General features: G+C 43.9%; 2 protein-coding genes and 1 long non-coding RNA gene across 4 annotated transcripts; 1 reads left to right on the top strand and 2 right to left on the bottom strand.

Annotated features, from left to right (window-relative positions):
• Positions 1-89,793: 89,793 nt before the first annotated feature.
• Sod2 (superoxide dismutase 2) lies at positions 89,794-101,635 on the bottom strand. The gene is made up of 5 exons (XM_085832536.1): positions 101,481-101,635; positions 101,163-101,365; positions 98,807-98,923; positions 92,516-92,695; positions 89,794-91,105 (listed from the first exon to the last, which is right to left on the bottom strand). The coding sequence occupies exons 1-5, from the start codon at positions 101,501-101,503 to the stop codon at positions 90,960-90,962; spliced, it is 669 nt and encodes a 222-aa protein (XP_085688662.1). The 5' UTR covers positions 101,504-101,635; the 3' UTR covers positions 89,794-90,959.
• A 13,381-nt stretch (positions 101,636-115,016) lies between these two features.
• On the bottom strand, positions 115,017-119,074 carry LOC147000562 (uncharacterized). The gene is made up of 2 exons (XR_015045987.1): positions 118,905-119,074; positions 115,017-115,240 (listed from the first exon to the last, which is right to left on the bottom strand). It is a non-coding gene; the product is annotated as an uncharacterized LOC147000562 (long non-coding RNA).
• Positions 119,075-119,227: 153 nt separating this feature from the next.
• Positions 119,228-143,938, top strand: Wtap (WT1 associated protein). 2 transcript variants are annotated; one of them, XM_021186287.3, is made up of 8 exons: positions 119,228-119,458; positions 124,497-124,534; positions 127,190-127,245; positions 128,872-128,930; positions 129,543-129,670; positions 134,512-134,690; positions 141,023-141,177; positions 142,698-143,938. In XM_021186287.3, the coding sequence occupies exons 2-8, from the start codon at positions 124,505-124,507 to the stop codon at positions 143,279-143,281; spliced, it is 1,191 nt and encodes a 396-aa protein (XP_021041946.2). In that variant the 5' UTR covers positions 119,228-119,458; positions 124,497-124,504; the 3' UTR covers positions 143,282-143,938. The 2 variants fall into 2 exon arrangements, with proteins under 2 accessions (XP_021041946.2, XP_021041945.2); XM_021186286.3 differs by lacking the exon at positions 119,228-119,458 and adding an exon at positions 119,532-119,690.
• The last annotated feature ends 241 nt before the right edge of the window (positions 143,939-144,179 follow it).

Genomic DNA, 144,179 nt, shown 5'->3' with positions numbered 1-144,179 from the left:
CAAGCTCCAGGTTGAGTGAAGAAGCCTGTCTCAAAAACTTAAGGTGAAGAGTGATTGAGGAAGGCATCTGTCATGAGCATCTGGCCACCACGTGCACACAAATACACATACAAACGTATCTACACACACATAGACAAGAACACACACACATATATATATATATATATTCCAATGTCATACTGCTACTAAGTGTGGGGAACCATATTTGAATTCCAAAAGTCTGATTCCAAATCTCATGCTAATCACACCAATCAACCCTCGCAGCCCAGGAATGAACTAGTCACATCACAGGTTCAACGCTGCATTCGATGACAGGATTGAGATAGACACAGGGAACCACAGGGCACACACAGGTGCCAACCTCTCCTGCACTGAGCAAACAATGTCCTCAATTTGTCTCCTGACCTTGAAGTCCCCTACACCATCAAGGCTACATCTCCCAAGTGCCGAGAGCTTAAGATCCACCTTGAACTCACCACAGTGAATGAAAGAAAACCAGTTCCCATTCTGATCTACATGGACACAAGAGTTTAGAACTTGCCATGCAGTTGTGAGTTTGTGCCTGGTGGGAAGAAGGGATTGGCAATACTAATGGAAACCATTGAAGGCAGCAATCTGGGATCCTAAAGGCCTCTAAGATTTCCTCCTCCATCTATCACTGAAGTCTCGCCATAGGTCTTTCTTTTACTCCTGCCTGTGCTCTATATGTAACTATGACCTCACAGTATCAGCTCTGCAGGCAGCCAGGAGCATCTCCATGGACCCATGTCCTGGTGCAGGCTCTGGGGGACCACCCATGGTAATGTTGACACTGCATTAAGCCATTAAAAAGGAAACAACCTGCTCCCATGAAGACAATGCAGAAATACACCTAAATAAAGGAAATAAGCCACTAGATGCTCAAATTTAAACCCCTTTCTTAGGTTCAGAGATGGTACTGAGAAAGGCCCATGTCCCAGGTGACAGTGTCAATTACACATAGATACCAAGTAGAGAGGAATAAGGGCCAGGCAGGCTGCAGTAGGGGCTGTGATCCAAAGCAATCCACAGATGCATCACTAAGAAGGTGAAGGAAATAGGAGAGAAGGCAGAAGGAACAGCCTGAGGCAGGAGTATACATGACATGCCATATGCCCCAAGTGTGATGTTGGAACTACCCCTCCCTCTGTGCACACAATGCTCTGGAATTGAGATAACAAACAGCTGGGGCGTTATGCAGTCGGGCCAAGCTACATCTGAAACCTTGTTCTTCCACATGCATGCAAAATCCTTCATCTGTCTTGAGTTTCCCCAGCCCTCTAAACAGGAAGCTATGATACATGCAGTCTATAGCGAAGCTGAACAGAGGAAATGGAATTTACCTACAGCACTTAGATGAGAAGAGACTCAGTTTCTCCAGTATCCTGTAACCTAAGCAGAAGAGCCCCTGGCTTTCTGTGGCCATACACATGGGCACACTTTCTTCCAGAGTTAATAATATGACAGCAACATCACCTGACACCAGAGGAAAAACATTGCCAGCTGTCTCATTGAGACATCTAGGATCTGATGAGATTGGACTCAGTTCCTGCCCTACTCACCACAGAAAGCCATGGGCAAGGCAGAGAACCCAAGTGAGTTAGCTCACAGTAATGGTGTGGGATTCGAGAGAGAAGGTCCCTGCAGAGCAGACCCATCTGCCTGCCCTGGCTGCTTTTATATTCTTCCTGCCCTGGAAACCTGTGAACAAGCTGTGCAAAAAGCAGCCACCACCAAGGCCAGCGTCCTACCCAGAACCTACGGAGAAGAACCTGAGGTTCTTTAGCTATAGGAGATGAGGAGGGGGAGTGGATGGTGTGCAAAGGGCTGACTGACAGCTGAATGCAGGCCTGGACCAGCTTACCGTGCCTGTGGTGGGGATGCTCAGAAAGACAGAGCTCTGAATGAAAAGGGTGGAGAGGAGACAAAATAAAACACAATAAAGTAAAAATAAAACGACCTCATTACCAGCTCAGCTAAAGGCCAACCCCATTTGTGGCCAACTAAGACTCTTCTAATTTGGTCGGCATGTCTTATTTTAAACTCATTGAACAGTTTATTTCCAGACTAGCCCAGGGCTGTGTCTACACAGTCAGAGATTCACAGAAATTCTGAGGTGGAGGAACATTTGAGGTCACTCTGACCAACTCCCTATTTTCTGGGACTTTCTGAGGCCTGGAGGTTGGAGGACAGTTGAAGACCACTCTTCTGCCAGTGTAGAGATGGAATTAACACACCTTTGCTGCCTTGTAATCTAAGTTTCTCCTGCTTCCCAGAGATACAAGAATCTACGCCTGAGTCAGGCGGGCCAGACAGCTGAGTGCGGTGAGGAGCTTGACACCAGGCCTGATGGCCTGAGTTGGATCCCCAGAACCCACAGGATAGAAGAATGAACCAACTCTCACAAGTTATCCTCTGACCTCCACACACATGTCCATTCACATATACATGCATGAAAAAATAAATAAATAATAGATATATAGATGATAGATGCATAGATAGATAGATACATACATATATAGATACATAGATATACAGATACATAGATACATATATAAATACATATATAGATACATAGATACATAGACACATAGATAGATACATACATATATACATAGATATATAGATACATAGATACGTATATAGATACAAAGATACATAGACACATAGATAGGTACATACAGACATACATAAATACATGATAGGTAGATAGATAGATAGATAGATAGATAGATAGATAGATAGATAGATAGATGCAGTAAAAAAGGGAAAGTGTCTATGACTAAATACCACTGGTATGTTTGTGCTAAATACAGTGTGCCATGGGGACAAATGTCTGTAAATATCTCACTCTCCTCTGCTTTCCTAATAATGGCTTCTTTATCTGTTTCCACGGTCATACCCTTGGATATTCTTTTTACGGTCTTTTATTCTCCTCTCATAAAAGAATCCCATTTATTTGTAGATGCCTCTTCCGCCTCGGAAAGTGTCTACTGCCAATCAATCTCTGACCTTAGAGTACATGGTAACACCCAGGACAGCAGCTGGCAAGCTAGTGACCATGTGATGTGACGTCCATTTTATGCTGAACACAAGGGAGAGCTGATTTGAAAGAACAATTATGGCTACACACTCTTTGTTAGTCTCCATCGCTCATTCTTTAAGAATGGTGTTGGGCAATGTCTTCTGGGTAAGTGGCCTGTGACTGGACTCTTGGAGTCCTCCTCCCAGCGTTGCCACATGTATTCAAGTTCCCGCTCTGGTAACTAACCTTATGCAATATGGTAAAGCAAGCATCATCCATCCAAAGAGAGACTGGAGGACTCAACGTTCTACAAGAGCTCCCAAGACGCACCCAATCACCGGGTCTCCATCCCGCGGAAGGAGGCTGTGAGCACTACCCCAAAGCAGGCACAGCACAAGTCCCTAGGAACCTGAATCTGTGCCATTCCATTTATTCTGAAGACCCAGAGAAAGCTCAGTGAACTCAGCAAAGACAGGGAACAGAGAAGGAAAGGGGATCCACAGAGGCTCTCTAGAGGGATGCTGGAAGAGGTATTTGCCAAGCAAGGAGTAGGGAGTGGGCATGCAGACAGGAGTAACCCTAAAGGCAGCAGTGTAAGCAAGAGTCAGCATACGGCGTGTATGGACATGTGCAGGCTTTAGTAGAAACAGAACATAAAACCCTAAGATATGAAGATGAAGGAGATGAAGCTGAATGGGCAGACACAGGCTGGACTGGACAGATGATCGTCATCTACCAAACAGAGCAACTTGAACCTGGAGGACAGGTCTTAACTAACCTCACCCTGAGTTCTGGAAAAGAAATTCTCTGAATCCCCTGAGTCCACTTCAGAATCTATGTATTTTTTCCTGAATAAATGTTTCAAAGACACCCATGACTCCCAAAAGTTTCAGATCAACCTCCAGAGGGTATGAGAATCCACTGGGTTTTCACTTCCTTCCCATGATTTAAGCTTTAAGACCCATGGTATTTATGTTTTCTTGTTTTAAAAAATGGTAAGAAATATTTTTAAAACGTGCTCGGGCTTGTGGGGTAGATCAAGGATATATAGAAATAGATACCAACGAGGCCTGGTGGTATAGATACCTTTAATTCCAGCCCTTGGGAGGCAGAGACAGGTGGATCTCTGTAAGTTCTGAGCCAACCATGGCTACACAGTAAGACCCTGTCACAAAAGATGGGGGAGGGTAAAAATAGCTACTCACAATTACTCAGATGAATACGAAGACAGAAATAAGATCACTGAAGGAAAAAATGCAGCCAGAACCTGTGGCCCCTCACCCCGAGACCAGCATCTAGAGGTAGAAGAAGAGTGAGCATATGAAGATGATGAAGGAGGAAGTGGTCCGGGGAGTTGAAGGGATTAAAAGTCCAAATTAGATGCTGAGAAGGATGGGGTCACAGACCAAATGCTGTCAAGAAAGAAACCCAGGGAGACCTTAGAACCACTAATTGGGCTTTGTGTCATTGAGATTACTGGCCACCTTGGCTGGAATAGCAGTGTCTAGGCCAGCAGGAAGAACGGTTATGGGTCTATTTGCAAAGTGTTGAAGAAAAGCTAATGAGTGTGATAGGCAAGAAATCGTCATGGATACAGCAGAAACATGAAGGATGCTTTTTGTCTTGCTTCAGCACAGAAAAGCCTTGAGCTTATTGATAGGCAGAGAACAGACAAGCAAGTGGGGGCTGCAGGTCACAGAAAGAAGAGATGATGGGGAAAACTATACCTGTGAGGAGATAGTGCATGTGGTACAGAGGTTAGCTGTCCCTGGGGACTGATGTGTTTCTGAACCACATAGGGTTCTACCATGATGCTGCCAATACTAACAACTGATGGAGCTGGGAGGAAGAGGTGAAGCTGCAACTGCCCTACATTTCAGAGTGAGGCATGGTGGCACTGAGGGCTCATCCTCCCCCAGAAGAGGACCTCTAGCCACTTCTTTCTGTGGTTTTGAAAGCAAGCACCTCTGTTGCTCATGGTAGGCTCTAAGGGGCTGCAGTTGGCTGATAACAGCACACTCTTGCATCCAATGCTGAGTTATTTGAGGCTCAGGGCTGATGCCCAGAGAACATATCCAGCTGTGTCTGCCAAAGGTCATCCTGAGAGTTAATGTTTCATTTCTTCATCATTGGTCAGGAGTAAAGAGCAGACACACCCATTGGCTTGGTACATGACGTTGGGTGGAGCAGAGGAGCTCACATTTTGGAAAGGAAAGGCATAACTGAGTGACTTGAATGAATTAGACAAGTGGATCAAAGGGAGAGGGAAGAAAAGAAGATAAAATTTGCCAGGAATGAGGTCAAAAATGAGAATTACATAGGCATAGAGGCTGAAGATTCAAGATCTCGCTCAACCTTGAGAAATGCAACCATGAAAACAGCTTCTCTCCAAAGCCAGGGGAGTGTGTGTCCATTGCCACACTCCCAGATGTGTCACTTGTCACATTAGATCTGAAGGAAGTCTTTGTGTATTTAAAATAAAAGTCAGGAAAGATAAAATAGAGAAAGTGGACAGAAAATGTTGCCTATTTAAAAAGGACAAGAACAGGAAAACAAAGGCCCCTGGGAGATTCGATGGGTATCCCAGAACTTTTTAAGGAGCAACAGTGTCCAAAAGTGTCCAAAAAGTGAAGAAATTGAAGAAGATATTAGAAGATGGAAAGATCTCCAATGTTCCTAGATCAATAAGATTAATAGAGTAAAAATGTCCATCCTACCAAAAGCAATCTACAGATTTAAAACAATTTTCATAAGAATTCTAATACAATTCTTCACAGAATTTAGGACAACTTTTTTATTATTATATTTTTATTAGGTATTTCTTCATTTACATTTCAAATGCTCTACCAAAAGTCCCCTATACCCTCCCCCTGCGCTGCTCCCCTACCCACCCACTCCCACTTCTTGGCCCTGGATTTCCCCTGTACTGGGGCATATAAACTTTGCTAGACCAAGGGGCCTCTCTTCCCAATGATAGCCAACTAGGCCATCTTCTGATACATATGCAGCTAGAGTCAAGAGCTCTGAGGTACTGGTTAGTTCATAATGTTGTTGCACCTACAGGGTTGCAGATCTCTATAGCTCCTTGGATACTTTCTCTAGCTCCTCCATTGGGGGCCCTGTGATCCATCCAATAGCTGACTGTGAGCATCCACTTCTGTGTTTGCCAGGCCCCGGCCTAGCCTCACAAGAGACAGCTATATCAGGGTCCTTTCAGCAAAATCTTGCTGGCGTATGAGATGGTGTCTGCGTTTGGTGGCTGATTATGGGGTGGATCCTGGGGTGCGGCAGTCTCTAGATGGTTAGGACAACTTTTAACTTCATATGGAAAAACACAAATACCCAAGATAGCTAAAACAATTCTGCATGATTAAAAAATGACTGGAGGTATTCCCATTGCTGATCTTAAATTACAGTGAGTGATAGCCTCCCTCTAACCCCGTGGCTAATTCACTCAAGGATAAAAAGTAATTTTAAGAGAAAGCATAGTATTGGCACAAAAGCAGGCATGTTGATCAGTGGAACAGAACTGAACACTCAGAAATAAGTCCACGCACCTGATTCTTTTTTAATGAAGAAGTCAGAAATACACATTGGAAAAAAGACAGCATTTTCAACAAATGGTGCTGCTCAAACGGGATGTCTGCATATAGAAGAACAAAAACAGACCCATACTTACCACCCTGAACAAAACTCAACTCCAAAGGGATCAAAGACCTTAACATAAGACCATATATACTGAATCTGATAGAAGTAAGGAATAGTCTCGAACTCAGCACAGGAAAAGACTTTCTGAACAGAACATAACACAGGCAGTAAGATCAATAAATAATAAACAGGACCTCATAAAACTGAAAAGCTTCTGTGTAGCAAAGGGCAGGCTCACTTGGACAAAACAGCAGGCTACAGGATGGGGTGTTTACCAACTACACATTCAATAGAGAGTTAATATCCAAAATACGTAAAGAACTCAAAAACCTGGGCATCAGGGTGACAAATAATCCAGTTTTAAAATGGGGTGCAAATCTAAACAGAGAATTCTCAAAAGAGGAAATTTCAATATCCTGAGAAGCACTTAAAGAAATGTTCAACATCCTTAGTCATTACGGAATTCAAATCAAGAGATTTGAGATTCCATCTTACATCAGTCAGATGCCAAAAATCGATAAAAACAAGTGACAGCTTATGATGTCGAGGATGTAGAGGAAGGGGACACTCATCCATTGCTGGAGTGTGAACTTGTACGGACACCATGGAAATCAGTGCGGTGGTCCCCCTATGGGGATCCACCTATTTAAAGATCCAGCTATTCTACTCTTGGGCATTAACCCAAGGGACACTTTGTCCTACCACAGAGACACTTGTTCAACCATGCTCATTGCTGCTCTCTATATAGTAGCCAGATATCAGAAACAACCTAGATGTCTGTCAATAGATGAATGGATAAAGAAAATATGGTGCATTTACACAATGGAATATTATTTAGGAATTAAGAAATGAAATTATGAAATTTTCAGAATGAAAATGAATAGAACTAAAAAAAAAATTCATCCTAAGTGACATAACTCAGACCTAGAAAGATAAATACAATATGTGCTGACTTATATGCGTGTGTGATAGTTTGAATAAAAATGACACATGTAGGCCCTTATGGAGTGGCACTATTAGGAGGTATGGCCTTATTGGAGGACCTGTAGCTTTGTTGGAAGAAGTGTGTCACTAGGGGATGGACTTTTGGGTCTCAGAAGCTCAAGCCTAGCCAGGCTGTCACTGTCCTTTCCTGCTGCCCTCACAGGCAGGTCATTCTCTAGCACCATCTCTGCCTGGCCTGCAGGCTGCCGTGCGTCCCGCCGTGATGATAAACCTCTGAAACTGTACGCCTGCCCCAGTTAAATGCTTTTCTTCATAGAGTTACCGTGGTCACGGTGTCTCGTCACAGCAATAGAACCCTAAGATAATGTGGGTGCTCGCTGTTAAGTCACTGATAAGCAGACTACAATCCATAGAACCACAGAGTCTGGGTAGAGAGGAAGGGACTAGTGGTAAGTGATAGATCTCCCTAGAAGGGGAAGTAGAAGAGGTAGTTATGGACGGACAGAGGTGGGGGTGGACACTGGAACAGGAGGATGAAACAAGGAAGAGGAAGGAAAGGGGGTGACGGAGGGAACTCAGGGAACAGCTAAAACTAAGGCCCATTGCGGAAGGGCGTGTCATATGGAAACCTAACACCGTAGAAGCTTCCTAAAATGTATACATCTTGAAGGAAATCTAAATGAAATTGCCAAATAAGAGAGACAGCCCCAACTAGACATCTTTCATTACCAACTAAAGTTTCCAGTACCAGAGTAGGTTACATTTAATCAAGTTCTTGACCAAAGGGGTTCCATAGTAACCCCTAAACAACCAAAGTCACCGTCAAAGTTATTGGTGCCTCTCCATAAACTGACGGTAAGGCCCTATTGCTGAAAATAACACTCAAGTTCAAGGCCAGCCTGAACTCTAGTCTAAAGGAATGTGTTTCTGACAAATACATTAGAGATTAATATTTAAGATGATTAAAAAATACAGTCCTTTTCATTTTACTCTAGATTTGTGGAATCAAAGCAGTAAAAGAGACGCTTTATCTAATCTGAACGCACGAAAGAGGAGCTCTTCCAGTGTGATTCTTTCTTATCTGAAGTTTCTCAAGAGACGAGCATACCAAATTTTAGGACCAGATAAGAAAGCTTAATTTCATTTTAAAAGAATGAAGAATCAAAAATAGAGCTAAAGGAGAGGTCTAGAGTTTAACGGTCTTGAATTTTAGACAACAGCAATATAACCAAAATGAGTGAGCAAAGGCTGGTGCGCCCGGGAAGCATGCAGTGAAGCCCCAGGCTCAAATCTCAGTACCCGGAAAGAATAGAGGCTTGACTGTGAAAGAGGTAGAGAGGATCTGATTGGTCAAAGGCCTTCTCCATAGGCTGGAACTTATCCTGATATTGCAAAGCCAGACAAAAGCCCATGGCTGAGGAGGCCATAGAGGGGAACCTCCTGTTGTTTGCTAAGTAGTCAAGTAGTCAAACTGCCTTCCGAATATTTATGTTCGCACCTTTAGATTTGTGCTGTTCTCGACCTCGGCCAGAGAGGTTTCTTTCTGCAGTGGGCAGCAGTGAAGGCAGACTCATGACGGGTCAAAAACTCTGAAACTCATTGATCAGACTTAGCTATAGATGGAACAACCATGTCGGTCTCTACTAAGCACTACCCAGGGAATACTGGGGAAGAAAGGGTGACAAGGCCAGAGCGAGAGAACGGAGAGCTGTGAGGCACTGTCCTCTGAACACAAATGGCTGATGCACACATGAACACACAACAACTGTGGTTACCTGCACAGAACCTTCATAAGATCAAGTCTGTAAAATTTCTAGCAGGGGTGGAGAAGGGGCTCCTAAGGCACCCACGCCCAAGAAGCCATCAGCATCTGATGGATGCTAACAGGGAGAGAGCAACTTTCTTTAGGAATGTGGCCACTGATAGGTTTCTCAGGCCTCAATGGAATGACCCAACACCAAGGTGCTTATGGGTAGCACCGACGGGACTCAGCATGTTTAAAGGGGGATGAGAGGCATGAACTTGTGAGTTCAGAGCCGGAGGGAAGCAGAGAGGGAATATGACCAAGATTTATTTGTACATATATGGAATAAATAAATATTTTTTAATTAAAATGTTTTATAAGATAACGTTTTGCCATATAAAGTCCTCACTTTCTATTTACCATGTTAGCATAGCCTTGCTGTTATTTTTTGTTTTATTGGTTTCTACTTCCTCCTTTTCCCTCCCCCTTTTCTCCTCCTCCCCCTCCCCCACCAAAGGAAAATGAATTTACAGTTTGGTTAAATCGACCTGGCATTACGCTGTAGTCTTGACTTTAATCAGATTTTTTTTCTTCCTTCTCCTTTTTTGTTTTGTTGGTTTCTTCCTTTCCTTTTATTGTTTTATTTTATTTTGAAATGGGATATCACTGTGTAGCCCAGGCTGGCCTGGTACTTTCTATGACGCGCAAGCTAACCTCAAACTTGAAGCAATCCTCCTGCCTTAGTCTGAGTGTTGAGGTGGCAAGTGTAAACCTGCCCCAACACAAGCAGCTTCATCAACATGAGCTCATACCTCTGTGCAAAACAATTTTCTTGAATAGTTAAAAGAGGGAGGGAAAGAAACGTTTGCTTTCTAATGCATGCCTTAATTAAAAGAAGTTGGGGAAGGAAGGTTAATCAGAAATGAACCCATCTAAAATTCTCATCATCTGAAAATGGCCAAAATTGCCAAGCAGCCAATTTATGTAAAACTGGGGGGTCTCTGGCAAGAATGACTGGCTAGTCTTAGCTTTGAAGTCACGGGTTTATCTTTTTATATGAATTCCTCATCTTTGGCTTTCAGCGCTGTTGCCAGATTCCACGAGAAGGTAAGTTACTAAGAACAGCTAGCAGTTCTGGGGTTTAGCAACAACCTCCCAGCTTCCTTCCCACCCTGAGATCCTGGGGCCCCCAACAGACATTAAAATGTCCTAACTGTCCTTCCCCGTGCAGCCTGTTATCACCACACCCACCTGACTACATGGACATCACTCTTCTACAGTGAAGATGGCTGGCTCCCCAGGAAACTCGAGGAACCCAAGCCTTGGTCTTTTGTGTCTCCATTCCTGCATCCTGTGCTGCTTTGAGTCAAAGTCAGTGAAGAAAGATCTCTTTGTGTTATGAAGCTTGCAGAATGGTGGCCACCACACCCCAAGGAGTAGACATGGATTTACCACAGAGGAACACCTCACCTCCTTGAAGCTTGTATATCAGAAGGAGGAAAGGGAAAAAAGGGTGGGCGGGGAGAGCCTATTTGGAATGTGCAGGGCTCCCTGTCACTGATCCTGACACTCCAAAACACTCGGTTCAACTCAGCCTGCCTCCTGAGCAACAAATGTCCTCAGCTACTTAAAAATACTGGCGTGTTCATCCTTTCGTTTCATCACTAGATAAAGAACTACAACTGCTTTCATCATCAAGTATCTTAAATATACTCATACCTGGAATGACTAATAACACAGACACATACAGACCTATCATCTGGATGTTTTAAGCACAGAGGACACAAAAGCATATGGGCTGGTAATGTCCCCAATCAGCTCTGAATCCAATGGCCTCTGACTCACTCCCATACCTACACCATTCGGTCATGAGTCTGCAACATGGATATTGGCTGATGTATAACAGAGGCTGTGAAATACTGTGCTGTCCTCAATGAGAGTTTTTCATACTCAAAATGCATGGTGGAACATGGGTCCGGAGGAAGTGCCTTCTGTTGGTAGACGTATATCATACATCTTACCATGTTCTCAGCCACCATTATCCTTCCTTAGAACTGGAAGAAACACAAAGGATCCATCAAACTCAACCTTCTCACCTTACAGGTAGGAAAAGTTGTCTCTAAAGGACTAAGCAATGTGCCCAGAGTCCTACAATTCTCCCTCAAAGCAGGACTGCAAGCTACTTCTCTAGCAACACACAGCTAAGGCTTTTTCTATCATGACGTATTGCTTTCATGAGAAATGAAATGAAACCCGTGTGTCCTCACTTCGCCCATCAGCTGGAGCTAATGGAAGAGCCGACGTGGTTTTTGGTACCTGCTTATCAAGTTCACTTCCTTTGACTGGGTTTCCAGGATGCCTGCTCTCTCCTCTGTAGCTTCTCTCCCACTCCAGTATTTGTCCCAATCTCCCATCCACTGCCACACTGAGCCTCATTCTCTCCCCACTTAGCTGTATCTGGCTCATCTCATCAAAGCACTGGGCTGTCTAGTACCCCTTTAATGGCCTCAAATCCCACCATATGAACAGAACTGCCTGCCCATGCCTCCCACACCTGCCCCACATCACTGACCAAGATTCCTCCAGCAGATCTTCTCTTACACACATGCACACGCTCCCTCCATCATCGCATGGCATTGTACAAGCTAGAAGGAACACAGAAAGAAGATAGGGGCCACCTGCATGGCTTGGCAGGCAAAGGTGCTTGCTGCCAAGACTGATGATCTGAGTTTGATTCCTGGAACCCTCGTGGTGGAAGGAGAGTTCTAACTCCTAAAAGTTGTTCTCTGACCTCCACAGGTATGCCATGGCGTGTGTGTGTGTGTGTGTGTGTGTGTGTGTGTACGCAATACACACACAAGTGCCTGGACACACATATAAATAAAGAACTGTATTTAAAGGTTTTAAAAGAAAGGGGGACTAAAGAAAGAACAAAAACATACATAATCCTCAAACAACAATCTAAGCCTGAAAAGCGACAATCGAGCTACAATTAACAATCTTCCTTTGAACGAGCTGCCAAGCGACTAAATCTTCCGTCAAGGCAGCGGAATCAAATCCAGAGACGTTGAGAAGGCTGCCACACCCACATTTTTTATGTCAGGGGGAAAGCAAGGCATCTGGACTTCTAATTACTCACAGCCTCAAGACTCCACATGAATCTAACTCCTACTTCCCAGACGCCTCCCTGAGAGGCCGGGCTCTGGTTTCACAGGCACCATGCCACCTCAGAATGGCGTCTGCGCCTAGACTCCGTGAAACTGGGGAGTCTTTGAATGGTTTCTGCCTGTGGCCTTCGGGTCTTCACGATCAGACCTTCTGGGAGTGCTCCAGGGAGACCTAGTCCTTACAATTTTGGAAACTGCCTAGTTGGACCCTAGGTCCAGAAGAAATTACTGCACTAGAATTAAGCATTTTTTCTTTAAAAATTCTAAGGTGTGATAATTTCTGAATCACTTTCCTGTAGAGCTGGGCCTGCGATCATTCCCAGCAGGGTTTTCATACAGAATTCCTCAGCAGGAGGCTTCTTTTCTTCCCTTTGTCTTGGTTCTTGACCCCTGGGATTTGGAGATAGATGATAGGTAGATAGATAGATAGATAGATAGATAGATAGATAGATAGATAGATAGATAGATAGATGGATGGATGGATGGATGGATGGATGGATGGATGGATAGATAGATAGATAGATAGATAGATAGATAGATAGATAGATAGATAGATAGATCCACCTGAATGTTGAGTCCTGGAATAATATTAGGAATGTGCTTGTGTGCAACTCCTTCTGATACATAAGACAGATACCCAGAGAGATTAATTAACAAATTAACTAATGGGATAGGTACCCATTTGTTCTGTCCACAATCTAAGACGCTTATGCCCCACTGAGTTCTGAAGGCAATTTTTTTTCTCAGCTCAACCCCGTTCCTAGAGACCACAAAACCATCTTTAAAATAGACTTGCTGTTCTCTGCTATGTAAACCGCCCGCAGCTCACATGAACCGGGTACTCCTGAAAGGCAGGCTGGACTGAAAGAGACTAGATAGAGAAAAGAATGAGGCCAAAACAAATTTTTCTCTGATCAAGGCCACTTAAAGTTTACTTAGAGTCTAAGCTTATATCATGGGTAGGCCCATTCCTACCCAAATTGTTGCTCAGCTTCTCCAGTGACAGCTCTGACACTTGTCAGAAAGCGCGTCTTCAGAATCTATTCCTGAGCAAGTGAGTGAAATCCAAGGCTACCCAAAATGAGTTTGTTGAGCTCTGGTATGAAAAGTGTACACTTAGAAGAAGTGACAGGATTCACAAAAGAGAAATTTTGTTTTCAAAGTCACTAAAAACCTGCTATACACAAACTTTTCTGTAAGTTATAAGGCTTTATAACTACCTGGTACATAAATTTCATCCAGTAATGATAGTTTTTATAATGATTAAGTGGGATGGGCTGATGAGATGGCTCAGCGGGTAAGAGCACTGACTGCTCTTCCGAAGGTCCTGAGTTCAAATCCCAGCAACCACATAGTGGCTCATAACCACCTGTAATGAGATCTGGCGCATCTGAAGATAGCTACAGTGTACTTATGTATAATAATAAATCTTTTTTTAAAAAGGGGGGGGTGGGATGGGGATGGTGGGACAGCCCAGAGTTAGAAGCAAGGAAGATGCCTTCATCATCAGTTGAGGGCATCGGTCACACACTTCCCTGCTTGTGTGATCTGTAAAATAAGTGTCACATTCATTAAATTAATATTCTATAAAGTTCCACAGGAGGGAGGTTAGTTAAGATGACTTTCTTTATTCTGAGCAGATGGCAAAGGAACAGCAAACTTGTAGATGCTGTAGTCACTGCATTATCCCTAAGAAAGCAAGGTGCACGGCTGAAGCTTGGAGGGTTTCCAGTGGTGTGCCCAAGGTTTTTGGATTTGGAGTTTGCTCCAAGTAACTGGCACACAAGGTTCCAGGAGGGGTCTTACTAAAGGAGATGTTAGATATGACTAAAGGCAGACCACACGCAAACACTCCCATGTCTCCAACAAGTCTGTATGGCTGTGTCCCTGGGGTGACAGTCTCAAGTGGGGACACTTGGTTGTAAATCCTCCCTTGCAATAGCAGTGCCTTTCAGATGAATTCAGCATCTGGCTTACAATTAGAAACAGCCCGAGCAGATCATTCTCCTTGCTGATGGACATCCAAACACTCTCTCAGATCTGCCCTGGGACCCACATGCTCTGAGACCTCATGAATTGGCATGAAATCCTCAGCTACAATTGAAGAACCATCTATTTTGGTGTTTCTAGGAGCCCCCCACCCCGCAGCCCTGAGGCCTCCCTTTTGTCCAGTTGGTTTCTGGTCTGGCCCTGTCAAAGCTAGAAGGTGATCCTCAGGCCTTGCTGTGGCAGAAACAAACTCATTTAGCACCTTGACACTGGGTAACTCATCAGTGTAAGGTGCAACTCTGGTGGGCTCAGTTTCCATGGACACTGGCTCTAGACTGCCCCTAACCAACTCAATCATTTGTTACTTTTCTCTTGTATTGACCTTATGTGTCTTTGTGTCGTGTACATTATTTTTTTAAGATCTATTTTGTGTGTGTAGGAGTGTTCGTCTGCACATATGTATGTGCACCACATGCGAGCAATGCTCACTGAATCCAGAAGAGGGTGTCAGATTCCCTGAAACTGGGGCAACAGGAGGTGTCTGAGCTGCTATGTGGGTGCTAGAAACTGAACCCAGGTTCACTGCAAGAGCACCCAGTGCCTTTGTGTAGAGAGTGGTTCCGATGCTTGGATCAGGAATCTGTATGTACGCGCTGAAGGTCCTGCTCCCCAACTGGTTCTTGATTGATGAATAATGATGCTAGTGGCCAGTGGCTCAAGGGAAGAGGTGAGACTTCCAGGTTCTCACAGGCAGGCTAGGAGATGCGGAGGAGGAAAATGTTTCAGAGGGCGAGAGAGGCACCAGCAGTGTGAGATCTCGGGTGGAGTGACCATCGGCCACTTCCCTGACTGGGCCTGGGATAGCAGGCAGGAGATTAGAAAGGCAACTAAAATGAGGGCAGACTTAGAGGTATTGAGCTGGGAGTAAAGGTAAGGGCACATTAACAGCAGGAAGATTAGAAGCACCTGGCCATTGATCTAAACATTATTAAAAATAAGTTAGTGTGTGTGTGTGTGTGTGTGTGTGTGTGTGTGTGTGTGTGTGTCTTTCATCCATGCACAGATCCAAGGGAAACAGAGTGGTGGTTGGTAGTGCGGTCCCGATCCACCATGGAGCTTAAAGTGGGATAGTAGACACTACATGCTACACCTTTAACTACTGAGGTGTTTCCCCAGCCTCAATAATACATGTGAATTTTTGAAACAAAAAAAAAAGTATAAAGCATAAAAAAGAAGATAAGCCGGGTGTGGTGGCACTCGCCTTTAATCTCAGCACTCTGGAGGCAGAGGCAGGTGGATTTCTGAGTTCAAGGCCAGCTTGGTCTACAAAGTGAGTTCCAGGACAGCCAGGGCTATACAGAGAAACCCTGTCTCGAAAATAAATAAATAAATAAATAAATAAATAAATAAATAAATAAATAAACCTCATGTAAAATATACCAAAATAAAGTTGATGTCAAAGTCTCCTGTGAAGATTCTTCTGGGGCCAACAGAGTGCCTGGTGTGGCTCAGACAGCCAGTTGCTGAACAGCCCAGCCCTGGGATTGGCTTCAAAGCCCAACACTCCAGGAGAGGGCTACCCTCATTACCTGCCTTATCTGGCCCTTTATGGCCCACTCTCATATATATTCTTGGTGTCAAGTCCTGAGTCGGCCTGAAACACTCACTCACCTACCCTGTAGTAGCTCTGCCCAACCCACCAGCTATCAGGAGACACTCATCAGGATGCTCTCTCCTCCCCACATCTCTATACATTATACGATCCTCCTTCTTACAGATTCTATTCAGTTCCATCAGTACCAGTCTTTATGAAATCAACTTTAGGAACATCAACGTGTCCCTAAGCTACCTAGACCACACTATGTGACACTCATAAGTGATCAGTAAAGACATTCGTTTAATCAACTTCACATGAAATTAAATCTTATTAGCTTGGTAAGATGTAGGAGGAAGCATGTGGGGGGGTTACTGAAATTAAACCAATGATATGGATAGAATTGACTGGAAGATAATGCATAAGCATGAGCTGTGTGCTTCACTGTGCTTCACTGTGATAGGCCCAAGGGCTGTGAATCACTCGGGGCCACCTAGGCTCTGTCTCATGCTGCCCACTCTTCTGGCTCTTTTGCCTTTGACACAGGATGAATTAGACCAGCTAAGGATGCTACCATCTGATGACAGAGCATTTTCAAAAAGAATTAACAACATAACAAACTAAAATCTTAAAAGCTGAGGGGAGAGGTGTATATAATAGCCAGGAAAGAAAAATCGTGCCAATTCTATGTGATTCCTAGAGGCGAGAGGTTTCGGTGAGTCTCAGAAGGAAGGCAGGGTGGAAGGATAAGTCAAGTAGATATACTAGCATCTCAAAGAGGACTGGAGAGAGCTAACAGACCACAGTAAAGCAAGTGGCATTGGTTTGTTAAGAAGAGCTGAGTATGTAAGGCAGGTGATAGGAAGGAGGAGGGAAGTATAGCAGCCAATGAGGTGAGCCCAACATGCTTGGCAGCCAATAAGGAGAATTCAACATGATTAGCAGCCAATGAGGAGAACCCATCATGCTGAATACTTTAAGGAAGTGATAGAGGACAATGGAAATAGAGTTGCTGGGCCAGGCGGTCAGGCCTAGCTCTTCCTCTGAGAAGCACACGCCAACATGAGGATTCAGAGGCCCAAGTGAGTTTCCTCTGTTAAGTGGGAACCACCAAGGTCATTGCCAAGGATGAGCAAGTTATGGGATTGGTTAGGAGCTGAGAAGAGTGGAGAAGATGTATGATAAACACTGAAAAGTGTGATGACTTGTTAAATAAAGACAAGTCAGCCAGGAGGTGGTGGCGCACGCCTTTACTCCCAGCGCTCAGGAGGCAGAGGCAGGCGAATCTCTGATTTTGAGACCAGCCTAAACTACAAAGCAAGTTCCAGGACAGCCAGGGATATACAATGAAACCCTGTCTTGAAAACAAAAATGAGCAAAACCAAAAGGACAAATGAAGGGGCATAGAGTGTTGGTGAGGAGAACAGGGAACTTTTCCTCCGATGTTCTGTCTTAGGGTTCACTGCTGCGAGCAGACGCCATCACCAAGGCAAGTCTTAGAAGGACAACATTGAGTCGGGGCTGCCTTACAGGTTCAGAGGGTCAGTCTCTTATTATCAAGGTGGGAGCATGGCAGCATCTAAGCAGGCATGGTACAGGAAGAGCTGAGAGCTCTACTCATCTTCATCTGAAGGCTGCTAGAGGAAGACTGACTTCCAGATAGCTAGACCAAGAGACCTCTCTTCCCATGCCCACAGTGACACATCTACTCCAACAAGGCCACATCTCCTAATAGTGCCACTCCCTGGGTCGAGCATATACAAACCATCACATGCTCCCACACACCTGGAAAAGGCTGAAGGAGGGGCACACAGGAACATTGTGATGTGGGTATGGACAAGAGGACAAAGCCAGGATAGCACTGAGTGACCACAGCCTAAGGGCTACAGGACCCCATTCTAGCCGACTTAAGCAATGTCTTCATTCGTGTCTGCTCTGCATCATTAGCGATAGGGTGGAGTGAGCAGGAAAATCATTCAGCTTGGGCTGGGATGCCTTTGAAGTCTGCTTTAGGATCTGGGTGCTGGCATGCCTGATTCAATTTTGCCCTGCGCTGCCAACACCATGGGATAAAATAGGAGAACATGCTTGTCATGCAAAGAGCCATTAGCACAAGTTTTGTTCTGTCAGTTGTGTGGCAGCATTCAAGTTTCCACGGCCTAGTTCATGATCAGTTAAGGAGGCACAAGACCAAATTACATAGTTCTAAAGGAGATATAAACATACACACATAAACAGTATCTCCGTGAGGCATAGCATTTGGCAAGTTCGTTCTAAACAATTCACACTTGTCTCCCACCAGAACACAACCCTTAAGCAGCTCAGTCCAAATGCGTGTGCCTAAGCTTTGTGTGTGTCGCCGCCGACAGCAGCATAGTCTAATCTTTGCATTTTGGTGTTTGGGTTTCCTCAGACTGTGTTTATTATATAAAATATTTTAGGGTTCCCAGAAGTGATGAAATTGAAGTGATTCATTTATGTATTAAAAATAGATGGCTTTCTGTGTAGTTCAGCAAAGGAGGCATGCTGACCAATATGTCATTGAAATGGCTGTCAAAGTTAGCCTGGCTGCGTGGTACGGAAAAGGCAGTCGTAAGCAGAATTGTGGACCATCAAGACTGGGAGAGTAGGGTACCAGGCAGGGATGGGGATGGGGAGGAGGGATAATTCTCATAGAGGGAAGCATGAAGGAAGAGGGCAGACATAAAGGGGGTTAGAGGTATGCACAGGGAGACAGGGAGGACAGCCAAGTACACACACAGTGGGTCCTAAGAACAGAGAATTCAGTGTGCTTGGGGTTGCTGGCCCCATAACCTAGAATGAGAAGAGTGAGTCGAATAGTCACAGTGTGGTTTTCCTCTCCAAATTCCACATCCTACAATCACTCATTTCCCCAATACCCAGTCTGTACTCAACTGTTCCACAAGAAACCAACTCAGAGGCCACTTATTCCACCTGATAAAGGCTGGCTGCTTGTCTCTGATCATATTATGCTTCTTGAAGACAACTTCCTGAGCCCTTAGATTCTTACTACCCCACTGTGGGGAAGTGATGAAGACCTCTTGTCTTAGGGTTTTACTGCTGTGAATAGACACCATAACCAAGGCAACTCTTTTTTTTTTATTATTAGATATTTTCTTCATTTACATTTCACTAAACCCATCTGGTCCTGGGCTTTTTTTGGTTGGGAGACAATTAATGACTGCTTATATTTCTTTAGGGGAAATGGGACTATTAAGATTGTTAATCTGATTCTGATTTAACTTTATTACCTGGTATCTGTCTAGGAAGTTGTCCATTTCATCCAGGTTTTCCAGTTTTGTTGAGTATAGTCTTTTGTAGTAGGATCTGATGATGTTTTGGATTTCCTCAGGATCTGTTGTTATGTCTCCTTTTTCATTTCTGATTTTGTTAATTAAGATACTGTCCCTGTGCCCTCTAGTGAGTCCTTTTGTTTCCACTTGGTTGATTTCTGCCATAAGTTTGATTATTTCCTGCTGTCGACTCCTCTTGGGTGAATTTGCTTCCTTTCGTCCTAGAGCTTCTAGGTGTGCTGTCAGACAGCGAGTGTATGTTCTCTCTAGTTTCTTTTTGGAGGCCCTCAGAGCTATGAGTTTTCCTCTTAAGACTGCCTTCATTGTGTCCCATAAGTTTGGGTATGTTGTGGCTTCATTTTCATTAAACTCTAAAAAGTCTTTAATCTCTTTCTTTATTTCTTCCTTAACCAAGGTATCATTGAGTAGAGTGTTGTTCAGTTTCCACGTGAATGTTGGCTTTCTATTATTTATGCTGTTATTGAAGATCAGCCTTAGTCCGTGGTGATCTGATAGGATGCATGGGATAATTTCAATATTTTTGTATCTGTTAAGGCTGGTTTTGTGACCGATTATATGGTCGGTTTTGGAGAAGGTACCATGAGGTGCTGAGAAGACGGTATATCTTTTTGTTTTAGAATAAAATGTTCTGTAGATATCTGTTAAATACATTTGTTTCATAACTTCTATTAGTGTCCATGTGTCTCTGTTTAGTTTCTGTTTCCAGGATCTGTCTATTTGTGAGAGTGGGGTGTTGAAGTCTCCCACTATTATTGTGTAAGGTGTAATGTGTGCTTTGAGCTTTACTAAAGTGTCTTTAATGAATGTGGCTGCCCTTGCATTTGGAGCATAGATATTTAGAACTGAGAGTTCATCTTGGTAGATTTTACCTTTGATGAGTATGAAGTGCCCTTCCTTGTCTTTTTTGATAACTTTGGATTGGAAGTCGATTTTATTAGATATTAGAATGGCTACTCCAGCTTGTTTCTTCAGACCATTTGCTTGGAAAATTGTTTTCCAGCCTTTTACTCTGAGGTAGTGTCTGTCTTTATCCCTGAGGTGGGTTTCCTGTAAGCAGCAAAATGTTGGGGCCTGTTTGTGTAGCCACTCTGTTAGTCTATGTCTTTTTATTGGGGAATTGAGTCCATTGATGTTAAGAGAAATCAAAGAAAAGTAATTGTTGCTTCCTGTCATTTTTGTTGTTAAAGTTGGGAATCTGTTCTTGTGGCTGCCTTTTTTTTTTAAGATTTATTTATTTATTATATGTAAGTACAGCTGTCTTCAGACACTCCAGAAGAGGGAGTCGGATCTCATTACAGATGGTTGTGAGCCACCATGTGGTTGCTGGGATTTGAACTCAGGAATTTCAGAAGAGCAGTCAGGTGCTCTTACCTACTGAGCCATCTCACCAGCCCCTTCTTTTAGTTTTGTTAAAGGATTACTTTCTTGCTTTTTCTAAAGTGTAGTTTCTATCTTTGTGTTGATGTTTTCCCTTTATTATCCTTTGAAGGGCTGGATTCATGTAAAGATATTGTGTGAATTTGGTTTTGTTATGGAATACTTTGGTTTCTCCATCTATGGTAATTGAGAGTTTTGCTGGGTATAGTAGCCTGGGCTGGCATTTGTGTTCTCTTAGTGTCTGTATAACATCTGTTCAGGATCTTCTGGCTTTAATATTCTCTGGTGAGAAGTCTGGAGCAATTCTAATAGGCCTGCCTTTATATGTTACTTGACCTTTTTCCCTTACTGCTTTTAATATTCTGTCTTTATTTACTGCATTTGTTGTTCTGATTATTATGTGTAGGGAGGAATTTCTTTTCTGGTCCAGTCTATTTGGAGTTCTGTAGGCTTCTTGTATGTTCATGGGCATCTCTTTCTTTAGGTTTGGGGAGTTTTCTTCTATAATTTTGTTGAAGATATTTGCTGGCCCTTTAAGTTGAAAATCTTCATTCTCATCTACTCCCTATTATCCATAGGTTTGGTCTTCTCATTGTGTCCTGGATTTCCTGGATGTTTTGAGTTAGGATCTTTTTGCATTTTGCATTTTCTTTGATAGTTGTGTTCATGTCCCCTATAGAATCTTCTGCACCTGAGATTCTCTCTTCCATCTCTTATATTCTGTTGCTGATGCTCACATCTATGGTTCCTGATTTCTTTCCTAGGGTTTCTATCTCCAGAGTTGTCTCCCTTTGGGTTTTCTTCATTGTTTCTACTTCCATTTTTAGATCTTGGATGGTTTTGTTCCATTCCATTGCCTGTTTGGTTGTTTTCCTATAATTCTTTAAGGGATTATTGTGTTTTTTCTACCTGTTTAGCAGTGTTTGCCTGTAGTTCTTTATGGACTTCTACCTGTTTTTCAGTGTTCTCCTGTAATCCCTTGAGGGATTTTTGTGTTTCCTCTTTAAGGGCTTCTACTTGTTTAGCATTATTCTCCTGTAATTCCTCAAGGGATTTTTGTGCTTCCTCTTTAAGGGTTTCTACCTCTTTAGCACTGTTCTCCTGTATTTCTTTAAGTGAGTTATTAATGCCCTTCTTTAAATCTTCTACCACCACCATGAGATATGATTTTAAATCCTCATCCTGCTTTTCAGGTGTGCTGGGGTATCTTGGTTTCTCTTAGTAAGATTTTTTTTCCCTTTTTTCTTTTTTTTTTTCTTTTGTGTGTGTGTGTGTGTGTGTGTGTTTGGTTTTGGTTTTGGTTTTGGTTTTTCGAGACAGGGTTTCTCTGTGTAGCGCTGGCTGTTCTGGAACTCACTTTGTAGACCAGGCTGGCCTCAAACTCAGAAATCCGCCTGTCTCTGCCTCCCAAGTGCTGAGATTAAAGGCATGCGCCACCACCACCCAGCTTGTTAGTAAGATTCTTTTTTTAGGTATTTTCTTCATTTACATTTCACATGCTATCCCAAAAGTCCCCCATACCCTCCCCCACCCACTCCCCTACCCACCCACTCCCACTTCTTGACCATGGTGTTCCCCTGTACTGGGGCATATAAAGTTTGCAATACCAAGGGGCCTCTCTTCCCAATGATGGCCAACTAGGCCATCTTCTGCTTTGGAGTTAGTAAGATTCTTATGTTTGTCTTTTGCCATCTGGAAATCTCTGGTGTTAATATTCTGGCTGTCTCTGGTTGGAGCTTGATCCTCCTGTGATTCTGTTAGCCTCTGTCAGCACTCCTGGAAGTCCAACTCTCACCTGAGTTCCAGTCTCAGAGCACTCTCTGCAGGCAAGCTCTCCTCTTGCAGGGCAGGTGTCCAGCAGTCTGGGGCTCTGATCCACCTCCTGAATTCTGGGGTCAGAACCCTCCCTGTAGGCGACTCTCCTCTGGCAAGGAAGGTGCCCAGGGGTCTGGGTCTCAGCTCTGCCTCCTGGTTGAGGATGAAGACCTGAGGGAACCCTGACCAAGAAGCTCTGTGGCTTCTATCATCCACGTGCTCTCAAGTAATCACGAGGTCCTGGGTGTGCTAGGGGGCCTGTGGCGTGGAGAGTCCTCTGGTGCCCTAGATGCCTTCAGCCGGGTTCATGCAGAAGATGGCGGGGCTGGGTCCGACCTGAATGGATCCCAGCCTCTGGTCGGGCAGGGTTCCTTTGTCCCTGTTCCTGCACAAGACCCTCCAAGATTCTTTGGAGCTGATGTTGTGTTCCACTCACCTATGATCCCGAGGTGATCCTGAGGTCCTGCAGCGTGGAGAGCACTCTGGAGCCCTTAGCGGCCTCTGCTGGGCTCCCCAAGGCAACTCTTATAAGGACAACATTTAATTGGGGCTGGCTTACAGATTCAGAGGTTCTGTCCATTATCATCAAGGCAGGGGCCTGGCAGTGTCCAAGCAGGCATGGTGCAGGAGGAGCCCAGAGTTCTACATCTTGATCCAAAGGCAAACAGGAGAAGACTGGCTTCCAGGAAGCTAGATAACGGTCTTAAAGCCCACACCCACAGTGACACACCTACTCCAACAGCTAAGCATGGAGTTAAGCAGGTCTTGTCTGGCATTTTCTTCAGCGAAATTCACTACTGGTTTATCAGACTCTGGGGAATTAATTTCCTCATGTAAGGAAGGCATTATTTCAAAGGGTGGGGCTGAGGGTACTACTTCCTCAGGTGGGGCAAACCCTTGAGAATCTGGAGATTCAAAATTCTCAGCTTCAACAGGGTCCTTCCACACATCCCCATCCTGAGGTATAGGAGCCCATTCTTTGCCAATTAGTGCCCTTACTTTAACTGCTGACACCCTCTGAGGCTGAGACTTGAATTTTTGCTGTAATTCAGCCAACCTTATAATGAGGGCTTCAGTTTGATTTTCTGCAACTTGAGCTCTATGGCTGCTGAAGAGAAGATTCTCTTCAAGGACACACTTAGCAACTTTTAGATTATTTACTTGTGTCTGGAGCCATTCAATTTTATCGTACAACTCCTTTTCCTTCATCGTTTTTTCCCGATATGCTAAGAACAACCAGGCAACAAAATCATTTTCCGATTTTTCCCCCATCTCGTAGTACACCGAATCACCTAATTCATCAAGATAATCAAAGTCATTAGCTTCTTTAAGCTTGAAATATCATTTCAACTATAGGTCTTCAAAATTCTCTGAGCTCCCAGGAGGGAGAGAATCTGGAGAAGTTTCAGTAGTTAAAGGTGCTGGTCAATTATCAAACCAACTCCAGATTCTTAAAAGATCCATCCTTATACTTCCGCTCCTCTAAAGTCACTCCCGGTACCAACCATCACACCCATACACTGGTGTCACTGGCCTTTATTGCTCCATGTGGCAAATGAAGACGTAACTCATCTACTCCTTTCTAAACTATAAGATCTTAGAAGGTAAGAGTTATCGTTATGAATGTCCGTATGTCAGGCTAACATATGGGTTTCATTTAACTAGTTAATATTTAAGAGTAGACATTTGGGGCTGGGAGCCGGCTCAGTGGGAAAAGGGCTTGCTATGCAAGCCTGACAGGCTGAGTTCAAGTCCCTAGAACCCAGTAACATTCATATCTGTAAACCAGCAGGATCTCATAGAGAGAGAGGAGGCAGAGACAAGAGAATTCCCCAAAACGCAAAGCCCAGCTAACCTGGAGCAAGCTGCAATGAGCAAGAGACTCTGTGTTGAGCCATTTGGAAGATGAAGATCAACACCCAAAGTTATCTTCTGATCACAACATGTGCATTGTGACATGAAACACACACACACACATATACACACACACACAGCATAGAAACACCACAATAAAAAATTTGTTTAGAGTAGAAGGGCTTTTGTAAAATAATTTTTTATTCATTCTACATCCCGATGGCAGCCCCCTCCCTCCTCCCCTCCCAGCCCCACCCTTATAAATCCCTCCCCCCACTATGCTCTCCCCTTCTCCTTAGAGAAATGGAAAGCTCCCTTGGATATCACCCAACCCCAGAACATATAGTCCCAACAGGACTAAACACATCCTCTCCCACTGAGGCCCAACCAGGCAGTCCAAGTAGGGGGGGAGAAGATCCAAAGGCAGGGAACAGAGACTGAGACAGCCCTCAATTCAATTATTAGGGGACCCACATGAAGACCAAGCTGCACATCTGCTACAAATGTGTGGGGGCCTAGGTGCAGCCCGACATGCTCCCTGGTTGGTGGCCCAGACTCTGTGAGGACCCATGGGCCCAAGGTAGTTGACTCTGTAGGACTTCTTGTGGTGTCCTTGGCCCCTCAGGCTCAGTCAACTCTATCCCCGACTCTTCCACAAGGCTCCCTGAGCTCTGTCTGATATTTTCCTGTGGGTCTCTGCATCTGTTTCCATCCACTGTAGGATGAATCTTCTCAGGAGATAGTTATACCAGATTCCCATCTGCAGGCATAGTAGAGTATCATTAATAGTGTCTGGGGTTGGCTCTCTTTGGGGCGGTTACTGGTCATCTATTCCCTCAGTCTCTGCTCCATCTTCATCCCTGGGCTCCTGTCTGCAAGCATAGCAGAGTATCATTAATAATGTCAAGTGTTGGCTCTCTCATATGGGTTGGGTCTCAAGTTGGGGCAGTCACTGGATGTCTGTTCCCTCAGCCTCTGTTCCATCTTCATCCCTGGGCATCTTGTTGGCAGGAAAACTTTTGGGTTGAAGATTTTGTGAGTGAGTTGATGTCCCTCTCTCTCCACTGGAAGTCCTGCCTGGCTACAGGAGGTGGCCATTTCAGTAGAGTAGAAGTTTTTGACCAGAGACGATCTATTATCTTCTGGGTCACTTCTCAGAACACAGCACCCTCTCAGGTCCTAAAGGCTCTCTCTGATCACCAGGCTGCTTTTGGGCCACTGAGCTCTGTAGCTGCTTCTTCAAAGCTGCTGTCTGTGGCCTTGAATCTTTTGCTGTAGAGATGCTAGACTACATATCCTGAGCTGGCTCCTGCTGTCACTCGTGGAACTTTGAAGCGGCAGGGCTCTGCCAGGAAGCCAGGTTTCTATGCCAGATGGGCCCACAGTCAAGTCCTAGCCCCAGTAAATAATACATGGCTAAGGAACTATAGGAACTTAGGCAAGTCTCTGCACTTCCCTGAACCTTGATGTAACAATTAAATAACTTCCTACAGCAGAGTGGACACTCAAGCTGGTCATGACGATGTATCTAATAGAGGACATTCTCTCACCATTTACTCCTGGTGATTGTAATAAGAAGAAAGAATAGCTTGGTTATTGACCTCATTGAAACTTCATACTAACTCCCCAAAACCTAAGCAGAGAGTAACTGTATTTCTTCACATCATAGATGAGGGAATTCCACTGGAGGCAAGTGTCACAGCCAAGCACCTGAATGTTCAAGCAGGAGCAATCACCTTCCTGCTCTGACTCCGCCCACCAGCTCATCAATGCATATCTACCATCTCTCAGGGGAACAGGAAGATGCCCCCACCCCCACCCCCCAGTTGGCAGGGATAGTCTCAGGTACTCTGCAGAGAACAGCATGCTCTCATCCAGGATGAAATTTAAAACAAAAAGAACCCTGTGAACTCAAGTAGAAACCAGACAGAGGTGTCTGGAGAATGAGCAAAAGAATGTACTGGAAGGCAGCAGTGTGGGAGGATCACAGAGGCCCTGTGACATTTATACACTGAAGACTGTTAACTAGACAACCAATGGATTTAACACTCCATGTTTCTGACTGAGGATGAGAGCAACAACTGGGGCTAAGCAGATGCGCATCACTGCCCAAACTGCCTTGTAAGAATTAATTCATCAAAACTTAAATCTGTCTTCTGGGTTGTTCCCATTGCTTTCCTCACTCTGTAGATGAAGGAACAAAGATGAGAATATCTTGAGGGGTGAGTCGGAGCCTGTAAATACCAGAACTGGAGTCTGCTGACATCTGGCTCAAGGGCAGTGTTCCCAATCGCTGCATGAGTGATACCTTCCAAAGAGCTGAAAAGCAGACAGCGCCATTAGCAGGTGGCAGAACTGAGGACAAAGCAAGAGAGCTTTGTCTTAAAGCAAACAAATACAGAGCCTGTGTGATCACAAGTTCAAAGCTAACCTGGTCTGCTCTGCAAGAGCTGACTCAGATAGATAGATGGATGGATGGATAGATAGATAGATAGATAGATAGATAGATAGATAGATAGATAGATAGATTGCTAATAATAGCCCCAAGGTTATTCTTTTGTATTTGTAGAAATTTAATCTGTTGCTCAAAAAAAAAAAAAAATCATCTCTCCTGAGGCTGGAGAGATGGCTCAGTGGTTAAAAGTACTGGCTGCTCTTCCAGAGGACCTAGGTTCAATCCCAGCACCCATATGGCCAGGATCTTCTGGCTTCCTTGAACACTACACATAAATGAGGCCCAGACATACATGTAACACACACACACAAATAAAATACTATTTTTAAAAATCTGTCCTTAAATATTTTTGTAGGATGACTATTAAGAATAGTTTGTTTTGCCGGGCAGTGGTGGTGCATGCCTTTAATCCCAGCACTTGGGAGGCAGAGGCAGGCGGACTTCTGAGTTCGAGGCTGGCCTGGTCTAACAAAGTGAGTTCCAGGACAGCCAGGGCTACACAGAGAGAAACCCTGTCTCAAAAAAAACACAAACAAACAAACAAACAAAAAAAAAAAAAACACTAGTTTGTTTTAATCTGTTTGGCAGGTAAGGGAATATACACAGATATTACGAGTTTCCCAACTCCTCAGGCCTGTAATTTGTCCGGAGGGAGCAACCCTCTGCACCTCACGGTAACTGAGGAGCAAATGACAGGAACACAAAGACGGGCTGTGTTTGTACTCAGCTGTCTCTGTCTTCTCAGACATCTGTCAAAAGAGAGAAGCAAGAATCAGTGTAGGGGAAGGTAAAGAGAAGGCTCGTGGTAAATAGACAGTACAGACATCTTTGAAAATGGTATCCAGATATCTAGAAGCATAAAAATGTTTTCAAACTTGGAACTGGACCAGGGGGGAAGGGAGTGCTGATATATGAAAGCCCACCCAGGGCACTACTTGAACCTGTCCCAGCACCTCATGCAGGCGTGCTGAAGGCCCTGTGCTGAGGGTCCCATCTAGACACTTTGGAGATGTAACTAGATGATCTCGTGCCTGACCCCTGAGCTCATTTTGAAGTGTTCCATGGATCAGCAAATTATCTTCTGCTGATTTTAATGTCTGACCTTCTTTTCTTCCCTTGGCATGATCTCTTAATAATAAATTCCATCACAGACTTCCCTGGTCTCTCTCCTGGCCACCCTGGTTGTTTATCATTAGACTCTGATAAAGTCACTCACGTGGGCAGCTTGCACCATGCAATGCTCCTTTTAGGTAGCCATGGTAGAGTCTGGTTGCCTAGCATCCACCGTTCCTACTTCCTTCTGGACACACAGGCAGCTTCCCTGAGGTCTATAGTGTGATTGGATACACTCTGTGTTCAGGCTGGACCCTAATGCTACCTCATGCAGTGCTGGGTTCTGCTTCACCTGTGTTGTTTGAGCTGCCTGTTAAGTACTCAGCTATGTAGTTTGAGGTGAGTGTGAACTTGAGATAGAATCAATGACAGAGAGCAAACATGGTGGCCCACGTCTACAATGCCAGCACCCACAAGGCCAAGGCAGGAAGATCTCCAGCTCAATGCTACCCTGGGACACACAGTGAGCTCAAGGTCTGCCTGCCTTGAGTGTCTTCCTGCAAGACTATCATTGAAAACAGAAAAACGAGGAAAAGGAGGGGGCAGGAAGAAAAGGAGGGGGAGAAGGAAGTGTGTAATCGTGTGGCTGCACAGAGATTTCAAAATAAGAATATCGAGGGTATTTTCATGAAGAGCTAGCACTTCATAAATATTGAAATCACCTGAAAATTAAAAGAGGCACTTCCAGGAGGCAGCACCCAGATGTGATGACTGTCACAGCATGTTTTATGAGATTGAGGAATGGGGAACAGCTGCAGACTTTGATGGTGCTAATTTCAGTGACAGAACAGGGCTCAGGGTGCAGAGTATATAGTCTTCAAGACTCTGGGGGGTAAAGGAAGGTAGAAGTACAGACAGGGAATAGAGACATCTAGCATTTGTGAGGGAAGGAAAGACGCTAGAGAGCCAGAAGAACTTCAGCACAGAGCAAGGAGTTCACGTAGGATGACAAAGCAAAGCAGAAATTAGGTCTATGGGGCTGGACAGATGGCTCAGCATTTAAGAGTGCTTTCTGTTCTTCCAGAGGAGCCAAATTCAGTTCCCAACCACCCACATCCAACAACTCACAACTACCTCAAATTCCAGGTCGAAGGGATCTGAGACCCTCTTCTGGTCCTCCTGGGTACCTGCATGTTCACTGCTCTAGAGGTGGGGGTACCTGAATCAGACTGAAGTCTCACACAACAGCCAACTTTATCCAGAGCATCAGACAACTCACACTCTAAGAGTGTACCAGACTGGCCGGGGCAAAGTTGACCAGTCCTCTGAGGGGGAGTGTGGAGCTGATTATAGTAAAATTAGAAAAAAAAAATGCAAGAGACAGGTATGGCAGGGCTGCTGTTCATTACCACACCAGACGAAAGTGTATTTCTCATAGCCTTCTTATACTACAGTACAATGGGAAGCAAAGCCACAAGCTAACAGACACAAGTGGCAAGAAAAGATCAACTTTCAGCTTCTGGGACCATTGTGAGAAGATGATTCCAGGCTAGTGGAGGAGGCTCCCACCCAACACCTTCCTTCTGTCACACAGGAGACAAGGACAGCAGTTCAGGAAGGGCAGGCGAGTTTAGAGTGAGAAGTTCAGAGCCAAGATGCTGAGGAAACTTTAGGAGTGTGGAGCACCACTCACACCCCACCCACCCAGCACCGCCCCTGCCTCCAGCACGCCTCGGCTGCATTGCCATCTCTTCATCCAGTCAGGCTTCCTGCTCAGAATCTGGCCAATTGCCTTCATCCTATGAAAAGCAATTTTCCAAAAAGAGACTAAGTTCCCTATTGGTTCCCTATGTGACCCCGCTCCTAACTGCCATCATTGTCTAGCCTGAGGAGGGGAAAAAAACATGAATTCACTCACCGGTGTTAGTAACAATGCATAATGATGCTGCTACTTCCTGGTAGCAGCATTGCATGGTGGGATTTCTAGAGCAATATATTTGAAGCCAACACTGGACATTTCCAGCTCTGCCTTGGATGAGAAAGACAGTTTGCAAAAGAAGAAACTTGCAGATGTTGGGCCAACCTTGCATGCATGACATGAACAGAACTCGGTCACAGTGTATGATCCTGTTAATGAGTTCTTGAATACACGTACAAGCATTTTTTTTTGAGAATTTTTATATCCATATTGATCAGAAAAATCAGTCTAGTTTCTGTTGTCCTTAGCCGGTTAGGACTGGCTTTGTCAAGTGAGCTTTCCAGACTTCCTTCCTTCTGCTCTGTGAACAATTTGAGGAGGATTTGGTAGAGTCTTTTAAAGATTTAGAATAATCAAAACAAGCGCCTGAAGGTACTTCATTAATTTCAGTGTTGGATATGAAGTGGCTTAGTCTGGGGCTGGAAAGATGGCATGGCAGTTACAAGTATGCAGTGCTCTTGAAGAAGAAGGACCCAAGAATAATTCCCAGCACCCACACCAGGTGATTCAAGACCATCTCTAAGTAACTCCAGCCCCTGGGATAACTTCCTGCACCCTCTCCTGCTTCCTTGGGTACCAGTGTGCACAAAACCTCACACAGGCACACATACATATGCACAACTAAAGATTAAAAGTAAATTTTAGGGGCTAGAAAGATGGCTGCAACGGTTAAAAGCATTGACTGCTTTTCCAATGGACCCGAGTTCAATTCCTTGCACCCACATGGCAGCTCACAACTGTCTGTAACTCCAGTTCCAGGGGATCTGCCACCCTAGCAAAGACATGCAGGCAGGACATCAGTGCACATAAAAATAAGTGAATGTGTTTTGAAAAAATAAAATAAAAATATAAATTTGAAATGGCTTAGTCTTTCTTAACTAAACTTCAGTGTTTACAATAGGTAAAGTGCACAGAGCCCTTGTGAGTGGGTTCATCAGCTAAAGAACAGTCTCTACGAAGTAGAAGTTGTCTGTGTCTGTGCACCACCTCAAGAAGGCTTCGTGTTGGTGCATTTTCCTCTAAACTGCTCTGCTCTAAGGCACTGTGTTCCCCTGCCTGAAACATATGACCTCATATGTGGGTAGAGCTTGATTTAAATAATTGTACCAAGTGGCAACTATGTAGGAAGCAGAGATCAATTGCAAAACTTCTTATGGAACAACTGAGTGAGTTTTTGTCTACTGTCTCCTCTCTGCAGTGATTTTGACCAGGATCTGCTAGTGAGCACTAGTCTTCTCATTCCAGGGTGTGCAGTGGCCACACGACCACTTTGCTTTTTAGTACCATATTTGGGACATAGCAATTTTTTTTAAAAACAAGCCTCAGAATTTTTGACCCATTGCATAAGAGCTTTCATGGAATCTTCCATCTTCCCAGCTGTCGGGGACTCAGATTTCCCTCTCATTTGTTCCAGGATAACGTCTACTGTTGTTTAGCCAAAAGAAACTGCTTCTTGCTCCAAACCTTTTCTTCCCTCTTGTTCTTGCTACAGATTAACAAACTGTTATTATATCTGGAATCACATGTCATATCTACTTGGGAAATAGTTGCCTTATCTTCAGGGGCAAAGAGGGTTTCATAGAAGGATAATCTGCATTCTGTCCTTCTAGTGACTCAAAGAAGGAGCCACTGTTTCCTAGTAAGCAATTTGAGGATTCATGTGTCATCACCAGTCTGTATCAAAGAGCCATGGTTAGGGCAGCAGGTCACTGTCTGCCCTAACTGGGTAACCTGGGGAAGGGGTATGGTGACTCAGTGCCTGAGACACAAACTCCTCCATCCCACAGGGAGATTCCTGTGATGATCATAAGAAGGATTTTTAGAACCTTTTTGTACTTAAATTATAATCTTCACATTTCCCATGATGGAATAATCCTCAGCTACTATATATGTACATATACATACACATGCACATATACTATACATATACATATATATACATATACCTATCTTTATTGACTAACAAAAGGTTCCCTATTGTCCAATACTTTCATTGATTTTTATTTCTGGCTACTGTGTGTTATCTGTGTCTGTTTTCTGTTGTAATAATGGAATATCACAAACTGAAATTTTTATAAGAAATAGAAGCACATTTAACTCGGGAGTTCTGGAGGTTGGGAAACCCAAGAACATGATGCTGGTGAAGGACTGTTTGCTGCACCACAGCCTGGCACAGGGCCAACACGGTGAGACAGCAAGTGTGTTAGTGTCATCTCCCTTCCCTCTTATAAAGCCACCAGCATCAACACGGTTGTCCCACCTTGATGAATGCATCTAACCTTAACTAGCTTCCAAAGGTCCCACTTCCACACCACTGTGATGTGTACTTAGAATTAGCTTTCCACTACACAAACTTTTGGAGACACACACATCATAGCAGAGAGATAGCGCCTGCCTCGAAGACGCCTGCCTTGAAGATGATCCTTGCAAATGTGGATTTTGAAAGATCCTGAGAGAGCATGAAAAATTATTTATGCCAGGTGTTTGCGTTTTTTGCCAGGTGTTTGTGGTTTTTGCCTTTCTATAGCCCAATGCCAGGTGTTTGCGGTTTTTGCCTTTATAAACTCCTTACCCCTTGAGCTCGTGGTTGACTCCTCTACCCCTGCGTGGAATACAGTTGTCCCCAGTACACTGGTCTTTCCCAAATAAACCTCTTACAGTTTGCATCAAGACCATTTCTCGTGAATGATTTGGGGTGTCATCTCTCCTGAGTCAGAATGTGGGGGAGTCCTCACGTTGTGGGTCTTTCAATTTCATCCTGACTATTTTGTTTGAATGCATCTTAAGAAATTTCAGGTCAAATGATATTGTGGGAAGCAGGTGCGGCCACATGGGCAGTGAGGCTGCATGCCACCGACCTGAGCGTGTGTAAATTCTGATTGGATGAGGTAGGGTGGAGCTAAAAGAGGTCAGTCAGCATGAGTATAGGAGGCTTGTAGGAGTTGCCACGAGATAGGAGCTTAGCCCTTGCCCTAAGTAGAAGCTAGTTGTAGTAAGAGAAGCTGTTGTAAGTAGTAGAAGCTGCGGTTGTAAGAAAAGCTGCAAGAGGGAGAACAAGAAGCTGTTGCGTGAACCCGCCTTGGTGTCCGTGTAGTTCTTGTCTCCACGGGTCAGAGACTGCGGAAACCGGGACATGATATAAGCTTTCAAAGGAAACAAAACAAAACAGCCAGTTTATGGGGCTGGAGATACAGCTCAGCAGGTAAGAACACTTGTTGCTCTTGCACAGGACCTGAGTTCAGTTCCCAGCACCCATGTCAAGGAACTCATAATTACCTGTATCCCCAGGTCCATGGGATCGCTGCCCTCTTCTGGTCTCCATAAGCACCTGCATACTCATGCTTACGTGTGTGCGTGTGTGTGTGTGTGTGTGTGTGTGTGTGCACACGTGCGCGCGCACACACGCACTAACATAATATTTGTAAATTTAAATAAATATAAAAAGTAAATCTTTCTTTTAAAACAGCTGGTAAACATTACCAAACCACCCTTCTCCAATGAGTGGGTATCCACATACACTTCCCTACTCCACAGCGAACACCAGACTGTCAGAAAGCAGTGTCTCTTTATTCATAAACCCCTTCCTTGGGTTAACAGGGTCTTCTGTCTTAGCGTCCCTGGTTGGCTTTGGCTACAGGATACTTATGCTTTAAAAGTTCTTAGTTTCTTCTTTTTCAAATTGAAAGTCCTCTACTTATACAATCTGTGACTTTATTACATACTAATAAAAGACATATTATGTTTCTAGCTCCAATAAATAGTGAGACTAGCCTGTCAGTGTCAAACATTTCAAGCCAGGTCTTATCCTCAACATTATATATGCCAAGTGCTCACAACGAATCAGGCAGGTGGGCTTGCTTTTTATAGATGATGAATCGGAATCAGAAGAACTAAAAAGGCTGAGCCTAGAATCCAAGCACATCACTCCCAGAATTCACAAACCTAACCATGACATCAGACCTCACTCATGAATTCACAAACCTAACCATGACATCAGACCTCACTCATGAATTCACAAACCTAACCATGACATCAGACCTCACTCATGAATTCACAAACCTAACCATGACATCAGACCTCACTCATGAATTCACAAACCTAACCATGACATCAGACCTCACTCATGAATTCACAAACCTAACCATGACATCAGACCTCACTCATGAATTCACAAACCTAACCATGACATCAGACCTCACTCATGAATTCACAAACCTAACCATGACATCAGACCTCACTCATGAATTCACAAACCTAACCATGACATCAGACCTCACTCATGAATTCACAAACCTAACCATGACATCAGACCTCACTCATGAATTCACAAACCTAACCATGACATCAGACCTCACTCATGAATTCACAAACCTAACCATGACATCAGACCTCACTCATGAATTCACAAACCTAACCATGACATCAGACCTCACTCATGAATTCACAAACCTAACCATGACATCAGACCTCACTCATGAATTCACAAACCTAACCATGACATCAGACCTCACTCATGAATTCAGCTGAAACTTGTCCCTTAGAAATAGTACCAATAACCTTTTTTATTTGTTTTTTTTATTTTATGTGTGTGTGTTGCCTGCATGTTATATCTAAGTACCACGTGTGTGCAATACCTATGGAGACCAGAAGAGAATGACAGATCTTTTGGAGCTGAAGTTAAAGGTGGTTGTGAGCGAAGGTCTGGGTACTGTGAACCGACCCCACAAACTCTGCAAGAACAGTTAGAGTTCACTAACTATCCTCCCTCCAGCCCTCACAAATAGCCTTTTTTTAGTGTTTTCTAGATATCAGAGATATAAAACTTTATCTTAATTGGCTTAAATAAATTAAGCAAAGTACTAATGTGTATTACCAGGTTTCGTGTTACTGTAACAAAAAACTAATAATGAAGCTTATAAAGAAAAATATTTATTTTAGCTCCTGGAAATCTCAGTTCATGGCCATGTGGCTCCATTATGTTTGGGCTTGTTGTGAGAGTGAACTTTCTGAGGGGACAAAGAACAGAGAGAAAGAGGATAACGAAGCCAGTTCCCAATATCCCTTCTAAAGAAACCTTCCAATGACTTAATGTGTCACTAGGCTCCACCCACTATCTCCACCTATAGCTCCTGTAGCTTCAGACCAATTCTCCACTGTATGGGTCTTAGGATATTTCACTTCCAAAACTGCCCATCATCCAGCTACTCTAACCCATAAAGGTCCAATGGCTTCTATCCATCTATATTTTAATTTGTTTCTCTAAGTCTTCAAGTTTGATATAAATGTATGTATACTCTATCCAAATGTCTCTAAATCTCTGATAATTAGGCAAAGCTTTTTCCTCTCCTCAGATGCAGCAACAATGACATCTGGCATGATTTATGCATGTCATATAAGCCAAGGATGGTCCCGGGTGCTCTAGTGGATGCTTTGCCCTGTCTCCACTACATCCATGGGGTTCTTTCCTTTTGTACCTGAGACAAGACCACTGCTGGTAAAGGCAGAAGTAGTTCTCACTGGGATTTATTCTAAGTGAAGTATAAATAAACACACATTAATCAGGATCCAGCAGATTCAGAGAGCAGCAGATAACTGTATCTAACAGGAGATGGGACTAAGAGTATCTAACATAGAGACTGTGAATTCAACACAGATACATATGTCTGCAAAGCAATTATGACTTGAGAGACTGCTGGAGCATTTATCATCTGGCCCACACCCAAGCTATGAGATTTGAGAGGAAACAGACAGGAGTGTCACTCACGGCTTCATCCCACTCCTGATTACATATTGCTGGCCTCTTCACCCTTCCTTCCTCATTACGTTTACCTGATCCCTCAAAGCCCCCTCGCTGGCACTGCCTCCTTTGAAATCAGGCTTCCCAGCAGACAGCTTTCTTCAATACTAACCCTTCTGCAGCCAGTCTCCAGTCTGTCACTGAGGTGCCACTATTCATGCTTGTTCTCAGTGAAGCGAGGCTCTCCTGGGTCATAGAGGAAAACAAATGACTTTTGATAGCATCCTGGGTTCTTTGAAGATCATATCACAGGGATCGTGTGATCATGGAAACACTCAAAGGCACCGTGTAGCATCCATGGCCCATACACTTGGAAAGAGCTCTGGGGTGGACCTCTGTTTACTAATGGCTCCCATGGAGACAGACCAATCAGTCCCATAGGCTCTTCCAAGTGAGAAAGGCATAGATCTGTGTGACTTGTTCATCTCTAAACACTGTCAAATACAACAATAAGGAAAAGTTTAAAAATAAATAAGAAAAATATTTTAAGCTGCTCCAAATTGTTTCTTGTTTCTATACATGGATTTCTCTAAAACATAGGACACTGGGTTCTGTCTGGTAGGTCCTTTGCCAACAAGTTATTTATCATGGCAAAGTCAGTTGTCACATGAAGTGACATGTGACCACATGAAGTCCCCTGGGCCTGAGTGTGGGAAGCCCTGGCTAAGGAATACAATGTCATTCCTTGAGCTATAGATTATTGTTCTGGCAAAAAGAAAGTGGCTGTATGTTCTCATTCCTAGGAAAGCATCCAAGACCTCCCTTCTTCCAGTTTGTCCTAAGCATGCTATTCCTTAGACTGGCTTCCTTCTCCTTGGACATGCCCTGTGGGCAGGCTCTACTGCTGCTAAAGGGCTGTCATGTTTCTGCCATTTGTGCACACACAGGAAGGGCCACAGCCTCCACTCAAGTCCTCAGAGAGAGAATGGGAAAAATGATACATCAGGGTGTTCTCAGAAAGAGCCTAGGATTCCAAGCACAAGAGTCCAAAAGCAGCCTGCAGCTCCTACTTCTTCAGTTCAGAGCTAGTTTGCCAGGGAAGAGGGAAAGCACATATTAGAAACGAATCAGCGCCCCTCCCCCACCCCAGTCTCAAGTTTCTGTTTCAATTGTTTTAGTGCACTGTCTGCCCTTGCTTGTGATTCTGTTGTGAGGGCCTGCTGCTGCATGCTCCCAGAGGTGAGCTGTATTCCCACCGTTTACTTTCACCTGTGTGGTCTGTTGTAAAGCAGGTCTGTCTGTAGAGTCACGGGATATTAGAGCTGGAAGGGAGTGTAGACTTCAACTACTCTACACTCTATCTTTGTGCTACCTAAGATGAAACTTAGGTAGCAATCAGGTGCAGAGCCTGGGGCGGCAGGCAAGTGTACAGAATACGGAGGGAATTTTTCCACCTTAGTCGCCATTGTACAGTCACCATTATTTTTTGTTAAGTTTGACTTCAACATTGATTCTGGGGCTGGAGAGATGGCTCAGCAATTGAAAGCACTTGTTGCTCTTGAAGAGGATCCAGTTTCAGTTCCCAGCACCCACAAAGTGGCTCACTACCATTCACAGGTCTAGTTCCAGGGGATCTGACGCCTTCTTCTGACCTCTGCAGGCACCAAGGACATACATGATGTACATGCATGCACACATATAGGCAAAATACACACATAAATTCAAAAACAGTTATTCTGAATAATTTCATTTTTTAAAATAATTTAAACCTTTTTAATTATTAAGAAAATAGAATTTTCTATTGATAATGGGGCTAGCAACCAGTCCCACCACTGTGGAAATCAGTATGGAGGCTCCTCAAAAGACTAAAATCATACCCGATGGTGTCATGTGACCCACATACACCACCCTTGGGTATATAGAGCCCAAAGGACTCTACGCTAACACAGCACAGAGATGCTTGCATATCTGAGTTTACAGCTTCACTGGTCACAAAGGCCAAGACCTCGATGCAGCCCCAGAGCCCAACGACACCCAAGTGCATAATGGAAATGTGGTATCGGTACACAATGGAGCTTTAGTCAGTCATAAACAAGAATGGCTCTAAGCTGTTTGCAGGGATAAACATAACTAATGGGGCATCATCAAATTAAACGGAATAACAAAAATCATGTTTTCTCTCACTTGTGAATCCTAGGCGTTACATGGATATATCAAATCACATATGTACATGAAACTTGAAAGAAAGTGCAGCTACAGGGGAATGGATTGGAATAATGATAGAAGGCAAGGGAGAAAAGGAAGAGGTGGGAACAGTCAACACACATGATGCCCTTTTATGGAAACATGGCTATAAAACCCATGGTTCTATCCAATGACATACACACCATAAAATTAATATTTAAAATTCTGTTGTTTTCTAAATGCCCCTACTTCTTTAGAGAAATTAATGCATTATTTTGGGTTTGAGTTATCAAAATTTTAAAGAGCCGTAATATAGTTCTACTCAACTAAACAACAAGTCATCAGGCTTTGAGGTAGTTAGAATGGCATTTAAGTCAACACTGGGCCTGTGTTCAATTTCATAAGTAAACATGTCATATCTGTCATCTTCTTTTATTTATGTGGAGCCTGGGGTTAGTGACAATCTATTAAGCTAGCACCAAATCCTCTGAAGGGAAATTAATCAAATCATCATGGCAGAATGGCATGTCAGACACTGTTGACATTCCAGACAATAACACAAAGTCAAGACAGCAATGAGCAGATAGGACGTATGTTCAGCCTGATGTTGAATCAACACAAACAATTCCCAGGCAGGCATAGACCTTGTATTTTCTATAAGCACCAACTGATCAGTCCCTGTACTCACAGGAAGGTAGATTCCACATTTCCTACAGAAAATGTTGTTTCGATAACAATTGTTCATAAGATAATTTTTTTAACTGAACCTGCATTTTGGAGATATCACCGACCCTAGTCTGGCTATCAGTCTTTGGTGTCTGTAATGGATTAGGAAGACCCTCAACGGAAATGTCTACGCAGACACTGAGTGTGATCTTAACTGGAAAGGTGATAACGAGATCATGCTTGACTCTCTGCATAGAGCCAATATACCCTGACGGTTAATACTGGTAAGGGTTAATATAGGATCTAGAGTCACCTGGGAGGCAAGCCTCTAGGCACGCCATCCCATGGGCTGGGGTCCTCAGCTGAGTAAAAAGGAGAAACTGAGTTGAGCATGCGCATCCATAACTCTCTGCTTCCTGACTTGGGTGGCAGTGAACTGAGCCACTTTACAAGCCTGCCACTGATTCCCTACTGTTATGGACTGGAACACCAAACTGTGCGACAAAATATGCTCTTCCTTCTTGAGTTGGCTTCTTGTCGGGGATTTTGTCAAAGCAATGAGAAAAAAAAAAAAAAAAACTAATGTAAGCCCTAAATCCAGTCATTTGTTCTCATATGAAGAGACAAAAGCCTTCGTGGAAGAAAGATGTAGGGAAAGGAGGACTGGGAAGAATGGGAGGAGCTGGAGGAGTGGGAGGAGGTGATGGAGTGGGAGGAGCTGGAGGAGTGGGAGGAGGTGATGGAGTGGGAGGAGGTGATGGAGTGGGAGGAGCTGGAGGAGTGGGAGGAGCTGATGGAGTGGGAGGAGCTGGAGGAATGGGAGGAGCTCCACTTTCTATTTTCCTTCCTTTTTAAATCTAAACGTTATAATGATGCTTCCTGGTGGCTGTTAGGGTTCACTCAGGTAACCCAAAAGACACTCAAGGTTCTCACAGTCATTACACCTACAAAGACCTTTTCCCCACGAAGGTCATACTTACAGGTTACAGAGCTGTCTTTGGGGACCAGCTATGAGCCCATTACAACTTCCAGACCTAGCTGACTTTACTATGGTAAAGATCTCATGTCTGGGTGACCTCTCTCTGACCTTATGGTACACCGTATGAACACAAGGCCAAGAGCACATCAGCAAGAGAGAGGTGGAAGAGAACCCTGCTTCTCAGTACCATCACTTGAAACCGGCTCTCATCCCGTTCTGTTCCAATCCGTCAGCCAGCACTAGCCATAGGGACACAAGTTAAAGGAACAGACAGATGTAAACGGCATGCGTATGTTTGTGGACACTGCAGCATGCAGGTCAGATAAGGATCCGAGTCCACCATGAGAGGCACTTTCCACATTCTCTCAGTGCAGCCTGCCCCTCCCCCACAGAGCTGCCCCTCCTCCAACCGAGGAGGAAACTGGTTCAAGTTTCAAAGGTGACAGCATTATTCAGTCTCTCCAAAGTCCTGTGTGAAAGGTTTTGGGGTTTTGGGGTTTTGTTTGTTTGTTCATTTGTTTTTGTTTTTGGATGCTAAGGGGAAGAAAAAAAAAAAAGACATCTACCTCTTCTTTTGCCAAGTGGTTAGCATGCAGTTCTCTCCTGGGCTAGCCCCTTGTCACACACAGGTTAGAACAATCCCCATAGCCTGCCCTCACTTCCTACTTCAGCTGCAACTCAGGGGTGGCCTGTCCCAACCTCACACCACACACTTCTAACCAACTACTAAAACTCCAAAGGTCTGGGAGCTAGAGAAGTGGCTCAGTGGTTAAGAGCTCTTGCTCTTCTTACAGAGAACCAGGGTTCAGTTCCCAGCACCCACATAGTGGCTCACAACCATTTCCAACCCCAATTCTAGAAAATAAATCAAGACCAAAGGGAGAGCTGTGTGGGGTGATGCCTGACCTACATGGGCATCAGGCATGCATGCACTGCACATACACACATGCACACACAAAACACTCACACACAAAATAAAATAAAAGTAAAGTTTAAAAAATTAACTTAGAGGTTTCTGTGACCTTCTTGGCTTTCATAGTCCCCTAGAACCACTCATAGACCTCAGGAAAACAGTTTTAATATCACAAGACGGAATAAATCCAGACCAAAGTGGGAGACTCATGGGGTGATGTCTAGAAGGGTTCCAAACCTAGCAATCCACAACCTTAGAGCAGCTCAGCCTCCCAGGACATTGGCATCTAAGAATCAACTTTTCATGGGGTTCTTTATGTAATTAGGCTTGTGGGAGCCACTGGGCTCTCCCCTCCCAGGAGGTCCAGTTAGCATCACAGCCTACACTGGCCTCACAGGTGGCATTAGCTCTCCAACAAGACCAGCCCCATCCTGAACTGTGATCTAAAGGCCAAGCATGAGTCACCTCTTTGCTATAAACTCAGGTGTGGTCCAGCAGCCCACAACGAATAACAAAGACACTCCTCTTTTGCTCAGGAAATTCCAAGGGTTTTAGAAGCTTCCTCCAGAGAACCAGGGACAAAGGGCAGCCAAGTTCATTAGACAATTGCTGGGATGAATGAGCCTAAAGAAGGGTGCAGCCAGGTGTACCTGCCCCCACATTACCTACCACACAGGGACGCCCACCTGTACTAAGAGGATAAAGCCAACAAAGAGAGGTGGGGTGAGGAGGGCGACAAGAACAAGCCCTGACAACACAGGTTCCTCTGTGGTCCCACCTTTCCCCGCTTACCAAGTCTGTACATCTCACCACCTGCTTCAGCAGCACGGAGCTGAATTCTCATCACTGAAAAAACGAAGAAGCTGGTAACCAACGGGGAGATGCAAAAAAGAAATTAGTTACCAGGCAATAATCTAAGAATAATAACAAATGAGGAAGATAACACTATTATTCCAGAGGAAATTAATAGCTGTGAAACCTACTTTTGTTCCAGATTTTTAAACAATATAGCAAAGTGTGGAATAACAGGAAAGAGTTTCCAGGGAAAACAGCTAAGAGGGGGCTAGACTCACAGTGGTTCTCAACCTGTGGGTTGTGACCCCTTTGTAGGGTTAAATGAGCCTTTCGCAGGGGTTGCCTAACACCATTGGAAAACACAGGTATTCACTGTGTGATTCATAACAGTAGCAAAATTGCAGTTACAAAGTAGCAAGCAGCCTTACCGTAAACCCTCTAGCTGCAGAGCCAGAAAAAAACTCACCAAAGCATTCACTCACTCATGTAGCACTGTGCCTGCCTTCCCTGGTTCTCCCTGAAAGCCCGTCCCCCACCAAGCTGGCAATCATCTCCCCAGGAGAGACTAGAGACAGAATGTAGATGAAGGAACTTTGTTAGTCAGAGAACATGGGGGCCTAGAGTCCTGCCTAAGCTCTAAGCTGAATCGAGGTGTAAGAAAGAGGCACCAACCTGAGACCATCCTAAGCCTCCTGGCAGAACACACTGTTCTCTCTTGCAGCTGATCGAAGGCCTGAGAAAACTTGAGCCACTGAAACCTTAAAGGCTCAGGAAGGGAGAACAATCAGGCACACTGAAAGGAATGCCTGGAGACACAGATGGTCTTTACAGCAACCCTCAGGAAATAACTCCCTTGGTTAGAAGTCAAGTTGGATTAATACCCAGCTCATCTTCCCAGAAGGCCTGATTCACAAACTCACTATGCTTAAAGGCCGCTAAGAGCCCCTATTTCCCAAATAGGATATTACCCAGACCACCAAAATTAACATATACTTACTCAAATCTGAGCTTTTAATAAAATACATGTGCTTTATAAGTTTCCTCATTGTTAATTTCAGGATAAATCTTGTCTAATAATCTACTGAGGGGACTGGAGAAATGGCTCAGTGGTTAAGAGCATTGGCTGTGTTGCACAGGACCTGGTTCAGTTCCCAGCACCCACATGGCTACAATCATCCACAACTCCAGTTTCAGGGGAATCTAGCACCTTTTTCTGACCCCCATGGGCACTGCATGCACATGGCACACATACATTTATACAGACAAAACACTCATACACATAGAATAAAAAAATACATCCTTTTTTTTTTCAGTAATCTAATGGAGATCTTAAACTGCCAATGTTTTCAACAAATAGGATATTATTTGTGGGGTTTATTATTAAAGAATTTAATAATGTCCAATTGGCCCTGGTTTGTTGTTTCACTAATTTTCAAAAATGAATGAATGAATGAATGAATGAATAAAACAATGCCAACTAAAGCAGTAGTAAAAGCAACCAACTTCCCCAGTAAAGGGTGCCAGGCCACACCTAACCATAGAATGCCAGCCCGCAGTCCCTGGCTTTGACACACCCAGCCTGATTGTTCATCACCCCAAGATACAAAAAGACAGACTTCAATGTCCTTGGATGGCAAAGAAGTCAGTAGATCCACACCCCTGAACCCAAAGATCCCCATGCAGGCTTTATCTTCAAAGTGCCTGTCCCACCCCCACCCTCTTCTCTCCTCACCTCCACATCTACCACCGTGGCTGGCACCACCATCGGTACATATCTCACGGCCTGCACTGGCTTCTTAACATTTCGCTTGTTCATTCTCTCTGTATGCCTTCTGGTCCCTTGACTGAAAAATCACAACAGCTTCCCATTGTCCTGCAAAGGCAAGAATTCAGACACAGCCAACAAGAGCCTGCTTAGCTCCTTCCCACCAATGGGGCCCAGTCTTCCCACACCAACTCCACTATGCTTCAACTGCTCTAACCTGATTGTGTTTGTTTGTTTGCGAGTGCTCATTTATTTTTGTTTTGCTTTGAAGCAAGGTCTTTCTAAGAGGCTCAGGCTGGCCTGGAATTCACTGTGTAGTTCAAGCTGCCCTCAGACTCACAGCAATCCTTTTGCCAATGTCTCCCTGATGCTGGGATTGTGGACATGAGCCACTGTGCTAGCTTGCCCTTCCTTCTCTCTTTATACAACACTCTATTTTCTCTGTGTTTGGGACACTTCTCCCACTATTCTGCCTCTTGATCTTTGCTTGAACCTTATTTTCCAAAAGGAACTAGGACCTTCCCGTTACCCATGGGTGCATTGCAGCCAGCCCACCCATCATACTCTGCTGGCAGAAGGTTCCTCTCCTGCCCAGGGAACACTGATCTGGGTCTTTACTGTGCTAATGTCCATGAGAGAGTGCATTCATTCCAAGTGCATGTTAATTCCTCTACTAGCAGGAGAGAGAGAGAGAGAGAGAGAGAGAGAGAGAGAGAGAGAGAGAGAGAGAATAGTGTTTGTACAGACTCAAGAGGCACTAGGAAAAAGAAATAATACAGCAGACACCTAAGGGAGAGCAATTATGTTAAGGAACCACAGAAATTCACCACAGACTTTCTGGCAACTTCAGCCAAAAGCTGGGCAGGGGTATACTAAAGTAAATTCTGTAATGTAAAAATAACAGAAAAGAATGCAAACTTGTTTGATATGAGATTTTTTTCCCCATGGATGTCTGAAATCTCTCTAGCATAGAGTTTATAGTATAGCTCAAAGAAAATGCTATTGTTGCATCTCATTTGTTTAGGCTGGCTCATCGTGTTCACCTAGTATAGATAGTCAGCCATCCCAAGTGGAAGCAATCGTTAGATTTACTGATCACTAAGCAACTCAAAGAAAAACAACTCCGAACCTCTAACTTATACTCTAGGATAAAAAGCTGCAGTTGGAAAGAGCTGGGGTGGTTATGAATAGGAAATACATCTGAGGAGGTTCCCATAAAGCCTGGTGAACTGTTAGCACCCGGTAACCTATGCTTTCTCGGGAACAGAGGATGTGCATTCAGCTTCCCTGTGCCGTAAGAGCCACCTCAAGCCACCCAGCCATGGATGGGCATGCTCTGAGCCTACACATCCTGGACACTCCAGCTAGCACTGCCTTGAACCGGATGTGTGCCTTTGTATGTATTCTTTAACCTTTCTGGTCCTAAATTCTGTCACATATAAAATGAGGATAATATTGGCACCCATCTTCACAGGACTGTTGAGACTGAATAAATGAATATATGAGCACTTAGGACGATGCCCTTTGCATTATGAGGCTGTGTGACTATTTGTTGCTAGCTGTAGAGGAGAAACTGAGTCAAGGCATAAAATATTTGTCTACTGTACATTTTGGGAGAGTACTTTCCCAAGGGAAGGGGAGCCAAGAATTGAGGTAGGAAGTTAAATAATATTTATCTTTTTTACTGGCATTTTGCAGTAGACCACACATGATACCTATATCCCAATGTTGAAAGTTTGCACTTTGTAGCTTAAACTGTTTCCATATTTTTAATGTGTACATATGTGTGTTTGTATGTGTATGTTTAATGTGTACATATGTGTGTATGTGTATGTTTGGGGGGTGCATATGTCTGCAGTGCATGCATGTGTTAACTGGTTTCCCTTTTCTGTTTCCTAAGTGGCCTTGGCCAGGTTGTGAGCCTGGAAGGGGGCCACTGTTCTTAACAAGGAGGGCATGGTGGCCTAAGGATGATGAGCTCAGAGACCCCACACACTGACACAGAGCCTTTCCTGTGAGTGTGTGGCTTCTGGAAAGTCCCAAGTTGACAGAAGCAATTTGAGCAATTGTCTGAGCAGAAGGATAAAGGTCAGATGGAGGGTAGCAGCAGTTGCCTCCATGGAATTAGGTGGGTGTGAGGTAGAAGATCTCTGGGGGTATTCTGAAATCTTGTCTGGAGACTAAAAATGCTATATCCCATTGTATCAGGATGTGGGTGCGCCAGGGTCAGACAAGAGGAAGTCCTAGAGTGGAGGGAAGCCTTTCTCTCTCGGGCAGTGGGATGACTAATACCTAATAAAGAATCCTGTTTAGTGTTCTGCACAGGAGGCTGCGAGCATTTTCAAAAAGAATAGAGAGCTTTCATCCAAGCGGAAGCCTCTGTCTTTAAACACCTCAGGAGGTCTTGGGAGGAAAGCACCTGCCCAGCCGTACTGGGAAGAAGAATAACATCCAGATACTTTGTGTTCAATCAACTGCCATTTTATTATTAATTCTTTAAGTTAGCATACAAGATAATGGGCTTTGGTGTGTCATTTTCATAATACATTATACATTCATTATATGTATTATACATTGTCCTTTATTCCCTCTCCTCCATTTCCCTCTCCTTCCTTCCTTTCCACAGCCCCTGCCTCCTTCCCTCCAAATAGGCCTCCTCTTTGTTTTGTTTAAAGATTTATTTATTATTGTATCTAAGTACACTGCAGCTGTCTTCAGATGCACCAGAAGAGGGTGTCAGATCTCATTACGGATGGTTGTGAGCCACACCATGTGGTTGCTGGGATTTGAACTCAGGACCTTCAGAAGAGCAGTCGGTAATAGGCCTCCTCTTAACTTTCCTATCACAAGCATTCCTTAGCCTCTTCACCCTTAAGACGTCTCCTTCCACTCTCATAAGTCTCTCCCTCTTGTCCTGCACACACACACAATTTAATCTTGACTTTTTAAATTATTACTATTATTATTATTATTATTATTATTATTATTATTATTATTATTATTGGGGGGCATGTGCACACACTCATGGCTCAGGGGAGGATCCCAGCGCGCACCTGTGGAGGTCAGAGGGCAACTTAAAGAGGCTGATACTCGCCTCCCACCCCGTGAGTTCTTAGGATCAGAACTCAGGTCATCAGGCTTAACGATGGTTGGCTTTATCTGCTGGGCCATCTCACTGGCACCTACAGATAAATTTTTAAAGGATGATCAGGAAATTCTTCAAAACCAAAGCAAAAGGCCCTTGTGTTTATCCCCAATGGAAGGAAGAAAAAAAAGCAGCTTTCTTTTTTTTTTTTTCATTTACCTATTTTGTTTTTATTTTTTTTCCCATTGGCTATTTTCTTTATTTGCATTTCAAATGTTATCCCCTTTCCTGTCCCCCACCCCCACTGAAACCCCCCCTCCCCTGTTTCTACGAGGGTGTTCTCCCACCCACCCACTCCCACCTCCCTGCCCTGGCATTCCCCTACACTGGGACATTGAGCCTTCACAGGAAAGGAAGACCAAAGTGTGGATGCTTCTGTCCTTCTTAGAAGGAGGAACAAAATACGGGAGGAAATAAAAAGAAGCCATCTTTAAGGAGACAAACTCCTATGGGTTGAGATGTTTCCCAGTACTTGGAGGCCCCCCTGTGGTGGGAGCCACAGAGAGATCTACAGGGAAGGCCAGCAAGGAAGGGCGAGAATGTAGGAAGTCAGCAAAGAACAAATCTAACCAATTAAAAAATAATAATAACATCCAAATGATCACGGGGCAGGTACAAGGCCCTTCTAGGCAGGCCCTAGGTGACATTGCAGGGGCATCCCAGGTATCTCCAGAGCATGTCACTTTGTCTAACCCTGGGAAGTTAAAACGTAAGAGATCAAGAGATCATGGAAACAAGGTTTGTTACGTTGTTACCCCTACAATGGGAGAACCAATCTTGGCCTAGTTTCCAAAGCCACCAACAGCCTTGATAGATCAGAGAAACCACAGTATTCTATAGTGAAGCTCTGAGGAGATGTAAGTACATGGGCAGTTTACATTGAACATCTACAGATTAGAGGGGTGAGACATTGTGAGTCAGGCAGTCTTCTTATCCTTGAAAAGGTATGTCAAGGGCAGCTCATGCCTTTTGGTGGTTGGTTTTATGGCAGGGGGCAATGGCTGACCTCAATTTAGAGAGTCAGGGATTCAACACTGGGCAAGGAGCATGGGGCTGGCTCGTTGCTTTTGATTTTGTTCCCCCTCGGCCCCTTGTCCATCTTCTCATTGGAGAGCTATTTACTAAAATAATCCAGAGCTATTTACTAAAATAATGTCTCTCTTCTCTCCTCCAGCCTTAGCCTATGGTTAAACTTAGGCCGTCTTGGGATTTTCATCAAACTCCTATGCAAATCTGTGTGAACTCAGATGAGACAGGATGACGAGTGCTTCCAACTAAGCTCTTGGGGGCCACAGGATCAGTAAGTGAAAGGCCCCACGTTGACAAGCTGTGTTCATATAGAAATAAAGTGTAACAGCAATGCTGAAGACAGGGTTGAGGGCAGCGAGCTGTGGAGATGAGGTCAGAGAGAGCTGGGCTTAGCTCGGGAGGGCTTGACACAACCGAAAGGTATGTCTGCACTGCTGGACGTTAGAAACCCAGGATCACGCATGAGTTTATGGGCAACACAAGTTAGACTCCGTGGGATAAATTGAGAGAGACAGAGACAGAAGACAGAGAGAAACAGAGAAAGAGACAGAGAGGGAAGAGACAGAGAAAGAGAGGCAGAGAGACAGAAACAGAAGTAATGAAGTTAAGAGAGTTGGGGATGGAACTGAGGGGAATTATGGGGAGGACTTTTAGGGAGGGAATGGAATCAGAATACATTGTAAGCATGTGTGAAATTCTTAGAGTTAATAAAAATCATATTTTATTTTATAATAAAGAAGCCTGGGATTGGAAGGATCATGCTGCCTCCGGTGCCCCGAGAAGCAGAATCCTTCCTTGCCTCTCCCCAGTTTCAGGTAATTTAGGCACTCATTGCTTGTGGCACCATCTCCTTATAGAAGTGCCTCATTTGCTGTCCCACCCCGTACTGCCTGTGCACCTCTGTGTCTTCTCTACTCTTGTTATAAATCTAATCAGACTGAAACAGAGGCCAGCCTTACAACAGAGTAGCTTTACACTCTGACTGCATCTGCAAAGACCTGATTTCTAGATAAGATGGAGCTAAAAATCACTGAAAGAGGCCAGGTAAGATGGCTAAGCTCAATAAGCCACCAAACCTGAAGGCCTGAGTTCGATTCCCCAGGACCCACGTGGTGGAAGAACCAACTCCTACAGGTTGTCCTTCGACCTTTCCCATTAACTATGGCACATGTACACACAATAAATAAATAAATAAACATATATATATATATATATATATGTATATATATATACACATACATACATATGTACATACATAAATGAATGTAAAAATTATTTTTTAAAGTCACCAGAGGGCAGTGTAAGAAAGTGGCATCATCTCCGGTGGGGGGTGCCAAGTCAGCCCATCCTGGGGCTGTAAGAGCAGAGTAAGGGGCCATTAGGAGTATCACACAGAGCATAGTAGTTTCCATGTTTTATAGTTCTTATAGAAGGGTTTATGGAGACTGTGAATGTAAGCAGCTGAGAGACCTCTAGAGTTTTGAATAATTCACCACGGAAGATAGTGATGCCAAGCACTGAGGTGTGTGTTAGGAGGAAAATCAAATTTGCAGCATAGCAAATTCAAGATGGCTACTACAGATCCAAACCTACCAAGAAAGCAAATAGCACATGCATAAAACACCTCAGCTGGGTGATGGGGTGTGGGGACAGAATCTAAGTATGAGCTTAAGATTTTGCGGTTATTAAAATTTCTAATTGAGAACCCATTAGACCCACACAGTTCTGCAGTCTTGAGTTCAACTTTTTAAAAGGAAATAGACCAAAGTCCAGAGTGAACAGCAAAAGCTAGGTATAACAGTCAAACACTGTCAGTTAATCTCTAACTAAGGACACCCTACTTCCGCTAGAGAGACTTTCCTTGTGTTGCTTCCAAAGCATCTAAGAAGATTTCTTTCTCCCTTTTCCTGCCTGGCAGTGGTGGCGCACACCTTTAATCCCAGCACTTGGGAAGCAGAGGCAGGCAGATCTCTGCGTTTGAGGCCAGCCTGGTCTACAGAGTGAGTTCCAGGACAGCCAAGGCTACACAGAGAAACCCTGTCTCAAAAAAAAAAAAAAAAAAAAAAACAGCTGAATTTCCTTTTGTCCTTCTGACTCATAGGAACACAGGGGGAAAAAGTGTGACCTTATGTCTGACTCACAAGTCATTTCTTGGGCTCCTTATTATACTCATTTGAGTCTATTAGCAAATATGTCCTGTACCATCCAGGAAAATCACATTCCAAGGAACTACACAATTCTAAAAGTTATAATTGATAGAGTTGTCAGTTTGCTCACAATTGATGGCTTTTAAAGATTTATTTATTTTATGTATATGAGTACAACATCACTGTCTTCAGACATACCAGAAGAGGACATCATATCTCATTACAGATGGTTGTGAGCCACCATGTGGTTTCTGGGATTTGAACTCAGGGCCTCCAGAAGAGCAGCCAGTGCTCTTAACCACTGAGCCATCTCTTCAGCAATTGATGGCTTTTAAACGTTTATTCTAGAAATTAAAGTTAGTAAAGAGTTAAGCGTGCTAATGGCTACATGATATTTAAAACCAGAAATCACAGGAGAAATAACTATCAAAGTAAAGAGAATCAAACGCACTCTTGCCAAGTGAAGCTAGGGAGTGTAGATGAAGCTGTTTCTCTCAAATGAAGAGAGTGCAGCTCTTGTCCTAAGCTCGAATTGCAGTTCCACGTGGGAAGGAGGGTAAGCATCCAGCAAAGGGACCAGATTGAAGACGTTTCTGTTGCAAGGCTGGGGAAAGAGGGATCTGCCTCAGAAACTAAGGTGTTGTCTTTGTTGGATTTTTGAACCTCTTCAGTAAAGGCGAAGTTTTTTTTCTAAAATCTTCATGTTTGTTTACACTTAAAATCTTGTAGGGCTGGCAAAACTGCTCACGTGGTGAAGGAACACAGGCCTAATGACCTGAGTTCAGTCCCCAGGAATAAAGATGGTGGGCGTCTTGCCAGCTCTCTTTGTGGACTTTTACTTAAAGGCAATCAAAAGTTAAATTGGGGGGCTGATGAGATGGCTCAGCAGGTAAGAGCACTGGCTGCTCTTCCAGAGGTCCTGAGTTCAAATCCCAGCAACCACATGGTGGCTCACAACCACCGGTAATGAGATCTGACGCCCTCTTCTGGTGTGTCTGAAGACAGATACAGTGTACTTATGTATAATAATAAATAAATCTTTGGAGCAGAACGAGCAGGGTCTACCGGAGCGAGCAGGGTTGACCAGAGTGGGCAGAGGTCCTAAATTCAATTCCCAACAACCAGATGAAGGCTCACACCCATCTGTACAGCAACAGTGTGTACTCATATACAGAAAATAAATAAATAAATCTTTAAAAAAAAAAGTTAAGTTGGAAAGAGAAGTGTTGATGAAATATAAAATGTCACCTCTCTTGTGAGGGTGCCAGAGGTGGTGTCTTAGTTACCTTTCTATTGCTGTGAAAAGACTGGGTGAGGAGGGCAACTTGCAAGCTAAAGTATTTGACTGGGGGGCTTGCTTACAGTTTCAGAGTATGAACACCATGAACACCATGGCGAGGAGCAACGGGCAGGCTGCCAGGGACCAAGCATTCAAACAGTGAGCCCATGGAGGCCATTCTAGTTCAAACTGCCACTCGTGGGAAAGGGAGGACACACGCTGGAGGAACAGCAGGGAGGCGTTGGCTGGAGGGAAGAGCATAAGACAGCACCCATGGATTCTCAGAATAGGACAAAGGCTTCTATGACCTGGGAAGCTTGTGCCCCTTTGGTGTGAATTCCCATCCCTGTAAATCAACCTTTTGAGAGTTAGTAAACTGAACCCGTAAGTGAAGTGTTGTGTCTTATGTGGAGGTCACAGTGTCATAGGCTGTTTGACCAGGACAGAGGAGGGTGGGTCTGAGAGAGGACAGCGTGCATAGAACCATGATGGCAGCAAAGAGCCTGACCAAGCCCGTCCAAGCCCTGCACCCTGTGCACTCCAGGAGGCAGGGGACAGGACACTTCAGAACTTGGGACAGTATAGAGAGGAAGATGCTACTCTTGGCTCCATAAACTAGGTCAGGAATGTCTAATGTTTAATTTCTCTCTGCCATGATCCTCCATCAAAGTGTAAGATCAAACTAGGCGCTCTCTAAGGCATGATGTCCTGCTTGTTTGTCCTAGAAAAAAAATCTCTGACTCAGGAGCACCAAGCTGTGGACTAAAATTCCTGGAGAAGGATTTCAGTCCACACCTGAGTTAAAGGTCCTACAAGCTGATTGGTTGGTTGGTTGGTTGGTTGGTTGGTTGGTTGGTTTATTGATCGATCAATCAATCAATCAGTTGATTGATTGGAACTTCCAAGATTGTGGAGAACTGGAATATTGCACATCAAGAGCTGAATTATTTTGGGCAGTCTTCATCCCCTACGCTGCTTTGTTTTTGTCATCTTGACACAAACTACAGAAAGACACCTAAGAACGAACCTCAGTGGAAGAATTGTCTCCATCACATTGGCCTATGACAACTCTGCAGAGCATTTTCTTGATGAATGATTAATGTTGGAGGGCCCCGCTCACTGTGGGCAGTATCACTCCTGGGCAGGTAGACCTAGCTTATATAAGAAAGCAAGCTGAACAATCCATGAAGAACAAGCCACTGTGCAGAGCGCCTTCATTGTCTCTGCTTCAGTTCCTGTCTCCAGGTTCCTGCTTAGAGTTCCTGCCCTGACTTCCCTCAAGGATAGACTGTGACGTGGACGTATCAGCCAAACAAATCCATTCCTTCCCCCTAGTTGCTTTTGGTCAGAATGTTCTATCACAGTGACATAGACACAAACTAATACACCTCCTTAATACCCCTATCATCCAAGTCTGTGTGATCTAAGATCCAACCTGGTGTGTATTAGGCAAATCTCTCTGAAATGTACTAACAGAATCCTGGCTTCCACCAAGCCAGAGACTAGAATGTCACTAGATGATGTCTTAGGCCAGTAGCAGAGAAGCATCCATACTGTAGCCTGCCTAACTGATGTTTCTACCAATGGATTTGAAATTTGGCTTGGTTTATGTCTTTCTCTTGTTTTGTAACCATAAAAACTTAATAAGATTGTTACCACATTGGAACAAGGTCTCTAGGTTGGATTGAATCACTGTCACTGGGCCATAACTATTTATATGTCTTATATCCCCTTTGCAATGGGAGCCATGTTTTAACCGTGACAAAGAATTTTAAAAGGCAACAGGAACAGTGTGTGGGCATACACAAGTTCCCTCAGGATATCTCCCTCTCCCTCTCCTTTCTTCCCTCCCCCTTTCTCAGTCCTTTCTTGTATTTTTTCTTCTATGGATCCACCCAGACACTATCCTAAGCATTAGCTTCTAGAATACTGGGCAGCTACCGATAATCCAGAACTTGGGAGTTGAATGCCAACTTGAGACCTCTGCCACTCACCTCTGCCTATGCTACTCTAGTCATGGGCCAGCTGGGAACTCAAACCCTTTGGCTCCCATGGACAAGTTATAGAATTTCTCCACTGGAGCTGCCAAAATTCTCCCAGCCCCTTCCCACAAATGCACGGCTGCACTACAAAAGAGAAAGACTGAATGGAAGCTCAGAAGAGAGCCAGCCTCACCCTGCCTCAGGAAGCCACCGGACCAACGTTGATTTAAGGCCTCAAAATGCAGAACAGGAAAGGGCTGGTTTCCTCTCTGTTTTTTAAGGCATGTGAGAAGCTGCTGTGAGCCGAGACCCAGAGCTGGGAATGCCTTGAACGCTGTACACCGCGGTTTTCTTTATATTCTGACGTTGGCCAGCACGCCAGCAGAACATCTGTTTCTAGCTAGGAAAACTGCTAGTAGGAAACACTCCGACAAAGGCTAAACTCTTATTTCTCCACTTCATCCTTCAAGATCCATGCCCTGCAGGACCCCGGGAAAGTCAGGAGGGAGGAACAATGTATGTGGCCCATGATGCCCAACCTGCTTCAGCTCATGCCTGGCTGACCAGCAGTGATGATATTTCCAGGGAAAGACTAGCCAGAGACACAGCCTGTGCCTTGCTGAAGCAGCATCCCAGCCACTCTGCTGTAGATGAGACCAAGTGACCCCCAACAGCAGCCTCAGTGCAGGGATGTCCTTACTGTCTGTGTCTCATGCCACGGTGGATGTCTGAAGCCTATGCACCTGTCTGCTGGCTTTGGGGACATCAAAAGGGAAGATACAAGAATCACTGGAAAATGGTCCTACTTGACGACTTCAGATGTTATCACTAATTCAAACTAAGTCTAAACTGCAGTAAAGTAATCCAGGAGATTAAAGGGTAGAGTTGGGCTTTGCCATTTTAGCATTATGGGACTTTTTTCACACTGATTTTTATATGATAGTTACTCAGGATCTTTGGAAGAGCAGTCAGTGCTCTTAACCGCTGAGCCATCTCTCCAGCCCCTACTTGTATCTTTTGAAATGTGTGGTTGTTCCTTTATGCAGATAACCACACTGAGCTCCAGCTCTGACCTCATGCATCCTGAGTACATTATGGAACCAACTTCTCCTCCTCTGCCTCTGCTCACTAACATCCCTCCCAACTCCATATCCTTTAACCCTCCATCCTGACTAGTTTTATTGTCAACCTGACACAAACTAAAGTCACCTAGGAAGAGAGAACCTCAGCTAAAGAATTTCCTCAATCAAGTTGGCTGGTGCCCATGTCTGTGAGAGATTGATGGATGGTTGGTGTGGGAGGGCCCAGCCCATTGCACCATCCCTAGGCAAGTTTCCTGGGCTGTAAGAGATGAGGTGTGAACCATGGAGTAAGCCAGTAAGCAGCACCTTCCATAATTCCTGCTTCAGCTCCTGCCTGAGTTCCTTCCCTGACTTCCCTCCAGAAATGACTGTGATCTGGATCAATTAATGATCTGGGGGAGTAAGATAAAATAAATTCCTCCCCTCCCCCAAGTCACTTTCAGTCTTGATGTTTAACAAAGCAACAAAAGAGCTAAGACACCCTCTTCTTGCCTCTCAAAGTCTTCACTCACATAGGTGAGGACAGCAAACCCAGGAGACTGGAGGCCATCATTCCTGACCAAAAGACAGAACATTTGAACCGAAATTGAGAAATGCACCAAGGGAGTCACGTTGCCCTCTTGCCAGTTATGTGATCCTACATAATAGTCACAGGGAAGGATCCCTCAGTCTTGAGACCTGAGAAGCCAGAGAAAGAGAGAGATACTCTTTGGCTATGGGAGCCCAGGGACAGCAGACTCCCACCACCACCCTCCAACCCCCACCCCCAGAAGTGTATTCTGCTTTCAAATTTAATCTCTCTAATGTTATTAGCATCTTGTTCCAGAGCCATCTTCAGGTACATTCTTCTTTAGTGTTTATTGTTTTGTATGCATCAATGTGTGAGCATACGGTGTAAGTACACATGTGTAATGTGTGTGCCCATTCACACACACAGGCGAGAGAAAGATGTTGGTTGCCCTACCATATCACTCTCTGCCATAGTCCCTTGAGACAGTCTCTTACTGAACCTTGACATGGCTTGATACTGTATGTATGGTATACATACGTGTGTGTGTGTGTGTGTGTGTGTGTGTGTGTGTGTGTATGTGTGTGTGTATGTGTCTGTGTGTGTGTCTGTGTGTGTGTGTGTGTGTGTGTGTGTGTGTGTGTGTGTGAAGCTCCTTCTGAATATCACACCTGCCATGTTGATATTCATTACCATGTAGCCTGTCCTGGGATCCCTGGGATCCAGCTTCTGCCAGGCTTTTCAAGGTGTTCGATACTCTGGCATGTATCATGAAACCTCATGTTTGACAAAAGGCTTGTAAGTGGTCAAGAACTCTGCTGTTCCTGGTCGCCAAGTTACCCCTGCTTTCCTGCGGCCGTCAAGTCACCTTGGTGGCCTTCCATCACTTCAGAATTCTTAAGGAACATGTTTCTGGCAAGTAACAATTAAACATGAGCCTCAGACACACACTGTGACTATCTCCTGACTGCTAAGTACAATATCCCACCCTTCTCTGGGGGCTGAGACACCACATAAAACCAGCTCTCACCTCAAAGGGAACAAGAGTTTGCTCTGAAGACAGAAGTGCATGACCGTGGTTCAGGACAGAGATTCATGTTACCCTGACGCCATCTTCCAATGTGCTAACAGTTTGTTTTTTGAGGTTTTATAATTACAAGATAAAAGGAAGTCACAAATCAAATCAATGTTTAAATGCATCGATTGACACACCGGGTAGGTGGGTTAAAGTAACGGAGGGAAATCCTATTAGAGGGCCCAGGTGCTACCTGATGACATTGTTGGCTTTTAGTTGGTGAAAGTTAGTGGTCTATAAATACATTATAGAATGATTCAGTTAGTAGTCACAAAGAAGTTGGGTCACACACAGAGGTGGATAATGCATGGCCATTAAGGGGTTAAGATAGTCTGGGGTTAGTTGATTCCAGATGAGAAATAATTCTCCACAATCATGGAAATGCTGATCAATCAGCCTGATAGGCTTTTAATGTGGATATGGATATTCTTCCCCCTGGGGTCTCGAGTTCACAATGACAGCCAGTCTCAGTATGGCTGTGACCTTTGCGGCTAAACTCTAAAGTACAACCCGAGCTTTCTTTATGTCTGAACACTAGAAGCGTGGAACTTTTGCTCACTGAGTTGTGGATTGCTGTCTCAAGGATTAGTGCCCGGTATGCTCCATACTGAAATATAATCTTCGTAGGAAGTCTTAGCTCAGATACTTACCAAAGCCTTCCTGGAGTTTTCCAAGAAGAATCGTTTGGAGATTAAAGATGCCGTCTTCCTCTGGTTGGTAGACGGCCTCCTCCCTATTCCCTTTCTTCAAATCCTTCCAAAAGTGAGAAACACAGACTCTCCTAACCCACAGAAGCAGTTCTGCCCATATTTCTGTAGTAAATATGTGTGGCTGGCTGGTAGGCACAGAAAACTGCTACACCAGACAGACCTATTCTCAGTGGAATGACGTGAGTACAAAGGGGACAGGCATTGACTTTAATATGTTCAAGGACTGCAGCTGTGGCGTGGGATCTTTGGTTTGTGACACAGAACATAACCTGAATGCGGAACTGGGACCTGGATGGAAATTTAATCTGCATATCAGGTGACTCGGTTATGTCTGATGAAGTTTTTAATCTATTATGGTTTGAATCTCTGGTATTTTTTTAATATAAGAACAAAACAAAACAAAACTGTCTTAAGCATTTCTCTTAAGTGGACAGACACTGTCCTGGATAGTTTTATGTCAACTTGACACACAAATTAGAGTCATCTGAAAGGGGAGAACCGCAACTGAGAACACGCCTCCATGAGATCAGGCTGCAGAGCATTTTCTTCTTTCTTTTTATTGATTCTTCATGAGTTTCACACCATGCACCCAATCCCACTTATCTCCCTGTCCCCTCAGATCTGCCCTTTGCCCTTGCAACCTTCCCCTAAAAGAAAACTGAAAACACACAAAGAAATAAACAAAATAAAAAGCATAGAAAACATCTTGTCATGGAAGCTGTAGTATGTTACAGTGTGTTCCACAGTCTACCACTCTGTCCAAACATCTTCACTTGTAAATGTTCATTGCACTGAGTCATTGGCCCAATTCAAGGACTCACTGGGACTCCTCTCAGTTATCCTGTTGTTGCCCCGTGTCATGAAGATCCTGCAACTTTGGATCAGCAGATTGGCCCTTTCACATGCTCCAACAGTTCACAGAGGATATAAACTTTAAGGTGGGCCAACTCAGAGCCCTGGATTTAGGCCTGAGTGGTAGCTGACCTGAGCAGCCTGCCAGTTCTCCTGAATCTACACAACCAGGGCAAGCTCTCCAGCCCTGCTCCGGCTAAGCCACCCAGTGCTGCCATCAGCAGGAGGCAGGGTCGGCTCTCCTGCTCTCATGTACTAGGGACCAGCTCACCAGCACCCACCCCTCTAAAGCTGTGGGACAATGGGCTATGCACAGACAGCCTAGTCTCCAGTTGAGCTGAGGTCTTGAACCCCAGTGGTATCCGATTGGTGGGAATTCCCACCTACATGGGATGGAAGGTGTTCAGTCATGTCTCCTGAACCCCTGGCTCCTGTCAAAGCTAAAACCCCCACAGCGCCCACAAGAGAGGCATGTGGCTAGCAGTCACTAGACAATGGCATTCTGGCTAGACTCCTCCGCACAGTTACCTAGCAACAGCAAGATAACAAAGCCCACTATAAGAGGGGCTGTTTGGCCCCTCCTCACTCTCTTTAAGCTTTCTTACTCTCTAGCCCTCCTTCTCTCTCTTTCCCTTCCCACCTCTCTCTAAGCTTTTGCCTCTCTTACTCTCTAGCCTTTCCTCCCTCTCTCTCTCTCTTTCTCTCTCTCTCCCTTCTCTCCTCATGGCCAAGGCCAGCCTCTCCCTCTCTCTTTCTACCTTCTCTTCTTTCCCCCTGCCTTTCTACAATAAAGCTCTAAAACTATAGACTGTCTCTGTTTATCAAGGCCCTCCGTGCTTGAACGATGGGATAGGCTTTCTCTCTCTCTTTTTTTTTTCTTTTGGTTTTTTCAAGACAGGGTTTCTCTGTGTAGCCCTGACTATCCTGGAACTCACTCTGTAGTCCAGGCTGGCCTCGAACTCAGAAATCAGCCTGCCTCTGCCTCCAAAGTGCTGGGATTAAAGGCATGTGCCACCACTGCCCAGCAGGATAGGCTTTCTCTTAACGAGCAGTGTCTAACCTCCTGCCAGGAGGCCTTCCTATTGCGGCCATGGACCAGACTAAGGACTCTCACCTGTATGGGAACCACCCAGCGCCCCCTCTCCCTCTGCCTTCTCCTCCTTTCCCCTCTGGGGCCGAGTGCTGCTCCAGGGCCCCTATTCTGTTCTCAGCTGCCATATCCAGGTTGGGATGCCGGAGACTGAGAACCTGGTACCTGGGGCTGCCCCTTGTCCACCACTTGCCGTGTGGGGCCAGTGGCCTAACACACCCGGGGCCGCATGGAAAGCGTCCAACTGTCCTCCCACATCTGGTGAGACATGGGCACTCTCTTACTCCCCTCTTCCCACACACCCACGGCCCTGCAGAGAGCCAGCTCCACTGTGCTGCCCATTTGAGGTTTGGAGCCCACTCTCCCAAGTGCTGCGGCCAGGAAGGGGCTAGGCCAGCTCTCCACTCACACACACTCAGGGCTGGCTCACCTGTGCCTTTGGCATCAGGGCCAGCTCCACTGTGTTACCCCATGAGACACAGGGCCCACTCTCCTAGGTGCTAGCTCTCTCCTTCCCAAGACCTCAGGGCCAGCTCTCCTAACCACAGGTGGAGGAGCAGATGGAAGGGTATCGCCCCCACTCCCACTCCATCCCACAGTAAAGGAGTGGTAGGGAAGAGACAAGAAGTGTATTTTTTTAGTTTCCAAGATATGGCGATGCTGTAGAGCTCTTTCTGTTATTGATGTCAAATTCAATTCCACTGGGTCAGAAAACATGTGTAACTAGAATCCTCTTTGATGTATGGAGGCTTCTTTTCTAGGCTTGTGCATGGGTTGTCTTAATAAATGTTGTCTGTGACAAGAATGTGTACGATCCTGTTGCTGGGCGGATCATTCTGTAGATGTCAAAACCAAGTTGCTTCTTGGTGTCGCTCAGCTCTTCTCCATGTCTGTGCCAGCTTTTCCCTCGGCTACATCTGTTCATTTCTGAGAAGAGTACATTGAGGTCTCTGACAGGACCATGGTGAGTCTGTTCTTCCTTCCACATCTGTCAGTTTTTAGGTTATGTGTTCCAAAGCTCCCTCTTCTGGATGCTTTAATGGTCATGATTAAACAGACCTTTTGATAAATTGGTCCCTTTATGATTATGACGTTATGTATTTCAGTTCACTGACTTCATTCTGAAATGTACTTTGATATCTATGCAGCCATTTTGATGAGTATGATAAATAGTTTGCAAACATTTTACTCCTATTTGGTCAAATCTAGAAGTCTTCTGATCTTCCCTCCCTCCCTCCATTCCTCCCTCTTTCTTCCTTAATCTTGATCTAGAAGACAGATTGACATTGGCCTCCTGTGGTTCAGCTACATGAGACACAGTGGCAGCAAGACAGACTTTTCCAGTCATGGAGCTACATCTCTGCTGCATATCAACTAGAGGAAGTGGAGATGGCATGTGTGCCTTTAGCTCCACTGAACCCCAAATTATCTTCAAGGGCAGCGAGACTCTGCAGCTATATAAATGTTCACCCCAATGACCCACCCATGATTCTGACTATCCCCTAGCCAGGCTGGATCTTTATAGGTATTTTTGGACCATGGTATATTTACATCCTTAATTTACAAATTTTAAATATGACCGTGAAAACATGAAATTGCAGCATATACTGGGAAATCAGAACCTCTGTCAACACTGGATCAGCTTATCTCATGGCAACTGGCTGTTGTATGGCTGGGATCTATCTGTCAACTGCCTTCACATATCTCCTCTGATCATTTCCATAGTCATGAAGTACAGACCATGAGGACAGCCCTCATGATTGGGCAGTGAGAAGTCCCACACTAAGCTGTCTGCTTTAGGCTCCTCACCTGCCTTAACTCTGAAAACCATGATGCAACTTACTGCTTGCTCCTCATAATGGTTTAACTTTTTTTTTTTTTTTTTTTTTTTTTTTTTTTTTTTTGGTTTTTTGAGACAGGGTTTCTCTGTGTAGTCCTGGCTGTCCTGGAACTCACTCTGTAGACCAGGCTGGCCTCGAACTCAGAAATCCGCCTGCCTCTGCCTCCCGAGTGCTGGGATTTAAGGCGTGCGCCACCACGCCCGGCATGGTTTAACTTTTAAAATATTTGTTTAGGACATTTGTATACTGACAAATTAAGAGATTTGAGCCGTAGGATTATAAATCAAAATGGTATGGGGAAAAAAAAAACTCTCGAGGTAAATTTGAATCTTAAGAAGAATTCCATTTCGACACGTGTTTCCCATTAGTTTGGAATGAATTGGAAGCTATGGAGACCAGGTTTGGCATTGTGAGGACTTGGCCTGGTGACCTTCTCCACAGCTTTATATCAACCACACAAGCCAACCTCCTGAGCAGCGTTCTAAGGTCAGCTTCCACGTGTCATGTGGCCCAACCCAGACTCTTTTCAAAGAGAGGAAAGTATGTATTATGAGCCCGGCCTCCTGCTCAGACCCCAGGGATAAATCAGGATATGAGCTGCAGATGCTTTCTTTGTTCCAGACATTTCATCCCCCAGGTGCCAGCTGCCTGTCTACCATCTTCTGGCTTCCATTCTTCATTGGAAACAAAATGGCAGATTTGAACAAACTTTCCCTTGTTCTGTACATGTTGCCTCTGAGAGATGGTTTACTTTGAACACCTGCCTAGATGAATAGCCACATTTCCTAAGCCGAAGGTGCATTGCTGTTTGCTAGTCAGATATAGTGTGTATTTCAACTGAGTAGCAGGAGAGATACAGGAAGGAGTTGAATTGGTGTGTTCCAGAGAGATTCCAAAGTCAACTTTTTAAATGAATAGACTCCAGACCATGTCTCAAGAGCCCTGACAATGGCACACAAATATTCAGGGACTGGGTCAAGAAGGACTCACAAGCCCCTCCATTCAGGTCCCAACAGCTTCTTTTATCCAGTTTGATATGCACTTATACAGAAATGCTAAAAGGAAAACAAACTGGCACAGTCCGGCATAGCTCAGTGGGAGGGCATTTGCCTAACAGACACAAAGTCCTGGCTTCCATCCCCAACATCTCAGAGAATAAAAAGAAGTGGGAGACAATGGGGGTTGGGCAAAAAGGAGAAGTGGAGGGAGGAAGAAGGTGGGAAGGTAAGAGGAAGAGGAAAAGGAAAGATGGGGGGACTGGGTTCTCTAGAGGAACAGAACTTGTAGAATGAGTGTGCGGTGTGTGTGTGTGTGTGTGTGTGTGTGTGTGTGTGTGTGTGTAATTTATTAGACTGACTTACAGGCTGTGGTCCAGCTAATCCAACAGTGGCTTTCTACCAATGGAACATCCAAGAATGAATTCATTGTTCGGTCCACAAGGCTGGATGTCTCAGCTGCTTTCAGTATATTCTGAAATCATGAAGGTGTTAGCTCTAATGCCAGTGAAAGAATCAAAGGCAAGCAGTCAAAGAGAGGGCCAACATCCTTCTTTCATGTTTTCACCTAGACTTCCAGCGGAAAGTATGGCCCAGATGAGAGGTGGGTCTTCCCACCTCAAAAGATCTGGGTTAAAAGTGTATCTCCCCACCTTAAAGATCTGGACTAGAAATAGAACTTCCCACTTCAAATTAAGTAAAAATCCCTCACAGGTGTGTTCCTCCATTTTGGGGGTTTTTAGTTAATTCCAGATGTACATAGATTTGACAACCATGAATAGCCATCACAGTTGGTGTAAGCCCCCGTGACTACAACTCTAATGCTCTCTGTGCTTGCAAAGGTAACACCCCACGGACACGTCCACTGTCAGCTAAAGATAGCAGAATATTTGTGGAGTCCGGAACACTTGTACCACAGATGTAGTGACTGAACTGATTAAATAAATAAATAAATAAATAAATAAATAAATAAATAAATAAATCAAGCCTTTACCGGGCAGCCCCGCTAAATCAGAACAGCGCTGCGACTCTCTTCAAGTGGAAAGTCTTTCTCATGGGTTTGCATTTTTACTCCTGGGAAGGTTCCACGTGGCTCTGTGACCTTGCCTATGGTCATAGTTCAGAGCATACAGCTTCTGTCTAATAATGTTCTCACAGTTGCAACCACTTTGCTTTGTCTGTGTTAAACACACTTTTCCTATACAAACATCTTTTTTCTTCTTCTTACTGCTCGTTGTTTCATAATTCTTAGTATATACCTGGCTCAAAGCAGTCAGAAATAGCCTGTTAAGCTGTCTTGAAATTCTCACTGACAATTTCTAGTCTGTTACTTTTTAATTCAGAATGACTCCATTTTCAGGGCATGGTCCAGAGGCAGGCTGATAGTGATGGAGTTAAAATGACCTCCAGTTTAGTTCCTGGTAGTCATTGTTCCTGTGTGATACCTCAAGAGATGTCTCTCCTGTCTACACTTCCATCCTAGTTTGTTTACTGTTGCAGGTTACAGTCCGTCAAGGGAAGCCAAGGCAGAAACACACGGCAGAAGCCTGGAGATAGGAACTGAAGCAGAGACCATGGATGAATGCTGTTTACTAGCTTGCTCCAGACTCACATTCGGCTCAGGCCCACCTTCATAGGGATGGAAACGCCCTCAGTGAGCTGGACACTCATGTGGCATACCCGCGGAGCATCAGACAAGAAAACGTCCCACAGATAGGTCACAGGCCAATCTAATAGTGACAATTCTTCACCTGAGGTTCTCTTTTCCTAGGAGGGTCAGGTTGACAGTCAAGATCAGCCATCATAACCTCCATCAGCATTCCAGTCTGAACTCCCACCAGAATGGCTCATTAAGCTCAGCTTACAGCATTCTCAAGCTTCTCTGGCTCAAATCTCTAAACTCTTCAACATTCATCTAAAAGCGGCTTCCAAAGTCCTAAGAAGCAGATAGCTGGGTTTGTGAGCATGGCCCTACCTCTGTCAAACCAACTTTCTGTGTTATTTTTGTTTGCGTCGCTGTGACCAAAATACCTGAGAGAAACAACCTTAGAGAGAAAGAACTTATTTGGGCTCATGGTTTCAGAGGGACTTCAGTCCCTCACAGTAAGGATCCCTCGGGACACCAACAAAGGTAGTAGGTCTTCACGTGGCTGGAGGAGAGAGCTAGGTCCCTCCAGTCAGGTCCTACCTCCTAAAAACCCCACAGCCTTCACATTAGCACCAAGTGATCAAGAACTCAAGACACAAATAAGCCTACAAGGGACTTTTATTCAAATCCCAGCATTGCCCTTTCAAGCTTGGGGTACAGACACAAGGGGGGGTGCTTTCTCTCGCACCTATGAAAGAAAATTCAAGGGGAAGGAAGAAAAAAGGAGAGAGAGAGGAAAGAGGAAAGAGGAGAGGAGCAAGGGAGAGAGAGGAACAAAGGGAAGGAGGAAGAAGAAAGGGAGAGAGAAGGGAAGAGAGGGAGAGAGGAAGGCAGACAGGGAAATGGAGTTGGCTTATGAGGCTTCTTTTAGAAGAAGCTTATTTCAAATTTGTCTATTTATATGTAGCTTGGAATATATGTACATATTCTGAAGGGATAAGCAGATGTTGGTTTGGCAAATTTGCCATTTTAAAAACCTTAGTCCTGTATGGAGTTCTTTTTAAAGATACAAACATATAAGTAGTACATGGTATTCAGATTCTATAATCCTGGCACCCAAGACGTGAAGGAGTCCAAAGCTAGCCTGGGCTACAAAAGACTGTCTCCAAAGGAAAAAAATAAAATAAAATAAAATAAAATACATGCACATGAACTAGGACCTAATTTGGAATGCATTGGCCAGAACATTAAAATAAAGGTAGAACTTTTTTCTGAACACAAAAAAAATATTTAGAATAATAAAATTATACTTAGAACAGACAAAAAGAGGCCAGCTGTTACAAATTCAAATTTGAAACACATTACTACTTTAGGATTTTGTTCTTATTGAAGTTCGTAAATTATTTAAAAACCCACAACTAATTACCATTCTCTTTGACAGTGACTTTCTTGCTGGATTAAAATACAAGTTTGGGGTCATTAAGATGTCTGCAGCAGAGCAGCCAACTCCTGAGAGTTGGGTCTCCCCGCACTGGCTCCTAGTAGCAGAGGGATCAGCATGCAGTTAGCTAACAAAGCAACCATTGTCCAAACTCCTTCCCCAGTGCTGAGTGAGACAGAGAAAAGCAGCCTGTGTTTCCTACTAGGGCTGCCCTGAGAAGCCCAGGGGTTAGCCTTCTTTGTCAGGCACACAGCGCCTGACTGTACTGGTTGGTACTATTTTAACTGGCTGGTACTATTTTAAAATTCTGTAATATCACTCACAGCATCGAAATAAGTCAAAATTTTGTTTCTAAAAAAACGTTTAGACAAGATTGTTGTAGAGGCTGGGAGGATAGTAAAGGTGTTGGCTCTGGCCAGGGCTCTCTTGCTGGGACATCCCAAGGTGGAAGGCATCCCACAGCAGAGGTGAGGGCAGCAGAAAAACTCCTTATTTTATAAAGGATGTATTGTCACAATAACAGCATGAAGCTATTCATGAGGAAGAGTCCCAATAACCCAAATATGCCCATTAGATGCCACCTCCGCGGACAACAGGGCTCTGAGGGTATAGATTCTGGCACATGATCTTCAGGGTCACAGTGAAGCCGGCACACGTACTCTGAAACTTTCTGCATTTGCACAAGTCTCTCCTGCCTGCTTGCACAGAAGCACTGTGGCTCTCCATGGAAGGAAAAGGAAAGGGGAAGAAAATAAATACTTAAGATGAAGCAAAAGCTAGACTAGGTGTTGCATGTTTTTAATGCCAGTACCTGGGAGGCAGAGGCAGGTGGATCTCTGAATTCAAGGCCAGTTTGGTCTACAGGGTAAGCTCCAGGAGAGACAGGGCTACACAGAAAGGCCCTCTCTCAAAAATGCAAGTGTTTGGGGCTGGTGAGATGGCTCAGTGGGTAAGAGTACCTGACTGCTCTTCCAAAGGTCCAGAGTTCAAATCCCAGCAACCACATTGTGGCTCACAACCATCTGTAACGAGATCTGACGCCCTCTTCTGGAGTGTCTGAAGACAGCTACAGGGTACTTACATGTAATAAATAAATAAATCTTAAAAAAAAAAAAGCAAGTGTTTGATATTTGGATGCATAAAAAGGAAAAACCACATACAGTCTTTGGTTTCTCCCCCACCAACCAGAATTGTGGTGCAGCACTTTGGATTCAAGCAACACAATTTGTCATGAAATCTTCAGGTCCCTTCACCAGCGGCCAGGGCAGGGCAGGGGGAGATGGGCGGGGGGAGGGGGCAGGGGGGGTTGACTTCCACACATTCTAAATAACTTGAGAGACCCTGAAAACAAACAAGTGAAAAAGCTATAGAGAAGATCGTATTGACATGTATTGATTGATACATATTGATACATATTGATACATATTGATAAGGAGGCAGGATAAATGTCAAGTCTAGGCTCCTTGGACGGCTGCCTCCTGGGACTCTGCACATGGTCCTCAGTGCTTGTCTGTGTAATCTACACAGTGTCCCCTAGCTAAAATAAAATATGGGGAAATGGGCATGCAGGATGCTTCCCAATTTTAATAATATTTACAATAGAAAAATTGAAACAACTAGCATACAGTAGTCTCACAGTATCTGAATAAGGTTATTTCCAGGACCTCACAGATACCAAAGTCTAAAGATGCCTGAATCCCTTTCTATAAAGCCATGTGTAAGCTGGGCAGTGGTGGTACACACACTTAATCCCAGCATTTGGGAGGCAGAGGCAGGTGGATTTCTGAGTTCGAGGCCAGCCTGGTCTACAGAGTGAGTTCCAGGACAGCCAGGACTACACAGAGAAACCCTGCCTCGAAAAACCAAAAGAAAGAAGAAAGAAAGAAAATGTAGCATTCATATGGAGTCTATGGGCATTGCCCCATGCTCTTTAAGTCAGCTCTACTGTTTGTCATACCTAATTGTGGTGGTTTGAATAGGAATGGCCCCATAAATTCAAGTGTTTGAATGCTTGGCCGTAGGGACTGGCACGATTAAGAGGTGTGGCCTTGTTGGTGGAAGTATGCCACTGTGGGGTCGGGTTTTGAGGTCTTACATTTCAAGCTATGCCCAGTGTTACACACAGACCTCTGCTGCCTGCACATCAAGATATAGAACTCTCGGCTCCAGCACCATGTCTGCCCGCACACTGCCATGCTTCCTGCCATGCTGACAATGGACTGAACCTCTGAACCTGTAACCCATCCCCAATTAAATGCTGTCCTTATAGAAGCTGCCTTGGTCATGGTGTCTCTTCACAGCAATGGAAAACCTAACTAAGACACTGATATATAATGTAAATGTTATGTAAATAAGCTCAACTGCTTAAGGAAAAATGACAAAAAATATACATTCTTATGATCTTTTTTCAAATATTCTGGATTCACAGCATCTTGAATCTGAGGATGTGGATGGCTAACTCTGTATAAAAATTAAGAAATAATTCAAATGCGCCACACCACCCCGATAAAATATAGGATATTTGGAATGATGGTGACCAAAGGCTCTGGAGAGTGGGGAAATCAGAGCATCTTAAGCCTTGAGCAGTGGTGGTCAGTGTAGAAACACAGGGAAGTAGACAGGTGAAAGCCGACATAGCATGCCATGTCCCACCTGCCTTTTGTCACCGTTACTGGTTGCAATGAGCTCAAAATAGGATTAGCTCCTACATCTGTTCCTGAAGCCACAGTGTGCCGCCTCACACCGTCTGCATTGTTTATTTTCTTTTGATAAATCTGTGCATGTCCCAGGAGTCATGGAGGGAGGGCACCCAGCAAGCAAGGAGCCCACCCCCCTTGGTCACAGAACTGCTGCTCTTCCTTTGTGAGCTCTCTAGACTGTATTGACTAAGTGGAGAAGGCCCAGTCTGACTGTGCACGGCTCCATCCCACAGGCTGAAGACCTGAGGAGACACAAGAGGGGAAAGAACAACTGACTAGACTTGTTTCTCCCCTCGCCCCCTTCCCTTTCCCCCTCTCCTACTCCCCTCTCTCCCTCTCTGCTTCCTGGCCAGCACGATGTAAATGTCTCAGCTGAGCCACACCCTCTCAGCCAGGATGGATTGAAACTACTAAAACGAGGTATGAGATAAATCCTTACTCGGGAGGCAGAGGCAGGCGGATTTCTGAGTTCGAGGCCAGCCTGGTCTACAAAGTGAGTGCCAGGACAGCCAGGGCTACACAGAGAAACCCTGTCTCGAAAAAACCAAAAAAAAAAAAAAAAAAATCCTGTTGTTCTCTCAGGTTTTGTGTCACAGCAGTAGACACTCAGCCCCTGGACCTTACATCCTGTGACAACGAGGAATGATGAGCAGATGTCTCTGAAGAGGCACCTGTCAGAATCACCAGGTCTGGACCTGCGGGGATTAGTGCATTTCAGGAAGGAGCTTGAGTTCTGGGGAGACACACTGCTCGACTGTCTGTCCCTTTCCCAGGCCCCACCCCAGCTCCTCCCCTTCACCCCGGGCCTGTTTGGGCTTTATATATCTATAGCAGCTGAAGTGACCCCTTGATGCTTCCCTGTGAAATGGAGTGAGTATAAAAACAGGCAGAAAAGGCTTCCGTTCCACTATGGAGAAAAGACATGGGAAGCCATGGCCCCTGGATCCCCGGAATGAGATGCTTCTGAGTGGTGGGGGGAGGGGTGGTGATGGTGATGGTGGTGATAGAGGAGAGTGAGAGGTGCCAGTGGTGGTGGTGGTGTGTAGATGTGTACATGGTAAAGGACATAATACACATGCCATTTCTGTGCAGCTGTGTACCCACATGGAGGCCCAGGAGGACTCCAAGCTTATCACTGTATACACTCTACACTATTCCTTTGAGACAAGGTCTCTCTCTCACTGAACCTAGAGCTAGACTAGCTGCCAGCAAAACCCAGCGACCCTCTGTCTCTGCCCCCAGTGCCCCAGGGTTACAGGAACTTGTGCGTCATACATGCCTGGCTTTTAGCATGGATGCTGAGGGATGGAACTTAGGTCCTCATGTTTGTCCCACAAGCACCCTACCCAACTGATCCATGGCCCCAGGCCCCTGTGGTTTTAATCATCTACAAAGTAGCTATGATGTTCTAGCCATTCCTGGATTTGGGACCAGGAAGCGAACTGTAAACCCACAGAAGGAGTAAAAACAGACTGGTCGAGGAGGGAATTAATAGGCCACAAGATTTTCCCTGGGCAATTTTGAATTCGTGTTTACAGCAAAGCCAGCCCAAGAGGTAGTCGTCTAACTTGCAGCTCCATTGGTCTGGCTGTCAAATTCCTCCTTGTGGTAGGTTGTTCCCAGTATTCAGAGCGGACTTTACTGCAGGCATGTTCCAGGGTCTTGGGCTACAGGAAGTAACTGGAGCCTCTCCTATGAACATTAGCCACAGGTCATCAAGCTGGCACGGGGCTGCTCTGGGGGCCTCCTGTAAGCTTTCCATGTTCCCCATTTTTTCCAAACTCCAAGTCAAGATTGCCCTGCTCCTCTCGGCTTTCTCAACATATGGGTTTGGAAATGTAATAAAAAGAAAGGCTGAGGAGACTTTTTTTTTTAAACTGGGGCCCAACAAGAGCCAGAGGAAATGGAAGGTCGCAGCGTGTTCTGCTCCAGCACGGCTGCGTTACCGTGTCCAAATTAGTCTTTGGCGCTCATAGTATTTAGCTCATACCCCTGGCCATATTCCGTAGACTCACAGACCTGACTTGTCGACTTGGCGGAAACAGCCTACTCTGTTCTCTGCTCTCTCCCTCTCCCTCCCCTTCTCCCTCCCCTCCCACTCCTGCTCCTCTCCCCCCTACCCCCTCCCTCCTCCTTCTCCTCCCCCCTCTCCAGGGCATTGTTCAAAGATAATTTGTTTTATTATTCTTTTGTTGTTTTCTCTTTGGGTAAGTAGTCTGGTTGGTGGGTGGGTTGGTTATTTGGTTGGTTTTTAGAACAAACCCTAGTACCCCAGTCACTCACTAGCAGAGGCTGACCTTTGAACTCCTGTCCTCCCACTTCCACCTGTCAGAGGCTGGGATTCCACACATGCACCACTGTATGGAGCCCCAGTTGGGTTTTCGTTTGGTTCTGGTTTGTCCACTATCAGCCAGAGTTAACTACCTCTCCTTCCGCAGGTTTCCTCCTACCTGCAAGGTGTGTAATATATCACAATTCCTCTTCTGTATATTAATAAGCTGTCGTATTACTGGGCTCCTGGGGAGACATACTTGACTCTTCTCCCTAGACCACAACCATGTGGTGCTCAATAGCAATAGCAAGCATTGTTGCAACACGTCAAAGATGCAAAAGCTAAACTCTAGAAACGCTAAATAGCTCACCTGATTCCATCCAGCTGAGGCCCTAACAGATCTACCACGGTCTTCCTCAGAGTGCAACCTCAGGAATAAAATTTGATGTCTTTTTCATGTTTATTTTTTTATCCTACTCCTGTTTATGGCTTTTCCAAAAAAATGGGGAAAAACATAGATCTATCCCATCATGAACCCCCTGACAGTGCGAGCAGCCATCCAGCCGTGACTGACGAGAGTGGATTAGTGGTAATCCTGCTCTGCCAAGAGGAAATGACTTGGACACTTGCTTGGACATTTGCTTTTCCAGGCCACTGGGCCTGCTGTAATCTAGATCTGGAAGGTTCCTTAATAGCTCACGTGCCTCAAAAAGACAAGGAATGAATTTCATTTGTTTGCTTGTTACACTAGCATTATCTAAGGAAAGGAAAAGAACCATCTCAACTCAGCTGGCAATGAGGAAAGTGCAGAGAAGCCAGGAGAGTCAGGCCGGCCTTGGAGGAGTTAGGAGGAGGAGATGGGTAAGATCCAAATGTGTAGTATGCAAGTATGAAGGTCTCAAAGAATTAATAAAATTTTCATATTATTTTTAAAGTAGGGAGAGCACTTGACCTATGTGACAAGGAGAGATGGCTCCATAATCACGAGCACCACCTGTGTGACAAGGAGGGGTGGCTCCATAATCACGAGCACCACCTGTGTGACAAGGAGGGGTGGCTCCATAATCACGAGCACCACCTGTGTGACAAGGAGGGATGGCTCCATAATCACGAGCACCACCTGTGTGACAAGGAGGGATGGCTCCATAATCATGAGCACCACCTGTGTGACAAGGAGAGATGGCTCCATAATCACGAGCACCACCTGTGTGACAAGGAGAGATGGCTCCATAATCACGAGCACCACCTGTGTGACAAGGAGGGATGGCTCCATAATCAAGAGCACTGTCTGCTCTTCCAAGAGGTCCTAAGTTCAATTCCTAGCAACCACGTGGTGGCTCACCACCATATATAATGGGATCTAATGCCCTCTTCCAGTGTGCAGGCATTCATGCAGACAGAACATTGTATACATAAGTAAGTTTTTAAAAAGAAGAGGGAAAAGAGGAGGAAGAAGAAAGAGATAAACACTATGGTCCATACATACTGAGGCAGGAAGCCCAGGATGTGCTTGAAAGATCCATCCACACTTTGAGGTACTTAGAGGTCCCCATCTGGTTTCCTTTTGTGTTGTTTAAGTCACCTCTTACCACACGCCTGTGAGTAACCACAGTAAATCACTGGTTTACTCAGCTAGGCTTGGATAGAATAATTTCCTTGGTTTACTATGAGCGCTCTCTCTACCTTAGGGTTTAAAAGATGTTTGCTAATGCCTCCTCCAGAAAACTCACTCCAATGTGCAGAAAGTGAGAGCCATAGGTGGGATGTCTTTATCACACCCCTTCCTTCAAGGCTCAGGGATCTCTGTTTGTTCTGTTGCTATGTATTGCAATGCTAAGTGTGAGCCCCCAAGGCCTGGCTACCCCAGAGAGTCCATACTAGACCCAAGTGATGTTATGTGACCTTGCCCCCAAGTTATTTCTGATTGGTGAATAAAAATGGCTACAGCCTATAGCTGGGCAGAATTTAGATAGGCAGAGCTTAGAGTTCCCAGGCTTAAGGGTCAGAGGAAACTACAAATGGAGAGAGAAAAGGGGGAAGAGGCAAGAAAGACACTATGGGTTAGAAGTCATGAAAACATGGCCCTGAGGGCTCCCAGTCAGAGTTAAGAACAGCCCAGATGAAACATAGTAAGTAAGAACTTGCGGTTATCAATAGGACATAGATCTTAATAGCATGAAGGGTAGATATCTGCCCAGCATTAGTGATAATAGAGGCTTATTATAAATATAAAGGCCATGTGTGTGTTTTATCCAGAAACTAAATGATCAAAAGAGGGGTAGAAGCCCCTGGTTGAGATTAAATATTTTCTACAACCAATGACTTCAAGGAAACAGCTTTTTCCAGATGCAAAAGGGTTGATGCACATATGACAGGAATTCACTGAGACTATGAATATTACGGCACACACAAGGCCTGCACAGCTTCAGACCAGATGGGGTCCCAGCACTGAGAGACAGACATGGACACAAAATCCCCTCAACAAGAAGTTATTTGCAATGATGCCTTCTAGGGGAAATAAATCAGAGCTCTCCAATGAAGTATTACAGAGCAAGCCTCATGCTCAGAAGCAGCTGTCAACACAAAACACCATCGTTTTTTGTTTAGTTGCTTGATTGGATGGTTGGGGGTGTGTGTGTGTGTGTGTGTGTGTGTGTGTGTGTTGAGAGAGTGTGTGTGGTGTATGTGGTGTGTGTGTGTGTGTGTGTGTGTGTGTGTGTGTGTTGAGAGAGTGTGTGTGGTGTGTTTGTGTGTGTGCATGTGTGTGGTGTGTGTGTGTGTGTGTCATGAGTGGCATGCACGTAATGGGGTAAATGGGATCCACTGCATGAAGGTGGCCCTAAAACTGATGATGGTTCAGAGAATATGTGGCAGTCCTTGAAAATAGCATTGGGGGGACATGATCATAAACAGGTTGTGAGTCTATCGCATCCCTCTTTGTGGGAGTGATAAGACTTGACGCTAAGGTTTATCTACCTTCCCACAAAGAACTTACCCATGTAAGGTAAATTACATGGCAAAGACACACAGATGCTAATGTCTGTGTTAGCTTCTGGTTTACTGGAGAAAATCGAAAGGGGGATGTTTGAAGTTTCTCTCGGCTGACAGGAGACAAGGGAAAGAAAGCTCAAGTCACATGCGGGCTAAAGAGTCCTTCCTAGGCTCTCAACCCTTGGAACGGATGGGAAGGGTTACATAGAGACAATGAGGAGGAAAAGGTGGGCAGAGGTGGGAATTATAGACAATAGCTCTCAGGTCCGACCTTTAATAGAGAGGAGAGGGAAATATAGGATTCAGTGCTCAAGTGAGTCCCATAATAATGGTCTAGTACAAGAAACCATTAAATTCAAAGACTACATTGTATCTAAATGGCTTGAGATTAGGAAAAACATTTAAACAAGCAATGAGAGAGACTCTCTCCGGGTTATTCCTAAGCTACAGGACACAGGATGATGGGATCTAACTGTCATGGGACCAGAAGCACTGGGCAATGTAATTTTGTTTTTAATACAAAGACAGCATAACATAAAGGTCAATAGCCTCCAATTGACTGGTTTGTATGCGCTATTAAGGACACTCAGTTATGGTTCCATGAATACCAGGAACTGAAGTAAAAGATGGATGAGCATTACTGAGAGAATTAGGCATGAGCAAGGCAGCGAATGATGCCCAGCTCACTAGGTCAGAGAAGACCACACGCATGGCAGAGCTAAGAGAGGCCAACTGCACAGGGACATACAGACTGATATGAGGCATCAGTAGGATGTGATCTTTGTGAGGTAAGAGAGCCTCTGACCATTCTAAATATTGAGACCAATGTGTAAATTGAGTTTCTAAAATTTTAAAGCAGTCAAGAGAGCATGCAAAAGGAAGGAAGGAAGGAAGGAAGGAAGGAAGGAAGGAAGGAAGGAAGGAAGGAAGGAAGGGTCCTGAGCTACCGTTCTCTACAGCAAGAACACACTCAGACAACCGGAATCTTCTGCAGCAAAAGCTTTATTGCTTCTTCAGGAGGAAAGACCCAGACCCCGGAAAATGGCGTTGCTTATATAGCTCTCAGCCATGGCGTTTCAGCACCTGATGTGGCATGTCAGCTCCTGATTCGTTGCTCGCCCATCACCCCATTACTACACCCCGAGATAGGCAGTGACTAGGCGTGAATTCACTCTCACACCTGCGTACAAGGCTTGTTTACTAGTTAGGCACAGTGGAGGCCAGCGCCATCTTATAATGGCGATTGCTCGTGGCATGGCTCTCCACATCTCCCCCTTTTTATTTTATTAAAATGAGGCTGGACTAGGTCTGTGTAATTATGACCATCTGCTGTGGCTCCTGTCTTAGGTCGTTCCTCTAATGTCACAGCCTTTCCTGTCATAGGGTAAACCTATCGCCACCGGGCCCCGTGTCTTAGGTTGATCTGTGCATGAGGAAAATTGCCTGTCCCTGGATACCGCAGTGCTATGTGACAGTAACTACTAAATGACCTAGAGCGAACTCTACAAAAGAGGCCAGCCACCAATGTCAACTAATTCTCGAGCATAGATAGCCAGATTTCGGGGGAGGCCCCTTGTTCAATGGCAGCAAGTGCTTGAGCTAGCACAACCTTGTCATTTGTTTGTTGGGTTCTGAGCTTGCAAACCAACCAGAGCATGAACACAAGTCCACAGCAGGTGGCAACACCAAATAAACCTACCCCCACCCATTCCTTAAAATAAGAAAATGCAGATGAAATCCAGGAGAGGCCCTCTGTCAATGACAGGTCCACTCACGTTGAGTTGATCTTTAAAACTGCCACTCTCAGGGCCTCAAGAGTCTCATCGAATCCCTTGGACCAATTTCCTGCAAGATACAAGGAAAACTGTCTAGACAGATTAGCTGCATGAGTAAAATTTTCATATTGGACACTGGTAATACACAGAGCGCCCAATTTTCTTTCACAACCCAACTGGGCCAACTGGTATAGGACACCTATCTGTTCCTCCGCCAGGTCAAGGCGCTGATTCAAAATCATCAGCCCTCCCTTTAACTTGGTACTAGCAGAAGTTTGGACAGTGATGGCATCAGTCAGATCTGCTGAAAGCTAATTTAATTTTGTGCCTGATTGAACCGTACTAGCCATAGCGTAACCTGCAGCTATAGCAGCAGCTGCACTGGCTGAAATTGCTATGATTACAGCAGCAGTAATGCCAAAATCTCTTTTTTGTCGAAACAGGGATAAGGTGGAGGGTATTTCCACCGGAACAGGGATCCAATGTGGGATCCGTGCCACCATGGCACGGGTGTCCTTTGTTACATCCCAACATTGAGAAATCCAAGAAGAATCATTGGAACAGACTTCAAATGAATCATTTGAAAGAATAAACAAGAAAGGGGGTAAACACAGACTGGGGTAGGTGGATAATTAATCTGGTTTACCAAAGTTTTATTGAACCCAGTGATCTCTACACTGGTATTAGTATATCCATAAGAGTCCAGGGAGGCAGCATGTATTCCCCAATACTGAGCAAATCTTGAGATGCCAGTAAAAGAAGCCTTTCCAATTGCTCCTCCCTGGATAAAGATCAAAGGATTGAGTTCTGTACAACTGCCATTGACTCCACAAAGCACCCACTTGTGAAAGGGATGCATTCTAAAGTCCTGTATGAAAAGTCCCTTTTTCATAACAAATTCCTTCTCTGGGTCAGCCATCATGTTGGGAGAAAAGGAAAAGGTTTTACTCTGATCTGCCCAACGAGTGATGGAGGATTGACAATCAGACCAAGACAGGATCAGCCCTTCATCTTCCAAGCTACAATGAGGGGCTATTTTTGGTTGGTGGGGACGTTCTTTGTCTGAAAAGTTAGGTGGTAGAAATGTACCATTAACCCAAATTGCCTCCTGCCAGAAGGTCCAATTTGTAAAGGTTATATCTGCGTTGGAAGTATCTTGGGTTGTGCTCACCCAACCTCCTCGGTGCTCATTAAACATCCCCAAAGCTCGAGCTGTGAGGTTAATACATTTTCTTGGTCCATTAATTTGAAAACATAAAGAACCCTGTTCTAATAAAGAGCGATTTTCTCCTAATGGTGCTCGGGTAGGATCATAGGGTAGATATGGTAAATCTAATGTCTTATTAGTAGTAAAGAATTTTGGAAAAACTATAGCATCATGGCGAACTGGCATTGGTTTAGGGAAAGTCGAGAGAATGGCCCATCTCTGTTCGCCCATCATACTAGGAACCTGAGACAAGTTCAGCATTGTCAGGATCAGGAGCAGTCCTCGGGAGGTCAGCATCTTCCACACCATCCTTGATTACTATCTTGCGGGTGAGTCATTCCGGCAGCCAAAATGGGTTGTCTTCACTCTGTGGAAAAACACAAACAGCTCCCCTGGATCTTATCAAAATAGGATCCAGGCCTTTCCACAGACCAGATAAGACATCCTTCCATTTCACCATTTCTTTTGGTCTATCAGGGTCTGAGCTATGTCGATCGGCTGCAGAGCGACCTTGCTTGTCAAGATTCAAAAAATTAAGTGTAAAGAGTGCCATAGATACAGCTACTCTTGGCACTGAGGGCAGAGTCTCATCAACTCCCCCCTTTTGTTTTATAAAATAAGACTTGAGTGTACGGTGGGCACGTTCCACAATGCCTTGTCCTTGAGGATTATAAGGAAGGCCAGTCAGGTGAGTGACATCCATTTGATGACAAAATTGCTGAAATTTAGTAGAGGTATATGCTGGCCCATTATCAGTTTTAAGAATTGTGGGCTTGCCCCAAGCACTCCATGCTTCTAAACAGTGCTGTATAACATGAGAGGCTTTCTCACCTGTTAAAGGTGTAGCAAACATAACACCAGAGCAGGTGTCAATGGAAACATGTAAATATTGATTTCTTCCAAAGGAGGAAATATGAGTGACATCCATTTGCCAGACCTGTAATGGCCTGATGCCTCGGGGGTTTACCCCTACATGAGGAGTAGGCAGAAATTGACAACAGTTTTGACATTGGGTGACAATGTCACGAGCTTCCTTCCTGGTTAAAGTGAAACGGAGGCGTAATGTTTCAGCTGTCACGTGGAAGCGTTTATGAAACTCCCTTGCAGCCTCTGCCTGCGAGGACAGAGCAGCAGCCACGATTCTAGTGGCTTTGTCTGCCAAGTCATTTCCATGAGACATGGGGCCAGGAAGGCCAGAATGAGCCCTAACATGAGTAATATACACAAGATGTCTTCTATGTAACAGGGCTGACTGAATTTGCTGAAAAATGTGAGCAAGCTTGCTAGAGGGTCTAATTAAGCCAGCAACTTCAAGCGTATTAACTGCATTAACCATATATAAGGAATCAGATACAATATTGAGCGGTCCCGGAAAAGTTTCAAGGACCTCTAGAACTACCAAACACTCTAAAGCTTTCCATTCTAAATACATTCCCATGTTAGGAGATGCGGCTTTTACTACGGTCATCTAATCGCCGGGGGTCATTGCCAGAGTCTCAAGCCTTTCGACTTGGGCTACAGTAAAGTTGGCATTGACTCCATAGTTATGGACTGACTCCGCAAGTTCTTTTTTTTTTTTTTTTAAATATCTTTCTTTTTTTTTTTTTTAAAGTAGTTAAGTTTTTGGTTTTTTTTTTTTAAAGATTTATTTATTTATTTATTATATGTAAGTACACTGTAGCTGTCTTCAGATGCACCAGAAGAGGGCGTCAGATCTCAGTACGGATGGTTGTGAGCCACCATGTGGTTGCTGGGATTTGAACTCTGGACCTTCGGAAGAGCAGTCGGGTGCTCTTACCCACTGAGCCATCTCGCCAGCCCCTCCGCAAGTTCTTTAATCTGTATATACTCCACCAGGGCATGAACGCGTCCACCATTGGTGCCTTCAAAGACTGGGAATGCTTGCTGCACTTTTATCTGTTCCTCTTTTGAAATGAATGAATCTGAATGATACCTCTGCACATAGAGCAGAGGTGCACTAGGACCCAGAGGTCGAGGGCTCAGAGACCACGCAGTGATTTGACATTTGTCTCTAGCTGCTTTTGCTTTCTCTATGTTATTCTGTGACTGATTAGCTCGTCTTTCATCTGGCTGGTATCTTTCTCCCTCATAGCGCGCCACTTCTTCCTCTAAGTCTGTTTCCTCAGAGGAGCTAAGTTCCTTATCCGATTCTAAGCTACTGACAGCTAGTGCCTTGAACTCATCTAATGGCGGGTAGAGGCTCCTTTCCTTATGTGCCTCCCCAGCTCGATCTCTCTTCTTCTCTCCCTTTCCATCCCTTTTTCTAAGCTCTCCCAGGGCATTTTTTCCCTTATATTTCATTTCCTCAGGCTCAAGGCCCATGGAAAGGCCTTTATTCTTCAGTGCACCTTGTTTCCTCTCAGCTCTTACTCTCTCTCCCTGCTCTGTTTCTGATAGACTGTCTTGAATTTCATCCAAAACTTTCTGCCCCGCTTCAACCATTTGCTGACAATCCTCATCTGTTAAGCACGATCTCACCAATTTCCACAACGGCATGATCCCTGCTTTAAGTTTGCCGTTCTGCTGTTCCCTAACTAGATCTCCTTTCAGTTTCTCCCAAGAGGCGACAGTTAATGACCCTGAACAAGCATACCATGGTACCACACCGTCTATCTCCCTGACAAATCCCTCTATAGTCTTAGTGGCGATTTTCAGGCCACACTGCTTCAAGACCGACCGTAAGGCCGTTACTACAGAGTGGGAGATTCCCATACTGGTTGCTGTCCAGGCCTGACCACGACTGAGAACCAGTCAGCAATACTGGTCACTGTCCAGGCCTGACTGTGACTGAGAACCAGTCAGCAGTTCCAGCGGTGGAAGCAAAATGAAACCGAAAGGGAAGGAACAATTGCCGTGAAAACAATCAAAAGGGCGTCTAACTCTGGAGAAATTTCAAGACTGTACATACCTTATAGAACCTTAATGTCCTGCAGTTCTGATTCCGCCCCGCGAACGGGGGATCTCCCTTGCGCAGGTGTGATGGTATAAAGTTCCTGGGTTCCTCGGTGCCTCTTATCCCGAGCTACCATTCTCGCCGGCAAGAACATACTCGGACAACCGGAATCTTCTGCAGCAAAAGCTTTATTGCTTCTTCAGGAGGAAAGACCCAGACCCCGGAAAATGGCGTTGCTTATATAGCTCTCAGCCATGGCGTTTCAGCACCTGATGTGGCATGTCAGCTCCTGATTCGTTGCTCGCCCATCACCCCATTACTACGCCACGAGATGGGCAGTGACTAGGCGTGAGTTCACTCTCACACCTGCGTACAAGGCTTGTTTACTAGTTAGGCACAGTGGAGGCCAGCGCCATCTTATAATGGCGATTGCTCGCAGCACGGCTCTCCACAAGGAAGGAAGACAAAGCAGGCTCAGGGTCCATTTGGGTCCCTCAAAGGCAAATGTACCAAGGTGTGGGTCAAATTGGATTTCCTAAGGAAAAACGTAATAGAAAGCTAACTGCTGAGCTACCTGGCTTCTAGAAGGCTTCAAGGCCTGAGAACAGTTCACAGGAGACAGAAGTGATAATTCAGCGCAGGTAAAGTTGTTCTAGGGGGCAGACAGTTAGTGTCTCCATGTTCAGTCTTTGCTCCTCTATTTCATGAAAGCAAAGGTGATCTGTCCAGCCTGGGGGCCTTTCAGCAGCCAGATACAGATTAGTGAAAAGGTAAGGCCCATGGTGCTGGCCTGGAGTCTGTCAGAAGCAGAGCCTCAGCTCTAGCAGAAAGCATGGCAGGCTACAACATAGGCCTATGGGCCTGAGCAAGGCTGAGCTATGCTAGTTAGCCCCACTAAGACTACCCGGCGTGAGTGGATGCATACCAGCTCTGCATCAGGCCAACAGCTCATTGAAAATGTCAATGGGTCATGGAAGCCTAGACAGGGTAGTGTCCCCCATCACCGTCCCTGCTCATATGAAGAAACTGAGAGCAGTGATGTGACTGTCTGGTGCTGGCTTGGACCTTGCTAACACTGCTTTTCTGGTACCCCCTTAGCGGTCCAATACTAATCGGCACTGGCATGGAGATAGTAATGGTGAACCTTACAGATCCTGCCCAACCTCTGTAAATACAACCATCTTACAGACATACAGAAGAGCAGTTAAGGGGTCAAATGAAGGCACCCTGCATGAGTGGGAATCAGCCTTGCTGTGTGTTGATGGTGAAAATTGTTGGACGGTGAGCTACACAAACCAAGGAAGCTCTGACACTACTCCTGGTTGCATGCAAAAACTGGATGGCGCCTGTGGCCTCCCTTCCCCCAGCCTGGAACCTGCCTGCTCAAGGGTGGAGCTACCGGCTCATTCATCCTGCCACGCCCACTGCTGGAACCTGCCTTTGCTGCCTGGAGGCACACACACGTGTTCGTCCTGCTACTGGACCCTGAGTTACTTGGCGGGAAATTGGGTTCCCTCCCCCTTCCTTTATAAACTGAGTGTCTGGAATTAATAAAATTGAGTCTTGATCAGGATTTGTCTTGGCTCCATTGTTTCTTCCGCCCCGTCTAGTTTCCTCTCTTTTCAGCCTGAACTGCCTTTCTCAGTGAACCGTTCGTGTTGTGGACTGCGGGCGGGCCGCAACAGGTGCCTGCTGCTGAAGACATTACATGCAGTGGCTTTAAACATGAAGAAGTCAGGTTTAGGTTGCTCTGGAAACTCCTCCTTCTGGCTGGCTTTCATGGTGCCATAACGTGCCATGGGAGTTACCCAGGGGAGAAACTGTCACCAATGATCCTGTCCAACTACAGACTCTAACATGCTAAGTAAGGTGTGCCCACTGGTTACAATAGTGGCAACTGTTGATATCTGGGTTGTGATGGGAACAACCAGTTGATTTCTTGTTGAATTCAACAACCATTTCACAGGCAAAAATTCCTGTCATGGCAAAAGTCTATGGTTGGAGGCTGTAATAGCTATTACTGGTTGTCAACTTGACTCTATCTGGAATGAACTACAATCCAGAATTGGAGGGTTCACCTGTGATCCAGACCTTGAGTCTGGAAGACACAAGTTTCTAACCTGGAACTTGGCACAGAAATCTTGAAGTATAGTGGTCATGAAAAGCTTAGACCCAGGCTAAGGTAGTACATGCCTTTAATCCCAGGAGACTGAGGCAAGGAGATCTCTGAGCTCAAGGTCAGCCTGAATACAGCAAATCCCAGGTCCAGATTAAAGTGGTAAACATGTTTAATCTGGGCCACACCTTCTGCTGGAGGCCGATACATTGGAAGATGGAAGATTCATTCTTCTCTGCTTGCATTTACTTGCCAACACGTCTGTTGGAACCTCCTTCTACAGAAGACCAGCTGAAACAACCAGCCTCGTGGGACTGAGCAATTAATAGATTCTTGGACTTCTCATTCACAGATGCCCATTGTTGGGTTAGTTGGACTACAGACTATAAGTCATCACAATAAATTCCCTCAATATAGAGAGACATACCATACATTCTGTGACTCTAGAGAACCCTGACTAATACAGAGAGGCTCATGGGCCCAGTGGGGTGGCCACTGATACTGTTTTGTTAAACAGATGATAGGCCTAGCTAATTGTCTTTTAAATATTTGCTTGTAATAATTTGGATTTCTGCTGCTAGCAGTTGGTCAAGACTTCTTTTTGCAATGGTTGGTATACTTTAGAGACTTCTCAAGGCCTTCAGAAGACTGTTGCAGCCGGGCGGTGGTGGCCCACACCTTTGATCCCCGCACTTGGGAGGCAGAGGCAGGCGGATTTCTGAGTTCCAGGACAGCCAGGGCTATACAGAGAAACCCTGTCTCAAAAAAAAAAAAAAAAAAAAAGAAGAAGAAGAAGAAGGAGGAGGAGGAGGAGGAGGAGGAGGAGGAGGGGAAGGGGAAGGGGAAGGGGAAGGGGAAGGGGAAGGGGAAGGGGAAGGGGAAGGGGAAGGGGAAGGGGAAGGGGAAGGGGAAGGGGAAGGGGAAGGGAAGGAGGAGAAGAAGACTGTTGCTATGAAATAGACTCAATGCTTTAGCCATAGGTGGAATGACACAATCAGGTGATAGTGCCTCAAGGATCAGAGAACATTGTATAAGAGGAAGCCAAAAGAATATAAAAATGGAGGAAGGGGTGCAGTGCTATGTAACCATATCCTCCTGGAGGGAGGCTCATAGAGTCAAGAAATAGATGAAACATGCAAGGCCCAGGAAATAAATGAAATCTACAAGGCCTAGAGTGCCCAGAAGTTGTAAGATTCACAAGATCACTCCATCCCTGAGTTATATAACAGTAATAATTACTGACTGTGATCTGTTGAGATGCCTAAAAGATGCAGGATGGTCCAGGTATAGTTTTAATAAATATTTGGCCATCCATGCGGGGGGGGGGTGTCTATTTCATGACATCATGCATGCTAGGTAGGCTATTCCATGATGCAGCTGCCTATGAGCTATCCATGTTCCTGCTAGTTGCTCCTCATTCGCTGGTTCACTAAGTAGACTTGGGGGGAATCATTTCCATGGCCTATTGTCGGCACCCTATCTGGAGTAAATAGATATTTATCAATATCTCCCGAGAGAAGATCAATCAATGGGGGGGGGGGGGAAGAGAACAGAATGCTGAGAAATAAGAATCATACAGTCCTTGGTGAATTCTGAAGAACTATGTACGTTCAAGATCAAGTTGGCACTAGCTAGTAAAACTGAAAACTGTTTCTTTCACAACTCAGCAGTTTTATTACCAAGCCAAGGGCACACAGTTGGGCCCACAGCTTCAAAACATAAATAAATTAAAGATGGCCAGAGAGTTTACCCATCTAGGCTGTCTTCACAGTTCCAAATCACAGGATGCATCTCCCCAGCCCTCTAAGAAAGGAACCTCGGCAACGCAGGGATACACACGACCAAATGGAAACAAAAAGAATGACTTCTTATGATCCTGAGGCCTGTCATTGCGCTCCTGCATTCTCCCTCTAGAACCATAGCACATGCCTATGGGTTCTTCCCACTCCCTGTCCCACTGTGAGCACACTGTTTTCACTCCATGTTTGTGGCAGCAGCAATTGTGATGTCCCTCTCTGTCACACATTAAGGAACACACTGAGCCTAATACAAGATGCTTATCAAAGCTGGAGCCCAAAGTCTAGTTGAATAAAATATACAAGAGATAGTTTCATCCTGGCCAGCAGAACTAAACACCATTCCTCCAAAAAAGTAAACAACCAAACGCTTTGTTTGTTGAAGACATCCAAAGACAGATTGGTCATTGTATGGCATCAAGCACACAGGCTTCACGGAAGATCGTGACGCTGACCTACCTCATCACAGTGAAAAGTGGCCTTGTGTTCCCTAGGAGGCTGGGCCAGTGTAGTGTCTTGGCTATGCGTGTTAGACAGAACAAAACTGATGACCATGCAGAGAAAGAATTTAAAGTTCTGGCCTCACCCACACCATGCTGTAGCCCAGAGTCACTGAACCCGGGCAGCAGTCTATGTCAATGAGATGGACCTCCATGCTATCCATCATGCTATGATTTACAACACAGAATTACAGCTGTCCTTCTGCATCTATCACCTTAGCAAGATGCTTAATATATTCTGGTTGGGGCATTGATAGTGACTAACTTGATAGCAATAGAAGTATAGAGATAAACATGCAAATATGTTTGTGGTTAATTCATTTCCATAGACAAAGTCAATGCTTATGGAAAAATAAATAAAGAAGGAACTGGGTGTGGGAATGCATGCCTGTCATCCAAGCAGCTAGGGAGTAGAGGCAGGTCACTCGAGTCCAAATGAAATGTAGAAGCTACCTTCAAATCACTGAAAAGGAGCCCAGTTACCACCAAACTACATGCCAGAGGTTACCCATAGCAAGGTTAGCTGTACAGTTGGGGCACCTAAAAGTGCTTTTTTTCTTTAAACAGTCAACTAAAAGTCCATAGTTACAAATAAGGGCAGCCACAAGCAGGTCATACAGGGTTGCTCTCATGTGAACAAGGTACTTCCTGCACTGGGTGAGCCAAATCTCCACTCTCCAGCAACTGAAGGGCTCAACCCCATTTCTAACTGACTGCAGTAGTCTCTGTGAGTTAGATCCCTGCTGGGGCTAGCCTGTACTAATTCAAAGCTTTGCTGTAGGTTATACCTTACTGCGAGCTGTGGTTATCACCAAGAGGTCATGGGTAGAGAATATGAAACCAAGTCTCATACTTGATTTTCATCCTATAATTGAACTATAATACAGTTCCGTTCTTTGTTGATGAAAGGAGTAAATTTTATGAGTACAATTTAACATTGCTAGTGAAATGTTGGGGGATGGTTTTGTTTACTGTGAGATGCTTATTTCTATGCCCAGACATCCACTTGCAGTCTGGATGATGGCATGGCCAAGCATCTCATGTCTGAATATTATGTAAAAGTTGCTTTCCATCATCTCTGAGTGTTTCCTAAAGAGCTGATCAGCCAATTAGCTGGGCAGAGGAGAATAAGGCAGGACTTCCAATCTGAGTCAGGGAGTCCCAGAGAGAGAGAGAGAGAGAGAGAGAGAGTGCATGAGGAAATGGGGGGAGTCAATGAGGAATTGCAATGAGCAGGTCTCCATGACAACACACATGAAGCAGAGCAAGCCAACTCAAGACTCATATTCAAAAGGACCATATGGCTTGGAAATAGCCTTAGAGGGTTACAATAGCACAGAACCTGCCCACCATAGTGCTTGCAACTTGTTAATAAAAGTACCAGGTTAGCCAGGCGTGGTGGCGCACACCTTTGATCCCAGCACTCAGGAGGCAGAAGAAGGCAGATTTCTGAGTTCGAGGTCAGCCTGGTCTATAAAGTGAGTTCCAGGACAGCCAGGACTATACAGAGAAACCCTGTCTCAAAAAAACCAAAATAAAAAAAATAATAATAATAAAAGTACCAGGTCCCTGTGTCTTTTTTTTTTTTTTAAAGACTTATTTTTTGTTATATACAAGTACACTGTAGCTGTCTTCAGACACACCAGAAGAAGGTGTCAGATCTCATTACGGGTGGTTGTGAGCCACCATGTGGTTGCTGGGATTTGAACTCAGGACCTTCAGAAGAGCTGTCAGTGCTCTTAACTGCTGAGTCATCTCTCCAGCCCTTCTCTGTGTCTTGATTTGGGAGCTAAAGCAAGCTAGAGCCCTACGGTTATTTGGGAACGAGGTGGGGAACATAGCAAATGCCCCAAGAAGTACTCTTACAATGAGGAGCTGGCAATTTACTTGTAAGCCACCCATCCAACAGAACTAGAACACAAAATAGGGAACTGACCCATCGTCCTAAGTCCCCTCCTTGCCAAGATCACCTAGAGGCCGTGGATCCTGTTATGTCTTCAAGATGACAATTCCCCATCAGTTCACAATCTCATTTTAAAGCCAAAGTTTATCACAAAGGTTCCCAGATGTTAGAGAACAAAAACTCAAATTTACAATATATTCGCTCCTCTGTGGTAATAAATCCATGCTGTATTTTTGAAGAATTCACTTTAGTCATCACTGGTCCACTCACCAGCTGATTAGTTATGCTGAGAGCTCATTTGTTCATCTCTCATAAATTTGTTTGTGTTATCTGCTACATCAATTTCATCTTACAGCTGTATGACATGAAAGCTCATAGAAGCTTTTGCTTTTATAAATTCCTATTAGGTATAATAAAAATAAGGTTTAGCTGGGCAGTGGTAGCACACGCCTTTAATCCCAGCACTTGGGAGGCAGAGGCAGGAGGATTTCTAAGTTGGAGGCCAGCCTGGTCTACAGAGTGAGTTCCAGGATGGCCAGGACTATACAGAGAAACCCTGTCTCGAAAAAAAAAAAAAAAAATGTTTCAAAGCAAAAACTAATTTAATAATTGGGTACATTTTTAATGACCAGTGCTCAGTGAAAAAAAAACTAAGAAATCTCCAGTAATACACATTTTCAAAAGGCCTCTTCCAACAAAATGAGGAACATACTGGGTTTCTAAATAAATCCTGGGCTAAGGCTATAGCACAAAAATGTAGAAAGCCTGCCCCCTGCTGGTCATGTTTTGGTCTAAGGGAAAAAAAGGACAACTTTAGGGTTTCCATGGGCACGGGCGTCAACTGGGAGTGGCACACTCCTGTAATCCCAGCCCCTGGGAGCGGAGGCAAGAGGAAATGAAGTTCCTGGACTATATGAGACCCTGTCCAAAGCAAGGGTTGGGGTTACTTATGGACACCGACCTCCAGACACCAATCTGTGTAGGTTGTTATAAAACAAGAGAACCAGGTACTGACCCAAAAGTAAACTCTAGAGACTCCAAGCAGAGGGTGGAGGGCTCCTAAATTTTCAGATGAGCCCAGAACACATTCTTCATCAGCACGGTCAAGCAAGAGGATGCATGTGGAATATGGAAGAAAATAAAACAACTTCTCACTCCTCAGCAAACCCAGCAGAGCACTTCTCCAAACCCGTGGAGAAAACAAACTCCTTTCCTAGAGAAAAGAAAAGAAATGGAACACACTAGCCCCTCCACTGAGCAGGTAAGGCTCCATGCGGGCTGAGGCTGGATCTAGACTGATATACTGTGTGGGGCTCAGCTGGCAGACTTCACACAGCAGCCTTGGGCACTGGCTCACTGCTCCCTCCTGGAAATTAGGTGAACATTTAACCACTTAGCTTTTTTTTAAGTTCTAATAATTCTATTTCTATTAAATTAAACAAGTTGCCACCAATCATACTTTTTACTCTGTCTAAATGAATTAAAAACAAAACCAATCAGATGGCTGCTACAGTAGCATTGGAAGAAACCAAAATAGTATAGTTTCAATAGATGGTAGATAATAAACTGGTACAAGGATTTGGGCAACAGACTATCATTACCTGCTAAAAGGAAACAAACTGTCAAAGGGTCAGCATGGTGGGTAAAGACATCTATCAACAAGCCTGACAACCTGAGTTCAAATCCCAGGACCTCATGGTAGACAGAGAAGACCAAGGGGGCTTCTAACCTACACACTGAAAGAGAAAGGAAGAAAGAGAGAGGGGGGAGGAGGGAAAAAGAAAAAGAGAAGAAGGGAGAAAGAGATAGAGAGGAAGGGAGAAAGAGATAAAGAGGGAGGGAGAAAGGAAGGAAGGAAGATAGCAAGACATTGAGAAACTTTAAATTTATTCCATAGAGAGAGATGCATGGCAGAGCAAAGGGGAGTGGTAGAATTGTTTTCTTTCTAAGATTCCTTAGAGAGAGGGGAGATGGTAGGTGTATATTTTTCATAACCTCCCCTCTATCTCACGACCCACCAGAGGTAATGGAAAGGAAAGGTTATTAGGATGCAGCGGAAGCAGACCTGTTCAGAAATAGTTCTTTGGGGGGTCTTCCAATCTTTGTTGTTCTCAGTCCAGTCCACTAGCAAACAACAAATATGAACCAGCAGCTGCAGTCTGGTCTACTCCACAGACACCACACATGAATCAGCAAGAGCAGTTCAATCCAGAGGAAACTGAGGCTCACTAACTGGCTCTACAGAGGTGGCAGGAAGCCAGAGGAACCTCACAAGAAGTTCTTTGGCAAGTTTCTAACAAGTGAGGCTCAGAAATGCAATGTAAGGTGAACCAATACATGCAGGTTGTCAGCAAAGAACAGTAAAGTGGAGCAAGGCAAACCAATGCTCAAGCTCCCACTGGCTGTGGGGTCATATTTATATTCCTTCAAAACATCCTTCACATGGCTGTCATAGCAAAACATACTGTTTGTTGTTGTTGTTGTTGTTGTTTTGGTTTTTCGAGACAGGGTTTCCCTGTATAGCCCTGGCTGTTGGCTGTCCTGGAACTCACTTTGTAGCCCAGGCTGGCCTCAAACTCAGAAATCCACCTGCCTCTGCCTCCCGAGGGCTGGGATCAAAGGCGTGCGCCACCACGCCCGGCTTAAAACATGCTGTTTTTAAGATTTACTTATTTTATATATATGAGTACACTGTAGCTGTCTTCAGACACAGTAGAAGAGGACATCAGATCCCATTGCAGATGGTTGTGAGCCACCATGTGGTTGCTGGGAATTGAACTCAGGACCTCTGGAAGAGCAGTCAGTACTCTTAACCACTGAACCAGCTCTCCAACCCACAAAACATCCTTTCACCTGCATTTACTTAAGCAAAACATCCTTTCATCTGTGTGCCTCAGCAAAACCATTTGACATGACTAACTTGCCAAAGAAACCAGAAGTTTCTCATTTCGGGGGACTGCGTGATTGGACCCCTGAGTTGGTTTGAAGTAGCCGTCTTCATACTAAAGATCTACACTTCTGAAACACTTCTTTGCTGTGTCTCCTGTATTCATAGGAGACTGAGGTATTGCCTCCAAAGGCTTAAATAAGACTGTGCACTACAAAAGACTTATATGATAGCCCCCACCCTGGATTCATATTGACTATGAGGTGTTTTGAATTGAACCCATGCTCCAGCACGGCTGAATCTGGAGAGAGGAGAGTCATAAGAGCATAAGCGCATCAGTCTGATATAACCTGTGACCTCAAACAAAGATGAGAGGGCTGGAGAGGTAGCTCAACAGTTACAAGCACTGGCTGCTCTTGTAGAGGACCCAGGTTCAATTCCCATTACACATAGGACAGCACAGTATCTGTGACTCCAGTTCTAGGAGATCTGAGGCCCCTCAGGCTTCTGAGGGCCCCTGCATACACGTGGTACAAATAAACACATGCAGGCAAAGTACCAATGCACATAAACTAATATTTTTAAATAATATATTTAAAGAGATTTCCCTTCCCCCCTTTCACTCATCTGCTCTCCACTCCCTCCTGCTCTCTCCCCTCCTTTGCTCCCCTCTCCTCTTCCCCCTTCCCTCTCTACTCCCCTCCTTTCTTCCCCCTTTCCCTCTCCTCTCCCCTTCCCCTCTCCTCTTCTTTCTTCCCTCTTTCCTCTCCTCCCCTCCCCTTGCCTCTCCCCTTCTTTCTTCTCCCATCCCCTTTGCCCTCTCCTCCTTTCCCCCTCCCCTATCCTCCCCACACTCTCATTGCTTCCTCACCTTCTGTGAGGACATGAAGGGAACTAGCCTGTGACAAGCCAGGAAGACAGCCCTCTGCAGACCCTGACTCAGCCAGCACCTTGATCTTAGACTGGAGACGGCTCAGCTGATGCTGAGACCACAAGAGGCGCTGCTTACCGGTCTGCTTTACATGGTTTTCTCAGCTTGCTTCCTCCAGCCCAGGGTCGGCACCAGCCCAGCCCTCCCCCCAGTGATCACTAATTGAGAAAATGCCTTACAGCTGCTTCTTATGGTGGCAATTCCCCAAGGGAGGCTCCTTCTTCTCTGGTGACTCTAGCTTGCATCAAGGTTATTCAAAATCAGCCAGTGAGATGGGCTAATTGAGCAATTCAGAGAACAGAAGAGGACAGCACCTCAGGATCCTCTCTCAAGCACATCATTTTCCAGCAAGGGAACAGGACCCAAATTAGGCATCTTAGCTCGTCGTCTAGGGAAAGTGGTACCAAGCAAGCTCATATTTCCCAGTGATCGGAGTAAAGGGAAATAGCAGATCTTTATGTAATATGTGATCAAAAGGGTTTTTTGTTGTTGTTATTGTTTTTTGTTTGTTTTGCCAGATGTGGTATTTCCTGCTTTTAATCTCAGCACATCAAAGACAGAGACAGAAGCAGGCAGATCTTCAGAGTTCAAGGCCAGTCTGGTCTACAATGAATTACAAGCTAACCAGAGCTACATAATTAAACCCTTTCTCAAAATAAAACATTTTTTTTCTTCCAGAGTCAAGGCAGCATTCTGTTCGGTTCCTGTTTTAAGATGTTATGAGAACTTTATAATTCACATATAAAACATCGTATGAAGTTTGATTTATATTAAAAAGTAAATATTTGTTCTTCCTTGGCTTTGTTTCTTGGCTCTCAAAATCCTTGGGATCTCCAGAAATGAGTATCTTATCCCTAAACTTCAGCAAATGAGTATGTGGACTGCCTTTTCTGATAAACAATTGTCAGACTGTGGGAAGTGTCTCTTGTAGATGATATGACTGAAGGCTAATGAGCCTAGCTATAGGCTAGGAACTTCATACCAAAAATCAGGGCAAGATTAGTGCTGGGGCTTTGAACTCTACCCCCTAATGTTCTATCGAAAGAAAAAGGCAGAAGGGTCAAATGATTACCAATGACCCATGAGTGATGTGATTAGCCTATTAATGAAGTCTCCAAAAAAAGCAATTTAGGTGTGCTTCAAGACAGGCGACCATGAGGAAGTGCCTGGGGAACCCTCACCCTGCGCATCTCACCCCAGCTGACTATCCATCCATCTGTACCTTTTCTGAGACCTTTGGAATGGGTAAATTACGTGTTAATCATTCCCAAGGAGGCAGGCAAATTGGGACCACAAATATGTGTTACTTCTCTCACCAATGCAATTAAACACCTGACAAGAAACTGAAGAGAGATGTGCTTCATGGTTGAAGGGGTGGTCCCTTGTATCCTGCAGTGGAGAACAGAACAGTGGTGATGAGCTGGTGGCTGATTCCTCACCTTCATTCACCGAGCTGGATGCTGCCTCTGCTGGCTTTCTCCTCTTCCTCCTTTTATTGAGTCTGGGTTCCACCTACATTTAAGGCAACTCTTATCCCTCAGTTAATGATTTCTGAAAATATCCTCACAGGAAAGTATCTCTCTCTAATGTTCTAGGCATGTCAAAATCCAATCAAGGGACACTCCAAATTAACCATTACACCCAATATAGAGAGAGCTGCTCTAAATACACCCACGACCCGGGATTGCAGAGTATCTACAGTGTTCGACGTCTGGGAGACAGTTATCAGTTATAGAACAAGCAACTGGTTACCCTGGAGAATCTGGTGCCAACGTTGAGGGGCTTAGGAACATATAAACACAGTTTAGCCTTATATCCCTAATACATACTATATAATTAGATCTGCTAATAAAGAATTTATATGACTTCTGGATTTTAAAAGTAAAATTAAAAAAAAAAACTTCAACTGCCTATTATTTACTAATTAATAGAAAGCAACAGAAATGACAGCATGATAAAATTGTTAATGTTCTAACACATATGCACCATGCAGACCTCTTGATAGTTGACAACATTTTTTTTTTATTAACAATCAAAAACACTCTGCACTTACAATAGGAAAATAAACACTTCTTTGATCAATAATTAAATGAAAACTACCCAGAACCTTCCAGGCCTTTCAGCAGGTGGCAGACATCAGAAGACAGATGTTAGCTTGCTGGGATCAGTATGATAGCGTTTTGCTGTGATTTATTTTAAAATATACCTAACAGCTTTCCTAACAGTAGTTTGACTGACATCACAACAGAAAAAAAAAAAAAAAAAAAAACAGCATTTATACCTAGTTTAGATATGACCTACACACACCACCTAAGTTCTAACTATGTGGCTTTGATGTTTTCCATAAAGGTGCTCAGCAGAAATTCGGATCTCACTGTAGACCAAGAATTTCATATGCAATAAGGCAATTTCTGAACTCCAAAGTTTAATTAACACACAACAGCTCAAGCAGCAGATACTACCTCAAAGGAATTGCTTCCTTGTTTCCCTCCAGTGTTAATCATGCCAATGTCTGTTAAGTTCAACCACGACTGAAACACATGCTGCTGATCTAGTTTTACACACACACACACACACACACACACACACACACACTCACTCCCGGATGAACAATACCCATTTCACACTGTTCTTTCAGAAGAAATGTCAGTTTACTTGCCTCTATTTTAAAAAAGACAAATAACCATAAACAAAGACTACAAGGTGATATCCACTAAATAGAGGATTACTTACAAAAAATAGCAATTTTTAATAGAAAAGAGAACTGTTTGGTTCTCTATTTCACTATTCAACAACTCAGGGGGCAGGGGGAACAACTCAACTTTTTTTCTAACTGCAGTAGAACAAGATTACAGACTCTCCCACAGGCCCCCCCCAAAACAGAAATGGGATATTTCTGATGGTCTTATAATGACAGCTATAGCATCCAAGCAATTCAAGGCTCTAACAAAAATGTGCAATCAAGAGCAATTCACACAGAGTATGCGCTGTTCTCAAACAGTTGCCTAAGAACAGATTTAATTAAAATAAGAAATTATCATAGAATTATCAGGTATGTGGAAAGACTTCAATAAAGACTGCAGCAGCTCAGTCACAGTGCTGCAATGCTCTACACTACTATAAACCAGCCAGGAGCCTGGCACACTCAATGTGGCCGTGAGTGAGGCTTCACTTCTTGCAAGCTGTGTATCTTTCAGTAACATTCTCCCAGTTGATTACATTCCAAATAGCTTTCAGATAGTCAGGTCTGACGTTTTTATACTGAAGGTAGTAAGCGTGCTCCCACACGTCAATCCCCAGCAGCGGAATAAGGCCTATCAGAAAGAGGGAAAAATTACTCCTTAATACAACATCATTCACTTGCTTCTTAGATAACTGAAAATTTGCATATCCCTGCAAAAACATGTAAAGTTTTTATTTTGGAAAAAATATAATAAATAATCTGAAAGAGCCCCTGAAAGGTCAAGTTAAACGACAGAAGCTTAATCCCTGCTGCTAAAACAGCAATCGTAGTGCCCAGTGCTGAAGCCCAGTCTTCCCCCCAGTCTCAGGCAGGCACAAGCGAGAGGGGACAGCTAAGGCCCGAGCTGCCATTCCAGAGGGTTGGAGGGCAGGAGGCTAAGAACCCGGTTCTATTCTCCAAGGGTACTTTCAGTTTTCTGGAATAAACATCAATAAGTCACTAAAAAGAACTGGTTAACAAGAATTAAACAGAACCAAAGAAATGAACACTACCTTCAGAAATTAAATGCTATAAATGAAGAATTTAGTTCCATACATTAAAAAACAACAAGTAAGTCGTCAAGTCAGTGATGGTAGCATAGGTCTGTGCCCCAGCACATGGAGGCTCAGGCAGAAGAATACGGGACAGGCCAGACCGTCCTGAGCCACAAAGCAAGACTCAGTCGCAAACACACTTCTCAAGCCTTCCTATGAAAACATCTCCAGCACTTTATCTAGGTAGTTGTGAGGAACACAAGTCATTACTAATAAAGTAGCAATACTTTGCGTGACTTTTCACTCCAGTAGCTTTCTGTATGTGGAAGGAAGGACTGTGCAAGCCACACCTCTCGCTGGGAACCCGAGAAGCAGGCCTGACTGAGGAACTCACTGTACACAAGTTCACCATGGCTTTAACAGACTCGGTGGCATCTCGCTCCTCGAAATCTGAGTGTACATGAAGAACGAGTGACACAGTAGAGGTGAGAAGAGGGGCAGGAACTAATGTTTGAGATGTCACCGCAGAGATGGAAGCCACAGCCAACTGCTACACATGGTGGCTCTCCACTTCCCTCAGTCTTCAGTGACATAAAGGACAACCAGTTCAATCAGACCCAGGGAACGAGAAAGCATTTGCTAAGCTGAGAGTGTCACACACTGAAGCCATGCAGGAAGCAGGACTGAGGTCCTGAGTTCTGGTCCCAGCTTTAATTCTGCTAACTTAGCTCATTTCCAGCTCAATCCTCTCTAGGAAGCCATGTCACTGAAATGATGGGAAGATTAAGAGTTTTTTTTTTTTTTTAAAGATTTATTTATTATATGTAAGTACACTGTAGCTGTCTTCAGACACTCCAGAAGAGGGCGCCAGATCTCGTTAAGGATGGTTGTGAGCCACCATGTGGTTGCTGGGATTTGAACTCTGGACCTTTGGAAGAGCAGTCGGGTGCTCTTACCCACTGAGCCATCTCACCAGCCCAAGATTAAGAGTTTTAAAGCTCGCTCACCTGTAGTTCCTTGCAATGGGTCCTGATTAGAGCAGGCAGCAATCTGTAAGCGACCTTGCTCCTTATTGAAACCAAGCCAGCCCCAGCCTGAACCTTGGACTCCCACAGACACGGCTGTCAGCTTGTCCTTAAACTTCTCAAAAGACCCAAAGTCACGCTTGATAGCCTCCAGCAACTCTCCTGAGGGAAGAAAACAAAGCCAGAAAAGACTTCAAACACTACAATAAAATGTTAGGTTCACCACACTAAAATATTCTTGTCAAAGGACCAACTGGACCACACCTGAGAGAAGATGCCTACGTCCCACCACAAGGACACAGGGCTGAGGTTGACTAGTGAGTGCAATCAGGGTCTCTCTGCTCCCTGTGCTAGTGAAGAAAACGAGGAAGGGAGGAGCCTTCTCCATGGGCCTCCTTTCCGTTTCTCCCATTTCATAGTTTTATCCTATTCTATGACCCCATTTGGAAACTGAAGGTTACTGCTGCTATTCAACATTCTCCAATCCTAGATCTTCCCATCTTTATCATCTTGTTCTTTAACTGAAGGCTTCTCTCTTGTTACTGAGCTAATGGTACACTTCAGAGGGCTGGAGTGGAGCTCAATGAACACTCCTAATATTCACGAAGCCCTGGAGTTGACCCCTACAAAGTAAAGGAAAGAGAGAAAGAGAGGGGGCAGTGAGGGAAAATACTAACACACACACACACCTGGACTCAGACTTCTGATTCTCCTACCTCTGCCTCCCAAGTGCTGGGATTACGGGCATGTACTACCCCACCACTAGAACCTTTTTATTCTGTAGAAATAAGAACTGGAGCCGGGCGTGGTGGCACACACCTTTAATCCCAGCACTCCGGAGGCAGAGGCAGGCGGATTTCTGAGTTCGAGGCCAGCCTGGGCTACAGAGTGAGTTCCAGGACAGCCAGGGCTACACAGAGAAACCCTGTCTCAAAAAAAAAAAAAAAAAGAAAGAAAGAAAGAAAGCACTGCTTCTACATGAAGCAAATCAACTGAATCAAATGGTTCCAACATCTCACGTCTCTCATTCTATTGGCTAAAACATAATTATCTTTTACAAACATGGCTAAGGCTTCAGGTGGCACAAACTGTGTAACAGAAACAACAGGAGAAAGAAGAGAAGGAGGGAGAGGAGGAGGAAGAAGAGGAGACCTCAACACACCTTATATCCTGGTCACAGCCAAACCCTGACAAGTGTCAAGTCATGGTCAAAGTGCTTATTACTGGTGAGTAAGTCAGGCTGCCTTTTACAACAATGGTTTAAAACACAGCACGAGCAACATTATGCTGGGAATGTCGCTCAGCAGAGAAGGCTGGCCTAGCACATGGAAGACCAGGCTCAATCCCAGCATCACCACCACAGAGAAAAGAACTGGAGAAGAACCAACAAAACCACAAATTTAAGGCACATGCAAGAGGGAGAAAAATCAAGGGAGGCAATCTACACTATAGCCCTCACTTCCCTAATCAGAAGATAACTAAAGTCACCTGGGCCTCCATGAGCCACACAGGAAGTCAGAGGAACCATGGTAGCCATAGAACTATCTAATTAATGTCTTACAGAAAATATATTAGTGTAGAGTGGCGGCTAAAGAGTTTGGTTGTTGTTGGTGTTTTTGGTGTTTTGTTTTGCTTTTTAGGATTTCTTTTTATTTATTTTATATATATATATATATATATATATATATATATATATATACACATACATACACTGTCACTGTCTTCAGACACACCAGAAGAGGGCATCAGATCCCATTACAGATGGTTGTGAGTCACCATGTGGTTGCTGGGAATTACCTCTGGAAGAACAGTCAGTGCTTTTTCTTTTCTTTTTTTTTTTTTTTGGTTTTTCGAGACAGGGTTTCTCTGTGTAGTCAATAGTCAATGCTCTTAACTACTGAACCATCTCTCCAGCCTGAGGATTTGTTTTTGTTTAAAAGCAAGTAAACTGTCTGTTCATTGCACAAAGTTTTTCTTTTTGTTGTTTTTCTTTTTATTTTCATAGAAAACTTGTTTTACTGGGGCAAGTGAGTTCTTCCCATTAGAATAGTAAGGAAAAGCGCTACTCTAAACACTTTACATGTAACACTGAAGCAGCCCCATAATCGCCCCTGTAGCCATGGACAGAGAAGTCCAGCTCACATGGCTACGCGTCTACGGTCTTCTTTCCCAGGGTCCAGAGCCGGCAGTGGAAAGGTCATAGTCTCTAAGTATAAGGTTTGTCCAGGTTTTCCCTAACACTTATCCAAGGAGTGGGAAGTGCATGCGGCGTTGTGTGTGTGTGTGTGTGTGTGTGTGTGTGTGAGAGAGCGAGAGAGAGCGAGAGAGAGAGAGAGAGAGAGAGAGAGAGAGAGAGAGAGAGAGACAAAGAGACAAAGAGACAGAGAGAGAGCGAGAGAGAGCTCCCTGAACACATTCTCTATTCCGCCCTTTGAAACTTGTCACAACCTGACTGTAAAAAAATACACCAATATGATAACTCAGGGAGAACTCAGGTAATAAGAAAACCCAAAGTCCTCTGGAGGCAAAGTCAATAGGCACATACTTGGCATACAGAAATTACTGAGTTCAGTCCCTAGAAGAAGAAGAAGAAAATCACCTCTACACACAGATATATATACACATAATAAAAATTATAATAAACTGCCTCAAAAAAATAAACAAATAAATTTATAAAGACTGTCTACATACTGATTTCCAGGCCAGCAAGAACTACACAGTAAAACTCTTGTAAAAGAAAATAAAAAGTTAATAAAGAGAGGGAAAAAATCCAACAATCAGGGCTGGTGAGATGGCTCAGCAGTTAAGAGCACTGACTGCCCTTCCAAAGGTCCAGAGTCCCAGTAAGCACATGGTGGCTCACAACCATCCGTAATGAGATCTGATGCCCTCTTCTGGTGTGTATGAAGACAACTACGGTGTACTTACATATAATAAATAAACAAATCTTTAAAAAAAAACCATCCATCAACTTAATCCATTATATAAACAAACTCAAAGACAAAAACCACATGATCATCTCGTTAGATGCAGAAAAAGCATTCAACAAGATCCAACACCCATTCATGATAAAAGTCTTGGAAAAATCAGGAATTCAAGGCCCATACCTAAACATGATAAAAGCAATCTACTGCAAACCAGGAGCCAACATCAAAGTAAATGGTGAGAAGCTGGAAGCAATCCCACTAAAATCAGGGACTAGACAAGGCTGCCCACTTTCTCCCTACCTATTCAACATAGTACTTGAAGTCCTAACCAGAGCAATTCGACAAAAGGAGATCAAGGGGATACAAATTGGAAAAGATGAAGTCAAAATATCACTTTTTGCAGATGATATGATAGTATATATAAGTGGCCCTAAAAATTCCACCAGAGAACTCCTAAACCTGATAAACAGCTTCGGTGAAGTAGCTGGATATAAAATTAACTCAAACAAGTCAATGGCCTTTCTCTACACAAAGAATAAACAGGCTGAGAAAGAAATTAGGGAAACAACACCCTTCTCAATAGTCACAAATAATATAAAATATCTTGGCATGACTCTAACTAAGGAAGTGAAAGATCTGTATGATAAGAACTTCAAGTCTCTGAAGAAAGAAATCAAAGAAGGCCTCAGAAGATGGAAAGATTTCCCATGCTCATGGATTGGCAGGATCAACATTGTAAAAATGGCTATCTTGCCAAAAGCAATCTACAGATTCAATGCAATCCCCATCAAAATTCCAACTCAATTCTTCAATGAATTAGAAAGAGCAATCTGCAAATTCATCTGGAATAACAAAAAACCTAGGATAGCAAAAACTCTTCTCAAGGATAAGAGAACCTCTGGTGGAATCACCATGCCTGACCTAAAGCTTTACTACAGAGCAATTGTGATAAAAACTGCATGGTACTGGCATAGTGACAGACAAGTAGACCAATGGAATAGAATTGAAGACCCAGAAATGAACCCACACACCTATGGTCACTTGATCTTCGATAAGGGAGCTAAAACCATCCAGTGGAAGAAAGACAGCATTTTCAACAAATGGTGCTGGCACAACTGGTGGTTATCATGTAGAAGATGCAAATCGATCCACTCCTATCTCCTTGTATTAAGGTCAAATCTAAGTGGATCAAGGAACTTCACATAAAACCAGAGACACTGAAACTTTTAGAGGAGAAAGTGGGGAAAAGCCTTGAAGATATGGGCACAGGGGAAAAATTCCTGAATAGAACAGCAATAGCTTGTGCTGTAAGATTGAGAATTGACAAATGGGACCTCATGAAACTGCAAAGCTTCTGCAAGGCAAAAGACACCGTCAATAAGACAAAAAGGCCACCAACAGATTGGGAAAGTATCTTTACCTATCCTAAATCAGATAGGGGACTAATATCCAATATATATAAAGAACTCAAGAAGGTGGACTCCAGAAAATCAAATAACCCCATTAAAAAATGGGGCTCAGTGCTAAACAAAGAATTCTCACCTGAGGAATACCGAATGGCAGAGAAACACCTGAAAAAATGTTCAACATCCTTAATCATCAGGGAAATGCAAATCAAAACAACCCTGAGATTCCACCTCACACCAGTCAGAATGGCTAAGATCAAAAATTCAGGTGACAGCAGATGCTGGCGAGGATGTGGAGAAAGAGGAACACTCCTCCATTGTTGGTGTGATTGCAAGCTTGTACAACCACTCTGGAAATCTGTCTGGCGGTTCCTCAGAAAATTGGACATAGTACTACCAGAGGATCCCGCAATACCTCTCCTGGGCATATATCCAGAAGATGTCCCAACCGGTATGAAGGACACATGCTCCACTATGTTCATAGCAGCCTTACTTATAATAGCCAGAAGCTGGAAAGAACCCAGATGCCCTTCAACAGAGGAATGGATACAAAAAATGTGGTACATTTACACAATGGAGTACTACTCAGCTATTAAAAGGAATGAATTTATGAAATTCCTAGGCAAATGGTTGGACCTGGAGGGCATCATCCTGAGTGAGGTAACACAATCACAAAAGAACTCAAATGATGAGCCGGGCGTGGTGGTGCTTTAATCCCAGCACTCGGGAGGCAGAGGCAGGCGGATTTCTGAGTTCGAGGCCAGCCTGGTCTACAAAGTGAGTTCCAGGACAGCCAGGGCTATACAGAGAAACCCTGTCTCGAAAAACCAAAAAAAAAAAAAAGAACTCAAATGATAGGTACTCACTGATAAGTGGATATTAGCCCAGAAACATAGAATACCCAAGATATAAGATACAATTTGCAAAACACATGAAACTGAAGAAACTGAAGTGTGGACACTTTGCCCCTTCTTAGAATTGGAAACAATCACCCATGGAAGGAGTTACAGAGACAAAGTTTGGAGCTGAGACAAAAGGATGGACCATCTAGAGACTGCCATATCCAGGGATCCATCCCATAATTAGCCTCCAAACGATGACACCATTACATACACTAGCAAGCGTTTGCTGAAAGGACCCTGATATAGCTGTCTCTTGTGAGACTAGGCCGGGGCCTAGCAAACACAGAAGTGGATGCTCACAGTCAGCTATTGGATGGATCATAGGGCCCCCAATGGAGGAGCTAGAGAAAGTATCCAAGGAGCTAAAGAGATCTGCAACCCTGTAGGTGCAACAACATTATGAACTAACCAGTACCCCAGAGCTCTTGACTCTAGCTGCATATGTATCAAAAGATGGCCTAGTCGGCCATCACTGGAAAGAGAGGCCCATTGGACATGCAAACTTTATATGCCCCAATACAGGGGAACGCCAGGGCCAAAAAGTGGGAATGGGTGGGTAAGGGAGTTGGGAGGAGGGTATGGGGGACTTTTAGGATAGCATTGGAAATGTAATTGTGAAAATACATAATAAAAAAAATATTTAAAAAAAAAAGAAAAAGACACCAGGCGTGGTGGCGCACGCCTTTAATCCCAGCACTTGGGAGGCAGAGGCAGGTGGATTTCTGAGTTCGAGGCCAGCCTGGTCTACAGAGTGAGTTACAGGACAGCCAGGACTACAGAGAAACCCTGTCTCAAAAAACCAAAAAAAAAAAAAGACTTAATTGAAGCTCCTTCAGCATCAAAATGTAATCTAAACTATAAATACAGTCTGTAGAGTGTTATGAACAGCCTGGGGCTAATTATATTTAATGTTAATTCCATTCTCCTGTGAGTGGTTGTGAACAAGGAATGAGTCAGCACTCAGGTCATTTCCTGTAAAAAAAAAAAAAGAAAACCATCAATCATTCCTACTGTCCACCAAATATAGCACATACCCACCTTTGGGTTCTCCACCACCCTTAGGGCTCAGGTTTGTCCAGAAAATGGTGTGATTGATATGTCCCCCACCATTGAACTTCAGTGCAGGCTGAAGAGCGACCTGAGTTGTAACATCTCCTGAAATATAAAATGTAAACACCTTTTAAAAACCTGTCCTCAGCCAGGCAAACCAAGCCACAGCTTTCTTATTCATTCTCGACAGCATTCACTAAACAAACAAAGCTCTGGCTCCACAGAAGGATTACAATTAAGATGCTTGGACAACATTACGAAGAACGTTTTCTAGGTGCCAGATGTCACCTTAAAGGAAACGCTTTCCCGAATGGGCTATTCCCCTGCTTCGCTATTACCACATCCTTCCCAAATCTGCTATTTCCAAAAATCACAGTCTCTTCCCGTATTTAAGATGTGTGATTTGCTTATTGCAAGTAAAATTTCCAGAATGTGGTAATTTCCCTCTCTTGGATTGGCCACTTACACAATATGTTGAAATACCATACTTCTCCACTAGATGCCCCTAGTCAACCAGATGTCACTAACATTTTACTCAACCAATTTCCCAGATAAAAGTACATTTAAGAAAAGGTGGCTCAGCAGTTAAAAGCACTGACAGCTGAAGTCCTGAGTTCAAATCCCAGCAACCACATGGTAGCTCACAACCATCTTTAATGCCATCTGACACCCTCTCCTGGTGTGTCTGAAGACAGCTACAGTGTACTTACATATAAAAATAAATAACAAATAAATCTAAAAAAAAAGAAAAAAGAATTTTAGTATCTGGTTTTTCAAGCAATATGGCTAACATGGAGACATGACTACAAATTAATTCTCCTTGTTAAAAATAATAGATTAAAAAGACAACATACCATTTTATTTAGCCATTAAAACAATATTCCCAGGGGCTGGTGAGATGGCTCAGTGGTTAAGAGCACTGACTGGGCCGGGCGTGGTGGTGCACGCCTTTAATCCCAGCACTTGGGAGGCAGAGGCAGGCGGATTTCTGAGTTCGAGGCCAGCCTGGGCTACAGAGTGAGTTCCAGGACAGCTACGGCTACACAGAGAAACCCTGTCTCGAAAAACCAAAAAAAAAAAAAGCACTGACTGCTCTTCTGAAGGTCCTGAGTTCAAATCCCAGCAACCACATGGTGGTTCACAACCACTGTAATGAGATCTGACGCCCTCTGTCTGAAGACAGCTACAGTATACTTAATAATAATAAATAATAATAATAAATAAATCTTTAAAAAAATATTCCCAGAAATTGTGGTTGGCTCAACAGGTAAAAAACAAAAAGGCTCTTGCCAGGAAAACCTGACACCCTGACTTGAATTGGCAATCTGAGCTGAGTTTCTGGATACCACAGTGGAAGGAGAACCAACGCCCCTAGGTTATCCTCCAACTTCCACCGGCTCCATGTGTCAGCACGAATCCATTCTCACACACACACACACACACACACACACACACGCACGCACATACAGAGAGGGGTTTTTTAATACTATAGCATTCCCATATATATCATCTAAGGGTACAAACACAGAAGTCTGCACTATGGATTTTGTTGGCTGAGCTCTTTAAAATATAGGTAAATAAATAAGCTTACCTACTGTTCCATTCAGTGACTGATATTCAGTTTCTCACAAGCTATTTTTCTTGTGAACTTTGACCCCCAAAGTACCAAGTCTAGCCTGTTCTGCAGCTAAGTGCTAGTTCCTGTCTTTTCCTCTCCCCTAAGGGTAAAAGGTGTGAAACAGGATGTCCACAGTGCAGAGATATCCACGGGGTCAGGGAGCCCCAGCCCTAGAGGAACTAATCCTATTGTTGTCCAAAACGGTGACAATAATCACAACTCGGACTGCAGTCTCCTGATGCCACTTCAGACCCTGTCCTGCACCTGCTGCCAGGCCACCAATATCGCTTGCTCTCAGCAAAACCCCAGCCACTTCTAGCCAACCACCCTGTCACCCAAGGGCACCTGGCTGACCCAGCTCGAGCACTCTCAACCCTCCTGCAAATGGCTGCCAAGGCTACCTGAAAAATAAGCAAAACAAACTCTCCTGAAGCCTCGTTATATAACAACCGCATATTTTAAATATTCATATGCAAAACAAAAACTAAATATTCATTACGCAAAAAGGAGCAGCTGTCTTTAAAGGGCTACCACCAAGGCTAGCTAGCAACACGGGTGACAAAAAAGGTCTCACAATAGTAAAGTCCATCAAGTACTTTCGTGAGGTCCTGTGTGTTCCGAGATAGGAAAGGACGTTTATGCGAACCAACGGAGGTATTCCCCGGCATCGAAACAGACCTCCGTCCGGCCCCCGGGATCCTCGTGTGCAGGGGCCCCCGCACCTACCCTTGGCCAGAGCCTCGTGGTACTTCTCCTCGGTGGCGTTTAGATTGTTCACGTAGGCCGCGTGGTGCTTGCTGTGGTGCAGCTGCATGATCTGCGCGTTGATGTGCGGCTCCAGCGCGCCATAGTCGTAAGGCAGGTCTGGGAGGCTGTGCTTGTGCCGGGAGCCCGCGGCACCGGCCACCGGGCCCAGCCTCCTGCCCGTGCTGAGAAAAACAGAGAGGACGGCGGGTCACGCCACTGACACCGCGAGCCAGCCACGCCCGCCGCCCCGAGACCCACCCGTGGGGGACGCCGCGGCCCCGGGGCCCTGCCGCTCACCTGCACGCCGCCCGACACAACATTATGGAGGGTCACACGACCGCTGCTCTCCTCAGAACACGGCCGTTCGCTCGCAGGCGCGCGTCTGCTCTGCGGCGTCCCCCCGGCGTCCGCAAGGACACCGCGAAGCGGTGACCCTGCCGGCAGCGCCCATCAGCGGAGGGGAGGACGGCGACACGGACGGCCCGGCGCGTAACGGAGCGGCATCCAGGGAAGGCAACGTCTCCCCCGTGCCAAATTGGTAGAGGCCGCATGCTTGCTGCAGCCACGCCCCCACTATCGGCCTTGGCCCCGCCCCGCCTCGGGCCACCCCGTCCGCCCCGCGGTGTGGCTACGCCCTACCCTCAGCCTAGGCTCCGCCCCTTCTCGGGCCGCCCTGTCCAGCTCTGGCTGTGAGCTGCAATGCTTCCACTCTATGTCTACTCCTGCTTCTGGGAAACCCTGGAGACTTTCCACCGGAAAGCCAAGGCTCTGCTGCTGGTCAGAGTTATGGAGTAATCAGGGCCCCTCTGACCCAGTTAATTTATGCCCGGAGTGACCTTCCCTGGGCCTAACCTCCAAGGGCTGCCCAGTTACAGTGCTGCTGATATTAAATCACGTCGCAGGTTTGCATGTGTTCATCTTTGTTACCCCGAGACTGGGGTTGCGGATTCCGGGTGCAGCTTGCCAGTTAACTAGTAAGAGTCCGGATTAGAAGGCGAGGTTCATCTTTCTTGATTAAACTGCAACATTCAGTGACTTCAAAAACCAACCCACTCGACCAAATGTAAAAGGACATTGTTTCCCTTTGTGGACTTATTAGTCTAAGAAGCAGTGGCTAGCAAATGTTTCCATAACAATTATACAGCTTTCCTCTTCTACTGATAGGGTTTATGTCTTCCCTGATTAGAAAACACTAAGGAAGCAGAAGGCAAGTGGCTGAGTAGTTCCCGGTGGTTTTTTTCCACCCCCTTTGCAGGCCTCCTAAGGATGACTGGGCTTAGGGTAAGGGGAATTGCAAGAGGATGCTTTCTGGTAGAGAGAAACCTGTCCACAGGCATCAGACCGGAGTGGTATGGATGACCTGTGTCTTAGTCAGGGTTTTACTGCTATGAACAGAAACCATGACCAAGGCAAGTCTTATAAAAACAACAGTTACTTGGGGCTGGCTTACAGGTTCAGAGGTTCAGTCCATTATCATCAAGGTGGATGGCAGTATCCAGGCAGGCATGGCAAAGGCAGAGCTGAGAGTTCTACATCTTCATCCAAAGGCTACTAGTGGAAGACTGACTTCCAGGCAACTAGGGTGAGGATCTTATGCTCACACCCACAGTAACACACCTCCAACCAGGTCACACCTATTCCAACAAGGCCACACCTCCAGATGATGCCACTCCCTCGCCCAAGAATATACAAACCATCACCTTCTACTCCTGGCCCCCCATAGACTTGTTCAAACACATGAGTCTATGGGGGGCCATAATTAAACATAGCATAATGCAAAATGCTATGGTGGCTTGGTGGCGCACACCTTTGATCCCAGCACTCCGGAGACAGAGGCAGGCGGATTTCTGAGTTCAAGGCCAACCTGGTCTACAAAGTGATTTCCAGGACAGCCAGCGCTATACAGAGAAACCCTGTCTCGGAAAACAAACAAACAAACAAAAACAAAAAAAAAAAAAATGCATTTAGTCAAACTTTTCAAGTCCTCATAGTCTATAGCAGTCTCAACAATATTAAAAGTCCAAAGTTCAAGTTCTCTTCTGAGATTCATCCAATCACTTAACTGTAATCCCCAAAGAAAGACAGAAAACCAGCTGGGTAAACTCCAAACTCTGCATCTCCATGGCTGATGTCAAAGCAGTCTTCAGATCTCCACTCCTTTTTCACCTTTGTTGACTGCAACAACTGCTTTCTCCTGAGCTGGTTCCACTCCCTGTTAGCAGCTTTCCTCAGCACGTATCCCATGGCTCTGGCATCTTTAACAGCTTTGAGTCTCCAAGGCAATTTCAATGTTACAGCTTCTTGTTTCAGTGTCTGGGATTCCACTTGATCTTTTGGACTCCTCTTAAGGGCTGGCATCACTTTTCCAGCTCTGCCCTCTGAAGCACTCTAAGCTCAGGTTGATCCACCCCACTACGGCTTGTTCTTGGTGATCATCTCACGGTACTGACATCTCCAATACACTGGGGTGTTCTACTCCAACTAGGCTTCACCAATAGCTTCTCATAGGCTCTCTTCATGGTGCCAAGCATCAAATCCTTTGCATGACCCCTTCAGTCCTGGGACATCAACTTCAACTGAGGCTGCACCTTCACCAATGGCCTTCCATGACCTCTCACAGTGCCAAGCCTCAGCTGCTCTTCATAACCCCTTCATGCTTTCAAAACCAGTACCAGCAGGGCGTGGTGGCACACGCCTTTAATCCCAACACTCGGGAGGCAGAGGCAGGCAGATTTCTGAGTTCGAGGCCAGCCTGGTCTACAAAGTGAGTTCCAGGACAGCCAGGGCTATACAGAGAAACCCTGTCTCAAAAAACCAAAAAAAAAAAAAACAAACAAACAAACAAACAAACAAAAAACAAAACAAAACAAAAATCAAAACCAGTACTATCTGGGTGACTCTTACACATTACCAAGTCCCGCTGCAGCAGGAGTACAACCTTGGCTATCTCTGAAACACAGCTTCTTTGTGCTCCCAGAAAACACTTCCCAGAAGATGTCACCTCAGTGATGCTGGTCTCTTCAGTTTTTTTGTTTTGTTTTTTTTTTGTTTTTGTTTTTGTTTTTCGAGGCAGGGTTTCTCTGTGTAGTCCTGGCTGTCCTGGAACTCACTTTGTAGACCAGGCTGGCCTCGAACTCAGAAATCTGCCTGCCTCTGCCTCCTGAGTGCTGGGATTAAAGGCTTGCGCCACAACGCCTGGAGGTGGTCTCTTCTTAATCATTGCTAGTTTCTTAGCTCCAGCTAACCAGCATCAATTGTCCCAGTAGTTCCTTCCATTCTTAACTCTAGAGCCAGAGCCACATGGCTGAAGCTGCCGAGTTCTGCTGCTTGCAGGAACTAGAACATGACCAGCTTGTACTATTACATTGTCACTGGCTTTATGTTTTCCAAATCCTTCACTACCTAAGCTTGGCTATCCTGGATCTTGCTCTGAAGATTGACCTTGAATGCAGAGATCAGCATGCCTGCATCCTGAGATTAAAGATCCACCATGGCTGGATCTAAATTTAGCTGGGTAGGATCTTACCCCAAAGTCCCACTCCCTTAATCTGTTATCTCCTAGAACACAGGATGTTGCTCCATTTCACTTCCTGGTACCCCTTTAATACTCGAACCATATATTTTATATTTTTTCTTTCTAAGCTTGCTATGCTTGTTCAAACTTCTCTTCATAAGACTTAACCAGAGAACAAAGTCTCTGCTGGGCTTTTTTGAAACTTCCTTTGTCAATGCAATTAATCTGAGTCTCTTCACCTTAGCCTCAGGCAGACTTTTCAGACAAGGGCAAACAGTAGCCACATTCTTCACCAAAATACCACAAAAATAGTCTTTATGCCACATTCTGAAATTCTTCTCCTTTGAAATCTCTTGGGCCAGGTCAACACAGTTCAAATTACTCCCAGCAACAAAATCTTCCATATTCCTACTAGGATGACCCATTAAGCCCCATTCAAAGCATTCCACTGCTTTCCAAATACAAAGTCCCAAAATCTACATTCTTTCAAATAAAAGCATGGCCAGGCCTATCACAGCAAAACCCCACTCCTGGTACCAACTTCTGTCTTAGTTAGGGTTTTACTGCTGTGAACAGACACCATGACCAAGGCAAGTCTTTTTTTTTTTTCTTTTTTTTTTTTTTTTTTTTTTGGTTTTTCGAGACAGGGTTTCTCTGTGTAGCCCTGGCTGTCCTGGAACTCACTTTGTAGACCAGGCTGGCCTCGAACTCAGAAATCCGCCTGCCTCTGCCTCCTGAGAGCTGGGACTAAAGGCGTGCGCCACCACGCTCGGGGCCCAAGGCAAGTCTTATAAAAAACAACATTTAATTGGGGCTGGCTTACAGCTTCGGAGGTTCAGTCCATTATCATCAAGGTGGGAACATGGCAGTATCCAAGCAGGCATGGCACAGGCAGAGCTGAGAGTTCTACATCTTCATCCAAAGGCTGCTAGTGGAAGACTGACTTCCAGGCAACTAGGGTGAGGATCTTAAGCCCACACCCACAGTGACACCCCTACTCCAACCAGGCCACACCTCCAGATGGTGCCATTCCCTGGTCCAAGAATATACAAACCATCACAGCCTGGGTCAGCATGGATGAAAACAGAACTTGACATGTTACGAGACTTAAGGTGGACCTGACCGTATTCTTCCCCAAGGTGGTCTAACACTGTTACCTTGAGGGGCAGGCTATTCAGTTCCACAAACCTGAACTCAAAATCTCTGTTTGAATACAATGATCTCAGCTGTGTCCTCTTCCGGGTTTTCTTTTCTTTTTTAATTGTTTAGGTCAGCACCCAAGTCAATGGGTTTCTTTAGGGCTTTTTCATCTAGATTTATTTTTCTTTATATATATATATATATATACATATATATATATATCCATCCCAGACAGGAATATAAGTAGAAATGACTTATACCATCTCCAGAGACACAGTCCCAAATGCCATCATCCCAAATATTGAAGTCTCAAAAGAACAAAATCGCTAAAATGTAAATTTCCTATAGTTACAATTCTGAAAATTTGTAATGCTGAAATTCTGAAGTCAAAAATCCTCAAAATTTCAATTTCCATGGTTTTTTAAAGCAAGAAAGGTCTCATCAAATGGGTAGGAATCAGATTCTAAGGAAATTTCAACTCACAGAATATAGATGGCAACAACATTTTGCAAATGTGCCATCTGCCCAGTCACTCCTTCCAGTTAACAGAATTTTTGAGTTTTTATAATGAATCAAAGATACACTTGTGCCTCGACCTGCAGGACTTAAGCAACAGGGGTCTCAGGGAAGGGAGCAACAATGACAACTTGGGATTGGGAGACTGGGAAGAAGGATTTCAATACATTAACACAATTGGAACAAGTACAGTCAATACAGCTTAAGTACAACATTAAATACTATGGAAGAAAAGGTCATTTTTTGTTGTTGGGTTTTGGGGTTTTTTTTTTTTTTTGGTTTTGGGTTTTTGTTTTTTGTTTTTGTTTTTTTGTTGTTGTTGTTTATACTATGGAAGAAAACACATTTTGAAAAGAAGAAAATAAAAAAGAAAGAAAAAAAAAACCAAAACATATTTTGTTGTTGGTGGTGGGGTTTTTTTGTTCTGTTTTGTTTTGTTTTTGTTTTTGTTTTTTTCAAGACAGGGTTTCTCTGTTTAGCCCTGACTGTCCTAGAACTCACTCTGTAGACCAGACTGGCCTTGAACTCAGAAATCTGCCTGCCTCTGCCTCCCAAGGAGATTAAGTTTTTGAAGGTGGTTTCCAGTCTTCATGTTCTCTGCCCTACAAGGTCTAAAAGCTTGAAGGAAGGCAGCTTATCCAATCTGGAATATAGGCAAGCAAGGGTAGGGCAGGAACATATGTCCAAAACAGCTTCCCAGTCACCGTTGTCAGGGTACTCTGAAAGCTCATGTCAGCATCATTCTTTGTCCTAGCATCAGCATGTCTCACAAATCTCTCCAGAAGCTAGCATGCTCCTTCAGCATCCTGGGGAAGAAACACAAACATGTCCTCTTCCCCATATTAAATACCTGATCAGGACCATGCCATGTGCCACTATGTGGACCCTTCCATTGCACCTAGGCATAAGTATGCCTGGTTGTAGGTGGCATACACATTCAGAGAGTTCCTTGGCATCCAAATTTTATTTATTTTTTTTTTTGGGGGGGGGGTTCGAGACAGAGTTTCTCTATATAGCCCTGGCTGTCCTGGAACTCACTTTGTAGACCAGGCTGGCCTCCAACTCAGAAATCCACCTGCCTCTGCCTCCCAAGTGCTGGGATTAAAGGCGTGCGCCACCACGCCCTGCTTTTATTTTTTAAATAAAGAGAATATTATTTAAATAAATTTGTGGTGTATGGGGATATAACTCCCCCTTTTTTATTTATGACAATATTGTTTTAAAGTTCCACAAAACCTGTTTCTCAATACTTTCTCCTTGAGGATTATCAGGAACCCCAGTAACATGGGTAATGTTAAATAGTTGACAAAACATCTCAATGCGTGACTGCAATAGCCAGTTCCATTGTCTGTTGTAATCTGACTTTGAGCACCCAGAATAGAAAAACGATGCAGGCAATGACTAATTACATTTTTAGTTGCTTCTCCTGTTAAAGGAGTTGCAACTAGAAAGTCTGAAAAGGTGTCAATAGTCACATGTACAATTTTAATTTTCCAAAATCAAACATATGAATAACATCTATTTGCCATAATTGATTAGGTATAAGTCCTCGAGGATTAACACCATTATGTGGTACAGGTAGAAATTGAGGGGCTGGCGAGATAGCTCAGTGGGTAAGAGCACTAACTGCTCTTCTGAAGGTTCTGAGTTCAAATCCCAGCAACCACATGGTGGCTCACAACCACCCATAATGAGATCTGGCACCCTCTTGTGGCACATCTGAAGTCAGCTACAGTGTACTTATGTATAATAATAAATAAATCTTTAAAAAAAAAAAATTGAGGGGGCTGGTGAGATGGCTCAGCAGGTAAGAGCACCCGACTGCTCTTCCAAAGGTCCTTAGTTCAAATCCCAGCAACCACATGGTGGCTCACAACCACCCATAATGATATCTGGCACCCTCTTGTGGCACATCTGAAGTCAGCTACAGTGTACTTATGTATAATAATAAATAAATCTTTAAAAAAAAAATTGAGGGGGCTGGTGAGATGGCTCAGCAGGTAAGAGCATCCGACTGCTCTTCCAAAGGTCCTTAGTTCAAATCCCAGCAACCACATGGTGGCTCACAACCATCCGTAACAAGATCTGACTCCCTCTTCTGGTGTGTCTGAAGACAGCTACAGTGTACTTACATGTAATAAATAAATAAATCTTTAAAAAAAAAAATTGAGGACATTCAGGATAAGTCTTTACAATTTGAAGTGCACATTGTTTAGAAATACCAAATTGTTATCTTAAGCTATTACTAATTTGATGATGTAAAGATGAGATTGCAGCCAGGCGGGGTGGCGCATGCTTGTCATCCCAGCACTTAGGAGGCAGAGGCAGGAGGATTTCTGAGTTCGAGGCCAACCTGGTCTACAGAGAAAGTTCCAGGACAGCCAGGACTGCACATAGAAACCCTGTCTCAAAAAAAAAAAAAAAAAAAGAGATTGTTTGGCTGATTGTTCCTGTGTAAGGCTATAACCTTCCTGGTATACAAATCTAAGGGGTCCAGGCAATCCAGTATGAGCTCTTAAACGACCCACAAAATAAGGAACTGTACCTTCTCTTAAATTGAGTTGTATTTGCATAAGTAATTGTAAAATTTGAGAATTAGCAGTATCTAGAAAAGGAACAGTTTCAAGTAGCTGTAAACCATGATATATATATATAGATAGATAGATATAGATATAGATGTAGATATATAGGCTATCTGTATACAAATTAAAAGTTTGATTTTTCAGTATTTCAAACACAGCAGCTACAGCACATAGTTCAATTATTTGTGCTGGAGCACGGGGAAACTCAAGAGAATAAACATGTGATCCAATCACACATGTAGCCTTCCTATTAGATGAGCCATCTGTAAATACAGTAAGCACACTCTCTATGTGTAAATTTACAGGGAATACAAAAGCATGCATAGAGGCAAATTTAACAATTTTTCTTTTGGATAATGATTATCAATTTTGTCTAAAAAAAATTTGTACATGTAATAGCCAAATCAGTATTTTGCAATAACCAATTTAACTGTTGTTTGGAATAAGGAATAAATATTTTATCAAGTTCTTTCCCAAAATATTTCTGGGATTCTATCTTATAACTTTGTATTAACACAGCAACAGCCTCATAAGGTGTAAAAACTTTCTTTGGAGACGAAGAAAGATGAATCCACATTAATGGTCCCTTTTGCCAAAGGACTGCTGCTGTCAGTGCATGAGTTGAAGCAATAAAGCAGGCAAACAGCCAACAATTGATCATGGCATATACAATGTATCTGTTGTTGACTAACAGCTTCCTCTACTTTCTGCAAAGCCATTAGTCCCTCATCAGTTAATTGTCCAGGGGAATTAGGATTTTCATCCCCCTTAAGAATATCAAAAAAAAAAAAGGTTTATGTTCTCCTGTAGTAAGCTTAAGAGGAGGTCTTAGCCAATTAATATCTCCTAACAGTTTTTGAAAACAATTTGAAGTAAGTAAGTCATCTTTTCTGTCTTGAATTTTCTGTGCCACAGTTTGTTTAGGATACAACTGAGGCCCCAAATATTGAAACCTTTCTAAATCTAAATAACTTTAAACGTCCCACAGTCTTTACATATTCTTAAATTTTCAATCTCTTTAAAGTATCCAAAGTCTTTTAAAATTCAAAGTCTCTGAACTGTGGGCTCCACTAAAATACTTTCTTCCTTCAAGAGGGAAAAATATCAGGGCACAGTCACAATCAAAAGCAAAAATTAAACTCCAACTGTCCAATGTCTGGGATCCAACTCACAATCTTCTAGGCTCCTCCAAGGGCTTGGGTCACTTCTCCAGTCCTGTCCATTGTAGCACACAGCTTTTCCTCTAGGCTCCAGATGCCTGTACTCCACTGCTGCTGCTGCTCTTGGTGGTCATCTCATGGTACTGGCATCTCCAAAACACTGCATGACCCCTTCAGTCCTGGGCCGTCAATTGCAACTGAGGCTGCACCTTCACCAATGGCCTTCCATGGCCTCTCACAGTGCCGAGCCTCAGCTGCTCTGCGTGACCCCTTCATGCCTTCAAAACCAGTACCACCTGGGTGACTCTAACACATTACCAAGTCCAGCCACAGCACAAGGTACAACCTTGGCTATCTCTGGAACACAGCCTCTGTGCTCTTAAAAAAAAAAAAAAAAACCACTTCCCAGAAGATGTCACCTCAAGGATGCTGGTCTCTTCTCAATCACTGCTAATTTCTTAGCTCCACCTAACCAGCATCAATAGTCCCAGTAATGCAAAGTTTTTGCTTTAGTAGTTCTGGTATCTTGTTAACCACAGCTGATTCTTCAGCCCCAGCTAACCAGAACCACCGAACCTTCACAATCAAACTAGCAATGGCCCTGAAAAGAGTCTTTAATCTTCCCTCTAAAATTTCACAAGCTAGGCCTCCATCTTCTGCACAGTTCTCAACATTGTCTTCTAAGCTCCTACACAACATCTCACAGAGCTCTTAACTGAGAATGGATCTTCTAGCCCAAAGTTCCAAAGTCCTTCCACAATCCTCCCCAAAACAGGTCAGGCTGTCACAGGAATACCCCACTATGCTGGTACCAATTTGTCTTAGTCAGGGTTTCTAACCCTTCATAAATCTTAAATTTGTACTTTATTTTGAACATCACCTGGATAGAACTGTTAAAAATGCTGTTCTAGCCGGGCGTGGTGGCGCACGCCTTTAATCCCAGCACTCGGGAGGCAGAGGCAGGTGGATTTCTGAGTTCGAGGCCAGCCTGGTCTACAGAGTGAGTTCCAGGACAGCCAGGGCTATACAGAGAAACCCTGTCTCGAAAAACCAAAAAAAATAAAAAAATAAAAAAAAATAAAAAAAATGCTGTTCTGGCCGGGCGTGGTGGCGCACGCCTTTAATCCCACCACTTGGGAGGCAGAGGCAGGCGGATTTCTGAGTTTGAGGCCAGCCTGGGCTACAGAGTGAGTTCCAGGACAGCCAGGACTACACAGAGAAACCCTGTCTCGAAAAAACAAAACAAAACAAAACAAAAATGCTGTTCTGGCCTGAAACTTCCTAGGTAGGGTTTGCAAGACAAAGGCGGTGCCATACAAACTTCCCTGAGGCTGCTCTGAGCTTTGCATTAACTCAAATGTAAATATTTCTTACTCTGAGCATACTGCCTGAGGCCAGGCTCAAAGATTACCTCTCCTGTGAGGACAGATTCTACTGTCTGTCTATTTCTTTAATTTTTTTGGACAGTCTTTCCTAAAATGATTTATGCCCCATACTTAAAACATTCCTTATCTCCTCAGCGCTGTGAAAGCATTTCTTGTACTGTAGTCCTCTGCAAGGCAGCAGCAGCCATAGCCAGCCCCCGATTGTATGAGGGTCCAATTTCTGCACAAAGGGGGATTTTTGCTGGATGGCCACATGGCAGGCTAATGTAGCATTCTCATAAGACAATTGTGTAACAAAAGGAACCCCTGCTTGAGGAGCTCCAAAAACTCTACTTAGCTGCTTTCTTTCTTTTTTTTTTTAGCATGACCCCAGTCAATTCTGAAACTGAATGCAAATTTAATTTCCCAATCCGCTTTTATGCCATCTTAATTACATGCAAGTATTAAGGGCAAGCAGTACAATAAGGAACTAGCAAGGCAGTAGGCAAAGTCCCGTGATTACTCCCGTGACAGTTGTTTCCAAGGGCTAGTCAGAATGACCAAAATACCTCAGCCCACTTCCTTGTCCAAGCCCAAAATCTTGCCTGAAGCCTATTTCTTTTGTTCCACCCTAAGATTACAATTCCTGCCTTAACCTACATCCCTATTATAGCCTAAAATCCCCTATTATAAAATGTCCAGAGTCAACCAAAGCAAGATTGTAGAAGAAACAAAAGTGTTAATTAAAAGATGATGGCCCGCTGGGCATGGTAGCTCACGCCTTTAATCCCAGCACTTGGGAGGCAGAGGCAGGCGGATTTCTGAGTTCGAGGCCAGCCTGCTCTACAAAGTGAGTTCCAGGACAGCCAGGGCTATACAGAGAATACAGAGAAACCCTGTCCCAAAAAGCCAAAAAAAAAAAAAGATGATGGCCAAGGGACAAGACGGAGACTGAGGTGCCAGGGGCTTTGAAAGCATACTCTCAATGCCACATAAGGCCACAATGTTACAGGACTTGCTGCCAAAACTAGTGGGGCTCAAGATGGCTGCACAAATGAGAGAAGAAGGAGGAGCTATTACAAGAAACCAGCATGACAACAGTCCTAAAGAAGCCCCTCCCTCAGTAACTCGTTATCATTATCATTATTATTATTATTTTCTTTTTACTCATTCACGTTACCTCCCACCCACTGCCCCTCCTGGTCACCCCCTCCCACAACCCTTCCCCATCCCCATTCCATTCTCCTCTGAGGGGGTGGGGACCCTCTGGGTATCCCCCACTGGATATCTCTCCCTCCACCCACCCACCCTGGCACTTCAAGTCTCTGCGAGGATAGGCGCTTCTTCTCCCACCAGGGCCGGACAGGGCAGCCCAGCTAGAAGAACATATCACACATACAGGCAGCAGCTTTTGGGATAGCCCCCTCTCCAGTTGTTTGGGACCTACATGAAAACCAAGTTACACATCTGGAACATGTGTGTGGGGAGGCTTAGGTCCAGCCCGTGTATATTCTTTAGTTGGTAGTTCAGACTCCAAGAGCCCCAAGGATCCAGGTTAGTTGACTCTGTTGGTCTTCCTGTGGAGTTCCTATCCCCTTAGAGGCTGCAATCCTTAATTCTTCACTTAATTAACTGAAAAATCATTAATTCTAGAGGCCACATGGCTGAGCAACACATGGTTAGTTTCCTGTTAGCTTCAATGTGTGCATTTGAGAACCGTGGCCCAGACAACCTCCATTTCTTATCAAAGTCTGTCCACCTAGTAGATGAGTTAAATGGAATCACAGCTTGGGCACCTCTGTCTTCATGTTGTGTCTGCCCCTTGTCTGTCTTAACTTTAGAGTCGGACTCAACTCGAGACTTGCCAGTCACTTGAGAAATGCTTTGCTGCCGACCACGGCACAGTGTGAACTTGGCCTGCTATGCTCTGGGACAGTTATGTGTCTCTTCTGCCCCACCTGGTCTTTCTCTGAATCATGAGCAACTGTTGTGCCTTATTATATGGTTCAAACCAAACCATGAGGCTATGGTAGTTATGCAAGATGATAATGTCAAGAAAATCCCACAGTTCCCGAGTTAAGCCTCTGCCTGTCACCCTGAAACCTCAAGGCCAGTGCTTGCACTCTGGAAGAACATCATCTTTTGAAACTGTGTAAATCATGGACAACTAAACTTCACCCACAACTCAGTAAAGGCTTGCTGCTCTTCATTGACAGGGCTCCTCCTCGATCTGTCTCCTTCTTGCTTAATCTGAAGCTGGCCAGCTTAGGCTGATGTCCTGTCTTCCCATTTGTAATATTTGTAACCCGAGGAAACCTCCTTCCTCTGCCTCCAGGGTGCTTGGAGTACAGGCATGCACCACCACCTCTAGCAGCTCGGTCCCCATTCTCCCGTGGCCTGGGATTCTATCATCTAGTATGGATAGCTTAAAGAAGCCAGCAGAGTCACTAACTGGTTGCAACATAGTTATGTAGGTGGATAAGACACACAGCAGGGACACTGATTGCTCCTCTGTTCTGTTCTCTGACAGGCATGGGAAATGTATCTCACACACAAATCCTGCCCTCACCCCTTTTGTATGTAAGTGATGTAGGTACATGGTCATATGGACGGATGCTTATGTGTATGTAGGTGCTGGGCTCATGGAAGGCCAGAGATCAATGTCTGATATCTTTCTAAATCACTCTCCCGGGGGCTGGAGAGATGGCTCAGGGATTAAGAGCACTAACTGTTCTTATGAAGGTCCTGAGTTCAAATCCCAGCAAGCACATGGTGGCTTACAACCATCTGTAATGACATCTGACACCCTCTACTGGTGTGTCTGAAGACAGCTACAATGTACTTACATATAAATAATAAATAAATCTTTTTTTAAAAAAATCATTCTCCCAATGAGGCTGAAGTTCATCAATTTCCTGGGTCCCCATCTGTCTCTACCACTACCCCAACAGCAACAGAGTCACAGCCAGGCACTACCATTCCCAGCTTTTATGTGGATGCTGGGGATCTGAACTTAGATCCTTATACTTCCAACAGCCACTTTACCCACTGAGCCATCTCCCAACCAAGTCCCATATACATACACATATGGATCCTCCTTCCTTGGCTTCCAGAGTGAAGAGCTTACAAAGGGGCACCTTCTATGCGCAGCTGTCAAACCTGTCTTTATACAGTCTGTTTAGAAATGTTGCTCCGACTGCCTCTACACACCTTCTCCATGTGTGCCTTTCGTTACCTGACCTTCTCATTGTATTTCTTACATTCAATTCCTCATTAGTTTTTCTAACCCGAGGCTTGCTACTCCCCTTTTCTTCTGACCTTAGGCCTAGATTACATTTGCTTCTCAGCTTCACTGAAGACTCAGCCTCCTGCCATTTCCTTTGACTGGTACCTGACCAATTCTTCCCACCCCTGCAAGGAACCCAAGAAACTAGAACCAAATCAAGGAAGGTTGAAAAGAAGGCTCATCCCATATTTGAAACCAGCAGGCCTTTCTAAAAGCTCCCCTGTTAATGACATGCAATGTCCCCCAACTCCATTAGAAAATACACAACAAACACTGTTCTCACATCTATTACTACAAGGAAAGATAGTCTGCATCCGCGTGGCCACCAGGTGGTGCTTCTTCCCAGAAAGCAGCACTGTACAGAGCTTTCAGCACAGTTTTTGTTGAAAAACGTATGCCAGACGAGCGCAATTCCATGTGCTTGGGCTACGGAGCAGTCCTGTCCTGGTGTCTCAGCTCACTGCTGTTGTTGGGCGACTTGCTGATTTTTCTCTGCTGTTTGGCAGGATAGAGCAGGTAGAGTAGAAATGTTACAGAAAGAATATGCCTTATCAGAGAGAAATCACCCCTCACACTCATTGATTAGTTAACGAAAAGCTCGTCAATAGCCTTTGACTATCATAACTGGCAGCATAGGCAGAACATAATAGCCTGACCCATAATGGTCATCACAGACAAAGTGAAGTTTATTGTGCATGACTCATATAGACCTTTGGTGCTGGCTAATCAATCATGGTATTTCCAATCATGAAATAGATAAGAAACCTATTGTGTTTCTGTTTTGATTTGTATAAGTAGGAAAACTCTCAAAGGAAGGCTCCATTGGAATGATGCAAAAGGAAATCTTGACCAATGAACCAATTTCCAGACTTGAGCCAGTTTGCAGACCCCCGAACCCCCAGAATGAAGGTACAGTTCTATTCCCCTGAGGAAGGGCCTTGACACAATGCCTAAAAGTTTATGGTTAGCTTTTCCCTAGCCCTTCCCCAGAGATAGATATACTTAGAGACTGGCAGCATTCTACATGTCTTAGTTAGGGTTTTACTGTTGTGAACAGACACTATGACCAAGGCAACTCTTTTTTTTTTTTATTAGATATTTTCTTTATTCACATTCAAAATACTATCCCAAAAGTTCCCTATACCCTCCCCCTGCCCTGCTCCCCTACCCACCCACTCCCACTTCTTGGCCCTGCCGTTCCCCTGTACTGGGGCATATAAAGTTTGCAAGTCCTAGGGGCCTCTCTTCCCAATGATGGCCGATTAGGCCATCTTCTGCTACATATGCAGCTAGAGACACAAGCTCTGGGGGTACTGGTTAGTTCATATTGTTGTTCCACCTAGAGACCACTCCACCGGGGAACCATCTCATAATCAGCCACCAACCCAGACACTATTGCTTACGCCAGCAAGATTTTGCTGAAGGGACCCTGTTACAGCTGTCTCGTATGAGGCTATGCCAGTGCCTGGCAAATACAGAAGTGGATGCTCACAGTCATCTATAGGATGGAACACAGGGCCCCCAATGGAGGAGCTAGAGAAAGTACCCAAGGAGCTGAAGGGGTCTGCAACCCAAGGCAGCTCTTATAAGGACATCATTTAATTGGGGCTGACTTATAGGTTCAGAGGTTCAGTCCATTTTCATCAAGGCAGGAACATGGCAACAACCAGAATTCTACATCTTCATCTGAAGGCTGCTAGCATAGAACACTGGCTTCTGGGTAGCTAGGATGAGGGTTTTGTTTTGTTTGGTTTGGTTTGTTTGTTTGTTTGTTTTTGAGACAGACAGTTTCTCTGTGTAGCCCTGGTTGTCCTGGAACTTACTCTGTAGAACAGCTGGCCTCAAATTCAGAAATCTACCTGCCTCTGCCTCCCAAGTGCTGGGGATTAAAGATGTGTGCCACCACTGCCCGGCCAGATGAGGGTCTTACAGTCCACACCCACAGTGATACACCTACTCCAACAGGGTCACACCTTCTAAAAGTGCCACTCCCTACTCCAAGTATATACAAACCATCACATTACATTAGTTCCCCGACCTTGGAATGAGGGCTGTTATATATGGAAAGGCTAAATGGAAGCCTTTAGAGTTTTCTCTCTTAAGGAAAATGGTGAATCAACACCACTGAAAGGGCTGGGCAGTGGTGGCGCATGCCTTTAATCCCAGCACTTGGGAGGCAGAGGCAGGCAGATTTCTGAGTTGGAGGCCAGCCTGGTCTACAAAGTGAGTTCCAGGACAGCCAGGGCTACACAGAGAAACCCCGTCTCGAAACCACTCCCCCAAAATAAATAAAGAAAGTTGGACCTTTCCACTTCAAAAGATCTGGATCAAAGGTTTATCTTTCTACCTCAAATCCTGAATAGCAGTAGGTCTCCCTACTTCTAACAATTCAATTAAGAAACAATCCCTATCAGTTATTTGAGTTTTACTCAATCCCAGATGTAGTCAAATTGACCTACAATCCAGAATTGGAAGGCTCACCACTCCAATCTGGGGGCTGGGAGATACAAGTTTCTGACCTGGATCTTGGCATGGAGATCTAGAGGCATAGTGGCTATGAATTCCAGAAGATTAAGACAGGGACATCTCTGAGTTCAAGGTCAGCTGTGGTTAAAGGCAAGGTGACACACACCTTTAATCTGGGCCACACCTTCTGCTGGAGGCCTACATAAGGACATTGGAAGAAGGAAGATTTACTCTCTCTCCTTCACCTGCTTGCCTTGTGGGACTGAACAACTACTAGATCCTTGGACTTCCATTCACAGCTGCTGCTGACCATTGTTGGGAGTCAGACTACAGACAGTAAGTCATCAACAAATTCCCTTACTATATAGAGACTACCCATAAGTTCTGTGGCTCTAGAGAACCCTGACTAGTACAATGGGTTCAAATATATGTGTCTGTACCACAGTAAACCACATGTATGCCTACAGAGACCAGAAATGGTCATCAGGTCTTCTGGAACTAGAGTTACAATTATGAGCGATCATGTGGATGCTGGGAATTGAATCCAGGTCCTCTAAAGAGCAACAAGTATTCTTTTTTTTTTTTTTTTTTTTTTTTTGGTTTTTTGAGACAGGGTTTCTCTATATAGCTCTGGCTGTCCTGGAACTCACTCTGTAGACCAGGCGGGCCTCGAACTCAGAAATCCACCTGCCTCTGCCTCCCGAGTGCTGGGATTAAATGCGTGTGCCACCACGCCCGGCTTGCAACAAGTATTCTTAATCACTGAGCCATCTCTCCAACCTCAAATTGATATTTAAATTTAAAATAGTGTCTCTGAACTTCTTTGGTATTTGAATTTGTATCTCATTATCTTTTACACTAGAAATCTTTGAAGAAAGTAACATTAAAATGTTTGTACTACAATATATGTAACTTCAGAACCACAGCAACAATGTTATAATTACAAATCACTTAGTGAAACTGAGTGATTCTTAGGTATCTAGGACAGAGCCCTCTGTAGGCACAGAGCCAGAGCGTGAAATTCAAATACTGCAGCTATATTCTTTCTTTTGTGTATCTTTCAGTTCCGCTATCAATTTTACTTAAAAGTGAATTGGTTCCTTTCAATTTGTTTTGGACTTTGGAAGGCTTTTTTTGTTTTACCTATTCGTTTCATAAATTTTGAAAACTCAAGTCTTGTTTGTTTCTACCTTTATCTCCTACAGCCATTACCCTCTTTTTGAGTAACTATTAAGTTTCTGCAATATTCTTCCATTTTCCCAATATGTGCCTACATATATGTGTATATGTATTTCTACACCTTGCTTTATTCACTCAAGCCAGGACTCATTCCGAAGTAACACATAACTATTAATGTCTGCATCCTCACCAGGAAACAGGATTTCAATGTATATTTCCATTATAAACAAAGTTGATTCTCCTCCTATGGAATATTTAAGGATCTGTGAACCATCTGTTCACGTCCTTCTCCATTTTCTTTAGTTTTCCAAGGACCCTGCGATGTAAACTACCTAGTGGTGGCATCTGGTCTCTACTGTAACTGTATCCTTATAAATGATCTCAGGCAGGACACCTTCACTGGGGATTAACCGGGCTCATAAAACCGACTAAGCCTAAATATGACTGTCCCATCTGGGAAGTGCTGAAGAGACTGCCGAGCACCGCTGTTCTTGCTGTACTCCAGAACCCTCACCTGGCTGCCTTCCCAGGGCTTCCAGTCTGCAATCTGCTATGGAACTGCCCACACGGGCAGCCTCCTGCCGCAAGAACAGCGACGACTTCTAAGTCCCCCGCCCCCAACTTAGAACGAGGGGCGCTTAAGCACGAAGCGGCTGTCTCCCCGTTCCGGCACGATGCGCGGAAGCATCCTGAGCAGTGAGACTACCGCGAAGAGCCAATCACGCGCTAGTCGGCTCGGATTCCTCCGCCCAGGCCGCGCTGCAGCCGCAGGTGGCCCCGCCGAGCTTGTCCGGCAGCGGCCGCCGTCCCGAGATGCCTCGCGGGTGACCTCCGACCTCGCGGGCCCGCCCTTCTCTCCGGCCGCTTCCCTTCCCAGCCCCGCTGAGCTTGCAGAGCCCCGACGGGGCCGGTGCGGGCTTCCGCGGACTGTCTCCGGGCGGCGGCGGCGTGCCGCTGCCTCTCCGCGCCCCGAGGTCCCGAGCGGGGCCGGGCCGGCCTCCCCTCGCCCCTTCTCTCCAGAGGCGCCCGGCGCGGTGACCGAGGAGGTGCCCGAGAGGCGCGTCTCGGGTGAGTGGGCCACGGGCGGGGTCTCCGCGGCGCGCTCGGGGCGGGGCGCAGGCCGGGCGGGGCGGGGCCGGCGGCGGGGCCGGCTTTCCTCCCTCAGCGCCATTTTGTGGCTGCGAGACCCGCAAATAAAGGTTCTCGCCAGCGCTGCGGCGGGAGGAGCGCGGGGGGGCCGGCGGCGGCGCGGCCTCGGCCTGTGTGACTGGCGGCGCCCGCGCAGCCTCGGGCTGGGAAGGTAGGTGCAGCCCGCAGCGGGAATGGCTACGAGGGCCTGTGGGGCCGGGGAGCGAGGCGCGGCCGCCCTAGACCCGGGGAAATGCACTCCGGGCCGGAAGGGCGGCCGGGCCTGCGGCCGTGTAGGCTTCCCGTTAGGCAGAGCGGTTTGCTGCCCGTGGGGATCCTTGCACCGCTTCGCGGCCATTCTACTTCCGTCCCTGACGGCAGGGGACAGGGCGGGCGTTCCCGCGGCCGGGGAGGCGGGGAGGCCGGAGGCCGCCCTCTCGGGGCTGACTGGCCATGCCGGTCCTTTCCCCGCCTCTGTCGCCCCCTCCCACCTTCCAGGCTTCGTCACCCGGGACCCAGAGGTACCCACAGTTCTGTATGGCACAAGTGAAGCATTCTGTTTTGGTTTTTTTAAAAAAACAAATTTCGTATCACGCAGTAGCTTGTCTTTTGCAACCACGTTCACCTGTGGACTCCCATTTTTACATAAGTGCATGCATTGTGAGAGTAGTTCAATTTTTTTGACAGCTTCGTGGAATTTTTCGTGAACTTCTAGTCTAGTTTTGGATCTCTGTAAGGCTGATTTGACCGTATTTAAAATTGTTTTGCATAAGACAGCGGGTGCACAGTAGAACAAGACCTAAGTTTTCCTCTCTGTGTGCATGTTTTATGGGCGTGGGGGGCGGCTAGGCCTTGTGCATGCATGCTAGGCCAGCCTTCTGCCGTTCTTTGGTTTGAGAATGAGGAAGTCAGTTAATTTAACCCCAAAGGACTAAGAAGACACTGTAAACTGGTTGTTAAGATCGGTGAGCCCGTTAAAGCTTCAAGGAGCATGTTATAATCCTCTAAGTTTTATTTACGCCTTTTTCATCGTTTACACGCTCTAGCCTAGCCTTTTCATTTAGTTAATTTTATTGTTTGGAAAGATAGGTGGAAGGCACAGATCAGTTACTACACATTCTACCTTTCTCTCCCTTTAGCTTATATATTTGAGCATTGGGACTGGAGAGTTGGCTCAGCAGTTTCTCTTCCAGCACAGGAATGATGGCTCTTGACCATCCTTAACTCTTTTTTTTTTTTTTTTTGGGGGGGGGGGGGTTTCGAGGCAGGGTTTTTCTGTGTAGCCCTGGCTGTCCTGGCACTCACTTTGTAGACCAGGCTGGCCTCGCACTTCCGAAATCCGCCTGCCTCTGCCTCCCGAGTGCTGGGATTAAAGGCGTGCGCCACCACGCCCGGCTCATCCTTAACTCTTGTTCTGGAATTTTGACTTCCCACTTCTGACCTCAGTGGGTGGCATCAGGCATGCACGTGATGCACATATATACATGCAAAACATTCACAAAACATTTTTAAATGCGGTCTGGAGAGAGATGGCTCAGCGGTTAAGAGAACTGACTGCTCTTCCAAAGGCCTGAGTTCAAATCCCAGCAACCACATGGTGAGATCTGACGCCCTCTTCTGGTGTATCTGAAGACAGCTACAGTGTACTTACCATATAATAAATTAAAAAAAAAAAAAAAATTTTAGGCCGGGCGTTGGTGGCGCACGCCTTTAATCCCAGCACTCGGGAGGCAGAGGCAGGCGGATTTCTGAGTTCGAGGCCAGCCTGGTCTACAGAGTTCGTTCCAGGACAGCCAGGGCTACACAGAGAAACCCTGTCTCGAAAAACAAAAAAAAAAAAAAAAAATTTAAATGCTTTTTTTTTAAACCAAGCATCAGGTTTTCTTATAGGTAAACATGTAGACGATTTGAAACTATTGAAAACAGACATTTTTGAGGTGGCTAGGTTTCATTCATTCATTCATTCACTACTGCTGGGGCAAGTTAGGGAAGGTTGCAGTCTACAGGATGGCTTCTGATATGATCGAAACTGAATTTTAAGGATTGGGCAGATGGGTTTCTAAGAGTGCTTTAGTTCTTTACTCTTAAACAGATGAGTGTGTTTGTACACTGTTTGTTATGACTTTTTTGTTTGTTTGTTTTGTTTTTCCAGACAGGATTTCTCTGTATAGCCCTGGCTGTCCTGGAACTCACTTTGTAGACCAGGCTGGCCTCGAACTCAGAAATCCACCTGCCTCTGCCTCCCGAGTGATGGGATCAAAGGCGTGCGCCACCACACCGGCAACTTGTAATTTTCAAGCCTCCTCCTGTCTTATGTATCTAATGTAGGCTCCTCTTATAAATGTTAGCCATCTAGATTATTGGTGTATAATATAGTTGTATTACTTGTATCGTGGTCTTTAGAAGTTTTACTTTATCAGCTTCAGCAAATCAAGATAGCATTCTTATCTTTATTCCACTTTTCTGCCTCTAAATACTTTATATTTCTTGTAACTAACTAAGCTTGGGGAAATTTTTCAGTATTCCCATAATTGAATAAGCTATTGATACAGGGTGTTGGGCATTTGTTCTTTGCCTGAAAGATGATGTTGGTAGAGTTTATTTTCTCTGTTGATTGTGTTCAAGCAATCTTTGTTTATATAGTGTTTTTATGGTACCAATAACAGATCTGCAGCACTTTGTACACCAAGCAACACTGGCATTCTCTTTGACTGATATGGAAACTGAAGCCCAAAGTATTAAGTGACTTGATCAAATAAACCTGTGAGACTGAAATAGCATTCTGATTTCTAACGAGTTCTCTTACTCCTGCAGTCCATTTCTTACATCCATTGTGATTTATTTTAGCAAGGCATGTACATGCCTTCTTTCATAACTTACCTTGGCCTGTGATTGCCTTTCTCCAGAGAGTACTAAGTTGCCTAACTTAGGATCATAGTGTTATGATCTGGAATGCTAGGCACTTAGTAATTCCACAACCTAAGCTAGGCTTTAAGAGTAGATAGCATCCTCTGTATTCTTTAAACTGTCTACACAAATAACTTAAGTTTAAAAATATATTTATTCAGTTTTATGTTATGGGTGTTTTGTCTGTACGTCTGTCTCTGTACCACATCTATGCTGTGCCCTTGGAGGTTCAGAAGAGGCTATCAGATCCCTAGAACTGGAGTAACAATTGTTATGAGCTACAATGTGAGTGTTGGGAATTGAATCCTGAAAGAGCAGTCAGTATTCTTAAATTCTGAGCCATCTCTCTAGCTGCTTCCCACCTTGTGTAATTTTAAAACCAGTCATTGGAAGCTTGCCAAATTATTCGTGTTTGAATTTTTCTGTTTTGCTTTTGTTGTTTTTTTTTTGTTTGTTTGTTTGTTTTGTTTTTTGGGGGGGGGGGTTGTGTTTTTTTTGGTTTTTCCAGACAGGGTTTTCTCTGTGTAGCCCTGGCTGTCCTGGAACTCACTTTGTAGATCAGGCTAGCCTCGAACTCAGAAAACCACCTGCCTCTGCCTCCCGATTGCCCGGCACAGTGAGATTTTTAATAGAGAAGATTTAATTTATGATATGCTCATTTAGAGTGTTTTCCTAAAATACTGGTTTCTTCTGTACAGCAGACCTGATTGAGAGCCAAGGGTTCAGTGGTGGTGTGACTGGACTATTTCATGCATATGGGAGTATATGTAAATTGATACTGGAAAAATCTTTACTATGACAAGTCAAATAGTCATTAGGAAATTAAATAGTTTTTAAAAACAGTAAAACAAAATGTTCAGTCAAAATCTTTTTTTGTTTGTTTGTTTTGTTTTGTTTTTTTTCCGAGACAGTGTTTCTCTGTATAGCCCTGGCTGTCCTGGAGGTCACTTTAGACCAGGCTGGCCTCGAACTCAGAAATCCACCTGCCTCTGCCTCCCGAGTGCTGGGATTAAAGGCATGTGCCACCATGCCTGGCTTCAGTCAAAATCTTAATCATTTAGAATTTTGAGACAGTCTCTATGTAGCTTTGGCTGTCTGGAACTCTCAATGCAGGGTGGCCTCAAAATACAGGGGTCCACCTGTCTATCCTTTCAGAGTGCTCAAATTTGAAGCATATATTACCACACCCAGCTTATAGTTTAGAATTTTTGATAGGTATAGTAAGTAAAATAAAGTGGAAAAAAATATAAGGTAACTTTGAGAACTAGGATCTAGTGATAACTGACTCCTTATTAAGTTTGAACGTTAGAAAATATCAGGTGTGTTATTATAGGAACTTTTTAAGATTTATTCATTGCATATACAGTATTCTACATGCATGCATACCTGCATGCTGGAAGAATGGCTGTGAGCCACCATGTGGTTGCTGGGAGTTGAACTCAGGACCTGAGTTCAACTCCCAGCCAGTTGTCCTAACCACTAAGCCATCTCTAGCCCCTAAAGATTTATTTTTAATTCTCTGTGTGTGCTAGTGTGCATGTGCTTGTCTGTGAAGGCCAGAGGTGTTGGTTCTCCCTGCAACTGGAGTTGTGAGCCACTTTATATGAGTTCTGGGAACTGAACTTAGATCTTTTTTGAGAGCAATTAACTGCTTGCTGAGCCATCCCTTCAACCCAAGAATTCATGGTTTTTTTTGTTGTTGTTGTTGTTGTTTGGTTGTTTTTTGTTTTTTTTTTTTTTCAAGACAGGGTTTCTCTGTGTAGTCCTGGCTGTCCTGGAACTCACTTTGTAGACCAGGCTGGCCTCGAACTCAGAAATCCGCCTGCCTCTGCCTCCCGAGTGCTGGGATTAAAGGCATTCACCACCACGCCCAGCAGAATTCATGTTTTGTGTATAAAGAGTCCCGGGTTGAATCCCTTTCACTACAATGAATGAAGGGACCAAAGTACTGTGAAATACACGATTGTTTAATAGCTATTTCACAAAACAGTTTTGTTTTGAGAAAAAACTTTAATTGAAAGAAAATCAACTGATAATCTTTCCCCCAAATCCTTCCCCCTTATTTTTTCAGGGTGCAAGATGACCAACGAAGAACCTCTTCCTAAAAAGGTATGTCAGCAGCTTCAAACCCTCGTTTCTTAAAGTTTAAGGGGCTGTTCTATGTCCTGATTTTCCACTTCCTTTCCCTCGTACTGTGTTTGCATCAAGGGACTACAGCTTTAAGATGTGTCTCTGTATGTGCTGTTTCACAGCTTTTAGAAGGTGTTACAGTATTCCTGTGATCTTCACTTCTTAGCCTGTGTTACATTACCATATACTCACGGGAACAATTTCTGAATAGTTTACAGATTTTACACACGTATACGCACACACATATATGTGTAATGTATGCATGTATTGTATATGTTCCTATTTTTGCTCCTATTTTGTTAAACCCCCAGGGTTGTAACTTTATCCACCTGAGTATTTTTCAAGGCTACACCTAATTAGTTCTCGTAGTCTGTTTTTTCCCTTTACTTTCTAACTTGATGTTCTGGTTCTATAGTCCTTTACTGAGTTTAGCTATCATTACTTATAGGGAATACTACATGTATCCTGAAGTTCTGTTAAACAGTGTGCTATATAGGCTATGGAAGGATTTGTAATTCAGTTTGGAAAAGGGTAATGTTATATAAAATTCTGCCTAAAGTTTTGGAGTCAACATTACTCAGGAGTGAGTAATGAACTAAGTATTTAGTGATGTGGGAACTGTGGTTTGCTTTCTCAGGTTCAGTGTTTTTTAAACTGTTTTGTATTGTAACACTAGTGTTACTGTTTAATACTTAGAAACTTTTTAAAGAAAGTGTTTTCTGTGCTTCTAGGAATCAAAGTAGGCTTCTTGCATGCTGTGCAGGCACTTCTCCTTTTATCTAGGCTCCCTCTCCCAAGAATTTTTTTGTTTTTTGTTTTTTTTGTTTGTTTGGTTTGGTCTGGTTTTTTGGTTTTTCGAGACAGGGTTTCTCTGCAGTCCTGGCTGTCCTAGAACTCACTCTGTAGACCAGGCTGGCCTCAAACTCAGAAATCCACCTGCCTCTGCCTCCCAAGTGCTAGGATAACAGGCACATGCCACCACTGCCTGGCCAAGAATTTTTTTTTTTTATATAAGAGAAATTAATAGAGCCATAGAAAAAGCATTTCTAGGGGCTGGAGAATGGTTCAGTGGTTAAGAACACCGACTACTCTTCCAGAGGTCCTGAGTTCAATTCCCAGCAACCACATGGTGGCTTACAACCATCTGTAATGGAACCTGATGCCCTCTTCTGGTGTGTCTAAAGACGGATACAGTGTGCTTACACCTAATAATAAATTAATCTTGAGAGAGAGAGAGAGAGAAGCAAGCAAGCATTTCTAAATGTATGAAACAACTTCAACTTAGGTTCTACTTTTCAAAAAAATATTTAACGTATGTGAGTGCACTGTAGCTATCTTCAGACTCACCTGGAGAGAGGCATCAGATCCCATTACAGATGGTTGTGAGCCATCATGTAGTTGCTGCAAATTGATCAGGGCCTCTGGAGAAGTCAGTACTATTAACTGTTGAGCCACCTCTCCAGCCCTCAAACTATTGAAAGTTGTAGATTAATAAGATGTTTAGGAACATTCTATGAGCTTCTTTCAAAATCAGCATCTGGATTAATAGTTTAAAAATAGGGAACTGGTACACTCACAATTTTTTCAAATTTCTTCATTTTTTTTCAAACATTCTCTATACAACTGCAGTTGTATCTCAAGATAAGCATCCGAATCCTTACCACAGGGCACTTTGATCCACTCCCTCCTTCCCCAGTCTTGCAATGATAATCCATTTTCCAGTTTCTTTAACTTCCTGAGTGCCTCAGAAAGGAAATCAGGCATGTGTGTCCTTCTAAGATTATCTTTTCACTTTGTATCACATATCAGTAATCTTTTTTTTTTTTTTTTTTTTGGTTTTTCGAGACAGGGTTTCTCTGTGTAGCCTTGGCTGTCCTGGAACTCACTCTGTAGACCAGGCTGGCCTCGAACTCAGAAATCTGCCTGCCTCTGCCTCCCGAGTGCTGGGATTAAAGGCGTGCGCCACCACGCCCGTCATATCAGTAATCTTATTTCTACTTGCTGCTGAAGAATATTGAATATATGGCTGGATCAGTTTTTCTGTTTTGTTTTGTTTTGTTTTGTTTTTTTTCTGGTTTTTCATAACGATTTCTCTGTGTAGCCTCTGCTGTCCTGGAATTTGATCTGTAGAATAGGCTGGTCTTGGAACTTAGAGAGATCCACCTGCCTCTGTATTACAGTTTTACAAGCATTTACCTGTTAAAGGACACTTGGACGATCCCAGTTTGGACAGTCACAAATAAAGCTACTTGTGAATGTTGACTTTATTTGGTCTGTATGCTCAAGGATGCAAATACTGATTGATGTGGCATGTGAAAGTTTAATCTGGCTGATGTGAGTTTTTCATTTCACTAGTTTGGTTGGTTTTTATTTTGAATTTTTTGTGTATCTGTATGTTGGAGATGCTCTGAAGTGGAGAAATGGTGTCCTTTGGAGCTGGAGTTGCAGACAGGTGTGCACTCTCTGACTGATTAGGTATTGTGAACTAAACTGGTTCTCTGAAGAGTTCCAAGCACTGCTAACTGATAAGCTCTCTCCAACCTTCACATTCAGTTTAAAGCTATTTTCAGAGTTGCTCCTGTGGAAACCACTTTGTGCTCTGAAAGAATACTCAGTTTTAAATTTTCTTTCTAGGTCCGACTGAGTGAAACAGACTTCAAAGTTATGGCACGGGATGAGTTAATTCTAAGGTAAAATGTTCTTTCATCAAAAATACATATACATCATACTATGACTACGTACTTACCATTATGCCATCCCTAGTTTGGGTTTGCTTGTTCTGTGGGGTTTCCTTGTTACTGATTATGTTTGAGACAGTGTCTTTCTATGGAAATTAAGATCCTCTTGCCTTAGCCCACCAAGGGATAGGAATACTGGCATGTTTCCACTACAGTAGCTGACATGGTTGTTTTGTAGTGTTTGGGGGTTAGCTTAGTTTGGGTTTTTTATTTGGTTGGTTTTGGTGGGTGGGGATTGGGGTATGTATGTGTGGGGAGTTTTTGTTTTAAAACATGGTTTCTTTGTGTAGCTTTGGCTGTCTTGGAACCTCTAACCCAAAGAGTTCACCTGTCTTTAAATCCCACAGCTGGAATTAAAGGCGTGTGCCATTATTATCTGATTCAGTCTGACTTTTTTTTTAAATGTTAATATAGCCTCAAGTCACTTGAAATATTTTTCGAATGTGTTTCCTATGATTCTTCAGTATGTCAGCAAGAAGAACTATAATATTAGTTTAGGGGATACATAGATTGATATTGAGGTAAAATACTCAGATTAGTTACACAGGAAGCATTTATATTTAATATATACCTTGCTAGAGAATGTGCTCAGTTTAATAAATCAGCAAGCTCAGGGAGGGCACAATGGTTCAGTGGGTAAGGTAAAGGCCCTTTCTGTGTAGACCTAGCTGTAGCCTAAGCTTAATCCCTGGAACCCACATGAAGCTGGAAAGAAAAACAAAAACAAAGTCTACAAGACTATTCCTTAGTCTCTTCCACATGTGTACCATGGCAAATGTGAGCCCATATAAAATAATAAGTTTTTACTAAAAACTATAGGAATGGGGGCTGGTGAGATGGCTCCCAACTGCTCTTCCAAAGGTCCAGAGAGAGTTCAAATCCCAGCAACCACATGGTGGCTCACAACCATCCGCAACAAGATCTGACTCCCTCTTCTGGAGTGTCTTAAGACAGCTACAGTGTACTTACATATATTAATAAATAAATCTTAAAAAAAACTATAGGAATGGATGTTATTCTGAAACAGGGTATATTCAAGTTGGCCTCAAATTAGAGTTCTCCCTTAGTCTTCTGAATATTAGAAATACAAGGGTATACTATAATAGTCTGACCGGTAGTCTTATTTCAATACAATTTCAAAGGATGGTCCCCACCCCCACCCCTAGGTTTTTCACTATGGGGTTTCTATATGTAGTCCTGGCTGTCCTAGAACTATAAACCAACCAGGTGGACCTCGAACTCAGAGATCTGTCTGCCTCTGCCTCCCAATGCTGAGATTAAAGTTACCACTACCTGGTTCTTCCAAGCTGGCCTAGAGCCTTTGAAGGTAACTAGGATTGTAGGCCAGTTACCACTATGCCCAACCTATGTATGTTCTTTTGCCTTGCCTGTCTTCTGTAAAGTGTGAAGCAACAGTAAAGCTAATGAATGCGTTGCTCATTAAACTATGTTTGTAATTATGTCAAAGTTAATAACCCAGCACAGTTTTTACTCTTATGATTATGGGTGTGCTTTCCTAGTGTAGTTAATAAAGGTAATTTCAATGTAACCACTAATATGAATTTGCTTTTTACTTAGATGGAAACAATATGAAGCATATGTTCAAGCTTTGGAGGGAAAGTACACAGATCTTAATTGTAAGTTTGATCCTTCCTAGATAAAGATATTATAGTTGTCTTTTGTTTTTTTTTGGGGGGGGGGTTCAAGACAGGGTTTCTCTGTGTAGCCCTGGCTGTCCTGGAACTCACTCTGTAGACCAGGCTGGCCTCGAACTCAGAAATCCGCCTGCCTCTGCCTCCCGAGAGCTAGGATTAAAGGTGTGCGCCACCATCGCCCTGCTTGAGACAGGGTCTTATACTATGTAGCAGAAAATATCCTGGAATTAAGATCTCCTACCACAGGCTCCTGAGTGCTGTGTTATAGCCAGGTTTCTGCTCTGCCAGGCCAGTTAATGTCATTGTTCTATTGAGTAGGTTAGAATGTGTTATTGTGAGTTTTATATATTAAATATACTATATGTGAGTGTAGGCATGTGGTCTCCTGTGTTCAGGTATGACTGGTGGAGTACAGAAGCAGCTCAGTGTGACACCATGGCACCATGACTCCCTGGGGAGCTCTCCCGAGCAGGAATAAATAACTTGTGTCCAAAACTGAAAACTTAAAGGCTGTGAATTTTTTGATTAATCTTGACAGAGAATTTTCTTTTGGTTAGTGAAATTTGTAATTTTGATTTCTTTTCTTTTACTCAGCAAACGATGTGACTGGTTTAAGGGAATCTGAAGAAAAACTAAAGCAGCAACAGCAGGAGTCTGCACGCAGGGAGAACATTCTTGTCATGCGGCTAGCAACCAAGGAGCAGGAGATGCAAGAGTGCACTGTGAGTGTCTTTAAATAGTGATAATAGCAAATATAAGTACTGTTTTTAAAGGGTCCAATGGAGAGTGGTTGGGAATGGAGGTTCTTTTTGGTATGTTTGTTTTTGTTTTTTTTGTTTGTTTGTTTTGTTTTATTTTGGTTTTTCGAGACAGGGTTTCTCTGTGTAGCCCTGGCTGTCCTGGAACTCACTTTGTAGCCCAGGCTGGCCTCGAACTCAGAAATCCTCCTGCCTCTGCCTCCCAGGTGCTGGGATTAAAGGCGTGTGCCACCACCGGCCAGCTGGGAATGGGAGGTTCTTATGTTTGCTTCCATCTCAATTCCTAATTTCGATGGAGTCTGTGTATCTTTTGCTATTATTAGGCAATTTGTGCTGCTTGCAATTGAATATGCAACTGTTGTGCATACAGTGGCACTTTGAATCACCAGGGCTTTGAGGACAGTGGTGCTCCCATCACCTTTTGAGATGAGTTTTAGGTTTTTGTTTTGTTTTGGGTTGCGTTGGGATTTTTTATCTATCTATCTATTTATTTACTTATTTTGCCTTAAGCTTTTCTTGTCATATTTTTAATATTTATTTTATGTTTATGAGCATTTGGCCTGCATTTATGACTCTGCACTACATGTTTGCCTGGTGCCTGTGGATGCCAGAAGTAGGCATTGAATCCTCTGAAAAAGGAGTTACTGATGGTTATAAGCCACTGTGTAAGTGCCAGAGCAAGAGCAGCCAGTGCTGTGTAGGAGTAGCTGCAGTTGTTTGTTTGTTTGGCTGGTTGGTTGTTTTTTCTTTTTTTTTTTATTTAAATTTTTGTTTTGTTTTGTGTGACAGTATGTCACTATGTAGCTCCGGCTAGCCTGAAGGACTCCTTATGTAGACCAGACTGGGGTTGAATTTACAGAGATGGGCCTGCCTTTGCTTTCCTGGTGCTGGTATTAAAGATGTGCACCACTCTGTACAGCTACTAGTGGGAATTTTTTCAGCAAAAGACTCCTGAGGTTGATTGAGTCACTGGACCTGGGAAGGGTGTGTTAAATAGTCTACTAGGCACAATCAGTAGGACCTGATCAATTAGACCTTCTTGGGCAAGTTATTCAATAAGTCATAGGTAGGTCTCATGTTTATATTGTGTGACTGTGAAAGAAATGGAATTTAGAAAGAGGAGAGCATAATGCTAGGGAAACAGGAACTGCAGATCACCTCTTCTGTCCACTCCACCACCAAGTGTCGAGGCAAAAGGTAGTTTTAGTAAAAATAGGAATTGAAAATTTTTATGTTTAGCAGTCAGAAAGATGGTAGGCTACTTTAGTAGGACCTGTTGCTTTGGGGGTTAGGGATAAAAGTAAGAATGGAGTAATTAAAGCAGGTGATAATTTTAGATAGTTAAACAGAACTAAGAGAATGTCTGTAGAGTTCAGAGCCTGAGTTCAGAACTGCAGTACCAGTTGTACATGGAGAGCCCTGAGGAGCCAGTGGAGCGAGGCAGACCTCTGGGGCTTCCTGGCTGCAGTCAACAAGCAACAGGCCAGTGAGATACTTTGCCTCCAAAAACAAAGTGGATGTTGTCTAGGGAGGGAAAATACTAGAGGTGTATAGCCGGGCTAACACTCAAGATGGTTCTCTGGCCTATACAGAAACACAGGTTTACATCTTTAGTAAAATTGTATTTAATGTGAAAGTCAGAGGACAGCTTGCAGCAATTCATTCTCACCCTACAGATCTTGGGGATTGAACTCAGGTCAACAGACTTAGCCACAAGTGCTTTCACCCATTAAAAATCTTGCTAGCCCCTTAAGATTTTTTTATTACTATATTTCATTTATTTATTTATGGATATTTTATGACCTGCGTATTTAAGTTAGAGGACAACTTGTGGGAGTTGGTTCTCTTTCCATCATGTGGATCCTGGGAATTAAATTTATATTATCAGGACTGACAGCAGGCACCTTTATCTGCTTAGTCATCTTCTTGCCAACCTTAAAACTATCTTTCTTTCCTCCTGTTTTCTTCCCTGGCAAAGGGGAGTTTGTTCTGGTTACATTTGCCTCCTTTTCTATTCGCCTCCTTTTCATGACCAACAGTGCTTACTGTTGGGATTTAGTCTGAGTCAATGTTGTGAGATTGTTGTAACCAATGAGGAGAGCAGGTGAGACACACTGATGTGATGTTTATTTAACTCTCCTCTTAAAATACTTTAGTAGCGCTGGGTAGTGGTAGCACACGCCTTTAATCCCAGCACTCAGGAGGCAGAGGCAGGCAGATTTTTGAGTTTGAGGCCAAGCTGGTCTACAGAGTGAGTTCCAGGACAGCCAGGGCTACACACAGAAACCCTGTCTTGAAAAACTACAAAAAAGGGGGAGGGAAAGGAAGGGGAGGAAAAAAAAAAACTTTAGTAGCTAGCAGTACTTTGAATTAACGGGTAAAGTTTCTGTTTAAAATAAATTTCTTTTACATTTTTCCAAAGGAGCTGGGCAAGATGATCTAATGGTTAAAGTGCTTGCTTACTGCTTGTGCAGAGGACTGGAGTTCTCTTTCCAGTACACTCAGTTCCCTATATAAATGCAGCCCCAGGGATCTATTGGTCCCTGGGGGTACCCTCAGGTACATGCTCATACTAACATACAGATACAAAAATGAAGTAAATACTGTTAGAGCAAGCTTGGGCTCATGGTGTTATCCTGCTCTGTACAGTATGGATCTCTGAATTCCAGGCTGGCCAGGTCTACATAATTAGACTTTGTCTCAAAAGAAAAACATAGTATCTCCATAAATATTCTTTTCTATCTGTGTACAGTGAACTCAGAAGTAAATGTAGTCTCAAGTCAATCAGTATACTTGTGCCTTCTACTACATTTATGGTAGGGAATTTAAACTTTATTTTATTAAAACATGGGTAGGGTAGAATTGACTATATGACTCAGTAGTCAAAGATGCTTGCTACTGTGCTAAAAGGCCTGAGTTCAACCCCCATGACCCACATGGTTGGAGGACGAGGACTGCATTCACCCCCTAAGCACAAAATAATAAATGTAATTCTTTTAAATTGTATTTACTTTATTACTATTATTATTTTGTTGTTTTTTGTTTGTTTTGTTTTTCGAGACATGGTTTCTCTGTGTAGCCCTGGCTGTCCTGGAACTCACCCTGTAGACCAGTGCGCCACCACTGCCTGGCTCTTTTTTTTTTTTTTAAGATTTATTTATTTATTATATGTAAGTACACTGTAGCTGTCCTCAGACACTCCAGAAGAGGGCGCCAGATCTCGTTGCGGATGGTTGTGAGCCACCATGTGGTTGCTGGGATTTGAACTCTGGACCTTTGGAAGAGCAGTCGGGTGCTCTTACCCACTGAGCCATCTCACCAGCCCCTGCCTGGCTCTTTTAAACTTTAAAAAGCAAACGTTAGAGCATCACAAGACTCTTGATCTAGTAGTACTTTGGATATGAAGGAGATTAGGGGAATTTTAATTCATATTTTAGAAAAAGTTATTTTAGAGCTCTAGTAAATAGCACAACTGAAGTTGAAATTGAAAGTTTCATATGTAAGTAAGAGGGTCCTAGTACCATGTATAAAGTTAAACTTTGCTTCTTTCTAGCAGTTGTCAGTCCTTAAAATAAAAACATGTTGCTTGTTTTTTGGTTTTGTTTTGAAACTAGATCTCACTATATAACCCTGGCTGGCTTAGAACTCCCTGCATAGATCAGACTGCCTCCCATGTTCCCCCATGTTCAAGTTTGGTTTGGGTTTTGGTTTAAGTTCTTTTTACTAATGTTTGTGTCTGTGAATTTCTGCTGAAGGATGCCAGAGGTATTGGATCCGCCCACCCACAGCCCTACCTCCAACCCTGGTGGAGTCCTAAGCAGTTTTGGGCTGTCTATTGTGGGTGCTGAGAGCTAGAATTCTTCATCCTCTGCCTCTGTAAGAGCAATTCATGCTCTTATCTATTTATTTACTTATTTCCATTTTATGTACATTGGCATTTTCCCTCATGCATATTTGTATATGTCTGTGTGATGGTGTCAGATCTTGGAGTTATGGACAGTTGTGAGCTGGGATTTGAATCCCAGTCCTCTGAAAGAAAAGTCAGTGCCCTCATCCACTGAGCTCTCTCTCCAGACCCCAGTTCATCCTTCTAACTGCTGAGCATGATGTAACCCTGGTTTGGCTTGGTTTGGTAGAGTTTGGTTTTCAGACAGGGTTTCTCTGTAGTCCTGGCTAGCCTTAAACTCAGAGGCTTGCCTCTGCCTCCTAAGTGTTGGAACTAAAGGCATGAGCCACCATTCCCCACCTTATGATATGGCCTTTGTTTTGTTTTGTTTTGTTTTAATGCTGTTTTGGTTGTACAATGAAAGTAACCTCATGAATTGCCTTAAACAAACACGTGTGTTTTCTTTTGTCCCCTTTTTTCCTTTGTGGTTGTAGAGATTAAGACGTAGGGCCTTTCCCATATAATGCCAGTGATCTGCTACTAGGCTACATCTCCAGCCTTTGGTATCCTTCTTTTGTTAAGACACAGTCTTTTTTTAACTCTTAGGAAGCTTAAAATCCTCTCTCTACTTCCTAAGGGCTAGAATTATAGGCATATGCCATTGTTCTCAGTTTTGGTACTTTTTCTAGGGTTTGTGTTGTTGTTGTTGTTTGAAATTGTGTGAGATTGGACTCAAGGGCCTTGTTCTGTGTGTGTGCTATCTGTTAAAGAGCTACACCGTTAACCTTAGGGAGACTTAATATCAAAGGGGTACAGACCTAACAAATAGGCTGACTGAGTGTCCGGTTAATAAAAGAGTATTTCTCTTCTTAGGGGTTTCTTTTGATTTGGTAGTAATTGTACTCTTTGCTTTGCATAGACTCAAATCCAGTACCTCAAGCAAGTTCAGCAGCCGAGTGTGGCCCAACTGAGATCAACAATGGTAGACCCAGCGATCAACTTGTTTTTCCTAAAAATGAAAGGTGAACTGGAACAGACTAAAGACAAACTGGAACAAGCCCAAAATGAACTGAGTGCCTGGAAGTTTACGCCTGATAGGTAAACAAATCATACTCCCCAGTCAAGACTTCCCTGACAGTCCCACCTCGAGAAAGCTGTGGTGGGACAGCCAAGTACTCGTTTCCACACCAAGACTCAGACTTTTTGAGCCAAAAAAGCCACATTCTTATACTGTCCAGCTTGTAATGGTTAATGTAAAACTTACCAGATGAACCTTGTGTTTCAGCTTTTCTCTTCCCCTCCCCCTTGCTTCAGAGGCCTGATGCCGTCGGACTATTCCGAAGAAGAGGCCAACTCCGAAAAATTCCCCTTCTAGGACATGTAGACACTTTGAGAAGTGTTTCTGTTTGAAGAAAATAGAGGGAAAAACAAGTCTTAAGTCTGTGGCACACTGTGTCTTCAGACAGTTTGGAGGATTGAAATCCTAGAGGTTTTAAATCATGAATTGAACATGTAAAATTCCAGTAAACTGTAAAAATGGAATATGCATCGCTCTTAACCATGAGCATAGTGACTTAGAGACACTGTACATCAGTTATGCCAATAAGACTGTGGACTTCATGATTGTTGAACTACTGGGTCAAAACTCAAATGAGGTGAATTTGCCTTTAAAGGATTTACTTGCTAAGAACCAACTAATAGCCGTGAGACAATCACGTCATAGCTACCAGTACAAGTAGAGCATATATTTATCCATTTAGCTCTGGGCTCTATATTATAGAATGGAGCCTTAAATCTATGTGGTTTTTATCAATGGTTTGTCTTTTGAATGGTGGAAACTGTAGATCACCTTACCCGAGGACTGTACAAACGTGAAGGTGTTATCTCACACTTCAGGTTTAAAGTGTTTGAAGCATTATAAGCATTCATTTCACAACTAGATTGTATATGGTATTTGGCTGTGATGAGACTCCCATTATTCAGTAAACCCTCATCTCATTCAGCAGGCACATGTTGAACAGCATTGTCGTTGGTGTGAAATGGGGGAATGTGTTCCTTCATTGTATTGGGCCTTTTGTATCGAATTCCTGATATTAAATTAAATGTGCCTTGAAATAGTTGGGTTTTTTTTTTTTTTAATTCAAGGAATACTCTGATAATTTTGTTGTATTCAATATTTTACTTTGGGGGGCTATGGAGAGCAGGATCAACACTTTGGAAAATTTATTCTGTGCTCTTCAAAGTGAAGGAAAAGGCTGTCTCGCTTAAAAGACTATTCCAGATGGTATAAAAGACAAGGAGACTTGGCATTTGGCCCCAGGATATTACAGTAGAACATATTGTGGGACAGTCTCACAAGGTGCCTGCCAGAAGATTGGGAAAATAATGTGTTGGACCTCTGGGCTGGCCCAAGTGAGATGGTTTGTGAATTGAAAAAGGTATAGTGATCATTTCTAGCAAACTCATTTGCTCATTTAGATAAATGAGGCATTATATTCTTCATGCTTCCATCCAATCGTGGAGGTGAATTTTTTTCGTCTATAAGTCAGCAGTTTGAATTTTCCCTTGGTGATAATGGAGTCTGAGATGAGTAGAAGATAAATGTTCCAGCATGCCCCAACGTTTAAGTGCAGTTTTAACCAGGGTGGCTTAACTTCTCTCTTAACCGTTCCATTCAATTGTAAGTATGCTTATGTTTGTGCTTTAGTGCACTGACTGTGGGCAGGGTGGGCTGGAGGAATGATGTGTATAACTTTTCAGGAACAAGTCTGCTTCTAAAATTGTCACTGGGGGTTTGGAGGGTAAGTAAACCAATCTGTTTAAAAGTAGTTTATTGTGACAAAATTGGATCTTTTGTATTTATTTCATGCATTATCAGGTTCATGGTTGAAATGACTTAGTTTTAGTGGGTTGAATAGTAATTGGTAAAATGTATTGCTAGTGTGTACTCAGATTTAGCCAGTCTTTCTCTGCTGCTTGAATACAGTGACTTTGAGGCCTGTGGGCCTGCTTTCTTGTTATTGTTAATCTTCTCTCTTAATAAGACAATACATGTTCATGTATACAAATGAAATACTAGAGAAAGATGGGAGATGGAAAGTGTCACTCATGGACCTGATGTCAAACTGCCCCATTCTGCTCTACAGGACCAGTACCACTGTTAAATATCTTGGGTGTCATCGAGATAATTTGTGATACACAATGATTTCATGTATATTGGTTTTAAAGAAATGTAATCATATGGTACACACACATGGTTCCAAGCTTTATTATTTTCCTTCATTTTTATCTTCTAGGTATTTTTTAGCATATCTAGATTACTACCTTTTTAATGGTTTCTTAGTATTTTTTAATCTTATTTTAACAACCCATCAATGAGGTTTCATTATATAAAACTAAACCATGTGATATAATGAATCAAGTACTAAAACTACATTATTAATTTGAAAATAAGTAGTGCTTAATTAGTCATGTGGAATGATCCCAATGATTGGGTTGTAAGGTTTCCTATATGTATATGGTATTCCCTCCCTTTGCTGCAGTTCTAATTTTGAGGGATAAAGATCTTTTTAGCTGGATGTGGTGGCTTATGCCTTTAATCCCAGCAGTGATGAGGCTGATACAGTAGGATAGGGAATTTAGGAGTACGTTCATAAATTTGTATCTCAAAAAATAAAAAAGAACTACTAAGAGATGGATTGTGATTCCTTCCCTAATATTGTCAGCTCTACATTATTTCATTTGACAACACAATCATTATAAGTGTTTAGGAATATACTGGTCATTTTCAACTTAGTCATTTAGGCAGTTGTATGTACAACTCTACAAAGTAACCTGCCTTCCTTCCCTTGATTATTAAGGTAATATATACTGATGTCCCTTGTGTTTTGAAGTCCTTAAGTATTTCCTGTTACTTTGGGATTATTTGGTTTTAGGAGTCATCTCAGCACTTAGGAAGCAGAGGCAGGCAGATCTCTGGAAGTTCAGTGTAGCCAGGACATCACATTGAGACTCTTAAAAAAACAAAGGAACTAGAGAGTTTGGCCCAGTGGTTAAGAACTGGCTGCTCGGTTGGAGAGATGGCTCAGCGGTTAAGAGCACTGACTGCTCTTCCAGAGGTCCTGAGTTCAATTCCCAACAACCACATGATGGCTCACAACCATCTGTAATGGGATCCCACGCCCTCTTCTGGTGTGTCTGAAGACAGCTACAGTGTACTTGTAAATAAATAAAAGTCACTGCCTGCTTTTCCAGAGGACATAGGTTTGAGTCCCAGCACCTACATGGTGGCTCACAACCAACTGTAATGCCAGTTCCAAAGGACTGGATGATCTCTTCTGGGCATGGCACACAGACATCCGTAGAGGGAAATGCCTATACACATACAATTATTTAAAAAAAAAAAGAACTGCTGCTCTTCCAGAGGACCCAGATTCAATTTCCAGCACCTACATGGCAACTTACAGCCATCGAAAACTCCAGTCCAGGAGAACTAATATGCTTCCCTCTAGCACCAGGCGTGCATGTGTTGCATAGACTTATGTGCAAACAAAATACCCACACTCACGAAAAGAGAACAGAAATATTTTTAAAATACAAAGGCATTTTATTTTTAAAGACTTATTTGTATGTATATATGAGTGATTTGTCTGCATGTCTTTCTCTCCACCATGTGCATATGGAGGCCAAAAGAGGATGCCAGATGCTTTAGAATTGGAGTTATAGAAGGTTGGGAGCCAGCATGTGTGTGATGGGGATCAAACCTGGGCCCTGTAAAGTAGTCAGTGTTCTTAACTATTGATCTAACTTTCCAGCACCTATTTTTTAAATTTTTTTAATGAAAGCAATAACCTCTAGTATCCATTTTAAAATAGTTACTTGTAGTTAAGTTCTCTCTCTTCCTACTTATTTTGTGTTGCTGAGGACTGGATCTAGGGCTTTGACCAGGCTAGACGAGCACTTCACAGTGGAGCCTCTTCTTTGGTGAAGAGTACTAAGGACTGAATCCATGACCTACCTCACTTGCTAAGTAAACTCAGAGTACACTCCCAGCTCCCTCACTGTCTTATGTGTGCTGTGTGTTTATGTGTGCTGCTATAACCACAACTACAGATTTTATACAACATAGTTGCTAACATAAAAATTAAAAAGCCGTTTTGAGGTATTTTAGAGGTAATTCTTGAGACAGGGTCTCTCTGTGTGTCTGGTGCTGGCCTAAAACTAGCTTCAGTTTATGCTAGGACTATTATCAGCCTGCTAATAAGCATTAAGCTATGTTACCCATTTTTAAATAAAATACTTTAACATTTTTGATATTTTTCTATGGGGCCAAGGCAAGTGACCAATTAATGTATTTTACCCTTTTTCTTTTTTAAAAGTCTTTATTAATTCACAGAAAAGTAGAGTTTTTCTGGCTAGAAAATCTGTTGTATATGATTCCGAGAAACAGGAAGCCATAACTTTAATCCAATACAAACTTTAAGAACAGTCAGTTCCAGGGCAGCCAGGGATAGTAAGAATCTTTCTCTCCCCCCCCCCCTTTTTTGTTTCGTTTTGTTTTTTTGAGGCAGGGTTTCTTTGTGTAGTCCTGGCTGTCCTAGAACTCAATCTATAGATCAGGTTGGCCTCAAACTCAGAAATCTTGTGTCTGCTGGGATTAAAGGCAAACACCGTGTTGGGCCAGACCCTGTCTCAAAAAAAAAAAAAAAAAAACAAAAAAAAAACAAAAAAAACAAAAGAAAAAAAGAAAGGAAGTTATTGGAATATGGGCAGATAACTAGAAGGAAGGAGGAGCTCTGGTGTCTTTGACAGTGGTGTCCACATCTTGTTTCCTTGTTAAATTCTAAGTGCTTGTTTAGTGGAGGCTGAATTCTGAGGAGGTTGATAGGAAATGTGGGTAGGGATGTAGAGCTACAATAACTGAAGGGAATGGTTAAACAAATAAAATTTAATACATGCACTCAGGGCTTCTACTGTGACTCCTTTGAACATTAGTAATGTGGTTTTTAATGTTCCAAAAACATCTGTAAGGAAATTTTAATTGCATTTTGTTGTTGTTGTTGTTGAACTGTATTATATAACATAAGCTGTAAGTTAAGGAATCCTACAACGTTACCTGTAAAAGAGTTGTCTACAAAGTACTACTATTTTTAGGTGTTCCTAGGATCAGATGAAAATGTGTGTCTGGGAAGTGCAAGTCCCGCTATAGATGGGAAAAAAACACTCCAGTACCAAAGTGTTCCTAACACAATTTGAAGAATGTTAAACTGTTCCTATGCAAGTCTCAAAGTTAGTATCACAGTTACATATTTTAAAGTTATTTCTGCTGTTATTGCTAAGGCTGAAAGCAGTGAGATTTTTATTGGTTTGTTACTTGAAGTTTTGATTGCCCTTTTCAGTTGTTGTAGGAGTTGAATAGGTAGGACACTATTATTTTTTTTTTAATTTTTTTAGATTTATTTATTTATTATAAGTACACTGTAGCTGTCTTCAGACACTCCAGAAGAGGGAGTCAGATCTTGTTACAGATGGTTGTGAGCCACCATGTGGTTGCTGGGATTTGAACTCTGGACCTTCGGAAGAGCAGTCGGGTGCTCTTACCCACTGAGCCATCTCACCAGCCCAGGACACTATTATTGAAAATTAAACTGTTCTGTGGCACTCATAATCTGGAAGATAATTCAAGGTTTGGGAAATAGCCCAAACTTTTGTGACTTGTATTATGCAGTCTTAATCACATCCCAGTATTGTATGTTCATCAGGGATAGTGGCTCACACCTGTATTCCTGGTATTTAAGAAGTAGGAGGCTTGCAATTTTAACATCATCCTCTACTACACAGCAAAAGGAAAGGAAATTATGTCTCAGTTTAGTTAAATAAGGAATTAATGGATTTCTATTTGGGAAGTCTTTTAAAAGATACATTCTTGTTATATGTGCCAGAGAACTACCTAGTTAAAGGAATCCATTATGTGCGTTTCCTAGTACGAATATATTCTTATTCTTTTATAGATATTTTATAGATGATAAAGGGGCATGCATTTGTAATTGATACTACACGTATTTTTTTAAAGAACCTTTCTGTTTGATGAATTAGTACCTTGGTGTTACATTAACAGTTAAATCCAAGATACATGTTAAATGGCCTACTTCTTCTTGAAATGATAATTTAGGATGAGAACCTTGATACAGTAGGAACAAAAAGTGGCTATTTGGCACTTTTTGTTTAAGGTTTATTTTTGCTGCTCTATTGGTAAAATACTGAAGTGCAGAAGATGGACATGTTCCAGAAAAGAAGATGGTAATTACAGGGTGGCATCTCTGTAACATAGTTATGTTCTGTACGTGTTAATGCTCCAGTTATTAAATTGTGAGCAAAGGCTAAAGAGAGCTTTGTCTTCATTTTGTGATGATGGGCTCTTTCCTTTGCAGTCAAACAGGCAAAAAGTTAATGGCGAAGTGTCGAATGCTTATCCAGGAGAACCAAGAGCTTGGAAGGCAGCTGTCCCAGGGCCGTATTGCACAGCTTGAAGCAGAATTGGCTTTACAGAAGAAATATAGTGAGGAGCTTAAAAGCAGTCAGGATGGTAAGGAGGTTTTTTGTTTAACTTTGCACTGGCTTTATAGCTACCAGCCTTGTGATGGATGAGATTCTGTGCATGTTCTTAGGTGATGGCTACCTAAAATTGTGCATGCAACACCTATCATTGACTTGTGAAACAAAACCATTGAATGTTACAGTGTTTCCCAAGGTACTAATAGCATGCTGGGAAATTTTTCTATGCTGGGAAATTTTTCTAAGTTTGTGTTTGTAAGATGTTTTGTTTAAGATGTAAACATTGATAACCCAGTGCATGGGCATCATTAACAGTGTCTGGGATTAAAGGCAACATAATTATACTTCCTTAAGGTAGTACTCTTCGTTTAAAAGAGGATTTAGTATTTAAATTTGCTGAGACAAACTAAATGTGTTTGTTACTATAGTCCTTTTTTATCTAAGTGTAGCTGCATTTTTTGTTTGTTTTGTGAAGTGGATTAAGAGTAAAAAATGGGCCGGGCGTGGTGGCGCATGCCTTTAATCCCAGCACTCGGGAGGCAGAGGCAGGCGGATTTCTGAGTTCGAGGCCACCCTGGTCTACAAAGTGAGTGCCAGGACAGCCAGGGCTACACAGAGAAACCCTGTCTCGAAAAACCAAAAAAAAAAAAAAAAAAAAAGAGTAAAAAATGGATCCACACTGTAAACTGAGAACCAGTGTAGTTAGTTGGTTCTTGGTTGCAAAGAAAGCCAATAGACAATGTTGTCATTATTAGTTTTTACTGAGTAAACATGGAAGTGGGGAGAGTTTATGTAGCAATTGAGAGTTGTTTGTTCTTAAAGCCTTAAAAACAAAAAAAGCCTTAAAATTGACTAGTATACTTTAGCAAGCCCCAGTTATTTTTTATATGATTGTGTTCTTGTATGTGGAGCAGACTTTGGTTCATACACATACCTCTTTGTAAGGTTAGAGTAAAAAACTAACACTGTCTTGAGGGCTAGAGATGCTGTAGATTTAATGTAAGGCCCTGGCTAAGGGTGAAGAAAAGGGACACAGATAAGATTTTACAAGTTATCAATTGTGTGAGGCAGAATGGTTGCAATCAAATTTTAGCTTGATTTCTTTTTAGTATTTAAAACATCCAGCCACCCTCCAAATGTTTCCTTCTTGGTGGTTAAAATTCCAAGTAAATTCTTTAAAGAATCTATTTTGGGGTATTGGTGGTCAACTAGTCTAGCCAGATGGGTAGGTTCCAGGTTCAATGAGAAGTAAAGAGCTGTAGAAAGAGACCTCTGGTGTTGACTTCTGGCCTCTCAGTGCACACACATACACAAGTGAGTGGGTGTGTGCACATACAACAACACAGAAATGTTTTAAAATGTTAAGATATTAGCCGGGTGGTGGTGGTGGCGCACGCTTTTAATCCCAACACTTGGGAGGCAGAGGCAGGTGGATATCTGAGTTTGAGGCCAGCCTGGTCTACAGAGTGAGTTCTAGGACAGCCAGGGCCATACAGAAAACAAACAAACAAAAAAAATTAAGATACTAAAGTTTGGCTCTCCTTTGCACAGAACTGAATGACTTCATCATTCAACTTGATGAAGAAGTAGAGGGTATGCAGAGCACCATTCTAGTTCTTCAGCAACAGTTGAAGGAGACACGACAGCAGTTGGCACAGTACCAGCAGCAGCAGTCTCAAGCTTCAGCTCCAAGTACCAGCAGGACTACATCTTCCGAACCTGTAGATCAGGCAGAGGCCACAAGCAAAGACTGCAGTCGTCTGGCAAATGGACCAAGTAATGGCAGCTCCTCCCGCCAGAGGACGTCTGGGTCTGGATTTCACAGGGAGGGGAGCACACCTGAGGATGACTTTCCTTCTTCTTCAGGGAATGGTAATAAGGCCTCCAACAGCTCAGAGGAGAGAACTGGCAGAGGAGGTAGTAGTTACATAAACCCACTCAGTGCGGGGTATGAAAGTGTAGACTCTCCCACGGGCAGTGAAAACTCTCTCACACATCACTCAAATGACACAGACTCCAGTCATGACCCTCAAGAGGAGAAAGCAGTGAGTGGGAAAGGTAATCGAACTGTGGGTTCCCGCCATGTTCAGAATGGCTTGGACTCAAGTGTAAATGTACAGGGTGCAGTTTTGTAATATTTTTCCAGGAAAATTTTTATACAGTGTCATTTAATTGGGGAAAGGATACTGTCAAATTAATGCATACTTTTGTCACAATTTACCTTTTTGTGGGTGTGTTTTTGTTTTGTTTGGTTCCTTTTTTTTTTTTAATTGCTTCAATACCTCTGCCACTTTGAAAAGTGTAACAGTTAATTACTTTGAACGTTGCTAAAATGACATTTTGTGTAGGGTCAAGTTATTTTTATATGAGTTAATGTGAAGTTGTAAATGGGAATCTATAGCAATGACGTCTGTATAAATCTGTGTCTTATCTAGAACTTGTGCTGTCAGGGCCCTCTTCCTCACGCTGTTGTTACTCACGCACCATTCAGACTTGTTAGAGTAGATGTGGGTTTAGGACTGCCGAGTTTGCCCAGTATAGTAGTTTTTATCACTAAAAAGTTGGACTTGGAGTCCTATAGTAGTTTCAGCGTTAGATAAAGTTTTTCCACCATACATCTTTAGGTGCATTCATCTTTAGGTGACTGAATGTTAAGAAATCTGTGTGCATAGTTACTAAGTTTTTATGAACTGTTGTGTCCTGTTAATGCATATTGCCCTGTGACTCCAGTATATCTCACCTGTACTGACCAAACCTAAATAAACATTTTTATTACGACTCTTGTTTGTTTTTTTCCTTTTGTCTTGGGTGTGTTTAGCAATTGTCCTTTCTTTTCACTGAATGGCTGAATGGCTACTTACTCTGTAGCATATACAAAGATCACATTAAAACAGTCTATGCATTGAGCCTGACTATCCACCTCATTTTAATTTGCACTTTTCTTTGCAGAATGAAGTGGGAGTTTGACTACAGTTCAAGGACTTTGGTTTTGGTTTTTTTCCCTCTTGACGTAAGGCTCTCATTTTTTAAAAA

The sequence above is a fragment of the Mus caroli genome, unplaced genomic scaffold, assembly GCF_978045245.1.
Source record: "Mus caroli unplaced genomic scaffold, Mus_caroli_1 scaffold_18, whole genome shotgun sequence".
Lineage (NCBI taxonomy): Eukaryota > Metazoa > Chordata > Mammalia > Rodentia > Muridae > Mus > Mus caroli.
This window is presented reverse-complemented; position numbering and strand designations above follow the sequence as displayed.

Excerpts from the sequence above, each read along its gene's own strand:
- Sod2 (XM_085832536.1), bottom strand. The coding sequence starts at position 101,503 with ATGTTGTGTCGGGCGGCGTGCAG. Across the intron at positions 92,696-98,806 it reads GGGTGGTGGAGAACCCAAAG|GAGAGTTGCTGGAGGCTATC; the intron begins GTGGGTATGTGC and ends TTCTTCCCTCAG. Across the intron at positions 91,106-92,515 it reads CCCATTGCAAGGAACTACAG|GCCTTATTCCGCTGCTGGGG; the intron begins GTGAGCGAGCTT and ends TCTTTCTGATAG.
- Wtap (XM_021186287.3), top strand. The coding sequence starts at position 124,505 with ATGACCAACGAAGAACCTCTTCCTAAAAAG. Across the intron at positions 129,671-134,511 it reads AGGAGATGCAAGAGTGCACT|ACTCAAATCCAGTACCTCAA; the intron begins GTGAGTGTCTTT and ends TGCTTTGCATAG. Across the intron at positions 134,691-141,022 it reads TGGAAGTTTACGCCTGATAG|TCAAACAGGCAAAAAGTTAA; the intron begins GTAAACAAATCA and ends TTTCCTTTGCAG.